This window comes from Anguilla rostrata, chromosome 7 (genome assembly GCF_018555375.3).
Source record: "Anguilla rostrata isolate EN2019 chromosome 7, ASM1855537v3, whole genome shotgun sequence".
NCBI lineage: Eukaryota > Metazoa > Chordata > Actinopteri > Anguilliformes > Anguillidae > Anguilla > Anguilla rostrata.
The window spans coordinates 34725282-34869460 of NC_057939.1; the positions used below are offsets into that span (position 1 = coordinate 34725282).

The 144179-nt window shown below is 40.8% G+C and overlaps 3 protein-coding genes across 4 annotated transcripts; 2 read left to right on the forward strand and 1 right to left on the reverse strand.

The window, feature by feature from the left end:
* Nucleotides 1-1476: 1476 nt before the first annotated feature.
* Nucleotides 1477-85245, forward strand: uvssa (UV-stimulated scaffold protein A). 2 transcript variants are annotated; one of them, XM_064344102.1, is made up of 14 exons: nucleotides 1477-1723; nucleotides 15290-15407; nucleotides 18899-19229; nucleotides 31717-31837; nucleotides 41638-42003; nucleotides 42284-42393; nucleotides 42971-43099; nucleotides 66643-66757; nucleotides 69699-69873; nucleotides 70894-71028; nucleotides 74159-74342; nucleotides 75463-75574; nucleotides 82879-83065; nucleotides 83399-85245. In XM_064344102.1, exons 2-14 carry the CDS (start codon nucleotides 15298-15300, stop codon nucleotides 83490-83492), a joined length of 2169 nt encoding a protein of 722 aa, XP_064200172.1. In that variant the 5' UTR covers nucleotides 1477-1723; nucleotides 15290-15297; the 3' UTR covers nucleotides 83493-85245. The 2 variants fall into 2 exon arrangements, with proteins under 2 accessions (XP_064200172.1, XP_064200171.1); XM_064344101.1 differs by having other exon boundaries at nucleotides 1478-1733.
* Nucleotides 85246-100388: 15143 nt separating this feature from the next.
* Nucleotides 100389-103692, forward strand: LOC135258593 (uncharacterized protein K02A2.6). Its single transcript, XM_064342059.1, has 2 exons — nucleotides 100389-103392; nucleotides 103556-103692. The coding sequence occupies exons 1-2, from the start codon at nucleotides 101349-101351 to the stop codon at nucleotides 103690-103692; spliced, it is 2181 nt and encodes a 726-aa protein (XP_064198129.1). The 5' UTR covers nucleotides 100389-101348.
* Nucleotides 103693-110178: 6486 nt separating this feature from the next.
* On the reverse strand, nucleotides 110179-114946 carry nkx1.2lb (NK1 transcription factor related 2-like,b). Its single transcript, XM_064342064.1, has 2 exons — nucleotides 114212-114946; nucleotides 110179-111680 (listed from the first exon to the last, which is right to left on the reverse strand). Exons 1-2 carry the CDS (start codon nucleotides 114642-114644, stop codon nucleotides 110959-110961), a joined length of 1155 nt encoding a protein of 384 aa, XP_064198134.1. The 5' UTR covers nucleotides 114645-114946; the 3' UTR covers nucleotides 110179-110958.
* Nucleotides 114947-144179: the final 29233 nt, after the last annotated feature.

Genomic DNA, 144179 nt, shown 5'->3' on the forward strand with positions numbered 1-144179 from the left:
CAGGACGCCTAGCACCTCCCCCTCTTCGCACCTGCACTTCCAGAACACGTCTCCTGTCTGTTCTGGCCCCACGATGGTGGAACGACCTCCCTGTGGAGGTCAGAACAGCTGAGACACTGACCCATTTCAAACGACGACTGAAGACTCACCTCTTCAGGCTGCACCTCTCCCCATCCCTCCCTTCCCCCCTGTAAATGACTAAACTTAGGGTTGTAACTAGGCAGCTGTTTTGTAGGTGACTTAGGTGCATTAACTGTCTTAACGACTACTTGTATTTTTTCCATAGATCACGTTGTTGCCGTTCTCGTTGTTAGTGTTAATCAGTTTAACCTCCAGGGTCCAAGTTGAACTATGCGGTTGTTCCCTGCACTTGGACCGGTACTTCTCTCTAGGGGTTTCGTCATACTTGTTCCTGGTTATGGTTATACACTTTGTTGTACGTCGCTCTGGATAAGAGCGTCTGCCAAATGCCTGTAATGTAATGTAATGTAATCTTGGCCTGGAATCCCTTACCGAGTTTCCAAAGCGGTTGTAACTCTTAGGGGATTTAATGCCCTAAACCCTCCATCTCCCTGTTTCTGGTCTTTGACTTTAAACAACATAACATATTCTTCAGAATTACTAATTTTTCTCATTTTATTTTCCCTAGATACTTCTGATACCTCAGGTCTTTCACTCGATGCTACCCTTCTGGCTTCCCTTACCCGCCATCTTCCACGCACCTCCCTCAACCCCAGCACCCTTTCCCGTAGCCATCGGCTACCAAAGTAGTACACCTTTCCTTATATTTTTAATACTAGCCAAACAAAAAAAAAAAAAAAAAAAAACGAAAACGAACACCAACCACCAGCAAAATCACAGAACTGCGTAGGGGCTTGAACTTGGCGCTTTCCCTATTTTAAACCTTTTAAAGGTCTTTCTACACGGCTAACCCCGGCCGGAAACCCCAAGCCGGGATGCGCTCGTGCTTCTCTAAATCCTAATCCTTTCAGAAGTGTCCGCACCTAACAGTCAAAAGAAAAAACAAAACAAAAGCCATAAACTGTTTGAACTTCGCTCCACCAAACACCACACCGCTCAACAGATCCGCGCCCGCCATTGAGCTTCAAAACGTGTTTTAGAGACCCACGGAGAGTCAATGGGTGACGTCACAGTAGCTTTGTCCATATTTTTTACAGTCTCTGGTGGAAACGCGGCTAATAACATCCGCCGTCGCATAATTACGTAGCCTAGTGTCAATGCATTCGGATTCTCTTAGCATCGCGGTTGTCTTTTCCTAAGTCCTTATGAATTATCCTTCACATCTTTCCTTGACCTCATAACGTTTTCCGTCGAGGTCAAGGAAAGTGCCTAGGAAAAGACATAGGACGTAATTTTTTTGACTATTCGGACGCAGCCTTGGACTGGACTAAGCCTCCATCCTCAAACCGGATCTGTAGGTGGCAGCAATACGCCATTTGTTGTTTCTACCCTAGATCACTGAAATTAGAAGAAGAAACTGCAGCGGATGTGTCACTTCCTGTCGTACTTGCGTGCTTGTTTCGATGTGTTTTGTTTGAGAAGAACGGCTATTTTTATTATCCGTGGACATTGCAATGTTCTTGTACATCATCGAAATGATTTTTAATTTCGTGGAATGCCCGAGCACTGGACACGAAATTGAAGAACATGTTATAGTCTGTTCTTTTTGAAAGTGACTCTGGAGTGAAGTGGTCAGTGAAAGGTAACTAACGGTAGGTTGATATACAAGCTAGTGGTTACAATGTATCTTTAATTCTATTACGTGTGTGTCTCTATTCTGAGGTGAAGTGATATTTAAAATTGTATCCATGGAATTTGCTTTGTTTTGGTACTTTCATACTATTTCACGGTATGTTTACAGCAAAAACTGTAGGGACTTAAGTGCGGCACAGTTTCATATAGGGACGGTGATTCTTACAGCTAGTTTGACCGACTGCCTGTGTCATATTTTCTGCAGATAACTGGACCTCAGTAAACAGCCAGCGACGTAGAGAAAACAACAGCATAGATAACTTAAACATTTGGAATTGGATTACTAATTTCACATTTTAGAATTACTCACCTCATTGTCTGACAATATTATCTTACTATTGACAATTCTGCCAGACATGCAAATGCACTGTTCCCTCTACCCTCTATTGTGAGAGATCGTAAGTACGTATCAGCCACAATTTTGCTTCTCTCCGCTGAGCTCCGTGAAGCTAGCAACAATTAGACTTCATGTATATAACTCTCGGTAAAAACTTCCGGTGAGTTTCTATTAAAATAAAAGCACAGAATCGAAGAATAACATCACAGTAAGAACGGTTTCTGAGCTTTGATAGAGACAACTTTATTTAACAACATTTCAGATACAATTTGTACCAAATCGCTAGCTACTAGCTTCTATCTTGCTATTTGGCTGGTTTAAATTACTAGCTACTTCCTAGCAGTGTGAAGCTAGCGACAGTAAGGACTAACGCACGGGTCTGAAAATTTCAAAATAAAAGTCCGACGATAAAACCATTCTTACGATCAGCAAAATGAAATTAAGGAAAAATCGGACTGCAATTTTCCTAAAATATGAACTATCGTTTTCTATTTGTACAATATTAAAACAACTTCGATTTTAAACACAGACATTGTAAAACTATTCACAACACTAATATTAATTACAAACAAATCTTCCTTTTTTCTATTTTTCCCTATATTTTCAACAATGCCAATGCAAAATTTTAAATGAAGAATTAAAGATAAAATACACCCATTACTTTTAATTATTATTACAATATCCAATACAACATTACATCAGTACATGAGTTTAACTGAATGGTAAGGGAAGAATTAGAGTAATTTGCAATGCATTACTTCAACATTCTGTGCTACCTTGTAACATCAACTATGCAACTTAAAACAAATAAATATGAAAATGTGGCTGGATATTGCACTTGAATGGAAAGGAGAATAGGACAGTATTAACACTTGTTTGTAAAGGTGAAAGCATCACACACAGAATATCATGGCTGGGGTATAAGCATGCAGTACATAGGCAAATTTCATTCAATTAAGTTCCAATTGCTTTCTGATACTATAACAGATAACATGCTCTGCTGCCTCCCCTGGACATGTTGTCTCAATGATATGGGGGTGTTTTGAAAACCTTGGACCCTCCACTCTTCAGATATGGTGTCACTTATATCAAATAAGCGTCATAGAAAATGTGGCTGGGGTTTGAACATGCAGTACATAGGCGAATTTCATTCAATTAAGTTCCAATTGCTTTCTGATACTATAACAGATAACATGCATGTAAATATACTAGTCATGCAGACTGACCTTGATATACTGGTTTTAAGCGAAACTTGGCTTAAAAATAGCATCAGTAACTCAGATGTAGCTCTAATGGGTTACAACTTATACAGAGTGGATAGAACTGGTAGGGGAGGAGGGGTGAGTTGTTACGGCCGGCTCGCAGTCAAAAGTACAAAAAAATCAATCCAAAAACTGATTTAAAAACACAAACCCAGACATTTATTAGAATAAATAACAAACTAATCACAAACTAAAACAAAGGAAAACCCACAAAGTTCAAACAAAACGGTCTTCACAAAAACTACAAACCCAAAACCACAAATCAAACCAAACAGGTGGAGGCAATCAAGCAATTAAGCAATTGGGTATTACCTCCACCTGCACTACCCAGGCAAGCAGAGGCTTGGGGACGTAACACACAAAATAATGGGGCTTCACAAAAACCTACCAAATGCAAACCACACAAAAGAAACCCCAAAGAAGATTCTCCCCAGCCTCATACTGCAGGGCTTATATTGGGCCACAGGCAGGTGGAGGCAATCAAGCAATTAAGCAATTGGGTATTACCTCCACCTGCACTACCCAGGCAAGCAGAGGCTGGGGACGTAACAAATATATGTTAAAACAGGTTTCTCTGTAACAATCTTAAAAGCTGTCACAATTCCAAGAAATTTGGAATTCCTTGCACTGAAGGTTCAGCTGGGGCCTAACTCAGTAATTGTGGTTGGGGTCTATAGACCCCCATCTGCTGAGTTAGGCTCCATTGATGCAATAACGGATCTACTGTCCCATTATTCCGATGCCGAATTGATTGTTATGGGTGATTTTAATTTGAACTGGCTGAATGATACTTCCAATCATTTGGTAAATGGTAAATGGACTGCATTTATATAGCGCTTTTATCCAAAGCGCTTTACAATTGATGCCTCTCATTCGCCAGAGCAGTTAGGGGTTAGGGGTTAGGTGTCTTGCTCAAGGACACTTCGACATGCCCAGGGCGGGGTTTGAACCGGCAACCCTCCGACTGCCAGACAATCGGTCTTACCTCCTGAGCTATGTCGCCCCTATTTCATGTCATTTCAAGGAGGTTAGTGCTGGCCTTAACTTATTCCAACTAATAACAGAACCCACTAGGCCAAATCTGAAAGACAGCTCAAAATGCCTTCCAGGCATCATCCTTATGCTAGCTCAGCCTTATGCTCCTGCGCCCTATGTTCCTTCCTTCCTTCCAGAAATTCAAATGTGTTGATTCTTTAACTCATCAGCACAGATAGCGCGGTTATTAGCACTATAGACACATATATGTCTATTATTAGCACCATATGCGGGCTCCAACAACACACCACCAGCGCAGCCATGTTGAATTAGGCATGAACAATCAAATCAAGTCGATTCACCAATCAAAAAATAGTACTTGCTAGAGCCCGTCCTCCCAACTTTGATGGGTGAAAGTGAGGGTTTTAATTTCAAGCCTTATTTTGTCGCACACGTAGTGTCATTGAAATAAATAAAAGTGGCGGTTTTAATTTCAAGCTTTATTTCAGGTCGCAGGTAGCGCCATTGAAATAAATAAGTAAATAAATAAATACATGCGTACATTTCGTGCCACATTTAATTATTTATTCTCACATTTTATGATGTATTTATTTCATGATGTATTTAATTATTTATGCTCACATTTCATGATGTATTTATTTATTTCATGATGTATTTATTTAATTTTGTCCGAAATATTCCTCCATATTATTATTTGTATTTGGTTGAATCCTGGATCTTTATATTACATGTACTGTATACCCCATTTCATTTGGTAACAATTTTTAGTTTTGGCAGTAATCTGGTATGCAAATGGACCAGTAGGCTACTGAACTGACAGTGTATAGCATGCTACACTAAAACACCAGCAACAATTGCTGGGAACATGATTATGCCTGCATAATGTTAAAGGTATGGGTTTAAATATGAGTATATAATGTGCAATTATATCCAACTGTATTAGTTACATGAAGAAGAACAACAAAATCACACTTTAAAAAATCATTGCATTTACCAAGTTTTTAGTTTGAAATACTCTAACCGGAAGTCTTCAATTGTTGCCAGCAACAATTGCCAGCTTCACGGAGCTGCCCCGCTGGTTGCCAGTTAGACAGCGGACTGACCAGAAGTATCTTGCTGATTTTCACCCGCTTAGCCACATTGCATGGAATTTCCATACCTTGAATTTGTTGATGAAAAACAATATGTACATAAAATGTATTATTGTAAAATATAGAATTTTTATTATGATATAGCCTAGTTCATGTATGTTCCTGCATTGTTCAGCTGTTTAACCGTGACGTCCAGTGTGCAATGATATTTTTTCATGCTGTATAATTTTATTTACTCTTAGTCTCAACATGTGCAGTGAAGGGCTCCAGAGTCCAGACTAGCAAGAGCCAGTACATACTGTAAAAGGAAGTAGATTAGATTTGGTTGCTAGCTGTGCTGTTGGCACGGAGGTTAAAAGACGGTGTTGTTGGTGGATCATATATGATCTTTGACCTGATCACTGAGCCTGTTGTTATGCATGTGTTACAAATATACAGATACCAGATAGCATGTTATAGCTGCTTACCTCTGGCTCAGTTCTCTGAGTGCGGCAAGTTGGATAGCTTTTATTAGCCTACTAGTACTTTCACATTTCTGTTAGAGGGGGAAAATGCGAGATCACTTGACCTCGATTTAGGATAAAGATGGCAGGAGGAAAAGATCTAAGTGACTTTGAAAGATGGCTCATTATTGGGGCATGGATGGCTGGAGCTTCAAGTCACAAAGACTGCCATAGTAGGGTTGCGGACCGGTGCATAAACTCCTTATTACAATGGCGAATGCAGATTTGAGAGTTCTGTGATGTAAAAACCATAGGCACTGTTCTACAGAGATATGGGGAAAAAGGGATATGGACAGATGAGTCATCCTTCACCATGTTCTCTGCAAGTGGGCGAGTGCATGTGTGGCATATACCGAGAGAACGATACAGGCCTGAATGCTTGACCCCTACAGTGAAGGGATCCGGTGGCTCCGTTATGCTGCTGCGGGCATTTTCCTGACATGGTTTGGGTCCTCTTGTCTCCTGAGATGGAAATCAATACTAAATCCTAGAATAATAAGTTATTCTGATTGATCAGCTTTATCCTATGATGAAACATTTCTATCCTGATGGGAGTGGTCTCTTCCAGAATGACAGTGCCCCATCCACAGGGCACAAGGGGTCAGTGAATGGTTTGATGAGTATGAAAATGATGTGAATCATATGCTACGGCCTTCACAGTCACCAGATCTCAACCCAATTGAACACCTATGGGAGATTTTGGACTGATGTTTTCAACAGTGCTCTCCACCACCATCATCAAAACACCAAATGAGGGAATATGTTTTGAAAGAATGATGTTACATCCCACCAATAGAGTTTTAGAAACTTGTAGACTATATGCCAAGGTGCACTGAAGCTGTTCTGGTGGCTCGTGGTGGCCCAACATCTTACTAAGGCACTTTATGTTGATATATGTATATATATATATATGCAACACTTATCAATTTTGAAGATTTTATTGAGTTCAAAGGTAATAAACGTAAATCAGTCAACTGAAATAAAATCAATAGAGTGCGTAATGAATCTATGTGATTGGGGATACAGATATGCATTTGTTAGTCAGATTCCCCAAAAAAGAAGATACCATGAAATTAACAGAATATCGATCAGTATCCTGTGTGACCACCATTTGCCTCATTGCCTCAACGCAACACATCTCCTTTGCATTGAATTGATCAAATTGTTGATTGTAGCCTGTGGAATATTCTCCTATTCCTCTTCAATAGCTCTACGAAGTTGTTGGATATTGGTGGGAACTGGAACACGCTATCGAATGCACCGGTCCAGAGCATCCCATACATGCTCAATGGGTGACTTGTCTGGGGAGTATGCAGGCCATGGAAGAACTGGGACATTTTCAGCTTCAAGGAATTGTGTACAGATCCTTGCAACATGGGGCCGTGTATTGTCCTGCTGAAACATGAGGTGATGGCAGTGGATGAACAGCAATGGGCCTCAGGATCTCATGACGATATCTCTGTGCATTCAAATTGCCATGGATAAAATGCACTTGAGTTCTCTGCCCATAGGATATGCCTGCCCATACCAACACTTCACCACCACCATGGACCACTCTGTTCACAACGTTGACATCAGCAAACTGCTCATTCACCCAACGCCATACACGCTGCCTGCCATCTGGCCTGTATAGCTGAAACTGTGATTCATCAGTGAAGAGGACCGTTCTCCAGCATGCCAGTGGCCATCGAAGGTGAGCTCTTGACCACTCATGTTGATTGTGATGCCGAACTGCAAACAAATTAAGACCCCGGTGAGGACGTCGAGCACGCAGATGAGCTTCCCTGAGGCAATTTCTGAGAGTTTGTGCAGAAATTCTACAGTTGTGTAAACCAACTGTTTCATCAGCTGTGTGGCTGGCCTCAGACGATCCTGCAGGTGAAGAAGTCGGATGTGGCAGTCCTGGGCAGGCATGGTTACACGTGGTCTGCGGTTGTGAGGCCTGTAGGACGAACTTCCAAAATCTCTGAAATGACTCTTATGGTGGAGAAATGAGCACCCATTACTCTGGCAACAGCTCTACAGAACATTCCTGGAGTCAGCATGCCAATTGCATGATCTCTTAACTCTTGAGGCATCTGTGACTTTTAAGCAGCATCTTGATATGCCACACCTGTGCAGGAGATGAATTATCTTGACAAAGAGGAAATGCTAGCTAACAGTGATATAAACAAATTTGTGGGCAAATTTCTTTGTGCACATAGAAGAAATCTTTGAGGTATTATTTAAATGCATTAAAAATGGCTGCAAAAATAAAAGTGTTGTGTTTATATTTTTGTTCTATATATATATATATATATATATATATCAGTGGCGGCTGGTGACTCAAAAAACGGGAGGATAGGAGGAAAACCAACCCACGTAGTCATGTTATTTTGCACTAGTTGGCTACTTATTTCTACTTTCTTATGTTCAAGTTATGTTAAGTTCTTATGTTCATATGTAGCAATAATCCAACTAGCAACCTAATGCAAACTTACAATACAGCTAAGGTAAGGTAATGCACCTGAAGTTTATCCCCATATTCCATAAGGAACAAATATCATATCATATTACAACACAAAGGATGAATATAAAAAAGGGGCCAGGTGAACGAGAGGGAAATACACATCTAATCAGTGCGGGCTCTGGATGGGAATGAACCTTGTGTGTGCGTAATGTGTCACTAGAAGCCTGTCAGTCCAACTAGGGGTGACGCAGCACCCAGTATGTTACAATGGGAATTTTACACAATCCTCTATTCAGCGGTCAAGTTGAACAATAAGAAGATTATTATACCATGCCATTCTACAGTCAATATCCAGGACTAAATATTTTATAAATATACAACCTGGTTTTATGTGTAGCGATGTCCCTTTTGAGACTGAGTGGTCATATATTGTATTGGACAATCCGTTTGTGAAATATATGCGGATTTGTGATGCCTGGGTACCTTCCAAAATAGCAGTGTGTAATACCACACGTGTTGTTCATGGCATTGTTGCCCTTTTTAGTACAGTCTGGCTTGATTCAGTTATTCATTAGATGAGAGTATAAGCTTTCTAACAATGTATAACTTATCTAATTTTGCTTTTGGAATAGCGTTTTAGAGGTCAGCGTTGTTATGTCTGTTTAAGCAGTGGAATTTACTGGTGTACCGGCATATGTGTTACTATGCCTTTAAGAGCGCTTTGTGGGCATGGCAGAGCCGGACAGCTTACGTGAGCGTTGTAACCGAGTTTGAGAGAATAAAGTTAACTAAAACGCAGCTCCGGGTCTGGTCACTGTCTGAACACAATATTTGGCGAACGAGGATGTCTGATTTCGTTTTACCACCTCCCCCTCCTTTCCTACCTGTTCCTGGTGATCCTGCAGTTCCCTGGGACAGATGGTTAATGTCGTTTGATGACTATCTGTTAGCTTTGGGACATGACGATTTGCAGGAGGCTAGAAAGTACGAGATGCTAAGGCACTGCCTTGGACAGGAGGGGCAACGGATTTTCGCTACCCTTACTGTGATGGATCGAACGTATGCCGCCTCTACTGCTGCGCTCAAGGAGCATTTCAGCTCAGGAAAGAGCCGACGTATGCACCGGTTTGAGTTTCGTCAGAGAGCTCAGAAGTCCGGTGAGTCCATTGCTCAGTTTGTGTCGGCGCTACGTGAGCTAGCTAAGGATTGTGACTTTGGGGGGTTGGAAGATGGTCTGATAGTTGATCAGCTGATAGAGAAAACAGCATGCCCTTAGCTGAGAGAAAGACTTTTATTACAACCGGACTCCATGACGTTAGCAGATGCTGTAGTGATTGGGAAACAGCTAGAAACAGCACAAACGGAGGCACGGAAGTTCTCACGCGCAGTCCATGAGCCCGTGACGTCATCAACACCGCCCATCCACCATGTGGCCCCTGGACAATGAGAGCTTGGATGTACACAAAGTGGCTAATGAAGTGTCAAGGGAGAGGGGGCCCAGGCGTTGTGGTAACTGTGGCTCTCTTAAGCATGGACCTAGAGACCAATCCTGTCCTGCTCTGGGTAAGCGCTGCCGTCACTGTCATAAACTGAATCATTTTGCACGCTGGTGCTGCTCCCCGCCTGCACAGTCACCCGCTGCTGCTGTTCCTATAAACATAGTGCAGAACCAGCGGGCCACATTCAGGCATTGCACATGCGGTGTGGGCGGGGCCTCCATACCATTCCTCACTGATACCGGGGCTAAAGTGTCCCTCCTGAATGAAGCCACGTATGGACGCTATTTCAGTCATGTGCCCCTTGATGTAGCTGCTAACTCCTTGTCAGGCTACGGCAATGCCCCTATCTCCACTTTGGGTGTGGCCTGTCTCCCGGTGGAGTATAACTGCCAACGTGCTCCTGATGCTAAGTTCTACATCACACGTACGGGAGCTAACATAACGGGCTTAGACCTCTTCCACGCACTGAACTTTTCTCTGACTGATGCTGGGGGCCTGCGTGTCCTACAGGTCACAACCTCCTGGCCCGACCGCCACCCGAAGCTGTTTGAGGGCCTGGGGTGCATGTCCGGGTTCGTACACCAACCTACGGTGGACTCATCTGTACGGCCAGTTATTCAGCCATTACGACGCATTCCCCTGGCCATCCGTGACGTGGTGGGGGAGGAGCTTCGTCGCCTCGCGAAGGTCGATGCCATTGAACCAGTCAACGCCTCACCCTGGGTGTCCAACCTGGTGGTAGCCAGGAAGAGGGGGGGGGGTGGACTCTGTCTCTGCGTCGACCTGACGGATGTCAACAAAGCCATTATCCCCAACAAGTACCCCCTCCCCACCGCAGAGGAGCTCACCAGCCATTTTCTTGTCTCTACAGTCTTTAACAAGATGGACTTACGGCATGGCTATCTGGAGGTTCCCCTGGCACCGACCAGCAGAGACCTCACAGCCTTCGTCATGCATGTGGGGGTGTTCAGATATAAGCGCATGGCGTTTGGATTGTCCTCGGCCCCAAGCTGTTTCCAGAAAATAATGTCACTCATCCTGGCTGGCATTCCGGGGGTCTCCATCTACCTGGACGATGTGGTGGTACACGTGCCCTCCACCGCACTGCACGATGCTCGCCTGGAGCAGGTCTTCCAGTGCTTCAGACAGCACAACGTCACCCTGAACGCGAAAAAGTGTGTGTTTGGGGCCAAGGAGGTCGAGTTCCTGGGCTTCAGGCTCTCCAGGGCGGGCATCACTCCGATCATGTCTCACACTGAGGCCATTCTGTCCCTTCCAGACCCACGGTCACCGTCCCAGCTGTCCTCGTTCCTGGGGATGGCTACCTACTATCTCCGGTTCCTGCCACACTACTCTGACGCAACAGCCCCTCTGCACCAGCTGCTTCGCAAGGATGCTGTTTGGGACTGAACACCGGCCTGCCAGGAGGCCGTGCGCGTCATTAAAAGGCAGCTCACATTCCCACCCACTCTGGCCCATTTCAGCCTCACTGCCCCCACCCTGGTCACCTGTGATGCTTCTGGGGTGGCACTTGGGGCTGTACTCTCCCAGGCCCATGAGGGCGTGGAGCGTCCGGTGGCTTTCGCCTCGCGGGCGCTCACTCCGGCTGAGCAAAACTACTCAGTGGGGGAGAGGGAGGCCCTCGCTTGTCTGCAGGGCCTTCTCCATCCAAACGGACCATCAGACTCTGATGACACTGCTGGCGACCCAGGGTTCAGGGCACAGGCCACTGAGACTGCTGAGGTGGGCTGATAGACTGAACCAGTACAGTTTCAAACTCGAGTTTGTGCCTGGGCGCACGAATATGGTGGCGGACCTGCTATCAAGGGCAGTCTCCACCACAGCGGGGTTGGAGGGTGAAACGCCAGACTCAGAGGGGGATGAGGACTAGGTCCAAACGCTCTACGGGCCCCCCAGCGCAGTAGTCACACTGGCCGAACTGCAGCAGGCTTCGGCTGAGGACGAGACGTTCTCCACCCTCTGCACCTACATTCAGGACGGCTGGCCCGCTAAAGTGGACGCCAGCCTACTCCCCTACCACAGAGTCCACGACGAGCTCTCATGCTGGGGGGAGGGGTGCCTCGCACGCGGCCATCGCACGGTCATACCAGAGATGCTGAGGACCAGAGTCCTACACATGGCACATGAAGGCCACCTGGGAGTGGTCAAGGTGAAGCAGCGCTGCTGAGACACAGTGTGGTGACCTCGCATTGACTACGACGTAAAGGATCTGGTGAAAAACTGCACCTGCTGCCTTTTGAGCGGGAAAACGGGCCAGCCAGCCACAGCACCCCTCACCCCACTCCAATGGCTGTCTGTGCCATGGGAGCATATTCAGATTGACCTCTGCGGCAAGCTTCACGGGGCACCTGCACACGCCCGCTACCTACTGGTAGTGCACGATGTCCACTCGAAATGACCGGAAGCGTTTGAGCTGGGCTCCATTACCACACACGCCATCATCACCTGCCTGGACAAGCTTTTCGGGCGCTGGGGGCAGCCTAGCACCGTTACACACAATGGGCCCCAATTCATATCATCTGAGTTCTGAGTTCCTGTCACGGCGGTCCATTAAGCACATCAGGACAGCAGTGTACCACCTGGAGAGTAATGGGGGGGTAGAAAGACTGAACAAAACTTTAAAAAACGGAATACAGGCCTGTTTGGAGGAGGGGAGAACCTTCAGTGCTGCACTCAATCAAACCCTCTTGACAATCCGGGCATCCAAGCACTCCACCACTGGGGTGTCACCCCCTTACTGGGGCGACATAGCTCAGGAGGTAAAAGCGATTGTCTGGCAGTCGGAGGATTGCTGGTTCAAACCCCGCCCTGGGCGTGTCGAAGTGTCCTTGAGCAAGACATCTAACCCCTAACTGCTCTGGCGAATGAGAGGCATCAATTGTAAAGCGCTTTGGATAAAAGCGCTATATAAATGCAGTCCATTTACCATTAAAACAACCACTGGACTGCCTGAGAGCCAAGCCAGCCCCTGCACGTGTGAGCCCAGGGCTCCCAAAAGCCAAAGTACAGGTCCGCAGCTCACAGGCACAGATGAAACAGAGGTTTGACACCGTGCGCAGAGTACGGGACCCCTCCCTGTCCACAGGGGACTGGGTCCGGATCAAACATGCACACTGCAAGAACAAGCTGCAGTCATACTGGTCAGTGCCTCGACAGGTGACTCGGCAGCTAGGACCGGCCACCTACAGACTGGACGATGGGACTCTGTGGCACTCGAACCGCCTGCACAGGGTTCAGGCCCCGACAGGCCCTGCATCATCCCTGTTCCCCGCTGTTTCTCTCAGCTGGCAGCCATCTCCGGGGACTGAAGCCTTTAAGAGCGTTTTGTGGGCGTGGCAGAGCCGGATAGCTTACGTGAGCGTTGTAACCGAGGTTGAGAGAATAAAAACTAAAACGCAGCTCCGGGTCTGGTCACTGTCTGAACACAATAAGCGTAACTGAAAGTTTTCTCATCATCGTATTCACTCTGTGGTAGCAGTAAAAGACGCTGCACCTTATGAAACATTGTCAAAGATTTTTCGTAATTTCTTGGAAAATACTATTATTATTGAGGACTTCAGGGTATGGCTAAGCCAAATGTTTGTTGATAGACCTAGCTGACATCGTTTTCTGGAGAAAGACAGAACCAGAACCTGCTGCTGATGGCAGGCACTGAAGCACCAGCTGTAAGTCGCACTCGGTCCTGGCTTCGGCATCCCATCCTGACCTCCATAATATTGCCGGGAAGATAATCATCCAGTCTAAAATGAGCGCCACACAGGACCGCGTTTTTTGTAACAGATGCAGCAGTGAAATCCCGTCTCTTCACCTGCACAGAACGCACCCAGGCACGAAAGCTAGCACCGTTCCTTTTCCTGTTACGAAAATTGTGTGCTCAATGTCCTGACAGGCTGGAGTTTGTGCAACCTGCACAAACACAATAATGTACCATTATGATACACGGTGAAATGCAATGTAAAACTACTGAAAAAAGACCAACTCACTATATCACGACCGCTCAGACTCACTACCACCTACTACTGCACATTGGGCTAAGGCAGGCAGACTCCCTTCTGTTACGAATTTGTACCCTTATGTTTTGTAAAAAAATATTAGATCCTGCATTAACTTTTCAAATGGTCTTTTGAAAAGTATACATTTCGTAAAAAATTTAACCTGCAAGATACTCTTTAGCAGTCCTTCAGGGCTGCTACAACAAGCTGCATTGGCTAACGCAAGTAGCTAGCTACTGCTTTATTAAAAAAAAGGGAAATCTGAAAAAAGGAAATTTGGACAACCTCCTCTGCCTCTAATGGACCAGCATCCTCTGGTTGAAAAGGCCTAAATACAATGTAATTTTTTAGTGATGTGTTTAAAAGTAGTTCGCAATTTGCACGTTACAATACAGTAGTAGAGAATTGAAGATAAAATTTGGAAATTATCATTGGACCAACGCGATGTCAATATTGTATTCTGGTTGTTGATTGGTTAGGGAGGACGTCCTCCGTTGGAGCATCATTTTACGTGTTTTGGCCAATAAAAAATGAAGTACATTAAATTGATATAAGAGATCCCACCCTAAGGAGGACAGCAGGAGCCCGTCCTCCTCTGTCCACCACCACCACTTCACACAGACTGCCGTTTCCCCTCTTGCCTGCCCTGCAGGTGTCGCTGTTGAAGCATTTTAATCAGAATTTCAATAATGGATTTTTTCCAAAGAAGAGAGAAAAATAATTTTATAAATGATACTGAGATTTGGTAATGGTTTATTTCAACCAATTACTCTTTTTTATATTTTGATCTCCCTCTTGCCTCTCAAAAATAGAGGAGGAGCAATCTCCTCTGCCTCTATGGACCAGCCTCCTCTGATAAATATATATATATATATCTAATTGTTGCATAGCTGTCTAGCTGCTGTCTTAAAAAGTAACTACAGTGAAATTTCTGTCTAAACAAAAACACATTTTCAATGTAAAAAATTATCAGTTACTCACACAGGAAAAAAACAGCACTGTCCATAAGTCATTAATTAAAACAAGCTAAATCTAGGCCTGCCGTTAAAAGTAATGATAGAAACCATCTACTTTTTATTTGTTTGTGTTTGTGCCCCCTCAAAAGTTTTGGGTGCTCTACGCCCCTGCTGACTGGAGTTAATCTTTATTAGCAAGACCATTACATTGTATAGCGTTATCATTACAGGGTTCTTCAGTGACAATGTATGTGATTATAGTCTGGTGAAAATGGTAAAGATTAATTGAACCTGCTAACTATGCCGACTGGCATCACTCTAGCAGTAATCAGAGTTCTGCATATAACAAATGGAATGAACCTCCCAGTTTGATTGTGGTTTTTTTTTTCATCCTGTGTGTGATGTCATAGGCAGGGGCATGGACCACGCCCAGCGGGAGAAGCTGTCGGAGTTGGTCGAGGAGTTGACCACTTCTGGGGAGCCAAAATTGAACCAAGACAAAATGAAGGAGGTGAAAAAGATTTGCAAGTATGAAATTGGTTCATTATTTTTATTTATGCATGTGTACTTATTTATTTAGGTCTATTCAAGATACAGTGCCTTCAGAAAATATTCAGACCCCTTACTTTTTCCACATTTTGTTACGTTACAGCCTTCTAAAATTGATTAAATTCATTTTTATTCTCATCAATCTACAGACAATACCCTATAATGACATGGCGAAAACAGGTTTTTTTTAATTTTTTGCAAATTTAATAAAAACCCATATTTAATCACCTGAGGTAATCCCTTCATTTATAATGAATAATCCAAACTAAAATTTCTCTCAAAAACAAAGAGGTCAAGCTTATGCTTAAATAAAACAAAGCAAAGGTGTCATATTTTTCAAGAGAGTGAATTTTGGCCCAGAAAAATAATTGCGAATGTAAATTCTAGGCTTTACAGCCCAGATGTCGCTATAGGCATTTCAACATCAACAATCCTCTGGTATTCAGCATGGACATGTGCAACTATGACGTGTTGTGCAAAACAATAAAATGATTTTGTTATGGATAAGTGTGGAGGAAATTAATGCACAAACAACAGAGATCAGTGACAGATTAAGACAATATACAGTTGAGGCCAAACGTTTACGTACACCAAGGCTGAAGACATTAAAACTCAAATTTTTACAACTCCACACATTTCATGTTACCATTTCCTGTGTTAAGTCAATTAGGGTATCTACTTTATTTCCATCAGAGGTCATTTCAAAATAATGGCTAAGAGACAGATTTATTTAAGCTTTTATTTACTATATCAGATTTTCAGTGGGTATACATGCCCTTTTTTAGTATTTGGTGGCATTGCCTTTTAACTGCTTAACTTAAATCAAATGCTTGGGGTAGCCTTCCACAAGTTTCTCACAGTACTTTGCTGGAATGTTTGCCCATTCCTCCTGACAGAACTGGTTTAACTTAGTCAGGTTTGTGGGCCTCCTTGCTTGGACATGCTTTTTCAGTTCGGTCCACAAATTTATGGGATTCAGGTCAGGGCTTTGTGATGGCCACTCCAATACTTTCAATTTGTTGTCTTTAAGCCATTTTGTTGCAACTTTGGAGGCGTACTAGCTGATGTCTTGAGGTGTTGCTTTAGTATTTCTAGATAATCCTCCTTCCTCATGATGCCATCTATTTTCTGAAGTCCAGTCCCTTTTCCAGCAAAACACCCCCACAACATGATGCTGCCACCCCCATGCTTCACAGTTGGGATTGTGTTCTTCGGATTGAAAGCCTCGCCCTTTTTCCTTCTTACATAGCGCTGATCATTATGGCCAAACAGTTCAATTTTTGTTTCATCTGACCAGAGAACACTCCTCCAAAAGGCTAGGTCTTTGTCCTGGTGATCACCTGTAAACTTTTTTATGCTGGTCTTGGAGTAGGGGCTTCTTCCTTGCGTGACAGCCTTTCAGGCCATGGCGATGTAAGATGGTGGATGTCGATACTTTTGAACCTGATGCCTCCAACTCCTTCACCAGTTCCTTTGCTGTTGTCTTGATGTTCAGTTGAACCTTTCGGATCAGAATTCTTTCAGCCCTGGGAGTTAATTTGTGCCTCCTTCCTGAATGATGTAGTGTCTGTGTGGTCCCAAGATTTTTATATTTTGATTCAATTGTTTATACAGCTGCTCGTGGTACCTTCATTTTTTTCTGAGGCCTTGGCTGAGTTGCTTGGATTTTCCCATGGTATCAAGGGCATAAAGGCAGTGGCTCTAAAGGTAGGCCCTTAAATATTGCCACAGGTGCCAAATAGCTCCCAATTAACTCCTAATTATGACATTTGGCCAATCAGAAGCTTATCAAAAGTCATTACATAAATTTCTGGAATCTTCCAGACTGTTGTCAACTTGGTATATGTAAACTTTTGACCCACTGAAATTCTGATATAGTGAATTAAAGCTGAAAGAAATCTGTCTCTAATCGATTGTTTTAAAATTACCTCTGATGTGAACAAAGTAGATGCCCTAATTGACTCAACAAAAGAAATGTATGGTAACATGAAATGTGCGGAGTTGTGAAAAACTGAGTTTGAATATCCTTAGCCTAGGTGTATGTAAACTTTTGGCCTCAACTGTAATCAACACATTGCTACATTGGCACATTTTTTATTTATTTCATACATTTTGAAGTTTATCATTAGACCACAGGACAAAGATTGCAATATGCTGGTATTTAGTCACAAAAACACACAAAACACACAGCCTGAGACAGGAAGAAGCAAAGGTAAAATAGCTGTTAAACCGCATAAAGGCTGCTTCATACTTTCCGCGTGTCCGCGAGGGTCCGCTTTGGTCCTCGTGACGTGAATGTGGTCATCCGCCCATGTCCGGAGGGTCCACGTGGACCCCTATGTGGACGTCCGCGCGCAACCCAAAATTTGTGACCGCGCGGACTGTACGTATAGCAAGTGCGCCGACTGCGCATGCTCCAAATAACAAAATTTAATGGATGCTTGTTTTGAAGAGAGTTGTGCGAGGAGATCCGCCATTACCCACATTTATATTGTCTAGGCTGGGCATTCATAAAAATATTCTTTCACCACTCAAAAATCGTATTCCGTCATAGCAACAAGATAAACCTGACAATAGCCCTAAGATATGCCAATACAGCAGTGAAAACGCTGCTGACTGAATAACAAAATAAACGAGACAAAATTCTACAGTCAATATCTGGGACTAAATATTGAATAAATATACAACCTTCCCATTGGTTTTATGCGTAGAGATGTCCCTTTTTAGACTGAGTTGTCAAATATTGTCTTGGACAATCCGGTTGTGAAATACACGTGCATTTGTGATGCCTGGGTACCTCCAAAAACAGCTGTGCGTAATACCACACATATTGTTTACTGCGTTGTCGCCCTTTCTAGTACAGTCTGGCTTGATGGACAATTCATTTATTCAGTAGGTGAGAGTATAAGCTTTCTAACAATGTATAACATGTCTAATTTTGCTTTTGGAATAGCGTTTTTTAGGTCAGCGAAACCGGAAAATTTCTTATCGCATTCACTTATGCATTCACTCTGTGGTAATGGAACTGGAATGGAGTGTCGATCGGGAAATGCACATACGTGGAACACCAGACTGATGCGGACCCTCAATTGTAGTATGAATGGAACCGGGTGCGCGTCCGCGCGACCGGTACAAGTCCACAGCTGTCCGCGGACGCAGAAAGTATGGAGCAGCCTTAAGAGGAGTTTGTGAATATTCTTCTTAAAAAGTGGGTTAAAAAAATTATGTGCATTTTTTAAGAAGCATATGCTATAATGTTGCCCAAGCAAGAAAATAAGGTGCGTGAGGGACTCATTTGCATGTGTTTCTCATAAGATGAGAAAAACAACATACTGTACCCATTCGCACTTGTACTTGCATTGATCATAGATGTCACATGAGACTTTCTGAGTTCTGACCAATCAGGAAAAAGTTTGTGTGGGGTTATAATATTTATCCGCCATGCCCTGGTCCATTGTTGCACCCTGCAGGGTGTCAAACGACTACATCGAGCATGTCTATCACCTGATCATGATGCAGCTGGCCCAGGAGCATGCCGAGATCCGCCTCTCAGCCCTGCAGATCACCGATGAGCTGTTCTCGCGCTCGCACCTCTTCCGCACGCTGCTGGTGTCCAACCTGCAAGAGTTCCTGGAGCTGACGGTGGAGACGGACGCCGAGCAGCCTCTCCCGCCACCCCAAGATGTGGCCCGAAAACTCAAGACCCTGGCCATTCACACCATTCAGGCCTGGCAAGACGCCTATGGCCAGGCCTACAAGAAGCTGGCCCTGGGCTACCACTTCCTCAAACAGGTCAAAAAGGTATGGGCAAATCCCCCTCCTCTAGGCTCTTTCCAGTTGGCCTTTCAGATCAGAAAAGTACTTGGATCCAAGAGAGCTTGAATGTTTTCTATGATGTTCTTGTTCTTGCCAACATCTTGTTCTTGCCAACGTCCTAAAGTTTATTTCAACCATGTTTCACAATTTTAATTTTGCTGTTTATTTTATGCATCAAGTCATGAGTGCTTGGTTTGTCACAACAGAAGCTTTGAAATTGACAGTACATTATGGCTGTAACAAGATGTAATTTGGTAGAGAGCCTTTTCATCGTGGTTAGCTCTGATATTCCATGTTGGAGGGCAGTTAAAAATGATGTGATATATAGTATTAGATCACGTTAACATAGTCAAATGCAGAGTCATAAGAACATATTTTTGAGCATTTAATTAATATCAAAACATTAAGACTGCTGCTTTTGGTGCAAGATTTGAGTTGCCGACACAGAATCCATTATGCTACCATATGGATTTGTGGGAATAATGAGGAAGTGCGCAAGTATTGCTGCATAAACCAGGCTCTTGCTACTTGTTTATTTTGTTTTAAACATTATGAACAAATAAATGTACACGTGCAAATGAATAAACGAATGAAACCGTTATTTAATTAGCGGTTTGAAATAAGTGACCTCTTGTCTTCAACAGAACAGGCCTACTTCTTGATTTCTCTATAAATATAAAAACTAGGCTAAATCTAAACAACCATGTAAGAATAAATGAAGACATTAAGCAAAATATCTATCTCAAAATAAATTCTAAGCTTTGGAAATAATTAGGGAGACAGAGCAAAAAGAGCAAACAAAGCAAACACCAGGCCGGAACCCCCAAATAGCAAGTACATAAGGTAAAAAAACTCCCATTGGGGAGAACTCTCAAACAATGGTGAGAAATCTCCATCCTCCACGGGCCAGCCTGGTGTAGAGTTCCAGACAGCAAATAAAATAGGTTTAGCAGGTTACAGCTGAGTTGAAAGCTAACAGGAATAGACCAAATGGTGTAGTTCAGAATAGTGCAGTTTAGAGGAGCTGGATGATTGATCTGAAGCTCCAGACAGCATCAAAGCATGGGCAGGGGAGATACAGGGCTGAAGCAGTCCATGACCAAGGACAGGACTGGAGCGATCCCGTGTATTCAGGTTGAGGACACGTAGAGAAGTGGTCTTAAAGGAGTAACATGGTGGTTTTCACACTTTCTCGGTTTTATGTGCACAAGAGGCATTGAGGGAAACACAATGAGTAAAGTATTAAATATGTCCGTTCTTTATTTTTGGAGAAATATGCGTTTTAAATTTATCGTCCTATTTTCGTCCGGTTTAGAATGTTCTCGTCTTGGTGTGTCACACGTACAGAAACCGCTCCCCTTTTCACGCCCCGTAAAGAAATCTGACCGGACACACCCTGGGGGAGGGGCTTATGCATTTCGTTCCTGACATTTTCTGTACTACTTGTTTGGTAATATTGTGAAAACAATTGTCAAAAACCCACCTAATTTTGACAAAAGTAGCCCAAATTTCATCTGCCCCCCCAACGTAATCAAAAGGAGCCCAATTGGGTGGAAACCTGCCCAATATGGCAACACTGATTGGGCGCGTATCATGCAGGTAGCTATGGTAACGTGGCACGGTCTGTCAATCATAGTCAACTGACAGTTCTCATTACCATGCCCAGACAGTTCGGGTGAACTTTTATAGTGGGAAATTTAGGCTTAGAAAAATAAGTTTTAAAGTACATTAAATGACTGAATAATAAAAAAAATTATGCACATTTGTTTTGTCGTTGCCTAAAGACAACTGGCAAGTGTCACATTCAACCACCATGTTATATGCCTTGTTCTTATTCTGTCACGACATGTTATGGGAGAGGATCACAATTGTGTCCTTATTACTTGGGTTAAGTGAACTTCTTCACCACGTTTTGGCTTCTTCAGCCAGTTTACACCACTAGTGCAAGTTGTTACATGGAATTTTTCTAATGCACTTCATCTAGTCTTGCAAGAATATAAAAACTACACTACCGGTCAAAAGTTTTAGAACACCCCCATTTTTCCAGTTTTATTGAAATTTAAGCAGTTCAAGTCCAGTGAATGACCTGAAAGGCAAGTGGTAAACTTTTTTTTAGGTCACCAAAAACGGAAAAATAATGTAAATTTCAGAGTCATAAAAAAGGCCTCTTTCAGGGAACAAGTAATTGGTTAACAACTTACAGCTTTTCTGCAGCAATGGAAGTAAATTAAGCCTTGAAAGTTGATGCAAACAATTCCTGCAGGTGTCCCACATTTTGTTGATTACTTACAAACCCTCTGGCTGTATAAAATCAGTGTTGGAACAGTCTGTATTACCACACCCTTCAATGCATTATTTGGATAATATTGCACTGCAGGAAGTAGTATATTGCTATCATAATTGATGAGAAAACGGCAATTAACAAAGAAAGACAGACAGACCATTATAACCCTTAAAAATGTAGGTCTTTCCTTTTGAGAAATTGCAAAGCAAGCCAAGGTGTCAGTGAGTACAGTTTCCTACACCACCGAAAGGCACTTGGAAACTGAAGGAAGGCAGATCCAAAGCCACAACAGAATCAGAATTCAAGTTTCTGAGAGTCAACAGCTTGCCTTTAGAATTTTGCTTTTAGAATAGCGTTTTATAGGTCGGCATAACCGAAAATTTTCTTATCATCGCATTCACTCATTCACAGTAACAGACGTAAGACGTAATGTAAGTATTACTGCTCAAATATTTCAGTTATATACGTTATTTTTGAAATTGAGTGTCTTTAAATAGGTTAGTGGTATTATATAATGTGGATATTTCACACTGTAATGTCAGCGTTAGTAGTTTAATAGTTTTTGTGATGCATGCAACAGTGATGACTAGCATGTTGGACCATTGCCAAAATATATTCTATATTCATTCTATATTCATATATAAACTATATTCATTCATTCTATTCATATTCAAAATGTGGTGGATGGTGAAAATTGTTTTCATATCGTCCCATCCCCATACAAGAAAACATACGAAAGTTTAGAAATACATACAAGAGTTAATTATTACACATTTAGGACGCTTTACTCCTCCTACCTTCACGGGTCTGTTGTGTAATGGAGAAGCGCAATAGGCAACATGGCACAGGTAGGATACAAATGCTTGCCGTCCTGTACCGTGCTGTCCTGGTCAATGGGGAAGCTCCATAACTGTCAAACATGGAGGAGGAAGCGTGAGTGTGTGGAGCTGTTTTGCTCGATCCAGAGTTGGCAACTTGCACAGAGTGACTGGCATCCTGAACCAAAAGGGCTACCACAGCATTTTACAGCGCCATGCAATACCCTCTAGTCAACACCTAGTTGGTCTAGGGTTCATCCTACAGCAAGATAATGACCCAGAACATACCTCCAGGCTATGTCAGAACTACCTTAGAAGAAAAGAACAAGACGGTAGGCTTCAGATAATGGAATAGCCAGTACAGAGGGAACGCTTCCGGGTTTAGTAAAATAACCCTGAAAACATTTCAGATAATATCAAAGGGTGTATTTTTGTACATAATGGAAACCAGGATTGCTACAAGAAGTAGGAAAACTACATCCAAGACGGAAAACATTGATGAATGAGCACCACAAAGTAACATTAGCCGAAGTAGCTCTCCTACCCACGAGGAGGACGGAGCAGGTGATGCTAGACTACGAAGTATACTGAACGAACTTAGGGACTTCAGACGGGACAATAAACAACAGCTCACAGAGATTAAACACGAACTGTGCAGAACAAACTGGATGAGGCAGAGGGGCGAATTGATGAAGCAGAATCAGTATTACAGGCAGCAGCAACGCTACTGAAACTTCTCTCACAGCGCCAGTCCAACATGGAAGCTAAACTGATTGATCAGGAAGGACGGGCTCGCAGAGATGATATTCGGATTTATGGTATACCCGAAGAGGCGGAAGGTAACAACATCTCCAGTTTTCTGGAAAACCTACTGAGGGACTTGCTGGACTTATCACAGGATGTGGAACTCAAAATTGAGAGAGCACACAGGGCACTAACACCAAAACCCACCGACCCACAGGCAAAACCACAGTCTATCATTGACAAGCTAGCGAGCTACAGGGCAAAAGATGAAGTGATCCGTAAAGCTTGGCAGAAAAAAGAGGTTTTCTTCAACACCACCCGCTTCTATGTGGACCATGACTACCCACCTACAATCCTTAAGAGACGTGCTGAATATGCTGAAGTGAAGAAAATATTAAAGGAGAAAAAAATTCAGTTCCAGACCCCCTACCCAGCGAGACTACGGGATTTTTACAGTGACGGCACTCGCCTGTATCAGAGCGCAGCAGAGGTGACAGAAGACATGGCTTTGCGTGGATTTCAAGTTACCATCATACCTACCTCAAACAACCCAGACCAACGGGAGATTCAATTTTTATCCACATGGCAGATGGCTGGGGGCCGACGTGCCGGAGCTTGGAGCACGACGGATACATTGTCACAAGACTGCAGGAATGCAGATCCCCTACAGATGAATGAACGAGGGACGATAACCTAATTGGGACACTGATACCGATAAGTTTGCTGTAGATTGTTCTTTGTTCTGGGTACCGGCCTGTTTACATTATATTACTGGTTAAATTGACCTAAGTAGTTTTACGATTCCTACTTCTTATTCCTAAACTATGTAAAATTGTCGGGCCACCAAAATATTAATAACGGACATTTTCTATCAGTTGATATTTTTTTATTTCAATTAAGACTGTAACTGATATACAGCCATCTCAGAGGGCCCTACTCTTAGTAAAGAGCGGGCTATCACTTTATGGGCGCTCTAACATTACGAGCCCCCCAAAGGCTCATTTAGAACGAGCCTCAATATTGGAAGCAAAAGACTGTAAGGAATGTAATGACACTCTGGTTCGAATAATTTTGTTACTGTTCTTATTTTGTTACGTTAATTTCTCGAGGTACACAAGAGTTACAGGGATGTACAATGTTTTGAGTGCTGATCAACATGCAGGGAGAATTCTAGTATATGCAACGACTGTAGGAGACCATGGCTAATAGCCACAACCTTAAAATTATTTCATTTAACGTAAACGGGGGTCTTAACCTGACTAAGAGAAGTAAGATTTTGAGTAAAATGAAAAAAGAGAATGCACAAATTGTATTATTACAGGAAACGCACCTTAATTCCACTGAACATGAAAAGTTGAAAAGAATGGGTTTCTCCCATGTGTATTATGCATCCTATAAATTAGGCCACAGGAGAGGGGTAGCCATTCTATTTTCTTATAGAGTTTCATTTGAACAACTTTCAGAAATAAAGGACAAGGAAGGAAGATATTTATTAATTTCAGGAAAGATAGAGGGTGTCCAAATAATACTATTGAATGTTTATGCTCTCCCAGGTAGCAATGTTTCTTTTATAGGAAAATTCTTGATTTGATGGCAGAAGCAACAGGCATTCTTATATGTGGGGGGGATTGGAATATACGCCTTAACCCTAAGCTAGACTCATCAAAATAATCCACTCCGACCCCCCTACACAAGAAACTTAAGGTTCTCATGTCAGAACTGGGAGTGGTAGACCTCCATAGTAGTTGGACTTCCATCCAACAGATCGAGATTACACCCATTATTCCCATCCAGCCGTCTACTCCAGAATTGATTATTATTTTTTTTTTTTTAAAAGAGATCGCCATAAAATACTTAATTGTGAGATAGGCAGGATTGACTTGTCTGTTCACTCACGCCTTTTGTTATCATTGCAAATTAGTAATCACCCTGGGAATACACTATGGAGGTTAAACTCAAGTATTCTAAATAATTCACAGTTTAAAACACGAATGAAAGAAGAAATAAAAATGTTCTTTGACGAAAATGATAATGGTGAGGTCGGCTCAGAAATAATGTGGGATGCACTTAAAGCCGTTGTTAGGGGGAAAATTATATCTTTCTGTGCGTGCAAAAAGAAAGAAAGACAATTAAGATTATCAGAACTAAACAGAGAATTAAAAGAGCTCGAGACAAAACATAAAAAGGAGCTGAACCAAAATCTTACTTTAAGACTAAAGGAAATTAGGAATTAAATAAATATTCTATACTCACAAGAAATAGAGAAAAAGATGATTTATACAAAACAAAAATATTACGAATCGTCTTCAAAATTTGCTTTTGGCAATAAAACTACAAAAACAACAGGCGGATAGCACAATCTACAAAATTAGGGACCCAGACTCTAAAACCCTTTTATATAAGCAAAACGAAATACAAATGACTTTTCAAAATTATTATAAACGATTATATACACAGCCATATCTTGAAGATGAACAGCAAACTTAACAATTCTTGGAATCCCTAATTTACCTATCCTGTCAGAAGACCAAAATACAAAATTAATAGCTGAAATAACAGAGGAAGAGTTGAACACTGCAATTTCTAGGCTGAAAGCAAATAAGTCACCTGGCCCGGACAGTTTTTCTTCTGAATGGTACAAGACCTTCCAGTCGGAGTTAGTATCAAGTCTTCTCCAGACATTTAACGCAGCTTTAAACGATGGGAAAATCCCACCATCATGGAGAGAAGCTAATATATCTGTTATCCCTAAGGAGGGAAAAGACAGCCTGGACTGCGGGTCATTTAGAACAATTTCGGTTCTTTACACTGATTATAAGCTATACACATCAATCCTTGCTAAGAGAGTCGAGAAGGTCCTTCCCCAGCTTATCCACACTGACCAGACAGGGTTAATCTTGTAGAGACAAACCCATGACAATATCAGACGCTTGCTGCACATATTGAATCATATCCAAGAAAGTAAATTACAATCTGTATTGGTCAGCCTGGGTGCGGAAAAAGCCTTTGATTCTGTGAGTTGGAGGTTTTTATATAAGACTCTTGAGAAATTTTGGTTCCATGAAAAGTTTATTGAAGGAATAAGTACACTATACTACAATCCAACTGCCCGGATAAAAATAAATGGGTACTTGTCGGACACTATTAAATTAGAACAAGGCACAAGACAAGGTTGCAGAATGTCCCCACTGCTCTTTGCGCTTTATATAGAACCCCAAGCCCAATGGATAAGACAGACTGACAACATTAAAGGTATCCCCATAAATGGGCAGAGGTGGGTAGAGTAGCCAAAACCTGTACTCAAGTAAAAGTATTGTTACTCTAAAATAATAATGACTCAAGTAGAAGTAGTCATCCAAATAATTACTTGAGTAAGAGTAAGAAAGTATCTCGTGAAAAGACGACTCAAGTACTGAGTTACTTCATATAATCTGATTTAATGTTGAAATAAGAAGAGCAAGATGAACGTAAAAATCTAAATGTCCAAAATATAAAATTGTAAATGCTTGTCCAATAGAAATAAACAAAATATAAAATAGCCATGTGCAAATTCAAATATGGCCTAAATCATATCCCTTTAAATAAAACAATACACAGGAGGTTCGTCAGAAGAGGAGGATTTTCGCTTTCTGTTGCACTCTATTAAGTCTGTATACCCCGTCAGTTTGTTGGGGTGAACCCTCCGTTGACAGAAAAAATATCAATGAGACTACAGGGATTTATCCATTAAATAGACTCATCATCACAACAAAGAGGAGCCTGCTCAAATTCAAACATAAACTTTATATGTGGGAAACATAATGCTTTGTAGCACCATTATTGTACCTTATGATGCACTTCTCCACGATATTCCAAAGTCCCATGATGCCTTGCGCGGAGTATGTGCAGAACTTCCAGTTTAGCGTAAACAAACGTTATGTATCGCTATGCAATGTTCCAGCGCTCACGTCATGACTGTTGCGTGCTTCACAAAAAATATTACACTACTAACTAATGCTTACATTACAGTGTGGAATATCCACATTAATACCAGTAACCTATTTAAACACACTCAATTTCAAAGATAACGTATATAACCAAAGTATTTTGAGCAATAATAGCCTACTTACATAGCAATGATGAAATCTTATCTGTGTTCAGTAGATGGAGACAGAGACCGTAAATCAACAATACAGTTCAATCCGCTTCTGTTTTGCTCCAGAAAACGATGTCATCTAGGTCTATCAGCAAACATACGGCTTAGCTATGCCCAGAAGTCCTCAATAATAATAGTATTTCCCAAGAAATTACGAATAATCGTTGACCACGTTCCATGCTGCCTCTTTTACTGCTACCACAGAGTAAATGCATAAGTGAATGCGATGATAAGAAAAAGTTCGGTTACGCTGACCTAAAAAACGCTATTCCAAAAGCAAAATTAGACATGTTATATATCGTTAGAAAGCTTATACTCTCACCTACTGAATAAATGAATTGTCAATCAAGCCAGACTGTACTAAAAAGGGCGACAATGCCGTAAACAACGCGTGTGGTATTACGCAAAGCTATTTTGGAAGATACCCAGGCGTCACGAATGCGCGTATATTTCCCAAACGGATTGTCCAAGACAATATATGACCACTCAGTCAAATAGTTAGCTATCCACAGCCAAAACTAACCTACAACTTACCGCCACATATTTTCTCAAGTTCGAAGTTGAGTTCTTGTAGGCTGAAATGTCCACATTTCTAGGCAGACAAAGAAGGCAGCGCATAATGTAACTACTGTTTTTGGTTGTCTGTAAGTAAAACGTAGTTTGAACGTGAGGCCAGGGGTGTTCTGCCTCCTACGAATCACCCGCCGTTGTTTCAGCCATTGTTGTCGCCCACTCATCCTTCTGTGTGCTGTGACTGGCTACTTTTGATTGGTGAAACGGAGTCATGTGGGGCTATGACAGAGCCAAAGCAAAGACCAGTCAGCCTCTTTGGCTGAAGTCTCTCTGAGAGAATGAAACAAACAGAACGTGCATTGAATAAAAAATGGGTAAAAAGTGACGAGCGGAATGTAGCCAAATATAACAGAGTAAAAGTAACATTTTTTCTTCACAAATATACTCGAGTAAAAGTGAAAAGTATGTTGCATTAAAACTACTCTTACAAGTACAATTTATTCAAAAAGTTACTGAAGTAAATGTAACGGAGTAAATATAACGCGTTACTACCCACCTCTGTAAATGGGGAACAACACAAGACTGCATTGTATGCAGACGATGTTTTGGTATATTTAAGTGAAACTTCCAATTCACTTCCTGAACTGTTTAAGCTATTGGACACTTTTGGCAAATACGCAGGATGTAAACTAAATGTTCAGAAAACCCAGGTTTTGACACTAAACTATACTCCACCAAAACAACTGCAAGATAAATATAATTTGAAATGGAATCGGAGCACACTGAAATACTTAGGGGTGCTGATACCCAAAGAAATTTCCACATTGGCAAAGATTAATTATGATCCCCTTTTGACCAAAATAAAATCAGATACACAGAGATGGAACTCCAACCCTTGAGTCTTACCCAAAGAATTGAATCAGTAAAAATGAACATTCTCCCAAGACTCCTCTTTTTGTTTCAAAAAACTCTTCCCATAGAAATCTCCACAAAACAATTCTCTGAGTGGGATAAAATTATCTCCAGATTCATTTGGCAGGGGAAAAAACCCAGAGCAAGGTTTAAAACCTTACAACTCCCAAAGGAGGACAGAGGTATGGCTGTACTGTAAGATTACTTCTACTCGGCTCAAATTAAACCATTGATGAATCTGATTGATGTGCAACCAAAACTACCATGCCAGATGGAAAGACATCAAATTCTCTCTAATTAGGACCATCCAATTCAGGCAGTATTAGGCAATAAGGACTTGGAAAAATTTATAAACAGCGTGCAAAACCCATGGATAAAATTTCAACTTAAAGTCTGGAACTCTGTTAGGGAAGAATATAAATTACAAGATAAATTAAGAATAATTAGATGGTGTGCCTATGACCCCAATTTTAAACCTAATCAATTGGACCCTAGATTTAAAAATTGGATAGCCAAAGGAATAACATTTTACTCATTAACAGATAAGGGACAATTAAAAAATTTCTAAATTTTGAAAGAAAAATATTCTCTAGAAAGACAAGACTTCTATAGGTATCTACAAATACGACGTTATTTTGACCAAGTTGTTAAAAATTATCCATTAGATATGGACAGCCCAGTGCTAAAAGAAGTCTTAGGAGCCTGGAATGGCACAGCTACTGTGACTTTCAATGGAAGTGCACCAACTCGCATATATGGAAAGAATTTGGATGGAACTGTCTAATTAGATTTTTTATTACCCCAAAGCAGAAAGCACACTTTACAGGAGAGGATTCAAATGTGGAGAATGTGTGGAAGCCAGGATGCCAACCACTGGCATTTATTTTGGGAATGCCCAGTAATAAAACATTTTTGGTCAGAGATGCACAAAATATTGGAAGGCATATTTAATACTAAAATACCTTTTCAGTTTTGCACTTTTATTTTAGGGAAAGTTGATTTTCATCCAGGGTACTTCAACGGATATTTATTTGGCGTTCTGATATCTGCTTGGAAAGAAACCATCACTAGGCCACTAGCTGCTTCCTGACCTCCCCACAAAAGAAGAATGGACAGATATGGTTAATGAAGTATATATAATGGAAAAAATTACCTTTTCACTTCGCTTACAAATGAACAAGTTTACTAAGTTATGGTAAAATTGGGTTTCTTATTTACAACAGTCACGGCCAAATTTTATGGAGTTGACAAATTAATAGATCCTTTGTTGATGTGGGGAGTTCTATTGTCTAAGGAAAAGGTTGCCTGGTCTCCTAACCAAAAAATTGTATTAATGGGTATGTATGAAGTATATATATTTTTTTATTTTAAACTTAGATAATTTACTGGATTGTCTCCCAGCATGCCAATGTACATCTTCATTCCAAAACGTCCATCCTTTCAGAGTGTAAATAGTTATCGAAAATTGTATAAGATGCATATTGCTTTAAAAAAGGATAATGAGAAGGGAAGGGTTTCAGGTCATGCTGTACATTTGTTAGTGCTACAGACCTCTAATGCTCACTGTAATTGCAAGACAATTTCCTTGTAACTGGTGAAATGCTCTCAATTATCCTCTAAATAAAGAATTACAAAAAAAAATGAATAGCCAGCACAGTCTCTGGACTTAAACCCCATCGAGCTGGTTTGGGTTGAACTGGACAGAAGGATGAATGCAAAACAACCTACAAGTGCAACACAATATTTGATTTCCGATGCAGAACGAATGCCACGAGTGTGTTCAGATGTTATATCTGCAAAAGGCAGCTACTTTGATGAGTCAAAAAATTTGAATAAATTGTGTTAAACTGAACAATTCCATGATTTCTTTTTTTTTAATCTCCAATTGTTTATTTGTTCTATGCTTTAATTTCAGAGTACATTGAGACAACTGCGTAAATTTCAATAAAAACTGGAAAAATGGTGTTCTATAACTTTTGACTGGTAGTGTATATAAAAATATTAAATTATTTATAATTCCCTATGAAACCAATGTGCACTTTGTGTAAGAATGTTTTAGTAATACACATTCATTGACTGCTCGACTCAAAGAATATCTGACTGAGGGGTCTTTGACAGATGATTTGACTTTCAGGGGGCTACCCTATGGTGATTAACGAGAAGAAAAATATATATTAAAAGTACACCACTGCGAGACTATTTTTTCTCTATCATTTGTAAAATCCTGTTAAACATGTTTACAAATGAATGATCGAGGCATCATTATATGGGGTTAATGATCTGTTACATTACTCTTGCATATTAAACATTAAACTGTAATGTTGTTGGTACTACTGCTATTCATGTTTTAGGCATACTGATATTTATTTATTTTTTTTAACTTGATCTTTATCTGCTTAAATAAAACATTCTCACTTAGTATTTTTCATGGTTTATTTTAGAATAGACCTATGTCTTCTTAAATATGTGGCAAAGCCAGCATCTTATAAGACATAGCCTAAACTTATTCTCTGAAATTAAACACAAGCCTTTTGCCTCATGTGCACTCTTATTGTTGCTTTTGAAATTGTTGGCTCTATTTTTGTTTTTGGAATGTATTCAAAAGCTGCATTTCTGTAGCCTTAGTACAAGTTATTGGGGTAGCCCCATTTAAAATAATTGAAGTACACATTTCTAATTAATTTAGCACATCCGTAAGATTTATTGTTATTATTTAAATAAACTGTGCTATAGTAAGTAAGGTGCCCAAACCCTTATGGTAAGCCTCAGTAGCCTCCAAGCCTCCATCGTATATGGTGATATGGCTAGTTATTGTTGCAGCACTACAGTACATATTAGCAGCATAATATAAAAAATATAATATTCTTTCACAGATCAATATCAATATTTTTTAACTGGGTATCTTTTGGACAATTTATTTTTTGGCCTCTCTGAATGTAGCAGGCTAGCTTTGTCATTTCAAATGGCTTTGCTTTTATGCAGCACAACACATTGAGACAAATATATTATGTAGCATTTTCTAATCTTGTAAGTTCCATCACTGTGCGTGTCCCCTGTCTTTCCCAGGTGGACTTCAATGACATTCATGCCAGAACACAGGCAGAAAGGAGAAGACTGGAAGAGAAGCAGAAGAGACTGGAAAGGATTTATAAAGATAAAGTGACAAAGGCGATCCAGGAGATGGAAGGCAAGAGCTCCTATCTCTTTTTAAGCTTTATCTGCTTTACCTAGTTCGTTTAAGCTTTGAAGCTCAGAGCTTCTGAAGCTGTGTATCTCTGAAGCGCTGATGCTTTCTTTCTAACTGTAAGACTGAAGTTTTGAAGCTGTGAATCTCTGAAATTTAGGTCAACATTGAATCTTCATTTTTAAGAAGTAAAAGGGCAACGATGGCTGTTCTATAAGAGCTGTAATTGGTTTCTTACTGTACAGTTGTCATCGAAGAGTCTTAACCCTACCCTCAAAGAAATGAATTGTTGGATATCTTTCATAAAATTATGTACAGTGGTTGCACCCAGTATTAAGTGTACAGTGAGCTGCATAAAGTATAGGACAAAGACATATTTTCTCCTAATTTGCCTCTGTACTCCACAATTTTCGATTTTCAATACAACATTTATTAGTGGTTTAAGTGCACATTTTCATCTTTTATTTAAGGGAATAAAAATACCCTTGTAGAAATGTAGAAATCACAGCACTTTTTATACATTTCCCCCCTCATTTCAGGGCGCCATAAACAGGGTTTTTCTTGCATTGAAATGTCTTAGGCAGCCTAGCTGTTCTTTCAAGCTAGAGGAGAAATCATGGAGGGAAAAAAAAACAGTTTTTAAACGATCCAAATTTATTGGTACAATCTGGTTGTGACGAATACACTTAATTGCATAAAATAATGAGACCCACGTGTGCCACTTACCCGTTTTGATTACATTCATAACTTAATCCGGTTGGATACAATTTAAACCAAAGTACAAGTGTGATGTTTCATTCATACAACCTTGTCTGTATAACAGAGTGGTGGAATAATTGTAACAGTAAATGAAAATTCCCAAAAATGGGTGTATGAAGGTTTTTTTCTGCACATACTAATGTTAATAAAGGAAATTTCTAATGATAATGTGAGACCAGCCACATCCTCAAATTTTGAACCATGGGGCTTTATTTATGAAAAAAAGACCATTGACACACAAGCAACTTTCTAACTTACTGTGAAGCGAGTTGTGGTAATGTCCAAATCGATGAGGAAAGATACTTTCGTTTGTTTCTTAATACCCACGTAAGCTTTTACGAAGCAAATAGCCTGCTATTCAGACCAGTCTGGTGTGTGCTTATTAGGGATGCAGATTTCATGCATTTATCTTAATCATTGACACCGTTTAATCGATTAATAATGATTAACTGATTAATTAATCAACACCCATTAATCGATTATTAATGATTAAAATGTACTATTTAGCCTAAAAATGATTAAAAATAGGCCAACCAATTCATTAGTTGTATATATAAGAGATTTAAGACATGTACAAACAATAATTATAGTAAGTGTACTGCCACTGGATTGCCACTGGAGACAAAAGGTATTGCTTATTGTCTAATGTGGCCTTATAGTAAAAAGAACACATCAGTCTTTTTTAACAGTGTAATTTCTATTCTGTATAATGAAAGTGGTAGGCTTTTCATTTAGCAAAATGGTAGCAAGTTCACAAGTTTATAAAGTTGTAAAGTTGACCTTAATGTGCAGTAACAAAAAAGGTATAGTGCTGTGAGACTCACTACAAAAGATAGCTAATAGGCAATATTCCGGAAGGCTATAACATATAGTACCATGAACGGCATTACCCATAGGCCTATGTCATTACCTACCTTAATACCTAAGCATTTTTGTTAAGGAATATCAGCATGCCTGTGTCCTTCTGGATAATTATGGTATTTAGTCTATAGAAGGTTATGTCGGCTGCTGATAAGACGCGTGCAGATGGCACTGATGTTCTAGTAATGGACAAATAGCATTTTGCTAATGCTGCTAGTCTAGGGAACCGTGACTCCTTAACTTTGTACCATTTCAGTAGATTTGTGTCTAACGATGGAAAAATATCTTTCTAATCTAAAATCTAATCCCCGGCATTAGGTTATTCATTGAAACGGTATATTGAAGTGTAACTGTTTAATCAATAAAATTAATTGATCAACATTCTTATTAACGATTATCAGTTTACTGTTAGCATCCCTAGTGCTTATTATAAATGCCTGTAAGGTGGTGGTTTTTTCCATGAATCACTTTTCGCATCCAGAAGATGATGCTATGTGAATGAAACAAGCAAATTAGCTGAACACATTCAACATTAAACACTGAACTAACTTAAAAAGGTTGATGAGTACAATTAATTTCTTTAACAAATAAGAAACACCATTTAAAATGCCTAAGGTCTCCCTGAAAGGACACTACATGTAAATGGTATTAAACAACACCTAGTTTCCCTAATATCCAAATCTCTCTGGGTACCTACCATCTCTTTTTCTTTTTCCCAAGGCGCGCAGGAACTGGCGTGGCAAATTGTGGTCACTCACTCACTCACGGACAACCTTTGAGGGAGGTTTGGTGGGACGCATGCGCAGGTGGTACGGAACATTTTTAAGCACAGCTTTATCGCCTAACGTTACTTTAGCTAACCCTAACATTCGCGTTTTGCCTACTTTAGCTAACCTAGTTAGCGCATACAGATCGCCTACTTGAGTTAACCTAGTTAGCGCGTACGGGTGCTATCCTGCATGCATGAGTAGGAGCTATGGACACACAGCTACAACCACTGATACAGATGTATGGGCACACGGAGGACAACAAATAACGTTACAGAGGTGAGGACGTGCCATAGCTAGCTAGCTATATAGTACGGAGGGCAAAACAGAGGTTTAGAATGTCGCCAGCAGTGTATGCGCGTGAGCTCGACAACACATTTCTCATAGAAAAGGTAGTTTGTAGCCTTTTTTTAGTTAATTGCAGTGGTGGTACAAGTGACAAGAAGTAAGTGGTACTGTGCTGTTAGCCTTTATAGATCGCCGTACAAGGTTCATGTAAAGTAGCTAGCACAATCTGACAGCACTAACCCATAAAAATGTACTGTGAATGGTACTTGCTCAATCGAACGATAAATGTGAAAAACATTTAATTACAATCAGTGGCACTGAAATTTTCTGTCACCCTCAATAAATGGCAGAACTCCCAGTAGAGGTTTGAATTAAATCTTTTAACGTTATATATTTTCTGAAACGTTATCGATTCCGCTTGGCCACAGTGAGTGAAACTAGGCGATCTGAGCATATAGTTCCTATGTAAATTACATCAAAAGGATTCAGCCTTGTTGTTTGCTACCTAAACTTCACAGCACAGTCATTGCCGTTATCATGATTGTAGCATGAAATGTCTATTTTCAACTGCCATATATGAGCGCGTAAAATCAACCAAAAAATATAGTTCGCCAAGTTGCGCCGTGGCTCTGGACAGTTTCGTGCTTGTAAAATGGCATTCTGTAAACATGTAACGGCAAAAAAGCTCGGAGACGGCATAATTGTAACAGGTGGTACATTTATACAGATAAAATGTTTCCAGCTGTAGTTACAAATTGTAATTGGTGGCGGGAAGTGGTTAACACATTTTGAAGTCCAAGGCTAGACACTTATTTTTTAGCGAAAAACATCAATGAACATCCTTCAATTAACATCCAGCCATAGCTAAATATAGAGTTGACAGTGGCAGTGAAGCTGGACCGGCCGTAGTCGCTGTCACACAACCTCACCACCTAAGCCCTATTATGGGTGAGGAAAAACCCAGATAACGTTTGGGATACGTTTGTGTTATCTAAATTAAAGTTGTCGTGTTTCGTATTTTGCCGCATATCCTTTGCATGCAATGACTGCTTGAAGTCTGTGATCCGTAGACATTACCAATATCTTCTCGGTCGATACTCTGCCAGGCCTGCACTGCAGCCATCTTCAGTTCCTGCTTGTTTCAGGGACTAGTTGCCTTAGATTTTTTCTTCAGAAGATGAAACGCATGTTCAGTTGGATTTAGATCAGTTGATTTTTGGTTTTGAAAAACGCTTTGTCGCTTTAGCAGTATGTATGGGATCATCATCTTTCTGTAAGATGAAGCGCTGTGCAATGAGTTTGGAGGCATTTCCTTAAACATGCTGCAGTAACATGCTTCTGTACACTTCAGAATTAATTCTGCTGTTACATCATCAATAAACGTAAGTGAACCAGTACCAGTAGTAGCCATACATGCCCAGCCAACCATAACACCCCTACCACCATGCTTCACAGAAAGGGGGGGTGTTTAGAATTTTGGGCAGTTCTTTTTTTGGGCTCCATACTTTGCTATCACTCTGATATTAGTGAATCTTGGTCTCAGTCTACAGTACTACTTTTTCCAGTACTACCAGTGGCTAACTAGTCGTGTGCATCTTGCAGTCTAGCCCCGGTAGCTCAGTTTGCGAAGTCTTCTGCGGACAGTAGTCACTGACATATCTTCACAGCCTCCTGAGTGTTACTGATATGCCGAACTGGTGTTTGGGGTTTTTGTTTCATTATGGTGAGAATTCTTTGGTCACCAACTATAGGTATTTTCCTTGGCCTACCAGTCTCAGACACTTAATGGCTTCCTTGACTATCATTGGAAACACTCATTGGCCCTCATTTTGACAAACACCAATAACAGATTCCAAAGGCAATGAAAAACCTAGAAAACTCTTATACGTACACTAAGGAAGCAATTGAATGCACCTGCCTAATAGGGCTGTCAAAAATATTCGAAGTTCGAAAACTATTCGAAAATCTTTCTTTTTTTAAAGTTCGAACCTAAATTTGAGCATTCGAATATTAGTTTTGTATCCCGCGTTTGGTAATTAACATGCAGGCTTTAATTTCATGCGGCGAATCATGTTCATGCACGCAAAGTTCATTTCCTGTGCTAACGTTACTTCCTCTGTCAACAAAAAACTTTCTGCCCTGGACCCAGGGCAAGTGGATCGTCTGGTTTTCCTTGCCAATAACGTCCGGTGATACTTTCAGCTCTATTGACACCTAACGTTACTGGTCAGCTAGCCTCGCAAGCCAGTCTCTTTTTTAACTTCATTCAACAGATCTGGTCAGCTAAATAATGTTCCCATGGCAGGCTATCTTTCTTTTATGAAGATTTTGATAAAATTGGATGATGAAAGAAGTTAAACAAACTGAAAAGAGCAAGTAATTTATGTTGTTTTAGGCTACAGGTATTAGCCGTTTGAATAGTTTTTGTGTTAAGAAATAAACAGGGATTTCCTATAAACAATCATTTCCCGATGATTAATAAATGCCGATGTGTGGCAAATTAAATCCACGTGAAAGTGCTTTATTCATTTGTGCATTAGGCTATAGAAACTGCAGGGGGCTCATTTATAAAATGAACTTGCATGCATAAGTCAAGCGAAGACCTGACTTAGAGCGACGACCGTTTCCACAGTCAAATCGAGTCATGTTAAAATGTTTAAATCACTACTTTGACGTGATTTTCTACGCACGCGCCACACAGTTGATCTAAAATAAGTTTTGTAAACGAGGCCCCAGATGTAGTAACCTAGTATTAAAGTTCACCGATGTCCTCTATTCTACTGCCCGCTCGTGGAAAATAACGCGTAGGCCAGTTTAGAGGGAGCGTCACATGCATATTGCGCCCGACAATAAGCGGCTTATTTTTGTGAATTATAGGCAAATGATATTCGAATATATTCGAACTCTAACTAATTACAAAAGCTAATATTCGAACTCAATTTCATGGCACTTTTGACAACTTTACTGCCTAATCAGAAACACTTGAGAAGCCATTTGTCCCAAACATTATGGTGCTCTATGAATAAGGAGGACTATGAATAAAAAGTGGTGAAAAAAAAAAACATGGTGAAACCAAAATGTATATAAATACCCTTTAATGAAAGCTGAGAGTTTGCATGTCATGTTAACCACATGTGGATTGTTCAATTACAAATCGAAAAATTGTAGAATACAGAGCCAAATCAAGAAAGAAAATATGTATTTGTCCCAAACATTATGGAGTTCACAGTATGTGACTTAAACTGATTTGTACAATGTACTTACGTGTTTAAATGGTCTTGTACTTAATAATACTGCATGCAACCACTGTCCATAATTGTATTAACCTCTTAGCGCAAAGCCCCTAGTGGTCAGCATGCCGGCGTGCCGAGATTGCAACTAAAGTATGAGTTAAAAACAGAAACGCTTTATTTTGGTTTCATTAGTAGTACAGGACAACTATGCCGAATACGAAGTTTCACAGCGCCACCATTGTCGCTCACCCCCTGCCTGCAGTCTCATCTGCAACCACACCCCCCACCCATGACATAATGGACAACATTGTTTATCTGGGAATTAAGAAAAATATTCTTTCACCACTCAAAAATCGTATTCTGTCATAGCAACAAGATAAACTCGACAATATCCCTAAGACATGCCAATAGAGCAATGAAAACACTGCTCACTGAATAACGAAATAAACAAGACAAAGTTTTCAAAAATGAAATGAAAATGAAAATGTCATTCTACAGTCAATATCTGGGACTAAATATTGAATAAATATACAACCTTCCCATTGGTTTTACGCGTAGACATGTCCCTTTTTAGACTGAGTTGTCCGTTTGTGAAATATACACGCATTTATGACGACTGGGTACCTTCCAAAATAGCTGTGCGTAATACCACACGTGTTGTTTACGGCATTGTCGCACTTTTTAGTACAGTCTGGTTTGATTGACAATTCATTTACTCAGTAAGTGAGAGTATAAGCTTTCTAACTAAGCTTTCTATCTATAACATGTCTAATTTCGCTTTTGGTATAGCGTTTTATATCTCAGCGTAACCAAAAGTTTTCTCATCATCGCATTCACTTACGCAGACCTGCCAACCTGCACGCATTTTGTGTACCAACCACGCAATTCTTGGTCAAAATATGCAGGTACGAAATGCCAGCTGAAACTACACAAAAAAAAAAAAGATTTAAATACGGAAAACAACCAATAAATACAAAACAATTCCGTACATTTATTCGGTATTTAAACTACATCCCTCGGATTGAACCAGATGCTACGACCTTGTGCTTGTGGCTCTGTAACCCCTCCCCGACCCACTTAACATCCACTGATATGCAGCGGTACTTTATTATCCGCCGAGGCGCAACGCTGCATTGCTGAGGTAAAATGGGAAGTGGGGAGTATAATAATCAAGCACAAAAATGTGACCGTAATGTTAACATAAAAAACGGTAAAACATGTTTGGTAACTTCAGGAGATGATGCATTTCAAGGGGTATATCCTAATGAGATAAATCTGTGTATATAGTTAGCCGTAGTAGTAGCTCGCATGCGATTTAGCCTCGTTACGAGACGTGTGAATAACTGATGGAGTAATTTAGCTGCAGTAACTCAAACGCTACGGAGGCTCCCTGTTCAAACTTTGAATCGCGAACGCTCTGTTGGAGTAAATTGACTATTGCAAAGGTGTTTCACTATAGACTGCTAACGTAGCAAATAATTCCTATTATTGCAGCCAATCACCCGACCAGCCTTGCAGTTAGAAAATAAATATGACATCAGATGACGAGGATACTAGCAAGGAGAGAGAGAGCAGCAGACCTACTAAAAAGAAGCCAGTCCATGCCCCCCCAGAAGTTCCTCGCAAAATATGAGGAGCAATGGCCGTGCCTCCGCCCCTCAAAACTTCCGCACCATGCATTTTGCACATTGTGCAATTATGATTTTGACATTAGCCACCAAGGAGCTTCAGGTAATAATTTGGCTAAACCTCTAGTTACAAAAGCCTACATTCCTAGATAATTTTTCAATTGAATACTATTTTTTTCATTAGGCCTATATGATGTGTGCCTATATAAGCTGATTCAATTATTTAATTATTAAATAAAAATGGAAATCATGAACAGAAACTTGGTTTTATTCATAATTGACAGTGTTTTACATCGCAACATAACCTTTTTTTTTTACATTACAACATAAGTTTCTGTAAATACTTGAAAATGAAAACATATGTTACAAGATACAAAATAAATTATTTCCATTTTTATTAAATAAGTGAATGCAATTCACTTATGGTTATCAGTTTGTATAAGCACACATATCATATAATAAAATATTAATCATGAAAAAATTGTTTTAAGCAGGTGTACTCAAACTTTTGCCTTGAAAGTATATCATAATATAGCCCAGTGCAGTGCAAGTGATATTTTAGAACCAGGTCAAATTATACAATTTTGCCTGATCACTTCTACAGTCAAAAATAGAATTATGAAGAAAGGCTTGTGTGTGTGTGTCTGTGTTTCTTGCAGACTGTTGTGTGCAAAGCGAAGTGGTGCGAAAGCATGTGAACTAAGCATTACACTGACTATTGTGGTACTCAAAATATTTTCCTAAGGTTGGCAGGTCTGCTTACGTATTCACTATGTGGTAGCAGTAAAAGACACTGCACCTGACAAAACGTTGTCAACGTTTTTTCGCAATTTCTTGGAAAATATTACTATTATTGAGGACTTCTGGGCATAGCTAATGTTTGCTGATAGACCTAGCTGACATAGATTTCTGGTGTAAGACAGGAGCGGATACTATATCATTGATTTCCTGTCTCTGTCTCCATCTACTGAAAACAGATAAGATTTTGACATTGCTATGTAAGTATTACTGCTCCAAATACTTTGGTTATGTACGTTATTTTATTAATTGAGTGTCTTTAAATAGGTTAGTGGTATTATATAATGTAGATATTTCACACTCTAATGTAAGTGTTCATTGGTAATTTAGTCATTTTTGTGATGCATGCAACAGTGATGACGTAAGAGTTGGAACATTGCCAAAACGTGGTGGACGGTTGAAAATTGTTTTCATGTCGTTCCATCCCCATACAAGAAAACATACGGGAGTACAGAGTATAGAAATACATACAAGAGTTAATTATTACACATTTAGGTACTGTACTGCATTGTTTTTGCATTATTTTTTTAACCTGATAGCAATGTTTCATATTAAACCTTCATAAGGGGCTCATTTATATGCTTTATAATGGACAAAAAGCATTTTATTCATTTTTGGAGAGATTTTGGATATGATTCTGGACCCCTAGATATTTTAGACCACTGTACTGCCGGAAAGCTTGTAATTTCCACTTGTAAATGATGCAACAGTGATTTTCTTGATTCAAAACATTTGATTTGTAGTGAAATATGTGAATATGTTGTGATTTACAGCAGTGCATAATTTATACATTTTGGATAGATTTGGAGACACTGGGTTACACTGCTTAGTTTTTGCTTCACAGAACTTTATTAGTTGTACATACCCACACTTTTTTATGTGTGGGTATGTACAATTATTTATGATTTTATGAACTTGTGGTCAAGAAGTTTTTGATCCAGGACATGTATAGTTTAACTTGCTGTATATATGCAATCTCCCAGTATTTCATTGCAAACTAAAAAAGCAAATTCATTTTAGATTTTTTGCTAGACAGTTGCATTTGTGGCACTTTATTTCTTCCAAAATTTTGAATATAAATTAATCTAAGTTAGTATTGTAAATGGTACAAATGTCTTGCTTCATTTAAACCATTTTTCAAGTATCTATGGTGTTCACATCTGGAGTTATAAAGCTTTAAATAGGGTACCCCCTAAATGGGCAAGGATTGGCCAGATTTGGCATGTGGGCTAAGGGGTTAAATAAATCCAACTATACATTTTTTGAGTGGTTTTCCAAAAAGAAATCAACAAGTATTTGGAAGTATACCTCAGAAAACATGCTCAGTTAGATGCAACATACTGTATTTTCCACCACTAAATGGCCTTTAGAGTTTGTGGAATGAAGTGAAAAAAGTTGTATGTCAGGTGCTGTGGAAGGACAAGCTGGCTCTGGCTCTGAGTGGATCATGTTTGTCTTTCCCACTTCAGAGGCCATACCCGACATTGAGGAGTGCTTGACGGAGGTAGAGAACTGCATTCAGCTCCTAACGCCCCACCCGGGAGACTTCAACCTTGGCAGTCTGGAACCAACAGCTGCCTCTCCATCACCAGCCTCCATGCCCCCAGGGCATCACAAGGAGCCCCTGGTCTCCACTGTTGATGATGAGAGGCCTTGTTGCAGTAAAGACCTGGAGGATAAGGGAGCAGAGGAGTTAAAGGAGGTGACAAAAAAGGAGGAAGAAGAGAGCAGTGAAGAGGAGTCAGAGATGGAGGAGGTTCCAGAGCAAGACGCTTTTATTCGAAACACAGGTTTGATGTCACGCACGTACAGCCTGGCCCTGGACATTTCAACAGGTGCGTAAAAAGTAAAAGTTACATTTTTTAACTGTTTTAAAATTTGATGCTGAATCATGTTTAGTGTTTACAAAGCATTCAGTCTGTTTTATTCAGCCATAATTTCTTTGTTTGATTCCTGGCCCTACAAATGATTATTTATTTATTTATTTATTTATTTATTTATTTATTTATTTATTTATTTATTTTTATTTACAAATTTCTTGTTGAATTGTTTGTGCAATGCGCAATCAAATATGAATGTACCAATGTACATGTTTCTTTTTTTTTGCAACTCCAGACGTTAGTGTGAAGGAAACAGAGGACAATGAGGCCGTGGTCAACGCCATGCGTGACCTGCACTGCCTCATCAGCACAAAGCATCTGCCTGCAGTCCAATCCTGGGTTAAGGTACTGCCTGTGAGCTACAGGAAACGATTTGAACAATCCATACGCTCAACTGGGTGCAGCCAGAACTCTGTATTTAGAACAGGGCTCAAACTGTTACTACACCCAAAGGAACTGTGCATTTTAGAACAGGGCTCAAACTCTTACCACACCCAAAGGAACTGTGCATTTTAGAACAGGGCTCAAACTGTTAATACGCCTACAGGTACTGTGTAGTTAGAACAGGGCTCACGTGGTTACTACACCCGCAGATACTGTGTATCAAGAATCTGCTAAAACCATTACTACTCCCATGGGAACTGTGTATTTGGAAACAGCTCAACCAGTTCCTACACTCTCATTTAGCCCTGGCTGAAAGTACTGTAGGTACTGTGCATTTGGAACAGGGCTCAGGAATGACTGCCTGTAATAGTCATTCAGAACTGAGTTCAGTAACAGGCAGTATCCAGCTCATGCAGATGCACACAGCACATGCTGTATAGGTGCAGGAGTTTTGTGTGCTGGAGTTAAAGGCCTGGTACACGAGCAGAACAGACACGGACGGGTAGGAGAGACAGATTGACAGTGTCATCTCTCTCAGCTGTTTACCAAGGCTGGAGGGAATGAGGTGCCCCTCAGACGTGCACTGGACTTGAAGAAGGGCCTAGTGAAGGCTTTGCAGAAGCACAAGGAGCTGCACATCGAGTACAGGAGGAGAGAGCGCCGAGTGGTGAGTGTTACTCTGCTTTGGCCTGCATTCTGACCATATTTTTACTAAGGAGCGACTGTTGTCTCCAGGCCAGAAGATGCATATTGTTTTTTAATCTAGATCAGATGTTTTGCAGAATTGGATGTGGATGCTTGCAAGGAGACCTGCAAACTTGTTGAAAGCGCACAAGCAGTCCAACTGGGATATTAACACACTTTTGAGCAAAGTGCTTTATGACCTTTACAGGCACTGTAGATGCTAAAGCAGCTGTCTGAGTGGTATCCCTCTCTTCCTGTCTCTCTTTCAGTCTCTGCCTCTCTGGCTTACTCACATGCACAAGAACACACATACATACACCCTTACTAAAACACAACTGAGCAGCCATACTACCCTAGTGCCCCAGTGCAGTCATGGGGACATTGTGCTGTAGGAGACCTTTCGGATAAGTTGTTAATCCGAGTTTCTGACTTACTGTGGTCATTAAAGATCCGACAACACTTATCGCAAAGATTTGGGGGTTCACCGGTGTCCTGGCTAAGTTATCATCCTGGCTCTCTCAACCTGCCACCTAATTGTCCCCCAGTTTAATTAGCTGAAATCGTTCTCTCCTCCTCTGCTGATGTGTGGTTCTGGAGCAAAATGGCTGCCATGCATCACCCCGGGGGGGTACTATACATTGGTGGTGATTGTGGACAGTTTATCCCTCAACACTATGAAGCATGTTGGGTGTAAGAAAAACACTATATTAATTCAAGGAATTAAATAATAATTATTGTTAATTGCTCACTGTCAAACTTAGCACTCACACCTGCTGACTCACTCAGTTGTTCACAAATGTAGTCATTGTCTCACATGGATGCAGACACTTGTACACACAAACACCCACACAGGTACCATAATGAATGCTTAATAACTCCACATCTATCTGACTGAGGAAGTTATTTTGGCTCCTGATTAAGCCACTTGGTCACATTACAAGTTGCATTGTCATTTTTTACCAGGAGAGGGCACCATCCTACCATATCGGAACCCAGCATAAGCAATAACCAGGTCAAAACTCAGGTCATCCAAAAATGAATGCAGGTGTTCTGACATTGGAGTTGTGACCTAAACATGAGTCAAGAGCTGTATGAAGCATGACCTGTGACCTATGAATTTATTTTGGCAGTTATAAAAATGGAACAGTAGTGATAAGAATGTATAGCTAGACAGAAACATCACCTTTTCTCCACATTTGGTGAGTGTTTATACATCTGTCTATATTTCAGTGTTTTTGTGGAAGTGCCTGCAGTTACCTGTGTGTATGCATGGCTTTTAAAGTTTAGGTGCATGCGTGTAGATGTGCAATTGTGTGCGGGCACTACAGGGAGAGAGTCCAGATTTGAGTAGAGCCCAAATAAATGAGTCTGAAGAATGCTGTTATGGATTACAGCAGAAAGAATTAGGATGTAAGAAACAGGGGAACAGGCAGCATGGAGCGGTAATGGAGAGTGAATCTCATCCTCACTGTAATGCGGGGAGCAGTTATGAGGCACATTATTATGACAACTGATTTCCCTTTTTAGCTGGGCCATGGAGGCAGAGGTTTGAGGGAGTGGAGCCGAGTGACAGTGACAAAGTGTCGCTCTCCTCTCCATATGGGTTTATCACTGTCAGTCCTCCATTTCCAATGCAGAGAGCCTTTGCTTTGTGATAAAGCAACAACCCAAAGTCTTTTATCATAATTAGTTTTTTCTCTTTCCCCTTAAAAGCATTCCATTACTTTATTCGTTTTATCGCCGTTCTGACACAGACGGAATTGCTTTTTCGACGCAATAAATTTGCGCTGATTAGGGGTGGAAAGTGACGAAAAATCATAATGGGACACTGATCATTTCTGCTTGTCGGTCCATGTGTTGCTGATGTAAAACTCCAGAAGCATTTTGAGATTATTTTTGGCATTGTTTCAGTGGTGTATTTTCTTTGCTGTGTATTGGAAGGAAATTTCTGTATACATGTAATTCTTCCATAAAACCAGAAGATTTTTCTCTCTAAACTGAAAGGTGAAATTATAGAATGTTTGGGCCTTATGTTTGGGTAGACATTGGTCAGCACTCAGTTGAGCTTCTACTTGGTGAGGGCAATGGTCTGACAAATATCATGTGATAGGCCAGCTATTTCATCATGTGATCAAGGTTTATTAATGTAGGTATTAGTAATTGGTCTCTTGGTAAATCCTACAGGTCATTTTAAACCTTAAAACTATCAATTTATTCATTATTTAAGCCATGTTACTGTTTTAAACTAAATGTCAATTATTTTGCTGTGCTTATGTTTTGAGAAGTTTTTAGAAAAGCAGAAAATAACCCTTTCATGGAGTTTACATTTTAAATACCTGAACCATATTTATGGAGGCAACTACAGTAACATCTACCTTAGTAACAGCCTAATTTTATTTATTCCAAATTATTACTTTTGCTCACACTACAGCACTGGAATATATTGTCCCCCTTTGAATGCAATATAGAGGTGTAAATATTTGTTTGTTTTTGAGTGATGTTCCTGTATGGAGTATTTAATAAATTGAACGAAATGATGATATTGTCTTAGCAAAGCCATCTTATTCGTTGATTGTCCAAGTCAGAGCCACACACCTGTACGTGGTGTTCTGTCTTAACTAATGGATTCAAGCTTTGAATGGACTGGCATTTTAACCCCGGCAAAAAAGTTGATCACTTAGGTCTGTAAGGCACAACTGCCATGCTTGATGAGTAGATTAAAACCTTGCAAACATGCTGCTGATTCTTCAACACGATTCTGCATAAACATCTACTAGTCAGAACAAAAGATAAAATCCATTGCTCCATTTTGTGTGTGTGTGTGTGTGTGTGTGTGTGTGTGTGTGTGTGTGCGTGCGTGCGTGCGTGCGTGCGTGCGTGCGTGCGTGCGTGCGTGCGTGCGTGCGTGCGTGCGTGCGTGCGTGCGTGCGTGCGTGCGTGCGTGCGTGCGTGCGTGCGTGCGTGCGTGCGTGCGTGCGTGCGTGCGTGCGAGGGATGGTGTACCCAGCTGATGGCAGCATTGCACAGTTTCTCTTCTCCAGTGGTCGCCTTCCCACAATGCCCGCAGCCACGTCTCGCTCCAACCGCTGCTCTGGCTGTGTGAGGAAAGATGGATGCGACTGATGTGTTTGTCTCCTCTGTTGGCGAGATTTTGGGATATTATCTCTGCCTCTTTAATTATCAGTCACTGGAGGGTTTGTGTAAAGACCAGAGAATTTGTAAAGCATGCACCTTCTCAACTCCCCAAAACCGGAGCGAGTTTAACATGCACCATTGGCGAATATGGCATTGTTTACCAAGATAAGGCATCTTATCGGCACGGTAGGAAGAGCAGTAATTGATGTGCCTTTGTGTTTTTCTTCATTGGGAAGCCGTAGATAAAACGCAAGACTATACCCTTCCCCTGTTCTCCACCCTCCTCAGGTCAGCAGGGGCTTTCAGCGTGTGCCGCTGTGCTTCTAATCGACGGCTGGGCTGCTTTCTCTCTAGCTCCCCTCTGATCAGCGCATCACCCATAGCGTTACCACACTTGAGTGTGTGTTACTGATACAAGATCAGGATGGGTTGAAGAAACGGTTTGGAGCGGGGCTTATTTACCCCATGCCTGTTTAGATGCACCAATTACTCTTGATTTTAGTGAAAGCTCTGAGTTACTGAGGCTGTATAGGTTATTTTAAGCCCATAATAGACTATATTGTTGTCACTTGGAGGTATCAATTGTATTTATGGATCGTATTTAAAGTTGTGTTCTGATAATTCTGATCATTATTTGGACCCATAATGTTTGGCCTGCTTTGTTTGTCTGACAAATAAAAACCCATTAAACTCAAAAAGGCCACATCCTACTACCAACAAAAGAAATGTTCCAATGGTGGCTATGCTTGATATTTATTGGGCCTCCTCCATTGACAGAGATGTTTCAGCCCATCATGTGGGGATGGCTTCAACATTCCGGGGCGAACCTCATGGATTACCTGCTGGTTGCGGCAACTCCCTTTCCCTCTACCTATGAGTGAGGTGGTGTACGATAACGATGTTCTGGCTAAATATCCCCCACTTACCAGGAAAAAAGACATTGCTCCGCGTGCCCTTCCAATATATTTTGTATGGTCTAATTAACTCTGTAAGCAATCTCAATGACTTTGTGCCCAGGAAAGTGCTATGCTGGTGCACTCCTTAAATAAGTCTGTTATCCTTTTAAAAAATGATCATTGGCAGCAGCCTTGGACAACTGAACTCTCAACTTCATTTGTCTTTTGGCAAGTTTGATGGCTATGCATTTAAAAACCCATTCGATCTTATAAACTAAAAATTAAACGTACTCAGCTGTGATGGGCCAGCGTGCATCTGCTATTTATATGCTAATACCCTCTCTTACTGGAAGGTCTTGCAAATTATTACAGCAAACCAATAACTCAGGTGTGCAGGACAATGGGCCCAGCCAGCCTGCCGAGAAATAGAATTAAATATTCCACGTTGGTGATAGGATGTGGAGGGGGGGGAGGTTATGAGGAAGCCTTAAAGCCATGCAACGTTTGCTTTGCGTCCCGTTTAGTATTCCCTGGCTGCGTGAGGCTCCCTGGTGAGCTCGATGCATGGAGGAGCATTTGGGGATCTGGTTAACCCACAAGGGTACTGCTGTCTGGAGTAATATGGAACAATTGGCAACTGCCTTTTCAGAGAACTTACAAGGCACCCAAGGCTTTTGAAAATGTATCAAAGTTAACCTTGCAGTTATGATTTGACTTAAATTGTTCATGTTTTTGTTCATTCTTAGGGGTGTACCTTTATTGTTATTGCTTAACATGAAATAAGTCTAATATTTATTTGATGTTTTATGGGAATTTGGGGAAATTGAGTTTTGCAACATTTTAGAGTTCCACAGTGCTCTGAATAACAGTATGACATAAAGTGCTAGCATACCATTTTTGCACATCAGGTACAAGTAAACAGTTCACACCTAGAATCTATAGGACAAGTAGACAATCTGTCTGGTAGTTTTCTGACTGGTACAAAATTTATGGAACACATTTAATCGCATTACATTCCAAACAGTTTGAATTATATTTAAATTGAAAATACGCCAGTTTTTGGAAAATACACTGCACATCTTGACATAAGGGCAATGCTGCACATATCCTGCTTTATTTGTCACAGTGCCCAGTCGCAGTAGGGTCCCAGTAAATGCAGAGTCTGGATGATATTTTTAATCCAGTAAATTAATTTTGGTGTATGTTTGTATCCAGAGAAGGCCCCACTTTGATTAATCTAGTCTTTGGGACAATGTGTTAGCAGTTTCCAGAAACGGTGTTGCATAATCTCAAAACGTTTTGGAAAGATTTTTAAATGTTATGGGGCTTAGTGGCACAAAAAAGACTTTTGTTTCCAAGAATGTGGCATATCATTTATGTTTTAAGAATGTGCAGATTAAATTGCTTTCAATTCAATGATCAGATGAACAGAAATGCAAAAAGATTTCTTTGTGGATACCGTAATCTTCCCTAGTTGTGTATTTGTATTAAACTTGCATGCTCCCTTTAGCTTGTCACAATTGAATTGCTAAAATGCCACAATGCTATGGCCTGGGAAATCAAATTCCTTTATGGAATGCCCCATGGATTTCAATCGTCCAAATTTTTTCAGTGCCGGAGCTATTTTGTTTAATGTAAAAAGCCTCAGAGTGAAGCTCAACGTAGGAGGGTTGGGCTTTCACTTGGCTTGTGTCAGCAGAAAGCGTTCTTATAGAAGCTAATTCTCCAGCGCACACACCCCTACAGGAGAGTTATGGTCCTGACTCTTCAAGGTGGCAGCCTTGATATTATCGCCGCAGAATTAAAGTGCATTAAAAATAAAATACCATTTGTTGACCAGGAATTTCACGAGCAACGGTAATCTTTTTCCCTCGGTTTTAATCTATCAGGGCAGAAATAACTGTTTTGGATTAAAAATCGCAACCCGTAAAAACAAAGTAGCAGTTTTAATCTCGCGCCCTGCCATTGGGCACCGTAGCGGATGAATAAGTGTAATGGTAGCATGGAATAATGCACAGATGCTGCGTGATGCACAGTTACCGTTTGCACTTTGTCTTCTTCCCCCGCCCACTCTCAGGGGACTTTGGAAGGCTGTAGGAAATGAGCATAATCACAATCACAAGTTCACAAAACGAGCGTCGAGTACATTGATTTTGCTTTGCAGCAGGTGCTGTGCAGTCTTCGTGAAGCATGCGACAGTGGTCATATTCCTGTCTGGTTTTTGTGAAGCATGCAACAGAAGTAATATTATTGTACGGTCTTCATGAAGCATGCAATGGTGGTCATATTCTTATACGGTCATCATGCAGCATGCGATGGTGGTCATATTCCTATATGGTCTTCATGAAGCATGCGATGGTGGTCATATTCTTGTACGGTCATCATGCAGCATGCAACAGTGCTCATATCCCTGCTCAGCATGTTTGTTCATTGAGAGAGCGTGGTGGGGCTTCCCCACATGGATTCACTACATGTGTGGTATTCCAACTGAGGTCTGTAAAGCTCAGTGTGTAGTTCCTGGCATTCAGCTACAGTATGAATTGTACAGATATGGATTCACAGAAATTTTTTTTTGGCGTTTGCATATAAGTCTTAATACTTGCACAGTATGAATACACCAGACAAATAACATCTGTGATTCCAGAACCAAAATAAAAATGGAACTGTGCCATTTCCTGGTGCTTAAAAATCATTTGTGGTTTTGGAGGAAAGTGAATAGCCTATTTTCAGAGTGAGGTTTTGCATGTGTTTAAGTACAGTAATTGAAGCCCATTTCCATAGGTTTCCAGTTTATGACAGAGGATACAAGCTGGAAATCCACCATTCTGCACATAAATTCAGTAGATTCAGTTGCATTTGATATAACCAAATACATATTTATTGGAATGAACCTAATCTAATGCAAATATTTAACACTGAGAAAATTATTCTGTCGTTCTCTGACAAACTAAATAAAGCCATGAGTCCTACAGGACTGTCGTATCTTTACAGGTGTCATTGCTTGACATGCTGGCAGCATTGTTTTGCCTTGGAGAAGAGTTTCAATGACGGGATAATCGGGCCTCATACAAATATGCTTTAAACCTCAATCCGCTGCCTTCATAACCAGGAGTCAGGAAATCGCACAAACGATGTAACGGTGCTGCGATAAATGTTCGCCCATCAGTAGAAATTGAAATAGAGTAAGGGATTGTGCACCTGAATGCCATAGAGAAAGTGCCCTGGAATAACAGTGTCACAGACGACACCCTCAGTAGCGAAGGGCACCTGCAGTATGGGTTATGTTTTATGAAAATGACCCCTATATTTAAAAAGATGAGTCTTCTCTGTTATGCATTGTAGCGCTAGTGGCTACCTTTTCAGTAAATTAAAAGGCATAAATTCTGTTTAGCGTTTGATGGGCCTGCTGCTTTACCCCACAGGCTGAGCGCCAGCAGAGAGAGAGAGAGAGAAGCCTTGGGTTGCTTTTCACCTTTCATAAATTCCAGGCCGGGATTCTATACCAAAAAATCATTTTCAGCTCTGGGGCTCATTGTTATGCGGAGGAGATTGATGGCGGTCATTTACACGGCGGGAAGTTAAGTGCCCCTGTCATTCCCGTGGAGCGTAATTGGGCGGCTTCACAGGTCAGCGGCGGCGACAGTCCTCTCTTTTGATTAGTGTCAGGGTGATAACGGAACTTACAGCGTCCCAGTGATCGATGAGCACGCACGGACTACCTGCAGTCCGGCTGCATGCATGGAGAGCCGTGGTACACAACCTGCACTGAGCTGCCAGCCCCTGTTGTTCTTCCCCTCTTTAGTGTGCATGCATGTGCAAGACCGTGTGGGTGGCTTTGTATTTGGGAGGGGGGCGGAGGGTCCATTGCTCCTTACCATTCACTGATGTCATAGATTCTGTTGAAGTTGGGGTGCAGGTGGGGGTAGGGCAAAGTGTTTCCTATTCTGACAGTGTGACGCTTGTCTGTTTGGTAAAAATCATAGCTTCATATTCAAGTAATTTACATCACTCTGCCAGCATGATAACTTGAGAATTCCCCTTAGGCACTATACTTTCAACAAACTGATGCACTTCTTTTGTTCTACTTGCTCTGTAAACAGCTTGTCACACTTTACCGTCAATATTAAAGAGGAACTTAACCCTAATTTAGCATTCTGTTATTTTATTTCCTTCTACTGTTGTAAGGTTAAAGTGAAGATTACATTTTTGTTGTTGTCTAGAGAACTTGCTTTTTTTGCCCTGCATCTGAAATGCCGTTTGACTTAAAACTTTTTGACTTTGACTTGAAATGCCTACATTGCCCACAATCCTTGTGTACTTTTTCATTTTGCTGGGAGTGTTCTGGACTTAAATTGATGGTGCATTCTGGATCATAGGATTATATTCATGGAGAAAATGTGCACATCAGAAGTTTAGACCTGGTGGTGGGCAAAATATGCAGGATACAGAATCTCCCCACTCCCCGTTATGTCTTTTATATAAACAAGTTTTTAATTTGCCTATAATATAGAGTGCAGACTTGCCACCAAACAAAAAGATTAAGATTCACAATGAGCTACAGTTTTACTTAGGGGTGGGTACGAGTAATGGATTGATCCATAACTAGTCGGATACGTGCCTGCTCAATCTTTTTTATTTTCTCATAAAGGCTATGTATGCACGATTATGTGTGGGAACTTTACTAATTCATCATATTTAAAAATAAAAATAAAAAAATGATTAAATGCATTAAAATAGAGGATATTTCTTCATCTAATATGAACAGAATAAAGCAAATGCATGTTTGCTTTTTGTTGCTAAGCCGTTGTAAATAATATGCGAAATGATATAATGTGCGAGGGGCTGAGCGAGGGGCTGAGCATTACGCAGGTTGAATGCCCTGCGCTGAAGGAAATTGCCCAAGGCCAATTTAGGCTACTACCTTTGTTAATTGTAATGAAAACATGCCTTTCAAAATACGATTCCATTGAAATGGAAGCATTAAATATAGGGTCGAGTTGGTATAAATGGAACACAGTCAATACATTTTTGTACACTGCTGCTACAGCAGTCCAGGGTTAGGGAACTTTATTTGTATTTTGTGTTATGCCACTTTTTTGTATTTCTTTATTCTTTTACTTTGGCTGTGTCTCCAAATGAAAATGAAATCCATACGGCACTTTCTCGTCAACTTGTGTGACACAGAATGAACAGAATTAAAAAGCAACCCACAGACTAAAACAATTTTAAGTAGTAATGGTCTCAGTTATAGATAAAACTTTATGCTTTCAGAATGATTTGGAGGGTAATATAATCACTTAGAAATTCTAAACGTAAGTTTGGGGCTTTAAAGTCATTGATGCCTGATATCCAAAATGCCTGCATTTCTAGAGAACAGATGATTTTCATCAATTTCAGTTAAAGTAACCGGCTTTGGTACCACTGTTACTATAACTGTAATGTTATATCTGTGATGCAGTTGCTCCTTCCTCATCCTCAAGCCTTCTTTTTTTCAAAATCAAATAGATAACTTTGCCGTGTAGCTTAGGGCAGAAGACATGTTCTTTTGAGAAAACGATCCATAACAATGGTTAAATTTTACCGATTTTGAAAAAATTTAATTATTATTAATTAAATGTTTTTGTTACCTGGCGCAGATATGGTCGCATGATTGTCCTTCAAGTTATGTTTGCTCTGCCCTACATGCGATGTCTACAAGAGGAAGGGGCAGCTTGTGCAGTGAAATGATACTCACTTTGACATTTAAAAGAAAAAATAACAAATACAAAAGTATAGTTGCTTAAAGCCGCCCAAATAAAAAATCATTGTATGGGAATCACTGCGCATGCCAAAAGAACGGAGCAATTCGGCAACCCTCGTGGGAAATATTTCTGAAAATCTGTTTTCGCGCAAGGTATGTGAATCTGTTTAGGAAGTCATTTTCGTTTATAAGGCATTATTTTTTATTTGCAATGTATGGTTTGATTTATGATTTTAAAAAGTCACCAGTCCTTGAAATGTAGTATGTTTTTTGAGTGGTTTCGTTGTCAGTATATTTACCCGGCTATATTCCTTGTCCCATTGCGCTCGACTGTCACTTCTAATTGCATGGTGCATCTTCGGACTCAACTTGGTAGAGCAACTGCTGCTCACAGTTCATTGCAGGATACACACACACACTCTTGTGTCACCATGGCTTCACATTTTCTACACAGACACCAAGTTCCTGTTCAGGTTATGGTTTCATGTCATTGTTGGCCAAAACGGCTTTGTATTCTGGCTGTCTATTGGGCCCTCCCAGTTCCTCATCCTTTTACTTGGGTTCATCAAAAATGCAGTTCAGCTAGTAATGTTTCACCGGCAATGATAGTTAGCCAATCACGTAAAACATCCTGTTTGCTTTCCTATGTTTTTTGGTGGGGAGCATGAGAATTTTTGACTTTCATAGCTTTTGAGGGTTTTGTGTGGGTGCCAGATATTTTTCCTGATTTGTAGTGATATCTCAAAAATTTGTTAGTTTTAAATGTTGACATTTCTTGACCATTATTGGTGGACAGATCAACTAATATATACATTTTTTTGGTTGAAGTTCCACTTTAAGAAGTAATACCCTGATACCAAAATAGGAAAATAATGTGAAATTTTAAATCATTGGAATTAATGAATGGTAATTAGAATATACATTTTGCTTTTTCCCTTGTTCCATTAAGATGCATATTTAAAGGTCCAGGGAACTGTGAATTCTTTGCTGATGTCCTGTTTAACCTCTTAGCGCAAAGCCCCTAGTGGTCGGCACGCCGGCATGCTGAGATCACTGAACTCAGACATTCGGTGCTACTGCAACCAAAGTATGAGTTAAAAACAGAAATGGTTGTTTTAGTTTCATTAGTAGACGATACACGACAACTATGCCGAATACGGAGTTTCGCAGCACCACCATTGTCGCTCTGGTCATTCATTTAACACACACCCCCTCCCTGCAGTCTCATCTACAACTACACCCCCCACCCATGACATAATGGACAATATTGTCTATCTTGACATTCATAAAAATATTCTTTCACCACTAAAAAATCGTATTCCGTCATAGCAACAAGATAAACCCGACAATAGCCCTAAGATATGTCAATACAGCAGTGAAAACGCTGCTCATTGAATAATGAAATAAACAAGAAAAAGTTTTTAAAAATGATACCATGTCATTCTACAGTCAATATCTGGGACTAAATATTGAATAAATATACAACCTTACTGTTGGTTTTACGCGTAGAGATGCCCCTTTTGAGACTGAGTGGTCATATATTGTCTTGGACAATCCGTTTGTGAAATATATGCGCATTTGTGACGCCTGTGTACCTTCCAAAATAGCTGTGTGTAATACCACACGTGTTGTTTACGGCGTTGTCGCCCTTTTTAGTACAGTCTGGTTTGATTGACAATTCATTTATTCAGTAGGTGAGAGTATACGCTTTCTAACGATGTGTAACATGTCTAATTTTGCTTTTGGAATAGCGTTTTATAGGTCAGCGCAACCAAAAGTTTTCTCATCATCGCATTTGCTCAAAATATTTCGGTTATATACATTATTTTTGAAATTGAATGTCTTTAAATAGGTTAGTGGTATTTTATGAGGATATTTCACACTGTAATGTAAGCGTTCGTTGGAAGTCCAGTAGTTTTTGTGATACACGCAACAGTGATGACGAGAGTGTTTGAACATTGCCAAAACGTCGTGGACGTTGTCCCATCCCCATACAAGAAAACATATGAGAGTACAGAGTATAGAAATACATACAAGAGGTAATTATTACACATTTAGGTACTGTACAGCATTGTGTGGCAATATTTTTTGCATTATTTTTCAATCTGATATAAATGTTTCATCTTAAACCTTCATAAGGGGCTCATTTATATGCTTTACAATGGACAAAAAGCATTATATTCCTTTTTGGAGAGATTTTGGATATGTTTCTGGACCCCTAGCTATTTTATACCTCTGTACTGACAGAAAGCTTGTAATTACCACTTTAAAATGATGCAACAGTGAGTATTGAGTAAAAACAGTTGATTTGTAGTGAAATATGTGAATTTGTTGTGATTTATAGCAATGCATTTTGGGTAGATTTGGAAATGCTGGGTACACTGCTTAGTTTTTGCTTCATAGATTTTTAGTAGTTCTACATATCCACCCTTAGATTTTATGAACTTGTGGTCAAGATGTTTTTGAACCAGGACATGTATACTTTAACCTACTGTATATATGCAATCTCCCAGTATTTCATTGCACACTAAAAAAGTGCAAATTCATTTTTGATTTTTTGCCTAGACAACTGCATTTGTGGCGCTTTATTTCTTCCAAAATTATGAATATAAAGTAATCTAAGCTAGTATTGTAAATGGTACAAATGTCTTGCTTCATTTAAGCCATTTTCAAATCTCTGTGGTGTTCACATCTGGAGTTATAAAGCTTTAAATAGGGTACCCCCTAAATGGGCAAGGATTGGCCAGATTTGGCATGCGCGCTAAGGGGTTAATTAGGGCATCTATTTTGTTCACATCAGAGGTAATTTTAAAACAATCGATTAGAGACAGCTTTAATTCACTATATCAGAATTTCAGTGGGTCAAAAGTTTACATACACAAAGTTGACTGTCTCTTTAAACATTCTGGAAGATTCCAGAAATTGATATAATGACCTTTTAGAAGCTTCAGATTGGCCAATTGTCATAATTAGGAGTTATTTGGGAGTTCATTGGCACCTATGGCTGTATTTAAGGGCCTACCTTTAGAGCCACTGCGTTTTTGCCCTTGATACCATGGGATAATCCAAACAACTCAGCGAAGACCTCAGAAAAAAAATTGTGGACCTCCACAAGTCTAGTTCCTCTTAGGAGAGTGTTCTCTGGTCAGATGAAACAAAAATTGAACTGTTTGGCCATAATGATCAGCGCTATGTAAGAAGGAAAAAGGGTGAGGCATTTAACTCGAAGAACACCATCCCAACTGTGAAGCATGGGGGTTGCAGCATCATGTTATGGGGGTGTTTTGCTGGAAAAGGGACTGGCTCACTTCAGAAAATAGATGGTATCATGAGGAAGGAGGATTATCTAGAAATACTGAAGCAACACCTCAAGACATCAGCTGGAAAGTTAAAACTTGGTCGCAACTGGGTCTTCCAGCAGGACACTGATCCTAAGTATATCTCCAAAGTTGTAACAAAATGGCTTAAAGACAACAACTTGAAAGTATTGGAGTGGCCATCACAAAGCCCTGACCTGAATCCCATAGAAAATTTGTGGACTGAACTGAAAAAGCATGTCCGAGCAAGGAGGCCCACAAACTTGACTGAGTTAAACCAGTTCTGTCAGGAGGAATGGGAAAACATTTCGCGAAGTATTGTGAGAAACTTGTGGAAGGCTACCCCAAGCGTTTGATTCAAGCTAAGCAATTAAAAGGCAATGCCACTAAATACTAAGAAAGTGTATGTATATTTTTGACCCACTGAAAATCTGATATAGTACATAAAAGCTGAAATAAATCTGTCTCTTAGCTATTATTTTGAAATGACCTCTGATGGAAATAAAGTAGATGCCCTAATTGATTTAACACAGGAAATGTATGGTAACACGAAATGTGTGCAGTTGTGAAAAATTGAGTTTTAATGTCTTTAACCTAGGGGTATGTAAACTTTTGGCCTAAACTGTATACTGGTTCTGTATCCCTTATTTGTAAGATTATATACATTATATAAGAACTTTTATGCATTTATTGTGGAATATACTTTCAAATGACTATGTATGTATACTAGTCAGTAGTTTACAATCGCATATATAAAAGTGGTAGTAAATAATATACATTGTATATGTCTTTGATATAGTGTCATAAATACATGTTTTCTGAGTGTCATATATCACCATGTGTCAGCAAAGTACTACTTCGGTAAAAATGGTGAAATTGTTGTTTGCAACAGCTCTTGAGCTGTTCATTGAATGTCATTGGGGAAGGAGATAAAATCAGGTAAGATAAAAAGCAGGTAGAATGCAGTTTGTGGGAATAGTGATGCCAAACAGCTAAGAGTAAGTTATTAAAGGTAAAGGAATATGAAGGATTTTCAAGGCCTGTCCTAGGAGAGCTTAGGGATTTTGTAGACAATAAGAACTCAGGACTTTTATTGTTTTCCCAAGTTTCTATTCAGAAATTATTTCAGCGCAGAAAGGCTTAATCCTTCCAATCCAATCTGTTATGTCACTTGATCTGATATGTGCTGCGGCCTTGTGCCCATCAGATCTCCAAAAAGCGATTGTGAGTCCAAGAAATGCGGCGAACAGCAGCGCAGAGGTTACAGCTTCTGCATCATGGCCTGGCCAAGCGAATGGTCCTCTGCCTCACCCCCACAAAAGGGATTTGGGAGTCTTTATCAGCACTGTGAGCAGTGGGGCGGCCTTGGAGCCTGCGCCCGTGCCCTGCGCGCCAGCCGGTGAACCCCAGCGCTTATCCACAGATCTTTAAACCTTTGCTTCCTTCTCCCTTTATTCCCGCCAGTCCTTTTTTTGTGGCCCCGTTAATAAAGGACAAGGATTAGCATGTTCAGGCCCAGGAGCTGCTTTTCCCAGCTTTCTGAGGAAAATATGTAAGGACTCTTCACAGGGTGTGCCATTTCATGGGGACTCCAGCAGGGGAGTGACCATACTGTTTATTCAGCTTGTCTGGAGGCAAGCTGGAGCTCCCATGACATCCAGTTTTTTGCAACTAAGATGTTGCATATAATCGATCTATATATATCTCTCACTGGCTGTCACTTAACTTCAGTTGCACACTTTGTCTGCACTTAACCAAATATTAATTGTTTTATTTCAAATCCAATGGGCTGGAGTACAGAGCCAAAACAACAACAATTGTCTCACTGTTCAAATACTTATGGACTGCACTGTAAATTCTATTAAATGTTTTGCCTGTTGCGAGGACCAAACGCATAGCATGCCTGTAGCTAAATACTGCTAGATTACTTTTTACTGTAATACTATACTACTTCTATTTTACGTTTTTAAATATTATGTTTTGATACATCAGGAAGTTTGATAAATGTACTTGATATAAGGTAGGGTTTAACACAATGATCACACAAGCATGTATTCTGAATCAAAGAACAACCTGTAGGCCAATGCTTTACACTACATTCTGTAGTGCAGAAACAGCTAGCAATATGGGAATATGGTCCAAAACTAGTCTGACAAATACATGACTGATTTATTGTTCTTACATCCAAACATATTCTTTCTTGAATTTAAAGGACTCGTAGAACAACCCCAGGTGCTTGTTTTGGTATTAAGCACACTGCTAAAGGATTCCCCGGAACAAAAAAGATGCTGGTTTGCTTGCTGTAATCCAACCAACAGCTGAGTCTCTCCACCCACTCTCAGCATCAAAAACAGCTCTCATATGTGCAGTCGCAATTAATAGACCACCACTCAAAAAAAAAAAAAACAATTGGATGTGGTCAAGTGGAAATTCCATTAAGGCTGTGAATTAAAATATTCACACACCCGGCGTTTCTGCCGAGTTTGCCTTTCCAGGTGCTGTAAATCTCCCGACTTGCGCCGAGGCCAGGTGGGTCTTGTAGCTGTGTTAATCAACGCAGAGGGAGCCGCTGATTAGGTCCTAATTCCTTGGTAAAGCGTCTGCAAACAAACACCGCTGCAAAAATAAGGCGCGTCTCTAGCTGCTGGACTGAACTGAAAACTAAAGGAAGCGGAGATGCGGCTCGTGTTTTTGAGGGGGTTGATTTGTTTCCTGCGGGAGAAGCGACTCCCGTACCTCTGCAGTAAATACTGCGCCTCTTGAAATTATTACCATCGAATGAACATACCCTCAGTGTGGTTTCCTGACAACAAAAACTCACCCAGTTTATTTCTTTTATTGCTGTGCTTTAGTTAAAGGACTAGTGAAATATTTTTTCTAATTTTCAGTTCTGGCAACAGGGCAAACCAGTAAGTAAAGAAAAATGAGGTGTGTTAACTGCGGTGCTTTCTTTTCAAAATGTAGAACACTAAATTTGTGTGTGTTGGCTATGTGTATTGTGGTAAACAGTATTCAGAGGCCAACAAAACGATGGACCTACCAGTGGAGACTCCAACTGATGTTATTGTACAATGAAGTTGAAAAAATGACTGTTCTTGTGTTTCCACACAGTGGATGTGCTGGCATTTGGAGTACTGTATGTTCTAGGCCTGTTAGTTTGTTCGATAATTTAACTTGTTTGAATCCCTTGGAAAAAAATAACTTTTGAATATTTAACCTCTTAGCGCAAAGCCCCTAGTGGTCGGCTCGCCGGCGTGCCGAGATTACTGAACTCAGACATTCGGTGCTACTGCAACCAAAGTATGAGTTAAAAACAGAAACGCATTGTTTTAGTTTCATTAGTAGACGATACACGACAACTATACCGAATACACAGTTTCGCAGCGCCACCATTGTCGCTCTGGTCATTCATTTAACATGCACCCCCTCCCTGCAGTCTCATCTACAACTACACCCCCCACACATGACATAACGGACAATATTATCTATCTTGGCATTTATAAAAATATTATTTCACTACTAAAAAATCGTATTCCATCATAGCAACAAGATAAACCCGACAATAGCCCTAAGATATGCCAATACAGCAGTAAAAACGCTGCTCACTGAATAACAAATGTTTTCAATCTGACTGGTTAAAATAGAATTTACGATATCAAGAATTGGCATTTTAACTAGTTACAATTGAATTTCTGATATCAAGAATTTGCATTCTAACTAGTTAGAATTTGAATTTGTGATATCCTCTATTAAAGCTAAAGTGGCTTGCCATAAATATCACACATGTTGTGTGCGGCGTTCTCGCCCTGATAGACCTAGCTGACATCATTTTCTGGTGTAAGACAGAAGCGGATAGAACTATATCATTGATTTACTGTCTCTGTCTCTATCTACTGAAAACAGATAAGATTTCATCATTGCTATGTAAGTATTACTGCTCAAAATATGTCGGTTATATGCGTAATTTTTTTAACTGAGTGTCTTTAAATAGGTTAGTGGTATTTTATGAGGATATTTCACACTGTAATGTAAGCATTCGTTGGAAGTCTAGTAGTTTTTGTGATACACACAACAGTGATGACGAGAGTGTTTGAACATTGCCAAAACGTCGTGGACGTTGTCCCATCCCCATACAAGAAAACATATGAGAGTACAGAGTATAGAAATACATATTATTTTTAAAGCTGATATCAATGTTTCATCTTTAACCTTCATAAGTTATCCAGCTCATAACCTACATCCAAGAACCAGCTCGCTTGTGTATTCAAGAGAGGAACTGCTGGCTCTGAAGATGTCGCAAGCCGGAGTAAGGCATCACATTCCGGCAGAACTAAGGAGGAAATACCGAGGCTGCAAGGCTGGCGCTAAGGTTAAGGCTAGGCTAACGGACAAGCGAAGGCGTTTTAAACCATCGATACCCTCCATAATGATGGGGAATGTTAACGCACTGGCGAATAAGATGGACGAGTTGTCAGCGCTCATCAACCACCAGCGGATTTATCGGGAGAGCAGCTTGTTTCTCTTCACGGAGACGTGGCTAACCTGCTGCACACCAGATACTAACGTGGACTTGCCGGGTTTCAGCTCAGTGAGAGCCGATAGAGACACGAAAGCCTGCGGAAAAAGCAAAGGTGGGGGTCTCATTTTATACATTAACAACCGATGGTGTAACCCAGGACATGTTAATACGAAGGTGATCTTATGTTGCCGGGATCTAGAGCTGCTAGCCGTTAGCCTGCGGCCATACTATCTACCGAGGGAGTTCAGTCACGTGATTGCCGTCTGTGTTTACATTCCACCGAGAGCTGACGCAGCCACTGCCTGTGAGAAGATACATTCAATCACAGCTAGGCTGCAGACACAACATCCAGAGGCGTTTATCGCCATTTCAGGTGACTTTAATCATGTCACCTTGGAATCCACACTGACTGCATTCCACCAGTTTGTGGATTGTCCCACAAGGAACAACAGGACAATAGACCTACTTTATGCTAATGTGAGAGAGGCATACAGGGCCACCCCCTCCCCCACTGGGGAAATCTGACCACAACCTGGTTTACCTGCAGCCACAGTACACCCCCTGGTGAAAAGACAACCAGCCACAAAACACACTTTTAGGAGATGGTCTCCTGAAGTGGAGGATGCCCTAAGAGACTGTTTTGAAACCACGGACTGGAGTGTGCTACAGAGTTCGCATGGAGAGGACATAGAGGGACTGACACACTGCCTGGCGGATTACCTTAATTTCTCTATGGATGTGGTTGCCCCTGCTAAAGCTGTGCGTTGTTTCCCTAATAATAAACCTTGGGTAACACGTGAGGTGAAAACGGTCCTCAACAAGAAGAAGGTGGCCTTCAAAAATGGGGACAAGGAGGCAATAAAGTCAGCACAACGCGAACTGAAGCTGTGCCTGAGGGAGGCGAAAGAGAGCTACAGAGGGAAGGTGGAGCAGAGACTGCAGGCAAACAACATGAGGGAGGTCTGGGATGGTGTGAGAACCCTCACAGGCTACAAAGCGAAGAGCAGTGTAGAGGGGGGACAGTGGAGAAGGCGAACGAGCTCAACAATTTTTTCAACCGGTTCGACCGGTCCCCTCCACCCATCCCCCACCCCCTCTAACCAACTCCAGAGCTGACCCCTCTTCCCTGCCCACCTCCCATCCCCCTCCCTGCATCACTGCGGACCAGGTCAGGAGTGAACTGAGGAAGGTTCGCCCCAGGAAAGCAGCTGGCCCGGACAAGGTGTGTCCCAGGCTGTTAAAGACCTGCGCCGCTGAACTGGGGGAGCCTCTACAGTACGTCTTCAACCTCAGTTTACAACTAGGGAGAGTGCCCACCCTGTGGAAGACATCCTGCATCGTTCCGGTTCCGAAAAAGAACCGGCCAAGTGAGATGAATGACTACAGACCGGTGGCACTCACATCACACATCATGAAGACACTGGAGAGGCTCCTCCTCAACCTCCTCAGGCCTCAGGTGCAGCATGCTCAAGACCCGCTACAGTTTGCATATCGGACAGGAGTTGGGGTGGAGGATGCTATCCTCTACCTCCTGCATCGGGCCCACTCGCATCTGGACAAGGGAAGTGGCACGGTCAGGATTTTGTTTCTGGACTTCTCGAGTGCCTTCAATACCATCCAGCCCCTTTTGCTTCAAGACAAACTGGCTAGGATACGAGTGGACCCCCGCTTGGTGTCATGGATTACCAACTACCTCACAGACCGGTCACAGTATGTCAGGTTGAAGGACATCACATCTGACACTGTGGTCAGCAGCACAGGAGCACCCCAAGGGACTGTGCTGGCTCCTCTACTCTTCACCCTATACACTTCGGACTTCAGCTATAACTCTGAGTTGTGTCACATTCAGAAGTTTGCTGATGACACGGCCATCATGGGGTGTATTAGGGGGGAACGGGAGGAGTATAGGAGTCTGGTGAGGGACTTTGTCATCTGGTGCCACACTAATCACCTGCAGCTCAACACCTCAAAAACAAAAGAACTGGTCATAGACTTTGGAAAGTCCAGACCACGCCCCCATCCAGTCCAAATTGAGGGGGTTGAAGTTGAGGCTGTGGGCAGCTACAGGTACCTAGGGCTGGTGCTGGATGACAAGTTGGACTGGTCCAACAACACTGACAATCTCTATAAGAAGGGCCAAAGCAGACTGTACTTCCTGAGGAGGCTGCGATCGTTTAACATCTGCAGGAAACTCCTGTGGATGTTTTACCAGTCGGTAATAGCCAGCGTCCTGTTCTATGCTGTAGTGTGCTGGGGGGGCAGCACATCAAAGAGGGACTCCTCCAGGCTGGACAAGCTGATCAGGCGGGCCGGCTCTGTGGTCGGCGTGAAGCTGGACTCCCTGGTGACAGTGGCGGAAAAGAGGACTCTAGAAAAACTGCTGGCAATTCTGGACAATACCAGCCATCCCCTGCACACTGTCATCAGCAACCAGAGAAGTATGTTCAGCGACAGGCTGCTGCTCCCGAGGATCAACACGAACAGACTGAAAAATTCCTTTGTTCCCCGTGCCATCAGACTGCACAACTCCAAAGTTGGAAGGGAGAGGAGGGGGGGGGAGGATAGGTTAGGTCTGAGGTCTGAGGAAGTAGAGTTAGGCCTGATCACCTGAACATCATCATCATCACATTGAACAGTCTCATTATTTATTGTTTACTACCTATTTAATTAAACTGGAACAACCGCTGCTATTTTATATAACCGCTGCTACTTTATTCTTTATTTATTTTCTTTATTTATTTTATGTATATTGTTACTATCTCTATGTTTGATATTTGATGTGTGATGTTTAATTTGTTAACTTTTTGACTTATGGTGCTGTACTCACTGGAAACCTGAATTTCCCTAAGGGAACTTCCCTACGGGATCAATAAAGTTTCTATCTATCTATCTATCTATCTAAGGGACTCATTTATATGCTTTTCAATGGACAAAAAGCATTATATTCCCCTTTGGAGAGATTTTGGATATGTTTCTGGACCCTAGCTATTTTAGACCACTGTACTGATGGAAAGCTTGTAATTCCCACTTGAAAATGATGCAACAGTGAGTTTCTTGAGTCAAAACAGTTGATTTGTAGTGAAATAGGTGAATATGTTGTGATTTACAGCAATGCATAATTTAGACATTTTGGATAGATTTGGAGATGCTGGGTACACTGCTTAGTTTTTGCTTCATACATCTATAGTAGTTCTACATATCCACCCTTAGATTTTATGAACTTGTGGTCAAGAAGTTTTTGATCCAGCACAAGTATAGTTTAACCTGCTGTATATATGCAATCTCTAAGTATTTCATTGCAAACTAAAAAAGTGCAAATTCATTTTTTATTTTTTGTCTAGACAATTGCATTTGTGGCACTTTATTTCTTCCAAAATTATGAATATAAACTAATCTACATTAGTATTGTAAATTGTACAAATGTCTTGCTTCATTTTAGCCATTTTTCAAGTCTCTGTGGAGTTACAAAGTTTAAATAGGGTACCCCCTAAATGGGCAAGGATAGGCAAGATTTGGCTTGTGCGCTAAGGGGTTAATTAACGGTTTGAACTTATAGTGCCATTTCCTAAACAAATTAAGGATCCCAGTTGTACTCCACTCATCCCTGTTCTGTGGGGGGGGAGTCACTTTAATGCAGATAAAAGAGCCGATATGCAGGAAAGAAATACACTGCTTCCTGTAAACATAGTTATTCCATTTTCATGCTCTTGTATGTGTGTATGTATATATATAAATTTGAATTAAAAATTGAAAGCAAGATGTGTTCTTTTTTATCAGTATTATTAGCCTGTGTGGATTTGCAGCCAAAACGTTATTTGTAGTTTATTTCATCCTGCATCTTTTGCAAGTGTCATCATAAAATTATGAACCACATAACCTCCATGTATTGTTATTATTGAGTTGGCATATGGAAAAAATAGTTATTTTTATCAGAAGGCATATGAATTAGTGTAAAACGCAAATTTCCTCCGTTCCAAAGATGCAGCATTCCATCATGGGCTAGCGCAGCCGCTGTTCTGTGCCATTGAAGACAAAATAGTTTAAGCAACAGTTGATCTATGAGTCATTTTATTGCCATGACTGTCATTGTTGGTATGGTTATAATTGTCCCAGGTTTTCTTTTGTTCAATGAAACTTAGTCATTATTTCTTATTTATACTATAGCGTGTTTAAGCTATAGCTACAGGCTTCATGAGAAATTAAAACTGGCTTATAATAATTATACATTTAGGCAAGGTTTTATTGAGTTGAAAATTCCAACATATTTGAACATATTTTTCTTATATATGTGATTTATTCTAAAAAAGTTTTTTTGGAACAAGTGTATCTCTTATGAAGTTCTTCATTCTCTTAAAATTCATAAAACAAGAATAGGCAAAATACATCACATCACATCACAGGAGTTTATAAAAAAGGAACAAAATATTTCTTCACAAAAAATTATCACAAGTGAAACTTAACAGTACAAGAAACCATCAGATTCAAAGCCATGTAAAAATTCACATGCGCAGTTAAAAGACATACAAAACCAAAAATTCAAAGAAGGAATGTAAAACAACTAAAACAATAGGCTAAAACAAGGACGTAGGTCTTTGAGGAAAGTCTTTGTACATGTGCTTGCTATCCCTAGTGGTCAGCGAAAAAAAAAAAAAAAAAACTTTTTCAGTTGAAAGTGTCCCTCTTAAGGTGGTGGACTAAATGATTTCCAATGGTCCACCCCCCATTTCTCTCTCGCTAGATCTTTGCTTTGTTCTTTGTAAAGTCCACCAGAACGCTATCTTGGAGGACATTTTGAATTCTCCTCTGGAGAGTGACTAGGTTTGTTACTCTTCTCCCACAGAGCTTGCTTGACAGGGTTGCTGATCCTCCACTGATGCTGGAGCTCGATAGTCTTGCTGCCTCTTGATGGACTGTAGAGGATGGCCTCAGCAGTCAGGGATGACCTTAGCAGCTATCTGCTCAGGGAGACAGGAAACAAAGCCTCAGACCCACCTGGCCACGGAGCACTCTCAGAACAGATGGTTTATATGCTCTGAGTTTGTGCATCCGTGGTGGCAGCGCCAGTCAGGGCCAGGTGCCACTAATACATAAAAGACCAGGAGGACATCCATGATATTTCTTTCTGCCTGTTATTTAGTGAATTATGGAGTATATTTGACTAAATTATTGGGTGGTCCAGAGCTGGATTGCCTCTGGGGAACGTTACCATTTGGCTAGATCTCAAATAGATTATGATTACCTTATAGCTTAAGGTCAGCCCCGCCCCAGACAGTCCTGTCCTGAAGGCAGAGTCTCTCAGGGCTGGATAGATATAAGAGAGATCCCAACTGTATGGCACTGTCAGGTTCAGCAGGCCCATCACCCTCAAGAAGGGAGTAGCAAAGGTTACCAGGGTCCTTCTCGACCTTCTGGGCCAGTGTCTGGGACCCACCTCCCACCATTCTTTTTCTCCTTAAGGGGTCTTTTCTGTTTTTCCATATTGCTCCCCCAGACAAAAAGAAAGGCCAAACTTGAGATGGTATTACCAGTGGCCTGTCTGGTAGGAACACCCTCCCCACTTGGAGGAGAAGGGAAAGGACTGTTGCCTTCAGGACCAAGATCTTAGTAGAGTAACCATGCATGTCTGTCTGTGCAGTACAGCGATGGGTGGTATTTGGAGCTCTGTGCATACAGTAAAGTGATTGTTCAGCACAGTGATGACTGGTGTTTGGAGCTCTGTACATACAGTAAAGTGGTTGTGCAGCACAGTGATGACTGGTGTATGGAGCTCTGTACATACAGTAAAGTGGTTGTGCAGCACAGTGATGACTGGTGTATGGAGCTCTGTGCATACAGTAAAGTGTGATTGTACAGGTCTGTCTGTGCAATGCGTTCTGTCTGAACTGTGCCGTAACTGCAGCTGACCTCCTCACTCACCAGGTAAAAGCGGGCACGTGTGATGTGGAAGAGGAAGACGACGATGATGACTTCGAGGAGGTCCCGGAGAAGGAAGGCCTTGAACTGCACATTCCGGACCACCTCCGCGCAGAGTATGGTGAGTTTTCTCAGCTGCAGGGCACTGGAGCGGGTGTAGGGGCAGGCACTCAGACACAACAAGCCAAACAAACAGCCGTTAATGAGGCAATAAAGCCACACACGGTCTGAATAATCCTGCAGCTTTTCCCCCTTGCCCCAGTGACACCCCCTGCACGGGACTATTGACCAGCTTCGCCAAATTAAACGAGAGAGTACCAGGGGAAGCCCTTAAAAGCTGCTTTATTTAGAGACTCCCCATTTTAGTCTTGGCTCGTGCAGAGTTGAAGGACAGGGGTCAGACTGTTTGGGGTGGGGGTGGGGGTGGGGGGGGGGTGAAATTAAATAGAAAATTCCCAAGCAACTGCTCTGCCCACACCACAAAATAAACCAAAATTTATTTATCACCAGTCCACACTTTTACTCAGAGAAAACAGCTCACCCTAATTTACCAACAGTGCATTCTAATTTAACTAAAATGCGCACTGATGAAACTGATGAAAATGAATATAGTGAAATGTAGTCTACAAAGGAATTTCTTTCTAATTATTATTTTTTAATTAGAAATATTCATTCATAATTCAATCAGAAATGACAGGGTCTGGCACTGTCCATAAAACGATAATAAAATAAAAATGAGTTATTGTGTCCCCAGAGATCTATGAAATGCCTAACAACAAACTTGGGATTCTAGGATTTAGTATTTTATTAGGATCCCCATTAGCTGATGCAGAACATCAGCTACTCTTCCTGGGGTCTACACAAAACACAAAAACATGACAACAGATAAGACACTTGCAGACAAAACAACCACAAAACCTATAAAGGATTTTGATCATGAAGTCATAATTATTGTCATTTTATTGTGCGATTTATGGTCTGGAGCTCTGTGCCAAAACAGTTCAATGACAGAGCATTTTGGGTATTACAGTTGTACATGGCTAATTATCTTCTACTTTCCCACACTAAAAGCCTCATGTCATTTTAATAAGGTCCAGTCGGTCTCTCCACAAAATCAAATCATTATGCTGTTTGTCTGCAGCATATTGTAACATGATTGGATTCAACTGTGTCCTGCATAGTGTTTACAGCACAGTTTTGTCACCTAGTAAACACCCAGCAGACATTTCCCGATCTTGGTGGGTTGAAATGATTTCTTTGTTTCATTGTTTTCTCTCATGTTCTACTGTGTTATGACTCGTTTTCTTGTGCATTTGTGTCAGATTTTGGTAAATCATTTCATGTATCACAGAAAAAACTGTCACAGTCACAGAAAAGCATAAATGGTGCCTTTGTCCTACATGGTGTCAGCTACATAGATGACACAGACTTTTTACCAAAAGATGGTGAAAACCACAGAATTTAACAGCGGTTATCAGGATTCAGGAAAAAAACATCTGATACTGTAGACGGTGCCAGAGATGCACAAACACAAATAAGAAAGTGAAAGGCTCCACACCTACAGAATACAGTAGGCCTTAGGTGGGTGGATGTGTTTTCACCAACACATCTTGTTACTGCATTGTATGTGCCATGGCAGGATCAAACAAGGATGAAAAATCACTTTAAAGTGCAAATGTCAGTTGAATTTAGATGGCTATATTGTGAATAGGAAGGCTTGCATTTTAACCCTCACCTCTTCACAAAGAATTTGTGATTCCTTCACATGAACAGTTTCAATGATGCTAAATTCCTCTGAAAAAATTAGCTGTGGTGACCGCTTAAATTAAGTGGTCTTTGTAGATATTTTTCTCTGCTGCTGAATGGTATCTAATAGGTACCTAATTCTTTAATTTATTAGGAAATCACTGTTTTTCATGCTATACAGTTTCATCGTATGACACATCTCCTTGTAATTATTTTGTGTTTTGAATCAACCTTTTCTTTGTTTCTGTGTAACTGTGAGCTGTATGCCAGAGAAAACAGGCTTTTTTTCTGAGCCGATTCTTGCCTTTTTTTCCCTTTTTCATTCATTTTCTTTCTTTCATTCCTTCCATGTGCTTTTCACTAGCAATCTTTTATCTCCCCTTAATCCCAGCATTTCTGTCAGGACATAATCTCTTTCTCAAATTTACATTTTAATTACAAGGCCTGCTGAACTCAGGAAAATCAATACCACCACCATCGGGCTGCCCGACACCGCTCTGTGCCGCAAGGCCTCTCCATATCCTGTTATTGATTTATCTCTTTAACACCCGCAATTTTATTGCTTCAGACAAATAGCTACCATTTTGGTCAATTTAAACTGAAAAAAGAAGGGATTTGGTTGCATTTTGCAATTCCCCTGGGTGGAATTCGCCAGTGGTGAGGTGAATTGGGGAGACTGACTGCTCGGTGGTCAGGGGGGAAAGACCTGGACCAGTTCCCCAGACAGAGGATGTTTCTCTGTCCACCACAAGCTGCCAAAGCTCTGAGAGCTTCACTGTCCTCTCAGCCCAGCCATGGAGATCAGACCTCTCACGAGAATTTGAATAGCTATGTGTCTGTTACCAAGAGATACCAAGTTTACATTACTCTGTCATTTTCCAATTGGCAGTTGGCATGGGGAGCATACAACAGAGACCCCCTGCCCCTCACTTATTATGGATTGTTAGGTAAAATTGGTCTCTTTGGAGTCGTGGACAGGGTCAAACAACCCCCTTGGGCCTGTGCCTGAGCTGTATTGCCCCTAGAATGAGCCCCCCCAAACGCACCCAGACCAGGGGCACTCTGTGGTTCCGAACACTGTGCACACAAACATGCCACACAAGCCGTAGTTTATTGGTACAGTTTTTCAGGATTTCATTTTTATCCATAAAATAGAGGAATATTTCATTATTACTAATAATAGATTAAATTTATATAATGCCTTCATCTTCAATACAATGAAGCTCAGCCCAACTGAGGTGGAGATACACTGTACATGTATTGAGCCGTACAAACAGTGCTCCTCCTTCTCAGTTCTCTTTACCCTTTTGCTGTAGGTCTTGAGCCGGCCTCCGCTTCCACCTCTTCATTGAAGTTGGCAAAGCCAGTGCCAGCCCCCCAGCCCCTTCCACTACCAAAGAGGTGTAGCTATGCGGAAGAGCAGGACCCCACGTGTGCAGCTGCCACACTGCTTGTCCTCAAGCAGAAGCTGGCCTCTGCATCGCCTGCCAGGTAATCCTCAATCATTAACCTCTGTCTCCTCATCCTTGCATTCTTTCTCTATAATATCTACTGCTTCTTTGGAGACAATAGCCAGGACTTAGAAGAAGCAAATTTATGGGACCATGGCCAAAACCAGCCTCCCGGGATGTGCTCTGTGTTACGTGCTACAGTCCAGGCTGTTCTATGTGCTGTTAGTGTCATTATTGCAGGGTGTCCTGTGTGATGTTTTACAGTGCTTTTATACACTCAAGGTCCAGAAATACCACATATTTTGTACCACTACTGAATAACGAATGGGTTTTTACCTGTTGATCTATAAAAATCAGGTAACCTTAGAAAAGTGTTAAGCTCCAGCCTTTCTGGTCCCATCTAGTCTCTGCTTTCAGATACTCAATGTCTGAGAGAGCATCTGGAAAACTTTTTTTTACTTCCTGTGGCATATCAGGTTGCCAGATTTAGAACTTGTCCAAAATACGAACCATGTAATCACACACTCTGAATCAAATTCCCAGAAGGGAATCTTGAATTTTATAGAATGCTTTTTAGAATCATAGAGCTTGTCCCATTGACCCAAGTTTCAGCCTAGAAGTGGCTATGCAAATTGTAGCTTAAAAGTTTTTAAATTTAATTTAAAATTTGTCTAGCTAGCTAACATTGTTCTGCAGCTACCTAGATTGTAATGGCTTGAGCTTGTTTCAGTGTGCACATCACTTGCAGCGGCAACCTCTGAGAATGTTCTGCTCCACTGAATTGCCAACTCCAGTTGGAGTCCCATCCACAGACCTGTACCATCCGAGATTGTGATTTGTCATACGTATTTACTCCATTGGTTTGGAGGAGGGGTATTCCACACAGCCCACTCCTCACCCTATAACCATCAAGTACAACATGTTCTTGGGTATTTTTTTAAAGCCTCTTTACCTGGGCTAGATGCTTTGCAATTTTTTGCAGCGTCCAGAAGAATGCTTATCCCAAGTCATTTGTGACCCGTGTCCTCTGACTATTCTGTCTCTCACTATTCTGCTTTAGCACTTCAGGGGGCTGTGTGGAGCCAAAGGACAAGGAAGAACACAGCCAAGACAAAGCAAAAGCCCCTGTCGTCCCTTTTGGCATAGACCTCTATTATTGGGGTCAGGAGCAACCCACTGCGGGCAAAATGATTAGGTACCATACCCAAAAATTCTTTGCAATCTCTTTCATGTGCCTTAAAACTTTCCATTTTCATTTGCGGTTTCAGTTCTGCTCTTACTGAAAAAGGTTGCCCAAGCTTCTCTGAGAAGGGCATCTGTCGGTACAGGCTTTTGTTGTATCTCAACACAAAAAGACCTAATTTAAGTAACTAATCATGGTCTTTAGTCAAGACCTTGTTTTTTATATTTTTATCAGGTGTTTTAGTGCTGGGATAGAAGAAAGGCCACACCCTCACTGCACCTACTGAGATGCAATGCTGTGAAAACCTATTTGCCCCCTTCCTGATTTCCTCCATAATTGCATATTTGTCACACTGAATGGTTTGAGATCTTTAAATGTAATATTAGACTAAGGGAACCTGAGTAAACACAAAACAAATTTTAAATTATTACTTCATTTATTTAATAAGAGAAGTTACCAAATGTGAAAAAGTAATTGCCCCCTTAAACTTAATGCCCCCCTTAACCAATAATTGGTTGCACCACCTTTAGCAGCAATAACTGCAACCGAATGCTTCCTATAACTTGACAGTCTTTCACATCACTGTGGAGGGATTTTAACCCACTGTTCTTTGCAGAACTGCTTTAATTCAGATAAATGTATAAGTTTTTGTGCATGAACTACTTGTTTCAGGTCCTGCCACAGCATCTTATTGGATTCAAGTTTGAACTTTGACTAGGCCATTCCAAAACATTTGTTTTGTTTCCTCTCAGCCATTCAGATGTGGACTTACTTTGTGTTTTGGATCATTTCTTGCTGCATAACCCAATTCCACTTCAGCTTCACCTCACAGGCAGATGACCGGACATTCTTCTTAAGAATTCTCTGGTACAGAGCAGAATTCATGGTTCCTTCAATAATGGCAAATCGTCCAGGCCCGATCAAAGTATTCTGACACCATCACACTACCACCACATTTGACTGTTGGTTTAATGTTCTTACTGTGAAATTTTAGATGTGCTTTACACCAGACATATTGGTGCCTGTGACATACAAAAAGTTCCACTTCTGACACATTTGTCCGGAGAACATTATCCCAAAAGGCTTGGGGATCAATTTTTGCAAACGCATTGATGTTTCTCGTGGTTAGCAGTGATTTCCGGTTTGCTACTTTCCCATGAATTCCCATTTTTTCTGGTCTCTTTCTTATTGTGAAGTTATGAACACTGACATTAGCTGAGGCTAGAGAGGTTTGCAGTTCGTTGGATGCTCTTTGTTACTTCCTGGATCAGTTGTTGCTGCGCCCTTTGAGAAAATTTGGTATGAAAACAATAATTTGCATAATATGAGGAATAATATTTTGCAGTTCTAATCAGAAGAAATGGCTAAACATAGATGTTAACTACTACCATTTAACAAAGATGAATTTATGTTATAAGTTAGTGACATGCAAGGGAGATATTGGAGGAAAAGTCTGTAGATACTTATTCCTCAAAGCAGCTGTTGGAGGGAAATGGGCCAGCTTGGTTTATTTTGTGGCCAGTAGCAGGCCAACTCTGCCTCAGTGATCAGACGAAGGCTTGTTGGGGTGCATGGCGAAGTCCCTCAATTTCCTTAGTGCAGCTGGTCAGGTAGCCAAGTGCCTTTACCGTCAGAGAAAAGCTGTAATGCTTTTGGTGAGTTTTTAGGCTTACAAAGTCACTGATGCAACAGGACCCCATGTGTGTTTCTTGGAACCTGTTTGGTGGATTATTTTGGGCACACAAACATTTGTTTGACTCATGGTAATGGAGCTGTCAATCAAACAGTGATAGATAAACCATTGATTAGTGCTTTAATGTTTAAGTGTGTTAAACCAGGCTCCCCATTTCCTCCTAAAAGGAGAGTTTCTGCCCCAAGCTGGACCAGCAGTGAGTTTCTAATTGAACAAGTAGTGAGTTTATTGCAGGGTCACAAGAGGAAAGGGACAGGCACTTAATTATGCCTTGGTTGACCAGAAAACGTTAATGGTGAATATGCAGGAGGTCACTTCCATGGTCAGGGAGTCAGACTATTACATTGTGCCTGTGTATGGTTACGTAGTTTCACCAGCCACTCCCGGGAAGATTCACCACTGTTCCAAGTGTTCTCCATTTGGAGATAATGCCTCTCACTATGGTTCGGTGGTGTCCCAGAGCCTTAGAAATGGCTTTGTGACCTTTTCCAGACTGATATATTTCAACAGCAATTTTTTTTCATCTCTTCTGGAGTTTCTTTTGATCATAGCAGTGTACTTGTAGAAATTTTGTGGTGATTACTTCACTGTGATGGTAAGGTTCTATGTGAGTGTAGTTTAGATTCAACAATATGGCTGGCTCCAATCAAGCCTGGCTTTGTTCAATCAGCTGAATCTATCCATCCATCCATCCATTATCTATACCTGCTTACTCTGAGCAGGGTCACAGGGGGATGGGATCCCAGCTTGCATTGGGCGAGAGGTAGGAATACATCCTGGACAGGCTGCCAATCTATCGCAGGGCACACACAACATTCACTCACACACTCATACCTATGGGCAATTTAGAGTCTCCAATTAGCATACCAGCTTGTCTTTGGACTGTGGGAGGAAACAGGACTGCCCGGAGGAGACCCACATGGACATGGGGTGAACATGCAAACTCCAAGCCGAGATTTGACCCCACAACCTTCTTGCTGTGAGGCGACCGTGCTACCCACTGCACAACCGTGCCACCCCAGCTGAATCTAATTATCAATTAAGAATTTTTTATTAATTAAGAATATAACACCGAAACAAGTGTGTGATTGGCTCTCATTAATATAGTCATATTGTATCATGCCTCTGAAGATGGTTTCCTGTTCATTCTGTGCTGCCTTCATGTCCGCCACTAGAGGGTGATATTGCCCATTCAAAGTTACTTCAGGACTGCTGGCCTCCTGGCTGGTGTTTTTTACTTTTCTATTTGGGAAAGGAATGGGGTATGGTGCCACAGCACCTGCAATTACTTACAACTCCATGTATATCTCAAAAAGAAAAGTAGGAAAAAGGTGCTTACAGGTTAATTGCTTACAGCTGCTTTCGCATATGGATGGTGTGGAAACGAAGCAGTGGTGCAGGTGACCCCATGTGTTGGTGACAGTGCTCTGCTCCCTGTACCTGCTTCAGGTTCAGCTCTCAGCACCAATTCTGGGTTCCACATGAGGTAGAGGAAGAAGTAGAGAACAAAGAACTCTCTGCGCAGATGAAGTCCAGGTATATCACCTTTGCTGGGAACTTTGAGCCGATCACGCATGAATGCAGGGCTCCCATGCCCAATGGCACTCTCTGCAAACGGCAAGACCGGGTTAAGGTGAGCAGCATGGACTTTGCCCTCTGAAGTACACACACACGTGGCCCTATGACACACAGACATGCATACCTGGCCAAATGAGACACACATCTGGCCCAATTAGACACACTCACACACACCTGGGCCAAATAGACACACTCACACACACCTCTGGCTTAGTGAAACACACACACACCCGGCCCTATGAGACACACACACACCTGGCCCCATGAGATATACACACACCTGGCCCTATGAGACACACACACACACACACACACACACACACACCTGGCCCCACGAGATATACACACACCTGGCCCTATGAGACACACACGCACTCACGCACACCTGGCCCTATGAGACACACACACAGACACACCTGGCCCCATGAGATACACACTCCTGGCCCTATGAGACACACACACACCTGGCCCCATGAGATACACACACACCTGGCCCTGTGAGACACACACAGACACACCTGGCCCTATGAGACACACACACACACCTGGCCCTATGAGACACACACACACACCTGGCCCTATGAGACACACACACACACACACACACCTGGCCCCATGAGACACACACACACACCTGGCCATGGTGCTCTCTGCAAACGGCAAGACCGGGGTAAGGTGAGCAGCATGGACCTTGCCCTCAAGTACACACATACACGTGGCCCTATGACACACACAGACATGCACACCTGGTCAAATGAGACACACATCTGGCCCTATGAGACACACACACATATACCTAGCTGTAGGAGAGACAGACACAAACACTTGGCACTATGAGGCACACACACACACACACACACACACACACACACACACCTGACCCTATAAGACACATACACACACCTGGCCCTCTGAGGTACATATATGTCCGGCCCACTTAGACACATACACCAGATCCTCTCTCTGATGCACACATCTGGCTTCTGAAAGTGACACTTCATTTTATAGCTAGGAATATCAACAAATGGAACCTCCCATGAGCATGATTTGGAATGGTAAATTAGTGGATTGTGTGTGTGTGTTCATCTTAGTGTGTGAGAATAACTTTTTCCATGTTCATGTGATAGGACAGTAAGTAGAAATTGTGGTTTCAGACATCTTGTGTGTTCCTGCAGTGTCCTTTCCATGGGGTGATTATCCCAAGGGATGATATGGGTAACCCCACAAACCCTGATGATGCAGCTCGGCTGGAGAAGGAGAGGATGAAGCTTCAGGAAGATCAGCCAGGTCAGTCACTACAGTCATTACTGCTTCACCAGGTCAGTCACTATAATCATTACTGCTTTACCAGGTCAGTCACTACAGTCATTACTGCTTCACCAGGTCAGTCACTACAGTCATTAGTGCTTCACCAGGTCAGTCACTAGTCATTACTGCTTCACCAGGTCAGTCACTACAGTCATTCCTGCTTCACCAGATCAGTCACTGCAGTCATTAGTGCTTCACCATATATGTTGGATATGTTTATTGTTTTGCTGCGGAAGAGAGCGACTGCTAAATGCCTTAATGTAAAGGTAAAAATTGACATGCATTTAAGCTCATGTGTATTCATTGCTCAATTGTGAAAAAAATTCTGCTAAAATGGTTTAAATAGTCACTACCTCTATATGCTCAAATATGTACATGCCAGCTTTTTGGTACACAATACATTCATCAGATCCAATTTGTATTGTATTTTACTGCAGTGATCTTCTGATCTTAAGGCCTTTCAGCATGCTCACGCTACAGGTGTTCTGGCTGTACGTTCACTCCTAACATCAGTCAGAGTGAGATCAATGACTAGATTACCCAACTCACACACTTCCCTCTTGACAAATTCATCAAATTCCCCAGAACAAATGCTTTTACCTAACATACCCATCCAATCCCCCAACACAAGCAATTCCCCAAAACAAGGCAACCAAATCCCCCAATACAGCTATCTCTTCCTCAGTAAATTCACTGCGGGGGGGGGGGGGGGGTTTCTTGGCTGAGGAATAGATGATTTCAAGAAATCAGTTATCAATACACTGGTAATCAGGAGGGGCAGACTCACCCTGTCTCCTGATGTCTGCTCAGCGAGCCACTTAAGTGCCTCTTCCCTGGGTTGCTGGAGTGGCCCATTTGCCACCGCTGCTTTCAGTGGCTTGTTAACGGACAGGTGCTGAAGCCGAGCACTCACTTGTGAAATAGCATCTTTTGTAGCTAACCAGAGTATTGATCTCCCCCTGCCCACTGCTTTCTATCCAAACACAGCCACTGTCCCTCCACCCCCAACCCCTCACTAAGATACTGGGTTTGGTCCAAATGGCAAGACTCTGGCTGGCCACTTGCTCTCACCACTGTATTGATTTTTGCTCAAAGGCTCTTAAATGATTCCTTCATTTTGTTTTCATCTCTAGCTAGTCATATATATTATTGCTGTTCTGTACTTGTAAAGCTTACTCTGCTCAGATTCTGTTTTATTAACCCCAAGGTTCTCTACTCAGAGACACCATTTCTGCTAATATGATATTACACCTTTCCCTCAAATCTGAGATTACTGCAACCTCTCTGGAGTGCTTGATCCCCCAAGGGGAACTCCATAATTTAAAATATTGTTCCATACCTAAAACAGGCGTGCCTGCCCCCACATTCCTGCCCCATAGACTGATGAAGACTTCACTGAAACCTTCCCATCTTCTAGTCATCTCTGTTCAGAAGTAGTCTTGGACCCCAAATGGTAGATCTGAAGAGACTTCACTGCCTGGAGCTTTCAGCTAATTGCCATGCCAGAGAGGTGGTAGTAGAGTTTGGTCAGATTGTCAGAAGGTGGTTTGCAGAAGTGTGACATAGTTGACCACGTTTCCTCTTGCTATAGAGGGTATGCACATGACGTCACAGCAAGTGGTAGTCAGTGCGGTTACACCCACTGAGTGGCAGAAAGACTACTGAGTGGCAGAGTTAGCGTTCAGTTTGAATGCCGCGAAAACACAAAAAACACATCTAAAATGGGAAAGAGCTGTTGTGCGATTGACTGTACAAACAACAATAAATCGGAGCTGTCTTTTTACAGAGAAGCAAATGGATTGCTGCAATTCACAGGAACAACTGGAATATAGGCACCGAAACGTGGATTTGCGGTTATCATTTTGTGTCAGGTATGTTGGATTTTTGGGTAAAATCATATCTTAAGTTAGGTAGCTACTGTATTGACTACTCATCAATTAAATATTTAGCATCTTTCATTTATATTATGTGTAACTGTAAAGTTTTTGTCAGCATTTATTAAAAAATATCTACGATGATGAGCCTTGTGTTCTACAAACAAACGGGGGATGGTTAGATAGTGTTAGCTAGCCAAGGATATAGATTAAGGTATGCTTTTACCCAAAAATACAACATGCCTGACACAAAATAACAACTGCAAATCCACGTTTCGGTGCCTGGATTCCAGTTGTTTCTGCGAATTGCAGCGATCCATTTGCTTCTCTTTTCTATAGCTTTCGGCAGTCTGTGAAAAGATAGCTCAGATTTCTTGTTGAATGTCCATGGACCACTGGTTCTTTGGTAAGTTGTAAGGATCACTGTCGAGTCCAACTGCCTTTAATTTAAGCAGATAATCGTTTGTTTTACTCCCGGTTTTGCAGTTTCCTCTACTAAAGGCAGCCATGTCGCAGCATGTTTTGCCACTCAGTCCTACTGAGGGGGCGTATTCTGGTAGGAAAGTGACGTCAATGCATACCCTCTATTCACCCACTTTGCTTTGTCTCATTTATGTTTTAAGGGAAGCATTATTCTTTGGTGACTGGTGAGCTAGCATAGCTACAACATTTATTCAGTTCACTACAAAATATAATTCATAATTAAACCGGTGCAACCACTTGCGATCAAGATTGCGATCATAAAAGGTGCTGGTTTTACAGATAATTATTTTACTCTCTTCTTGAGAAATCATTCCCCCCACTGTTAACCTCTTAGCGCACAGCCCCTAGTGGTGGGCACGCCCGCGTGCCTAAATTACTAAACTCAAACATTCGGTGCTACTGCAACCAAAGTGTGAGATGAAAACAGAAACGCGTTGTTTCCGTTTCATTAGTAGACGATACATGACAACTATGCCGAAAACGGAGTTTCGCAGCCCCACCATTGTCGCTCCCGTCGTTCATTTAACACACACCCCCTCCCTGCAGTCTCATCTAAAAAACACCTCCCACCCTTGACATATTGGACAATATTGTCTATCTTGGCATTCATAAAAATATTCTTTCACCACTAAAAAATCGTATTCCGTCATAGCAACAAGATAAACCCGACAATAGCCCTAAGATATGCCTATACAGCAGTGAAAACGCTGCTCACTGAATAACGAAATAAACGAGAAAAAGTTTTTAAAAATGATACCATGTCATTCTACAGTCAATATCTGGGACTAAATATTGAATAAATATAAAACCTTACTGTTGGTTTTACGTGTAGAGATGTCCCTTTTGAGACTGCGTGGTCATATATTGTCTTGGACAATCCGTTTGGGAAATATAGGCGCATCTGTGACGCCTGGGTATCTTCCAAAATAGCTGTGCGTAACACCACACCTGTTGTTTACGGCGTCGTCGCCCTTTTTAGTACAGTCTGACTAGATTTACAATTCATTTATTCGGTAAGCGAGAGTATAAGCTTTCTAACGATGTATAACATGTCTAATTCTGCTTTCGGAATAGCGTTTTATAGGTCAGCGTAACAGAAAATATTCTTAGCATAGCATTCACTTACGCAATCACACTCTGTTAGCAGACAAATACGATGCACCTAACGAAACATGTTCAAGGATATTTCGTAATTTCTTGGAAAATACTATTATTATTGAGGACTTCTGAACATAGCTAAGCCATATGTTTGCTGATAGACCTAGCTGACATCGTTTTCTGGAGCAAAACAGAAGCGAATAGAACAATATAATTGATACTGTCTCTCTGTCTGTATCTACTGAACATAGAGGAGATTTCACCATTGCTATGTAAGTATTATCGTTCAAAATATTTCGGTTATATACGTTCTTTTTGAAATTGAGTATTTTTAGATAGGTTAGTGATGTTATATAATGTAAATATTTCACACTGTAATGTAAGCGTTAGACGGAAGTGTAATAGTTTTTGTGAAGCATGCAACAGTGATGACGTCAGAGCTGGAACATTGCCAAAACGTGGTGGGCGGGTGAAAATTGTTTTCATGTTGTCTCATCCCCATACAATAAAACATACGAGAGTACAGAGTATAGAAATACACACGAGTTAATTATTACACATTTAGGTACTGTACCGCATTGTGTGACAATGTTTTTGCATTATTTTTTAAATCTGATAGCAATGTTTCATCTTAAACCCTCATAAGGGGCTCATTTATATGCTTTATAATGGACAAAAAACATTTTATTCAATTTTGGAGAGATTTTGGATATGTTTCTGGACACCTAGCTATTTTAGACCACTGTACTGACTGAAAGCTTGTAATTCCCATTTGAAAATTATGCAACAGTGATTTTCTTGAGTCAAAACAGTTGATTTGTAGTGAAATACATGGATATGTTATGATTTACAGCAATGCATAATTTAGACATTTTGGATAGATTTGGAGATGCTGGGTACACTGCTTAGTTTTTGCTTCATACATCTATAGTAGTTCTACATATCCACCCTTAGATTTTATGAACTTGTGGTCAAGAAGTTTTTGACCTAGCACATGTATAGTTTAACCTCCTGCATATATTCAATCTCGCAGTATTTCATTGCGAACTTAAAAAGTGCAAATTTATTTTGGATTTTTTGTCAAAACAATTGCATTTGTGGCACTTTATTTCTTCCAAAATTATGAATATAAACTAATCTGTGTTAGTATTGTAAATTGTACAAATGTCTTGCTTCATTTAAGCCATTTTTCAAGTCTCTGTGGTGTTATAAAGCTTTAAATAGGGTACCCCCTAAATGGGCAAGGATTGGCAAAATTTGGCTTGTGCCTTAAGAGGTTAATACATCCAGGATGGGTTTTAATTATGTTATTTTTGCAACTGACTGAACCTTGTGTCAAACCCTGTTTGCTCAAGTACTTTCTTGACAGTCTGAGGTGGAAAAACCCCCTCCATTTGTAGACCCATCTTCAGTGAGATTATGTATTTTCTGAGAAAATTCTAGTATACATCCCTGAAATATAGGTAGTTCATTGCCCTAAATATCATTGCTTTCACCAGGGTGATAATGTAGAGGTGTAATACTGGTCAGTTTTCTTTTTTCGCTATGTTTATTATAGGACTGGCCCACACATTAAGTCCTGTAATGAACTGTATCTGTGGAATGCGGTGGTAACTATGTTGGGAGATAAACCGGGAATTAGGGTAGAAAATAAGTCTGCTCAATGTGCAAGTCACTTGGATTTAGATTCAGCTCCCCAAGAATAGTGCCAAAAAAACAAACATCAAGCAAAGAGTTGTCACCTTCCGTAGAAATGCGCACTGTCCATAGCAGCGGAAAATGTCTCACCCAGATATGGGAGACTGCAAACTCCACACAGAGACCTTCAACCACACAGCCTTCTTGGTGTGAGGCAACAGTACTACCCACTGCACCACCATACCGCCCGGGCTGAAACCAACAAGAAACACAACACTGTAAAACATTAGAAAGCCAACAGCAATTTTACAGTCACACTTCAATAATGTGTGTGGCCACCTCTTTCAGCCACTACTTCTAGGAATTTTTGTTGCATAGAATCAATAAGTGTCTGTATCTGTTGTTGTCGGATGTTTTCCCACTCCTGTAGAAGTACGCTTAGTTGCTGGGCATTAAGTGGAGGATCATGTTTTCTGATTCTGCGATTCAGCACAATCCCACACATGTTCTGTTGGGTTCAGATCAGGGTAGTAGGAAGGCCAAGGCAGCACCCGTGCACTTGCATCCCAAAGTGCATCTGTGACCACTCCAGCTGTGTGTGGCCTGGCATTGTCCTGTTGTAAGGTGAAGCCATGTTGTCTAACGTGGAACGATGAGCTGATCCACAATTTCATCCCTAAAACATTCTGCATTCAGCCTACCCTGCACAAAGTGAAGTTGGGTCCTGCCTGCATGGTGAATCCCTGCCCACATCATCACACTGGGCCCACCCCATCTGTCAGTTTCCTGGACACAGGCATCAGCATGCCACTCTCCTCTTCTTCGCTACACTCTGGTCCTTCCATCTGCATGGAACAGGCAGAAGTGTGACTCATCTGTGAATAGGACCTGATGCCACTGCAACCGAGTCCATCGCAGCCTCTGTCTGCACCAGTTCAGGGCAACAATTAAAGGCACTAGTGACACATAAGGACAAAAGGTTTCAGTCAGCATGGATTCGTATAATGCAGTAGTGACTCCTTTAATTAGTCCAGCACCTACAGTCTGCCTGTACCAGCTGCCTAAGATGCGGTCCTCCAACATAAAATTCCTGCAGCTTAACCGATGCATGGCGGACTATACAGAAGAAGTGTCTTCTCCACACATTCTGGGGGATGCAAATGCTAGTGTGCTCTCCTGAATGAGTTGAGGGTGTTCTAGAGAGGTGGGATTACAGTTGTCATTTGCCATTCCAAATTGGGAATAAATAAATAAATTAATTTAATGTATTAATTTAATAAATCACTATTTGCAATTTCCACCAGTTATGAGCACCAGTTATATATCATGATAATCACCCCACATGAATCAAGTAAATTATGCTTTTATAAATATACTCAGTTGGTACTTTGAAATGTTTTACAAACATTTTCTACCACCATTTGTTCTCTTTGGTAAGTGACCATGATTGTGACTGCTCTCTGCCATTTAAGCAACAGTTATTGGTCACCGGATCTCTCAGGTTGAGGGTGGTCTAAATAGGTGGGGCTCTAGCAGGCTGTGTGGTGTGTGGCCCTGCCCTTCTCTTCATATAGGATGGGGGGGCTAAGGTGTTGACAGAGGACTAGACCTGCTGGGGGACTCAGGCAGCTTAGGTCAATAATACTAATACCCATGGCCTCATCTCTAGAGGGGAGTTAAGCCTAACAAAGGACTGGCCTTAAGCAGAGAGGGGATCACAGACCCCTTGTAATTAGGAGGATTGCCTTTCACCCCCATCACAGAGGATTCAGACATCCCCAAATGAATTTGTAACTAATATCAGCCCCCGCTTACAAGCTTTGGTGCGCCAACAGAGCCAGACACTGGACCAGAATAGCACACATTTTTCTAAAATTTTCCTTAACTTGTTAATGCAATAGCCAGTTAATTGAATCAGCCTCGTTAGGGAGAGCAGGCAGCGTGGTGTGCCAATCAGAGCCGCCCACCTGGTTTTAATGCACCCAACTTTGCTAGTTGATGCCAACATGGGACTCTGGACCCCTCTGAATAGAGCTTAGGCCTCGGGCATGAAGGTGTGTGGGGCTGCAGATAGTGCACACACTCGAGTGTGTGTGCATGCATGCACGTAAGTTTGTTCTTGTGTGACAGGTGTGTGTATCTTGTACTTTGCACTGTATGACAGCTGTGTGTGTGTGTGTTTTGGAGCAGACTGGAGGGATCCAGAGCTTATGCGAGAAATTGAGGCCGCCACAGGGGAGGATCTGGGGTCCTCCAAGACATTTGGGAAGGGCAAGAATGGTTCCAAGGGCAAGGGCAAGAAGTACTCCAACCTGACAGACCTGAAGCAGAGCACCAACACGGCACGCTCCAGGTTGGAGAGGAAAGTCTTCAACAAGTAAGTCCACAAAACTCTGGAGCACTCAGTCACCATGCCTTTCTCTGGGCCTCCTGGGATTCAAAGACATTGCATCCTATGGGCTTAATGCTCACAAGCTTCAATGTGTGGGATCATTTGCATATATAATAAGATAATTTGTTTTCTTGCAGATGGTGTTTATGTGGACAGTAGTATACATCTTATGTGTATTTATATATTGTTATTAAATCAGCCAGTTACTGCTAGTACCAAGAGATTACAGAGAAACTGCACTTAAATAGAGCATACCGGCAAACTAAACCAAGAGCATTTTCTAAATCTGTAAATTCTTTTTTTTTTTCTTATTTCCAGAAGTGCCATGAGAAGAGTAACAGAGGCTATGAAACGAGTGGACAGAAGGAAGCATGAAAAATTTGCAAACCAGTTTAACTATGCATTGAATTGACACCTTTTAGACCATCGGGATACAGACCATTCAACTGGGAATGATATGGCAACAGTTGTACTTGTACCTTCTGGCAATACTGTGCAGACTTTATTTTATGTCCCACATCTTTATTGTGTACCAGTACTGAAAATCAGGGACCGTAGACGTGGCTTTGATGTTGTTGTGTTTTATCACATTAGTGTTTTGTGTCAGTGGAAAAAAAAAAAAAAAAAAAAAAAAAATATATATATATATATATATATATATATGCTTTCAAAAAACAAATTCCTTTTTATTTTACTTGTCTTATACTCCTGATCATTTTGGATTTTTGTATTTTGTCATACAAAAACTATTTAAAATAAAAACACTAATTATTAATGCTAAAATTAAATTAAGTGTTTCTCTGCAGTGTTGTTTGTAGTTTGAGGTTACAGTCTCCTTTAGAAGATTTCCTTCACTTGTGCCTGCAAAAATATATAAACCCCACACTGGAGTCTGAAATATAAATGATATAAATGAGTCAGATATATATAAATATTTAATGAAACACTGTGTTATGAAGCGGTAATACATCCAGGACAACAAGGCACACATGCCTCAAGACCCCTACATTTTATTCGTAATCTGGAAATATTTGAGGTGGAAAAAGTAGTATAGCCATTTAAATCCCTAGTCTTTATTGGTACAAACCTTCAGAGGGTCCATTCATGAATACAGGTCACAGGATGTCACAGCTTCATATTCCTTACTGTGGAGAGTTTTCAGTCTTTGTGTCCTGTAGATTGTGAGCCCACAGTGCTAACAACCAGAACTCTTATCTGCCTCAGTTCTCTGGCTCCTATGTGCATGTGGCACATTGTTAGTAATAAGCGCAGCACCCTGCCCCACAGCTCCCTGCTGTGACCCAGCCCACTCCATACCCGACCCCTCTGCATAGTCCGCTGTCCTTGAAGAACACCAGCTCCACTCAGTTTACACACCATTTGGATAGAATCAGGAGTTTCCCCTTTTCCCCACTTAGGACAGTATACAGTAGCAGTGGAAGCAAATAAAACGTAATTGCTGGCACACAGTAGGGCCCCTCTGTGGACACTGAATTGGGGAAAAAAGCCATTGAAAGGCCATCTCTACATCTGTCCACTGCCTGACATAAACAGCACACAACCTCCAGCAAGGAGTTTCACCATCAATTCAGTCACCGCTGTTAAAAATCTCTGACCTCTCAGGATGATTCACGAAGGATTTAACTCCTGACGCCACTGCTTCACACTCTTTATGGCTCCGGTTCTGCTGCAGAGCCACATGGCAACCGATCTGTTATGTTACACAGTTCATGGTCCTGAACGTGGATCCAGGTGGATATATAAGTACTGCAAGTGGAGGCGTGCGTTCCAATTACTTATTTTTTAACCTCATTGTTTCCCTTCCTTGCGTCTTTTCCTAGTATGGAAGGTCAAACTGGTCAGAAATAGACGCTACTTTATAGTCAGCCGTATATGGAAAAATAATGCACACCTCGCTGCCAATCAGAATTGAGTATTCAGCCGGGCTGTTGTATTCTGGTTTTGATAGATAGATAGATAGAAACTTTATTGATCCTGTAGGTTTCCAGTGAGTACAGCACCATAAGTTAAAAAGTCACACATCAAACATAGAGATAGTAACGATATATACATAAAATAAAAGAAAAAAGAAAATAAATAAAGAATAAAGTAGCAGCGATTATATAAAATAGCAGCGGTTGTGTCAGTTTAATTAATTAACTAGTGGTATATTAGCAGCGGTTGTTCCAGTTTAATTAAATAGGTAGTAAACAATAAATAATGAGACTGTTCAGTGTAATGATGTTCAGGTGATCAGGCCTAACTCTACTTCCTCAGACCTCAGACCTAACCTATCCTCCCCCACCCCCTCCTCTCCCTCCAACTTTGGAGTTGTACAGTCTGATGGCACGGGGAACAAAGGAATTTTTCAGTCTGTTCGTGTTGATCCTCGGGAGCAGCAGCCTGTCGCTGAACACACTTCTCTGGTTGCTGATGACAGTGTGCAGGGGATGGCTGGTATTGTCCAGAATTGCCAGCAGTTTTTCTAGTGTCCTCTTTTCCGCCACTGTCACCAGGGAGTCCAGCTTCACGCCGACCACAGAGCCGGCCCGCCTGATCAGCTTGTCCAGCCTGGAGGAGTCCCTCTTTGATGTGCTGCCCCCCCAGCACACTACAGCATAGAACAGGACGCTGGCTATTACCGACTGGTAAAACATCCACTGGAGTTTCCTGCAGATGTTAAACGATCGCAGCCTCCTCAGGAAGTACAGTCTGCTTTGGCCCTTCTTATAGAGATTGTCAGTGTTGTTGGACCAGTCCAACTTGTCATCCAGCACCAGCCCTAGGTACCTGTAGCTGCCCACAGCCTCAACTTCAACCCCCTCAATTTTGACTGGTTGGGGGCGTGGTCTGGACTTTCCAAAGTCTATGACCAGTTCTTTTGTTTTTGAGGTGTTGAGCTACAGGTGATTAGTGTGGCACCAGATGACAAAGTCCCTCACCAGACACCTATACTCCTCCTCCCGTTCCCCCCTAATACACCCCATGATGGCCGTGTCATCAGCAGAGTTATAGCTGAAGTCCGAAGTGTATAGGGTGAAGAGTAGAGGAGCCAGCACAGTCCCTTGGGGTGCTGCTGACCACAGTGTCAGATGTGATGTCCTTCAACCTGACATACTGTGACCGGTCTGTGAGGTAGTTGGTAATCCATGACACCAAGCGGGGGTCCACTCGTATCCTAGCCAGTTTGTCTTGAAGCAAAAGGGGCTGAATGGTATTGAAGGCACTCGAGAAGTCCAGAAACAAAATCCTGACCGTGCCACTTCCCTTGTCCAGATGCGAGTGGGCCCGATGCAGGAGGTAGAGGATAGCATCCTCCACCCCAACTCCTGTTCGATATGCAAACTGTAGCGGGTCCTGAGCATGCTGCACCTGAGGCCTGAGGAGGTTGAGGAGGAGCCTCTCCAGTGTCTTCATGATGTGTGATGTGAGTGCCACCGGTCTGTAGTCATTCATCTCACTTAGCCGGTTCTTTTTCGGAACCGGAACGATGCAGGATGTCTTCCACAGGGTGGGCACTCTCCCTAGTTGTAAACTGAGGTTGAAGACGTACTGTAGAGGCTCCCCCAGTTCAGCGGCGCAGGTCTTTAACAGCCTGGGACACACCTTGTCCGGGCCAGCTGCTTTCCTGGGGCGAACCTTCCTCAGTTCACTCCTGACCTGGTCCGCAGTGATGCAGGGAGGGGGATGGGAGGTGGGCAGGGAAGAGGGGTCAGCTCTGGAGTTGGTTAGAGGGGGGTGTGGGATGGGTGGAGGGGACCGGTCGAACCGGTTGAAAAAATTGTTGAGCTCGTTCGCCTTCTCCACTGTCCCCCCCTCTACACTGCTCTTCGCTTTGTAGCCTGTAAGGGTTCTCACACCATCCCAGACCTCCCTCATGTTGTTTGCCTGCAGTCTCTGCTCCACCTTCCCTCTGTAGCTCTCTTTCGCCTCCCTCAGGCACAGCTTCAGTTCGCGTTGTGCTGACTTTATTGCCTCCTTGTCCCCATTTTTGAAGGCCACCTTCTTCTTGTTGAGGACCGCTTTCACCTCACGTGTTACCCAAGGTTTATTATTAGGGAAACAGCGCACAGCTTTAGCAGGGGCAACCACATCCATACAGAAATTAAGGTAATCCGCCAGGCAGTGTGTCAGTCCCTCTATGTCCTCTCCATGCGAACTCTGTAGCATACTCCAGTCCGTGGTTTCAAAACAGTCTCTTAGGGCATCCTCCACTTCAGGAGACCATCTCTAAAAGTGTGTTTTTTGGCTGGTTGTCTTTTCACCAGGGGGGTGTACTGTGGCTGCAGGTAAACCAGGTTGTGGTCAGATTTCCCCAGTGGGGGGAGGGGGGTGGCCCTGTATGCGCCTCTCACATTAGCATAAAGTAGGTCTATTGTCCTGTTGTTCCTTGTGGGACAATCCACAAACTGGTGGAATGCAGTCAGTGTGGATTCCAGAGTGACATGATTAAAGTCACCTGAAATGGCGATAAACGCTTCTGGATGTTGTGTCTGCAGCCTAGCTGTGATTGAATGTATCTTCTCACAGGCAGTGGCTGCGTCAGCTCACCTGACTGAACTCCCTCGGTAGATAGTATGGCCGCAGGCTAACGGCTAGCAGCTCTAGATCCCGGCAATATAAGATCACCTTCGTATTAACATGTCCTGGGTTACACCATCGGTTGTTTGTGGGCGCAAAACAGTTGTTAGTTGAAAATAAAGTTTTTTGTATCATATCTGACATTGACTGTGTTTAATGACACAATAAACTAAGCATTCAGACTGTATTATAACAGAAATTTGGGTTCTGATGTGCGTTCTTAAACCTGCAAGCATTTTCCATAAAACCAGTGGTGCCACCTGGCCAAGATGCATTCTAAAAGTAGATTCATACCCATGCTAGGAATCGATTTGGAGTCGAGCACATGATGCGATTCCTTGATCTGCGAAATAATTGAAAATCACCATCCCTAGAAAGGATGCAAAGGAAAGAAACGAGGTTAAAAAAAAATAAAAAACAAGTGATTGGAATGCACCAAAAGTTTTTTTCGTCCTTGTGCTGAAAATTTAGTGCGCTTGACTAACCCAATACTTTTCTAGGCGGAAATATCTGTCTACCTCTGGGGTAATGAGTGTTGGGGAAATACAATTCAAAACAATCTGCGTTCTTACCACCTCACCACTGGTGTGAAACTTTCTCAAATAACATTGTTTCTCCTGTTTTTACTATAAATAGGCTATAGCTTCGTAAAAAATAAATTGTTTCAATGTAACTTCACAATGGATCACTTCAGACTTCAAATTAATAGTTTGAATTGTATTAGGCCTGTTTATTTATAGAATGTAAGTGAACTGTGGCAGTGATTGTGCCTGCACATGTAAAATCTAAACAAAGCTCCTGCATATTAATGTATTCCTTCATTGAAAATTGTTAAAAAAAAAACTGGACTAATGCTAAATAATTACATTAACACAATTAATTTTATCCACTGAAATTTCTGCAGTGTGATTAAGCAAACTATGTAGACTATAGGCTATGACCATTGAAATACAGTTGCCTCCGGGGAGTCTTCAACCAGACTGAAAAACAGACCATCTCTTTGTACAATGAGAAAATTAGATGCAGCAGAATGAACAGCACTGGATTGCAGACATTTCCGCAGACTCAATATAGATTTGTCCATATTGTCAAAATGTGCATAGGTAGGCCCTTGGGTCGGTAGGTTATGTATAGCCACTCACTGCCTGTTCTATTGCATACTTATTAGGGGTCCAAGGAGCAAAGCTGCTGGAACCCTATTGTTTTTGTGCTGTTTTAAAAAATATATTATTACTATTATTATTATTATTATTATTATTATTTTCTCTGGGGGAAGTGCTTATATCTTAATATCTCCCTGACGGTATGGTGAAAACTTAAAACTTGGAGATGCATCCCATTACTTTTTGCTCCTCAGCTCCTTTCCTCTGCTCCCCAACTACCACCCGTCTTCTACCCAGAGGTATGTGAGGGAAAGGATGGGGAGGAGACGAGTAGAGGAAAGGGCAGAATGTGGAGGTGTGTTGAAAATTGACAGAAATTACAGCTTATCTCCTTCTCTGTCATCAAAGTTGACATCAACTATTGATGAAAGCCCTATCATAATCATTATATATTGTCGAGCCCACAAATAGTCCCATAATCAATCACAGGTCTTCCACGTGGTCAGTCCATTTAAAGTTGCAAAATAGTTTGCAAGTTTCAAGTACAAGTAATTGCATGTAGGCTAGTACAGTAGAATGTACAAACATGAACCTTATGTTTTGGTTCACATCGAGACACTAATGAATATGTAATAGGCACCATTAGATCAAAGTAAACATCTCAGTATACAAACGTAACTATTTAGAGTAATTACAGAATCCCGAACTGCTGTACTGTAGCTATACTGTGACAGCATACGTTCTATTGCCATCTCACAAACAGTAATTCAGTATTATTTCCATAGATTAGTGAAAAGGATATGTCGCTTCATATGATCTGAGTTATAGTAGTAGTTTTTAAAAAAAAAATTTTTTTTTTATTCAGTCATCACACACAACACAATAAATATAAACAGTCTAGACAGTATAAACAATTCAACAATCTATGTATTAGGTAGTGACTGAAAAGGCACAGGTAGAAGCATAATGCTTATATATGCCTATCCTACATTCTTTTCAATTTAAGCTACCCTCCAAAAATAAACATAATAACAAAAATAAAAATCATTCACAATTGTAACCCTCAAAAATAACTTTATAAATCATTCTTTTGAAAACCAAAAGCGAATTACACATTCTTACATTTATATTAGCAGTATTCCATAATTTAACCCCAACAATAGAAATACATCTCCTTTTAATCCCTTTTTTAGCTTTTTGTACAGTAAATTTACAAACATCTCTCAAATCATATTTGGACTCCTGTATTGAAAAAAACCTTTGTACACAGTCTGGGAGTTACTTTGTTTTAGCTCTAAACATGATTTGCATTATTTTATAATATACCAAATCATTAAATTTCATAACATGGGATTTTATAAACATTGGATTAGTGTGATCATAGTAACCAGCCTTATTAATAATACGTATGGCTCGTTTTTGTAGTATGACTATTGAATTTATAGTCGTTTTAAAGGTCGACCCCCACAATTCCACACAGTAAGATATATAAGGAAGTATAAGTGAGCAATAAATTATATACGAGGCCTTATAATTTAATATATCCCTAGATTTATACAGGATTGCTATTGACTTTGAAATCTTTCCTTTTATATAGTCAATATGTTGTTTCCATGTTAATTTATGATCAATCACAACCCCTAAGAATTTTGTCTCAAAAACTCTTTCAATTTCAACATCACAGATTTTTAATTCAATATCCCCATCAATTTCTTTTTGATTACCAAAAACCATGAATTTAGTTTTAATATTGAGAGACAATTTATTAACATCAAACCAAGTTTTGAGAATTTCCAGCTCCCTTTCAATAGCATACAAAAGTCCCTTTAAATTTTTCCCAGAGCAAAATAGATTTGTATCATCTGCAAAAATTACACATTTTAACCTTTCAGTAACATTGCAAACATCATTAATATAAAGTAAGAAAAGTTTTGGACCAATCACCGACCCCTGGGGTACCCCACAGGTGACCTTCCTAAATCCTGACACAGTCTCATTGATTTGCACACATTGCTGTCTATTTTCCAAGTAGCTTTCCAGCCAAGAGTAAGCTATACCTCTTATTCCATACTTCTCTAATTTCCTCAATAATTGGCTGTGATCTATAGTATCAAATGCCTTCTGTAGGTCAATATAAATACCAATAGAACACTCATCATTTTCAACTGCCTTTGTTATTTCTTCTACCATCTCCATTACTGCATATGTAGTAGTTCTATTTTCCCTAAATCCATACTGGTGTTCACTTAATAATTCATATTTACCAATGAAGAGATCCAATTGTTTCACAAATAATTTCTCTAATATTTTTGAAAATTGAGGAAGAAGGGACACTGGTCTATAATTATCCATGTAGTGCTTATCTCCATTTTTAAATATTGGTATTACCTTTGCTGATTTCATATTATTAGGAAAAACACCTCTTTGAAAAGACAGATTACATATATAGGTCAGAGGTCTTACAATAAAATCAATTACTTCTTTAATAATTACCATGTCAATGGAATTTATATCAGTTGATGTTTTGTTTTTGAATTTTCTTACAATTTCAGTTATATCAGTTTCATTTACCCCATAAAGGAACATAGAACTGATATTACCGTTAATCAGATTATCAAACAAATCTTTTTTATCATCAGGCACAACAATTTTGCTGGCCAAAGTAGTGCCAACACCCACAAAATAGTCATTGAAATCATCAACAATGCTTTTTATATTGTCCACTGTAGCATCAGAGCTATTTAAAAAATAACTTGGAAATTCAGATTTATAAGATCTATTCTGAATAATATGATTAATTACTTTCCAAGTCCTTTGAATGTTGTTTTTACTCTCCTCTAATATTTTATTGTAGTATTCCTTCTTCTGAAATCTCATAATGGAAATCAATTTATTCTTATACAACTTATATTTTTCTTCACTTTCACTGGTTCTCAATTGTAAATATTACTTATAAAGTAATTTTTTCTTTTTGCATGCCCTTTGCAGACTTTTTGTCATCCATGGCTTTCCTTTATATTTATCCTTCAACCAGCACTTTCTAATAGGACAATGTTTGTTATATAACTCTATGAATGTGAACAAAAATTCATCGTAGGCCTGATTAGGATCATCAACATACACCTTCTCCCAGTTGTAATTTCTAAGGTCCATTTTTAAGGCCTCAATTCTTTCTGGTGTCCTTATTCTTACTAATTTACAAGAAGGCTCACTCACACCAACTGAACATTTAACCTTTAAATTATGTGAAATCACAAAAATAGGAAGATGATCACTGATATCACTTAAAAACAAACCACTTGTTGCTTGGTCATGAACATTAGTAAAAATGTTATCAATAAGTGTGGCACTTTCTTTAGTTATCCTACTAGGTTTATCAATAAGGGGCCAGAGACCAAAACTAAACATTACATTACAAAAGTCTGTTGTTAGTTTATGTTCATTATATTTTAACAAGTCTATATTAAAGTCACCACAAACAAAAAGTGATTATATCAATATATCAACTATGGTACTCATAAATTGATCAATGCAAGAACCAGGCGTTCTATATATGCAACTCAAAATTATACTCTTAAATTTAGTAGAATGAATTTCAATTGTCAAACTCTCCATGATATCATTAACAATTGTACTGTCAATTACCTTACACTGAAAATCTTTCTGTACATAAAAGGCAACCCCACCACCCCTTTTATTTATCCGATTTACATTAAAATTGTCATACCCTTCTAACACAAAATCAGCACCCTTTTCATTTGTTAACCAAGTCTCACTTATGGCAATGACCTGAAATGTATGTTTTAATGATTTTAAATAATCTTTGATTTGAACAAAATTTGTATAGAGGCTTCTGCTATTAAAATGTATGATTGAAAAACCCTCCAAATTAAGACTATTAAACAGATTCTCAGAATAATATTCAGAATTTGATCTGTAATCATTATAAAAATTTGTCTCAGGATCAATGTTATTTTCAAAACTAAATGATTTATGTTCAATCAAATTTAGAAAACTTAAACTTAACTCCTCCTCACATTTTTTCTTGTTACATATATTCTTAACAAAGGAATTTTCATTCTCAGAGAAATCACTACTCTCAGTTTCTTCAATAAGAAAATGAAAATCTTCATCTGTCATTTTATGAAAAAAAAAGTTTACAGTTATTGCATCTCAATGTTCAATGCTCGCACTGGAAATCAGTAATTTCCCACTGTAACATCTGAAATTGAATTTGTTGGCAAATATGTCCTATTTGGAAATGGTTAGTCGAATAAATTCATTCATGCATATTTGCACATGAACTAATGGTACCTGCCATGTTTATTTAAGTTTACAGTCATGCTTGTTTACATAACATCAATCCATCCATCCATTATCTATACCTGTTTATCCTGGGCAGGGTCGTGGGGGGTGCTGGAGCCTATCTCAGCGTGCGTTAGGCGAGAGGCAGGAATACACCCTAGACAGGCTGACAATCTGTCGCGATAAGTAACATTAATGTACAAGTAAATAAGTAAACCTGCTTCCTCATCTTAAATTGGGAGGACACAAACATTGGTTTCTCGGACATAGAGATGAGGTGGTAGTGGAGGACATGAGGATGCATTTTCCGAATACTGGGACGCACACTTGTTAGACATGTTCGGGATGTGTGAAATTCCTTATGTTGGAACACTGCAGCAGTTGACCTAGTGCTGGTGCTATAGAACATGTTAAAAAATTTCTAACTTTGCAAAGTTCATTTTCAACCTTTCGACTTGGAGTCATGCAACCAAAACCATTTGATGCTTCTGTTCACATGGAAGAAAAAGTGTTTACACCTGGCCACTGAAATACAGCATTTCATGGGTGATCTGTATTGATTATGAAAGAACTTAACCTTAGAGCCTATTCATTTACCTTGGTCTTTACCGAAAACATACCCTACTTATATACTTGAACGCGGACACTTTGAGCTACACAAAGTGAATTCACACGTAGTTGTGTTCTGAAATACGTCACCTGAAATTGACGCAATGCAAGCATGAACTGCAGCATCAAGCGTCGCTGCAAAGGGCACTATAGTAGGCAACAACAGGTTGCAGCAGTCTTCTTTGATTTGTACTTTCTTCTGCTCAGTCTTTCACAACTGTCTTGAATTTTTGGAATTAAAATTGTAGATGGAATGAACATGAGTATATATATATATATATATACAAGAGTCTCCCAGGACGAGGTTGAATACCACAGATGTAGATAAAACCTTCTCTTAAAGTTCTCATAATTGAATACTATAACATTATAAATATCACTCAGTTGAAGTAAATCAGTTTTAATAAAGACAAATAACAACAGATATACGGAGTGTAGCACAGTGTGTAAGGAACTGGGCTTGTAACCGAAAGGTCGCAGGTTCGATTCCCGGGTAGGACACTGCCGTTGTACCCTTGAGCAAGGTACTTAACTGAAATTGCTTCAGTATATATCCAGCTGTATAAATGGATACAATGTAAAATGCTATGTAAAAGTTGTGTAAGTCGCTCTGGATAAGAGCGTCTGCTAAATGCCTGTAATGTAATATACTAGTTTAGTAAGTTTAAATATTGAGAAAATATTGAGCACCACCAGTGCTGCCCTGTTTGGTGAGATCTACCCTCCTGTAGATTTTCACTCAACTCCAACCCTAACAAAGCACACCTCATTCAACAGCTCTGGGTGAAGCTCCACCAAACGATAGTGAGAGCCATTGTATCCAAATGGACAACACTTGGAACATTGTTGAATCATCCCAGGAGTGGGTGGCCTGCCATAATTTCTCCCATGGCACAGTGACAACTCATCCAGGAAGTCAGAAAATATCCCAGAAGAACATTCAATGAACTGCAGGCCTCTCCAGCCTCAGCTAAGGTTCATGACTCCACAATAAGAAAGAGACTGGGCAAGAATGGGATTCATGGGAAAGCAGCAAGGTGGAAACCACTTCTAACTCAAGAGTGACATTTGCAAAAAAAGCTTCTGCGTGTTTTTTGTCCTGTCTGCCTGTTTGTCAGTTGGTGTGTCAGTCTTTGAGCTCACCCCTCTCCTTCCCTGTCTGTCTGCCCCTTAGTGTGTCTGTCGGTCTTGCCGTGTGCCTCCCCGCCTGCTTGTCCCTTTGTCTGTCCTTGTAGGTCTCCGTCAGTCCGTTTCTTTGTCAGTCTCAGTCCACCCCAGTGTCGTCTCAGCCCAGTCCGGTGTTTCTTTCTCGTTCCAGTCCAGTTCCATGTAGTGTTGTGAGTTCGCTCCGTGTCTGTCTTTCGCCCAGTCCTGTGTTGTGTTTGTATCTGTTTCGTATAGTGTCTTGGTATTGTTTCATAGGTGTCAGTTTGGTCCAGTCCGTTCTTGTCTTGCTCAGTCCAGTCCGGTGTTTCTGTCTCGTCTCAGTCCAGTGTTCAGTCTTGTCTCAGTCCAGTGTTTCTGTCGTGTCTCAGTCCAGTGTTTCTGTCGCGTCTCAGTCCAGTGTTTCTGTCGCGTCTCAGTCCAGTGTTCAGTCTTGTCTCATTCCAGTCCGGTGTTCTGTCGTGTCATAGTCCCTTCCAGGTTTCTGTCATGTTTTCGTCCAGTCCGAGTCCCGTTCCCCGTCCGAGTCCAGTCCGAGTCCCGTTCCCCGTCCGAGTCCAGTCCGAGTCCCGTTCCCCGTCCGAGTCCAGTCCGAGTCCCGTTCCCCGTCCGAGTCCAGTCCGAGTCCCGTTCCCCGTCCGAGTCCAGTCCGAGTCCCGTTCCCCGTCCGAGTCCAGTCCGAGTCCTGTTCCCCGTCCGAGTCCAGTCCGAGTCCTGCTCCCCGTCCAAGTCCAGTCCCCCGTCCGAGTCTAGTCCGAGTCCTGTTCCCTGTCCGAGTCCAGTCCGAGTCCTGTTCCCCTTCCGAGTCCTGTTCCCCGTCCGAGTCCTGTTCCCAGTCCGAGTCCTGTTCCCAGTCCGAGTCCAGTCCCGTGTCCTGTCTCCAGTGTGCTCCAGTCCCGTGTCCTGTCTCCAGTGTGCTCCAGTCCCGAGTCCTGTCTCCAGTGTGCTCCAGTCCCGAGTTCTGTCCTGTCTCCAGCTCCCACCCTCTGTTTCACTCCCTCCCCAGGTCGGCCTTCTGGGACATCAGGAGCCGTCCCTTGGGGGGGGGGGGGTACTGTCATGGTTCTGTGTGTTTCCATCTCTGTCTTTCCTTGTTGGGTCGCCAGATGGCAGCACTTCTGTTTTGTGTCCTGCTTGTACCCTGTTTAATTGTATTATTGTTTTCAATTGTTCAATTATTGTTTTTTGGTTGTCTCGTTTTCCCTTCCTGTGGCCTGATTGTGCATTGTGCCCTGCTGTGCCTCGTCAGTGTCTTGTCTATTTAAGTTCCCTTCTCCCTGACTCAGGTGCTGGATCCTTGTTTGTTTGTGTGTGCCTCTGATCGTGTTTCTGCCCCGCCTGTTTCCTCTCGAAAGTAGCTTCCGGTGTTTTTGCCCACTTTCCATTTTTACGTGCTTTTGGATTTTTAGATTTTATTTGTTTCCTTAGTTTTGTAAATTTACTTTGTTTTCTAGGAGTTGCCCTGCGAGGCCTTTTGTTCCCTTTTGTTCCGGATTTGTTTGTTCTGTTTTTTGTTAAGTAAAGTCTTTGTTTCTTACCGTTTGGAGTTTTGAGTTTTTTCCCCTCACTCTGCTTTTGGGTCCTAACCCCCCACTACTACCTGACAGACGCGGGGTAGGCTACACCTAATAGTCTTAATATTATTAAAAGTTAACACAAAGTAGGGCAATTCAATACAATTCCATGGTATATGATACAAACACACTTGAATCTATTTAATCATTTATATGTTTTTTGTGGCCTACTTATATCGGTAAAAATCTATCACAAGCCTATACATTCCCATCGAATGTATTTTCAATCACAGCTGTATCAGTCATCACCACGGAAACTAAGTTAAAGTTGACTTGACTGAGTTGAACAATTCCAATAAATTGGTTAGTCAACTGTCTACTGACAACAGGCTGTTAATTAAAAACATTTTTTTCCAACATATAAAAAACCTCCCTGGGGACCCCTGTCAGTGGTTCTCTTTCTATTTCCAATTTTCTGTAAACATTGGGATCCACCTCTGTAATAAAATGATGTTATCCATCTAACATCACTCATCACAGACTTTCAAATATTGCACCAAATTGTACCTGATTCCGATCTCTACTAACCAGAAGTAATATATTTTGAATATTTCAATCTAACACGATTTTATACTCAGTGTGAAGAAAGACACCTTATAAAAACCTTTTTACTACAAAACTGGAATGTGAGCCATTTCCAGATGTTTTAACATCATGCATGACTTCAGTTCAAGAAAACAAACATTTTGATATTACATTTGTGTGTCTGTGACTTTCAAAGGGCTAGAAAATAGCTGTGTCATAACCACGTTATATCCCCTAGTTGCATACTTTCATTAAACTGTGTTTAGCTCAGAGACTGTAAAAAAATATGGACAAAGCTACTGTGACGTCACCCATTGACTCTCCGTGGGTTTCTAAAACACGTTTTGAAGCTCAATTGCGGGCGCGGCCATGTTGTCGATTTGGAGCCAAAACCATAGAGTTAAGCGGCTCTGTGATTTTTACAATGTGATTGACAGTCCGGTGCGGAAAAGCCCATCAACCTGAACGAACGATTGCAAAACGAACTTGAGGCTAGCTGACTGTCTGCCGTTATGTTTTAAAGGAGTACCATGGTGGTTGAACGTGACACTTTCCAGTTGTCTTCAGGCAACAACAAAACAAATGTGCATAATTTTTTTATTCTTCAGTCATTTCAATGTACTTTAAAACGTATTTTTCTAAGCCTAAATTTCCCACGATAAAAATTCACCCGAACCGTCTGGGCGTGGTAATGAGAACTGTCAGTTAGCTATGATTGACAGACCGTGCCCCGTTACCATAGCTACCCCCATGATATGCGCTCTCTTTGGGAGACTGAATTTTCACAAGCTAGCTAGCTTAGTAGGGCTAGTATATCAGGTATCGGTAGATAGCTAAGGTAAGGACGTTGACTTATATCCAATGATAATTTTTGATATCTAGCTAGCCAAGTTAAGATAAAAGCACAACTATAACGTCCTCATAAAAGCAAACTAGCAAGCTAACGTTATCGATAACATTGCCTTATGAAAGCAAACCTCATAGCTAGCTAACGTTAGCTAGCTAGCTAAATGAATATAACCAGAAATAATCTAAAGGCACTCTAATTTAAGTGAACCTAACGTTAGTCAAATATTTGCATTGTCTGAACAGCAGGACGGTGTGTCCTGTCAGATTTCTTTACGGGGCGTGGAAATGGGAGTGGTTACTGTATTAATGACGTAGCGAAATAACAACTTTCTCAACCGGTTGAAAATAGGACGATGAATTTAAAACGCATATTTCTCCAAGAATACAGAACGGACATATTTAATACTTTGCTCATTGTGTTTCTTCAATGCCTCTTGTGCAAATAGCACATAAAACCGAGAAAGTGTGAAAATCACCATGGTACTCCTTTAAAATATATTATCAGATGTTTACGGAGTGTAATTTCCATCCGTGACTGTACTGTGTCATGTAATCACGTTATATGTATGACATTAAAATACAATTATGTTCAGTTATCTTCAATTTATGTTTCTCAGCAAAACGAATAGGCTATGCTTAGCTAGCATATCAGCTTGCCAGTGAGCTAGGTAGGCTATCCGTTGTTAGCTCACGCATTAGCAATATGAACCACAGGGGAAGAACATTGACTACACTGATGGTCAATCAATCAGAGATGTGTAGGCTACTGGTGATTTGACTAGGCTAATTTTCGTATAACTGTCTGGTAGACCTGCTGTTAACCGAGCAAGTTATCGTCGTAGGTTTTCGCCACAGTCAGTTAATGAGCCAGTAACTGCTACTAGCTACTCCATCGCCGTTTGTAGTGTTCACTTGCTGGGTGACGCTAGCTGACCGATCGTTCACAAATCACTTTCTACCGAATAAAAATTAACACTGTCAGCGATGATTAACAAATCTACCAAGTATTTTAATAACTGATCTGCAGGCGTGTAAATATGACAACGCACTTTGTACAGCAAGTTTTCCACCTGGTGCATGAAGACAAAAATAATGTAGCCTACATTGAATTTCTAATTATTATTAGGCTATTATTTTTTTCTTGTAAATCATCAAAACCAATGGAGAAAAGCCAATATAGGCAAGGAGCCCCCAGGACCGATTCTGAGAACCACTGTCTTAAATGCCTAGCTTGTCGGTCTCTTAAATGCTAAAAACATGTTCCTTTCTAAATGCCAAGATGGTTAATTTCGTTAAATTCTGTGTGTGTGTGATTTCATCGTGTGTTGTATGTTATTCAGCAAATGAACCTTGAGACTCTTAATTCGCTTCGTGAAACTGAAAAAGTGTTTATCCCAAAATCGGGATTATAGTAGCTTTGTCACATGCGTGAAGCATGGCCCAGGTAGACATTTACGGAATGTACACGACTGACAAGCCGTCAAACACGTCTGACAGATTGAATGTTTGCCGGTTAAGGTTAGCTAGCTAGTCAAATGGCTTGGTAGCCGAAGTTGCGAACTGTTTTAGCATAGGCTACTGGACTACCAAATATAGCAAGCTGATTACGCTTTCTGCCAACTAATTATTTGGTTAAGTAGACTAAAGGAAATAGTAAAAATGACTCGGCTACTGAAAAACTTAGGAGGATTATTTTATGGTCGTCTAGTGCAGCTGTAAATAGCACACGCTATAATGAAATCACTACGAAATGGGATGCCTGCATTTTCTGACTTCACACAGGTGGACCGTGGCCGGAGCCGCAATGTAAAGGCCAAGAGGGCGCCACCGCCCACCCCAGTGACCATAGACTGTAGCCCCTAATGTAGCTTAGTCCTTCGCAGTAATCAGGAAGTGACGCAAACTGTACCTCATTTGTCCACAACAAATATTATAACAGTGCCCAAATGACACATCAAATCATGAAATCGACCGATGGGCAGTCATAAGACGAATAAAAAACACACATATTGTGACTATTTGTTCTCATGAGAAAAATTTATTGACTTATAAATTTTTACCGCATTTGTACCGTAGACTTACATAGAAACCGGATATGAAAACACCTATACTGGAGCCAACCGTAGTGGCGCTAGTGAGCAACCAGGAACAACAAGACCAGGAAATGAGCTTCAAAAACGAAGTCTGGTTTTGGCTGCTTGGTTTAGCTGCTTTGCTTAACAACTGCTTTTTTATTTTTTTAAGCCTAACTTTATCTTTACCTGCATTGGATATCCGATAATTTAATTCAGCTCAATATATAAATATAAGCTAGAACCAGGGGTTAAATTGGGGGTGGACGCGGGTGGACGACGTCCACCCACCTTAATAAATAGTTTTGACCTGCAGTTTTACTTAAATAGGCTAACTATAACAATCAAGTCCATTTTTCGTAGGCTCCAGTCCATGTGTTCCCTCTAGCCAGTTACTTGCTCAACTAATCAAAAATTGAAAAAAAAAAACTCAGGAGGAACAGTCGTTTATATAGACAGGCACAGAAATATCGTTGATTGTCTTGATTGTTTGGAAGTGGACGCGGTAGGTAGCTAATTTCATTAATGTGATGTATTGGGGTTACTTTTGTCAGTGCACGTTCCCTGCACATTTCAGCCTATTAGGCGCGCGCCTGGAACATGCGCACTTTAACTAAGATGGCGCCGTCCAGGAAGAAGGAATGTCCCTAATGATTACTGCGTTGTGATTCCGTCTGTTTTGTTTTGCAAGTGAACTTCAGTAAACGCTATGCAACTATATTCTTGTCGTCCATGCCTTGAGAGTTTTACAATGTTTAGCCGATCTAACACTGGCGACGAGGCGGATCACACTGAGCGCTACGGCTGCTAGAACCCATGGACTGGAATTGGCGGTGATAACACGGTGATGTTCGCTAGCTTTTCTGTTTGATCTGTGAACGCCATAATCGCGTGTGTGGACACGGACTTGAGACGGACTGAATTCATCTGAACGGGAGTTTTATTAGTGTTTTTTGCCGTTGCGGGAAAGCGCTATGACATGCTTATGAAGAGCTGGCTAACTGCATCTTTCGTTATCGTCTGTAACGTCGCATTCTGATTATCATTAAAAAGAAAAGAAAACGCACAACAGGAAATTAATCAAGTGAGACAAACTGTGCTAACATGGCCACATTTGGACGTATTGAAGAATCCACAGAGGAAAAAATGCAGCTCCTGGCAGGAGTATGCAGAAAGACTAGAATGCTTTTTTGTTGCTAATGGCATTGTGGAAGCTGAAAAGAAAAGAGCAGTTTTTTTAAGTGTGTGTGGCCCAGCTACATACTCCACCTTGCGGTCTCTCCTGACACCACGGCTGCCCTCAGTAGTTTCTTATGAGGATATCATAACTTTCCTTGGTCACCATTATAGCCCTGCTCCATCACCTATTGTCCAGCGGTTTAACTTCCATCACTGCAAACAAAAACCAGACCAGCCCATCGCAAGTTACATTGCTGAGTTGAGAAAACTCTCAGTTTATTGCGAATTTGGGGACCAATTGGAAAATATGCTTCGTGACCGCATTGTGTGTGGTGTCCTTGATATTAATCTGCAGTGCCGTCTCTTAGCTGAGCCTAACCTAACATTTGCTATGGCCGAGGAGAAGGCTGTGACTGCTGAAGCTGCTTCTACAAATGTACGCATGCTCCGCCCAGTGGAGGCACCTGTATCTGACACAGCAGTTGATGTTCATCAAACTCAGCCCCGAAGAGGACAAAGGGTTACAGGTGATGCAACGGAAGGCCGCAAACCATGTTTTCGGTGTGGGGGACCTCATGCACCACAAAGCTGCCGGTTCAGCACTGCAGTATGCCATTTCTGTAAAAAAAGAGGCCACATTGCTCGTGTTTGCATGGCAAAGGCACGTGCAAATGCACCCTCTGCGGCTACACATGTAGTTGAAGTGCAACCTCAGCAAACTGATTATCCAGGTGTGGAAACTGAGGGTAATTATCTTATCAACTGTGTGACTGAGCGTGAAGTACCTCAGAAGAAAGTGCCATACCATGCCACCGTCACAATCAACAGTAGGAAACTGAAAATGGAACTGGACTCTGGAGCCGCTTGTTCATTGATAAGTGAAGACACATTTCATTTCCTCTGGCCTGAAGGAATCCCTCAATTAATCAGCGACGACTGTGTTCTGAAACAGTGGTCGAGTGCACCCCTCAGCGTGTTAGTTAAGGTGCTTGTTGACGTGAAATACCAGAAGATGGAGTGCACCTTGCCCTTGCTGGTGATTCAAGGTCGCGGGACCAGTTTGCTTGGACGTGACTGGTTTGGCGCCTTGGGCATAGAGGTTACAGGTGTGTACCAGGTCCGCCAGCAGTCCACAGCGGCTATATTGGCAAAGTATGCTGAAGTTTTTGCTGAGGAGCTTGGGGCTTGTCGGGGTCCTCCTGTCTCAATTGAAGTGGATCCTAACACAGCACCCAAGTTTTTCAAAGCTCGTCCGGTGCCTTTTGCATTGCGGTCAAAGGTAGACGAGGCTTTAGATCGCTTAGTCGAGCAAGGTGTGTTCATGCCAGTGAAACACTCAAGGTGGGCCACTCCGATAGTACCAGTCACAAAAAAGGATGGTAGCCTTAGGCTGTGTGGTGACTATCGTTGCACCGTCAACACAGCTGTTAAGCCAGATGTCTACCCACTACCCACTGTGAGTGAGCTCTTTGCAGCTCTGGCCGGTGGTACGGTTTTCACGAAACTGGATCTGAAACAAGCGTACCAACAGCTCCTGTTGGACGATGAAGCAGCGGAATTACTGACCATCAACACACATCGTGGTCTGCTCCGTGCCTTGCGCTTACAGTTTGGAGTGTGTACAGCTGTTTCCATTTTTCAACGATTTATGGACACGCTACTAGCAGGTATTCCAGGAGTGAAGCCCTACCTTGATGACACACTCATTGCAGGCCGGACACAAGATGAGCATGATGCACGCCTTGATGAGGTGCTACGCCGTTTTGCCGAGAGTGGGTTGCGACTCCAAAAAGAAAAATGCAGCTTTGCAGTCCCTGAAGTGGAATACCTCGGATTTCGGGTGACAAAAGATGGAATAAGTCCAACGGGTGAGAAGGTGGGGGCTATACAGAACTCTCCCACGCCAAGCAACAAGACCGAGCTCCAGGCCTTCCTGGGTTTGCTGAATTTTTACAACTGTTTCCTCCCCAATAAGGCCACTGTCCTTGAGCCGCTGCACTGCTTACTGGACAAGTCGGCAGCATGGAGATGGACCGAAGAGCATACAACAGCCTATGTGCAAGCTAAGCTGCTGCAGGCTGATGGCATCCTTGCACATTATGATGAAAAGAAGCCACTTGTGCTGGTGTGCGATGCCTCGCCCTATGGGCTTGGGGCACTGATGAGTCATGTTGAGCCAGATGGCCGGGAAGCACCTGTATGTTTCGCCTCACGCACCCTGACCTTGACAGAACAAAATTATGCCCAAATCGACAAGGAGGCACTAGCTGTCGTCTTTGCTGTCAAAAAAATCCACCAATACTTGTCTGGCGGGCCATTTGTGCAATTTGCACTTCAATTTTGTTTACAATGTAGGTGTCAGGAATCCAGCCTGATTCCCTTTGTGTTCCTGTTTCTTTTTGTTTATTTCTTATTTTTTAAATTTTTATTTATTTTTTATTTTCGGTTCACTTTGTTTCGTTTTGCGGTTGTGTTTTCTGTGTTCGTGTGCTTTGGTTCATTTTTCCCCCTTAGGTTCCTGGTTCCTGCCCACGCCCCGCCCCAGTGCCACCTGTTACCTCATCTGCAATCAAGCCCCCACTAACCATCCTCACCTGCGTCCCATCTTCCACTCATTAGTGTTGCTATTTAGTTTCTGTGTGCACCTTTAGTTTTGCCAGATCGTGCCTCTGTTTTTCCGAGTAGCCTTTCGAGCCTTTTCTAGTGTATTGTCTTTCCCGGTTTTCGACTTTTTGCCTGTTCTATTTTTGACTTCGAGATTAGCCTGCCTGTTCTGCCCTTAGCCTTGGATTTTTCGACCCTCGCCTGTTTATTCCGACCTGCTCCCGGTTCCCGTTTTTGTACCTCTGCCTGATCTTGTTGATTTCCTGGATTGTGACCCTTGCCTGTACCTTGACTACGAGACTGCCTCTGATTCTGTGCTGTGGAAATAAATCGCTACTTCTTTTAACTCTGGTCCGCTTCTGAGTCCTACCCCAGACCCTGACAGTAGGCATTGCAGATATTTGCCATGAATTCGAGTGCGGCGAAAGAAGTGCATGTATTCACAAATAATGTTGTTTAACAATGTGCACAATTTCGTACTGCACATGAAAATAAATGTAGGCTATAAGGCCTAGGCTACTCGCTAAAACTGCCTATTTGGGGAGAGCTGGCTATATATGATAGTATTGCTATTGAGTAGCCTATTTTGTGGATTAATTGCATTGATGCTCAAGAAAAATCAGGGGAAGATTCCGCCACTGCTTAGCGATTAAAACGGATTTTTCTAAATCGCATTTATCATTTAATCTCCCTGACACAATGCGAAGAAGCTGTGTCCCTTTCCAATTGATTAGTCAGATGTTTGCATTCTTGTTAATCACTGAAAATTAATGAAAACAGTTTGAGATCAATGATTAGTTTAAAGGAAAGTTTTGCGCCTCACCAGTTTAAGAAATATGGATAAAGGAGGAAGAAAGTGAGGACAAGAGGAGGATGACCGATTATTTTCGTGGGTAAAAAAAATTCTCAGCATTAATGACACTCAATAAACTTGAAATATGTTATGTAAAAGCTTGCATCAATAGTATACATTCTTTTTAAAACATTGTTTTCCTTAATTACAATTATGTGCACAATACATTAAACACAACTATTTTGAGCTGAGACATTCATTGGTTTGTACCTTTTTTCACCCACCTCCCACCGGATCTCAGGGTCCACCCACCTCCCAAATCCCAATTTAACCCCTGGCTAGAACGAATAGCTACAACAACACTAGAGATGGCATTCAGCATGTGTCAGGTTCAAGGGGTTCGTCTGACTTGTTAGCTAGCTGCACTGTCTAGCTTATTTCATTTGTATCAATAAAAATCACTGTCAGCTAATGGTTTGTGTGGTGAGAATTTCTTTATTTGCAACATTATTCGTATGTTTTCAAATACTTGTTACAAATGATATATCGATAGCCTACTCTGATTCTAGCAACCATTGTAATGGACACCCTTGATGTTTGTAAAGTACTTTTTAGAGTGTTGTCTTGATTACGATATGCTCGAATTAAACTAATAACACGGGCGCCGCAATATAACGTAATCTGGTCCTACCACAGATGCTAATTTAACTAAGGTTACTCACTTGATTTGGACAATCTTCTCAGAAGACTAAAATGAAATTGAAAGGGGTGGGGGGTGGGGGGGGGGGGTTATTTTGGGAGTATGTGGACGTAATTTATCATCTTTTGATCAATGCATCAAAACAAGTTGGCAGCGCAAAAGGCTACTACTGTTGGATTGTTTTCTACTTTTGCAGAGTATTAAATCAATTATTTTGATCATGGGTGGGCTTAACCATGATGTGATACATTGTAAATTTTAATAGGTATTAAATCATAGAGATTCTGCTTTCTTCCAGCCCGCAGTTAACTCATTTTGGCAGCTGCGTTTAGCAGTCTAATGTTAGCTAACTGTATACCCTAGCTAGTACATTTTTTCCGACGCTGAACTGTTTTAAGCAAGTGTGAACATCTGCATGAACAAATAAATGCTCTGATTTAGGACTTGAAGACAGAAGTTGTTAAGAGTTTACTCGGTGCAATGGTTTGTGGAAAATAAGAGCGTTTAGTCCAAGGTTTAACCCAAACGCTAATTGTTGAATCATTCATAAATAGACGTTCTAATCTTGTGTCCTAATCACATCGGTGTGACCGTACGCGCCAAAGGGTAACAATGGATATGGGCTTGTGTTGATAAAAAGGGAATTGACGGAAAACTGTTCAGTCCCTGGTGTATAAAAAACACGAGGAACCGTGTTAATCAGAACTGTTTTCAAAATTCTAGCAAAAACGTTTTTATACGACCACAACTAGATTAGCCTACGACAAATACACATTCACTCAATTATGGGACTATTTTAAAATGTAGCGGGTATATCTGATCTGAAAGTTTCTCACCCATGAATTTACTCTGGGACTAATTATCTCTCCTCCCATATACAGTACATAGTAGCCTACCACTACTACTACTACTACTACTACTACTACTACTACTACTACTACTACTACTACTACTACTACTACAACTACTACTACTACTACTACTACTACTACTACTACTACTACTACTACTACTACTACTACTACTAATAATAATAATAATAACTTGGGGTTTCAATATGTGATTTTCCCCTTTATTACCTGGGAGCTAAACATGTTGAGGCACGTTCATGATGTGTGGATATGCAGGGGTGCGAGTGTTACAATTTTCAAGATGTTTTCACAATATTGATACTGTTGAGAAAGTTTCCTTCTGCAAACGTCTTAATATCGTATTCGTTCTGCCTACATTTCTTACAGCTTTAAAGCTTGACATGCCATTTTAACTTTGTATTCACATTGACTGAGACCATAGCTTGTATAGCTAAAGCTTTATTTTGAGTGGACTGTCATATCTGTACACCAGTGAATGGATGAGATATTCAACACTTAATTTGGGTGCTTTTTTGGATGTTTGGAAGTGGTATTTTGTGACATAGTGCCACAATTTGATACTATGTCTACAAAATCTCATTAGGTTGTAATGGTCATAAGTTTAGATTGGTAAAGTTTTAATATGCTACAGCTCTCTAACTTTTTCATTTGGTAACAGCTAAACAACGACTGAAGCAACCGCACTAAAGTTTATTCATAACTTAACATTCTAGTGGTGGTTTAAACTTTTAGGTATAGGTTCCTGATTATGTCGGCAAACAGGCCTACATTTTCTGAAGAAGGCTATGGGAAAATTAGATATACACCCCTTTACGTTTGCCTATATTTTATTTCACGAATCTTGAGATCAAAGCATCTGAAATATTGAATATTTATCGCCTTACGCAAATTATTCTACTTTTGTTCACGTCCACTGGGATGTGGGGCAAATATAGTCTATTAAAATAGGTTCACAATAGTGTGTGTATGCACGCGTACGCTATGGCAATTGTAGAGATTCTAAAGAATAATTCTTCATCAGACGTTTACAAGATCTTATTTTTCTAATAATAATAGGCAGCTCCTATAAAAGGCTCGTGTTATGTTGTATTTTCTCAAAAAACAGCAGCAGTAGCAGCAGCAGCAGCAGCAACAACAACAACAACAACAATAATTATAAAGAGCTAAGGTTGCAATTAAATTAAACCTCTCTTTTCATTCATTTGTATCAGTAAGGGATTTTGTCTAAAACATTTTTTTCATCTGAACTGATGTGAAACATGTATTTTAAATAAATCCCCCAAATAACCAATGACCTAAAAATTATTTAAAATATCGCATATGCATGATTCGTGTTCGAAATGTTTAACACTGATATTTAAGATACTTAAACTGCTTATACTTAAATTTGCATGTGTCACACATATCGGCTATTATTCGTAGCAGATATAACACGCAGACGTTTATATTAAATGTAGAGCATCGATGTCTGATGTTAGTCTATACACTTTTTGTAGCCTACTGCAATTGTAGTACTCAGGAAATTATTTATCCGCGCTTGAACATATAGTGATGTTTACTTCAGGCAATACGCAAACAGAATTAACCTTTTAATATGATTTGCACTGTTCGCTAATGATTGTTGAGCTATGAATGCTTGCCCCATAAAGGAAAGTAGGCCTACTGATAAAAGCCTACTATAATAATTGAGAGGACAAAACTTCTAACCTCGGTAACTGAGGTGAACTGCGGGTACGCATTGCTACGACTAGACTACTGAGGAGAATAATCTGCTATGAATACTTTTGGGGGTTAAACCTGATTATCAAATATATGACAGGTGAATTGTAAATCAACAGTTAACTGAACTAAACGCAATTCAGAACGTCTACAATGCATAAGCTATATGCAATAGAGCACTATCGCTGGTGAAAATATGGGCTAATTTAGCTGTGCGTAAAATAATTATGTTCATTAAGTATTGCAATTAGGCTATGGCCAGTTCCTTAACTGATTTACCTAATTAATTTCAGCGAGTGTTACACTACTTACTTTTGTTGATTCTTGTGTACACAACTTACTTTTGTTGATTCATGTGTCCGCCGGACTCATAACCTGCGTGCAAGTAGACCTACTGAAAGAAAACTGAACTTAGTGGAATTTTTATTTAACATTACAAAGTCCCACAATAAAACGAAATCATTACCTGATTTTATAGCCTTCACGATTAAAAATGAGCTATAGCCTATTTCAATCGCAATACTTAAGATTTCTATTTGGGCTATATGTTACCATTTAAAATCTCACGCTTTACTCATGCGCTGGTTATAAAGCCGTCTATGAATTGTGCCAGTGCAAACTACGTAACAAACAAATTCCGCCGGATTTTATCAAACACTCATATAAAATGTTTTTTCGTATTCACGTACGTATGTTGATAAATAGCCTACCAATAAATCGTAAATGAAATGCGGTTTCACAGAACTTGTGATTAGCATACATTTATGCCCCTGTGATAGGCCTACTATATAAAGAGGTTGGAATTCCGTTGCAAAAGTAAATAAATAAATTAATTAATTAATTAATAAAATAATAATAACTTGTAAGGTATTTTATTCAGTGGAGTCGGGAAAGATTAAAGTCTGGCAAGCTGTAGCTGTTAATCCTGTGTCTCAAGTTCTGCATAACAGGTAAATAGAAAATGGTTTGACATGAAACTGGAGGCAAAGAGGAAAATCTTCATTTACGTGTTTTATGGTATTCAAATTCAATCGCAATTAATCATTAGATTACTCAGGATTACGCAAATGAAGCATCACCTGTTTTCATGTTGAATCCAGTTGTGGTTTTTATATAATCATTTTAACAATTATAATAAAATATTAAATTGTTTTTAAATGATTTAAAAGAATTTTGCTACTCTTTTAAAACCAAAGTAAAAGACGAATGAATGGAATAATTAAAGCACCAACACCAAAAAATAAGCTTTACAGCCTTGTTTTTTCCCCCATGTACGCACACAATAGGATTAGTTTAGAAATCTGCGCTCCTGAAATGTGTTCCCGTCCTACGAACAAACTGACATAGGTAAACTTTGATAAAACCCAAATTGTTTGCGTAAATGCATTTGGGAACGATTTACGATCTAATTCGTTCGGCTCAAGTTTGCTAAATGAGGTCCAATGGCTTTTTTCAAGCCCCCCCTCCTTGGTCACTGACAGCACATGCAAACGCTCATAGCCTATTGGACTCCTTTCCCGCACAGTATGTGCTTTGTCTGTTTACATTTCATGACATTAGCCCCTGGGAAAACATACATTTGGCATTTCTCTGCCAAAAATTGTAACATCAACATGCTTCGAATGCCATTAGCCATGGGGATGTTAAAAGTGCTCAATGACATAGGGAATCGAAAGGAAGAGGCTCAGAACGACTCAATCGTTCTGTCTCATAGATATTTGACTACAGCACACCACATCGCGGTAAGACGGGCTAAAGTTTGGTAAACACACGCAGTCAGTATGACTAATGAAGTTAAATTCCAATTCGGAAATTGAGATTCTTATGTAGCCTATGTGGTCTGCAAATCGTTTGGCGATATGTGTTGAACAGTTTCATTTTTGTTTATGGGGCGACATATCGGGATAGAGGTTTACGCGTCCATACTCGCAAAAGCGATTATCCATAATAATAGTTCCTGTTTGAAATGGTAAAAAATGTTTTAATCGAAAAATGTTATAATACAACTCTTTGTAGCCCTGTACCAACTTTTTTGATTTGTAGGCTACTTCGCGACTTAAGAAACTGCAATCAAATGTTTAGAGTCCAGTTAGGCTAAATTGGAGGTAAACTCCAGCAAATGTTTAAAACCCGCAGTCATGCGTTTTTAAGTGTTCTATATTTGCATTAAAATTGGCCATAATCAGTATGACTCGTAAAAACGGGAAAAGTAAGCTCCGTTTAATTGGGAGAAGAATTATAAACGACTTACTGACAACATTTTAAGAGATGTATTGATTTTGCGTCCCTTCTTTTAATGAGCGCTCTCTTTTATCAATTTCAGCAAAGCATCATATTTATTTAACCTACAATATATTGTTTTTAAAAAATGGTCATCGTTATAATGTGAAAAATACATCGCATTAATGAATGCCCTGCCTTGAGTGTACAGACTTCTGGGTCGTCAAATAAAAACCAAGCATACTTCCTTAGCCTACTGTTTATTTAGTAACATTTCGCTTCAATTCATACAGGCTCACCCTTTTGGAAACAATTCAAAGGAAGGTATCTGACCGAATAACCACTGTAAAGTAATGCTACTCAGAAAATAAACTGAGTAGACCTAGGCCTATAATAACAGTTTTACGTTTTGTCGGACAACCTTTTACATTCTAATAAAACAATACTTATAAGTATTACAAGCCATTCCAGAGAAGAAGTGATACAAAAGTTTTTTTTCTAAATGACATGATTCAGTGACGTACTCTGCGTTGTATGTATACATTATAATTATATTTTCTTTTTTGAAAATTGCATTCAATGTATGAGATTGATCGCTTAAATATTTGTCACCATTTAAATATACACAGGTCTACATGGCCCAGAGACAAAAACACATTTTAACAAAATTAAATATCAAAACCCATTCTCCATATATGGAAGAATTACTTTGTAATTAGCACGTAGCCTATTATGTCCGTAAAAAGACACAACAAAACATAACTAAACATTTCCGAGGGAAGACACAACACAAAACAGTGTGCCCACCTTCAGCATTAGATGCACATAGAAGTCTTTAAAGTTGGGGGCCTTTTTATGAATACACATCCAAAACGTTATCTGTGAAGTGACATTGTGTGTTCTTTCAAGTCACTGTATTTATTAAAATCGGTGTACTTTACAAACCTTATGGAAACACTTGGAAACACTAGTTCAGTTTGATATAAAACACACGTATTTCCAGCAGTCTTTACAAGTGCGGAGTGTAAAATGCCGGCGCGCCGTAAGTCTGAGATCCCAGCATGAAAGGTGACAGTACCGCGTGACTTGGCAGAAAGGGTAATTGGGTGGTACAGACAAGTCCGCCGGGTGTATGACCCGGGTAGCTTGTGTGCATTGACAAATGACCGCTCATGGGGGGAGACGGACTCAGCGGGCTAAGACCTCCTACATTGCTCGATCCGTTCGGACCACCACTGCCACCGCCCGTCGGGGCGCTTGTATCTGCGCCTGGGTTCTGCTTCTTCCACTTGGTCCGACGATTCTGGAACCAGATCTTGACTTGAGTTTCTGTCAAACTGAGGGATAGGGCCAAATTGAGTCGCTCACAGACGGACAGGTATCTGGTGGACTTAAATTTATTCTCCAGCGCCACAAGTTGTTCGTAGGTGAATGCTGTCCGGGCCCTCCGTGGTTTACCCGACTTGGAATCCGACCCAGAGCGCTTTCTTTTCGGTTTCGCTTGCTGACTCTGTCCGTTCTGTCCGGGCTGCTGTGTTTGCTGACCACCGGGGCTTGAGCTCCGGGTCATCAGGCCCTCCTCGTCGTGGTGTCCCAGCTCCGTGTCCACGTTGCCGACAAGAGTACCACTGCTTTCCTCGCTGCACAGCTCGTCCTGAATCTCGCTGTCAGTGTGAGTGCTTCTGCTGAAGTCATTCTCACATTCGTCTGATTTGTACACGAACCCGTCCTCTGTGAAAATACAAATGTGACAGGATTATTGCACCAATTCCTTGCAATAGGCAACGCGAAACAACTAATGATATGAAAGAACATTTTATATAGCCTAATGAACCTATAAAAAAACTAACGCATAAAACAGCGCCCAAATTCATGTGTGTACAGGCTAGTGAAGGAAATAGAAGTAAAATGCAAACAAATCAGAGGAGAAGTAGGCCTATGATTTGTCGTTGCAGTTTGTTTTAATAACGCATTTTTCAATACTTTGGGATTTATTATTTCACATTTAAACGTTGATGGCAATTCAAAAATAAACCTTTATGAAAACGATACTGCGCAGCCAGAGGCAATAATTTGTACCTTCACAAGTAAAATCCTCCAACATTTATGTTGATAATCATTAGATGTGGCCCTTTTACAAATTAGTTATTTTATTTATACCAAAACATATATTCCGACAAATCGGCATCAAAATCAAAACTATTTTATGGTTACGGTGTTCATTTTAGTTCCATTACTTTAATCGAAAAAGAAATGCTATTTCAAGAGCGAAAACAGACTGCATGGAAACATTTAATTACGTTCGCGTTTTTATGTTCTGCTTTAGGCAACAGTGGTGCTTTCCGAGTTGAGAAACCTTTGAGAGCTTTTGAGTCTTTTTTAAGGCCTCGGAGACAGTCAACTTTCAAGAAATACGTTTTCGTCGAAAAAACATTCGATTGCATTCCCATACTGACACGTCAGAGCATCAAAAATACTGCTCCCGATTTTAAAAAAGTTTAATTCAACGCATAGCCTATTTTTGACTCCTTAATGCGCATGAACAGGTTTATTCATTTTGGGTGAATAAACAAAAGTTTGCGAATCGATAATTTAATTTAAAACGAAATATATTACACATTGACACCGCTAACGATTTGCCACTTTTCCATACTTTTTAAAATAGATTTTAACACTGGGTACAATGAAAATAAACAAATAAATGCGTAATCTCTGCGCGGGGCTTTAATCTTATCAGATATAGAATTTACGAACAGTAAAATGTCATGTGTTCAACTCTAGCAGAGTGAGATATATGGATCCAATAGGGGTATTACATTAAACAGGTAGATTTAACACAGAACATTTTACTGTGTAGAGTCAGTTTGCCTCATTTTGGGGCTAAAACGTTATGAAGACGAAATGGCTTCCTCTTTCGGAAGCTGTGGAAAGGTTTGCAAAGAAGAGGACCTTTGGGTATATTTCCAGCGAGGAAAAAGCAATCTGCTGCTTCTTTGGGTTGCAAGCAAGCCCCGATCAATGGCGTCCCTTAATAAGTATAATAGGTTTTAATCGAGTAATTATCCGAATTTTGACCCTATAATTTAGATGTTGGAGGGGAGTTTGCAAGCTGCCTGAAAGAGATACGCACAATTCGATAATAGGATATCGACCAGGCCGTCCTACATGCCACTCTGGGGCGATTTTAGCCATTATTCTGCCTCTTTAACGCTGCTAAGCACATTTTACCTTAAATGTAATCGAAGGAATTTAATTGTTTTTTCTGGAGATAACCGGCGTTTTGTCACAATTAGTAAGTTTCTTGCAGAAAAATAGGGGAAATGTGGAAGAAAACTGCATCATTTGCGTAACAGCTATGTGCACGCATCTGTTAACGAGCTCCGGAACTATTCGCTATATACCTTATATGCCAGTGTTGCAGTAATTCTAATAAAACAATATAGCTTTATGACTGAATTGGGATGTTGAAAAATATATAACTATAATTGTGACTGATTTCATGGTTGATATGTGATAAATGTTGATTAAATCACCCATAGTCTACTAGTTTCCGCCATTTGATCAAACGCTTATTTGTTTTCAAAGTTCAACGAGTCCATTCAGTTTACAGCAAATAGTTTAGACTATAAATCAAATTCACCAAAAATTTCATTGTTGTAATAATAATAATATTAATAATAGATAATAATAATTATTATTATTAGGCTATTATTATTAGTAGGCCTATTATTCCTCATGGATTCCTGGAATAAATTGACAAGACGCTCGTGTTTGTGATCAGAAGAAAGCCGACACAATATTTGTCTTTGCCCGTCTAAACTTGCGTGATATAAGCCTCATAACAAATTATCTCATAAAGTCTCTTTCCTCGGACAGTATAGTCGGCAAACTGGGTAAAAGTGGAAGGTTAGAAAAGATTTTAGAGATAGATTATATTTATCTACGGTTTTTTACCCAAAATTTTAGCCCGTGCATCACTTCTGTCCATAGACAATGACCAGTCGCTGCACCTTTGTCAAATTTCACAGCATGCTGCAGGGAACAGCTGTTCAATGCTCAGCATCACTTCGAACTCACAACGCTCATATCTTAGAGGTATATTTCCTGAATAATAAACATGCAAAAGTCTAATCTGCCTTCACTTTTTAGTTTAATGTTGAAATTTTACTTTAATACAACATATATATATATATATATATGTGTGTGTGTGTGTGTGTGTGTCCGCAAAACATTACGTAGCCTATAATTGAAAGTGCACTTACTTAGTAATCCTGAAGACTTTTTACAAGTATCGTATTCTTCTGAATAATTTTTATGATCTAACGCAAGGTTTGAGTCTTCGCCCCCTCTATTCTCTGTCCCGATGGAGTAGTCGCTTCCAGTCCTGTTCGGATGTTTTTTACTGGTAAATTTGTTTGGGTCCAAAATGTCCAGAACAGAAAAAGATGTGGTCCGATGAACAGTCGGTGGGGGGGCTACCGCCGGCTCTTGTCTGGGCGAGTTGTCTCGACTGTCCCCCGGAAGCCTTTCTCTGCCGCCCGAGCAGGAGAAGACCGACAGCTCGTTAACCGAGAGCCGCTTCTCCCCATGAGTGTCCATGCTCTCCGGGACTGCCATCACAACTACCGCTGTCTGGGCTGCTACACCGGGCGCAGGCGGAACAATGGAGACGTCACCCACCTGAACCTTGTTCATGGCTCCCCACCAGGATCTAGAGCAATGCCTCTTTCGGTTGTACTATCACCTTAAATACGCGAAGTACCAAACGAGCGTGTTACAAAACGAGAGGCATGACTTCATGCGCAGTTATTAAAAATATGACTGATTTTCTTGGCGGAATACTTATACAACGCTTCAGTGCGTCACTGAGTCCAGTCGAAACAGCAGCGTTCTAGCTACAGCTAGAACAGAACAGAGTTCCACAGCGAAAACGGGAGGTGATGGTCCACTGTCGGATGCTGATCTCCCCTGCTCCACTCCTTTTTTTTTGGTTTTTAACTATCCCCACAGGACCCTCCACGTTTATGTCAGTCCCTGCCCACCTCCCACCCTCCCCTTGCCGACGCACGCACAGGCTGCACTTTATTTATGCATTCATATTCAACTGTGGGTTGTAATTGGCTACAAATTAATCCCGTGCCTCTAATGGCCTGTAATCTCCGTCCGCGAGCAGGAGAGGGAGCAGAGGCGAACAGAAAGTGAGGAATGATGTAGTTTATGATATACTTGGCTGTCAGCTCTGTTTCAGCGCAACTCCGCTCGACTGGAAAGCATCTAAATAGGCTTATTTTTCCCCCTCTGTCGTTTTTGGACCAGGGTCATGAGGGGGTGGGGTTGTGATAATGTTGATAGTCTCCTTAAATAATTACACGATCGTGACGCATCGCAAAAACCTTGCATGAGCGCTCTGTAGAACTCGGTCTTTCGCGATCCATTCATAGTATCCGTATAACACATAATATCACAATTAAGCGGAGAAAAATCAGTATATTATTATTATCATTATTGTTATTATTATTATTATTATTATTATTATTATTATTATTATTACCGTCGTTATAATAATCATCACAATGCAATCGCAATAAATGATGTTAGTTCTTATACTTTATACGAGAATATATTTAATTTATATTTATCATAAAAATTCCGGTTAAGATTGGAGTAATCCTAAATAGCCTACTAGTCACGTGTCACTATCCTCACTCCAAAAATCTCAATTATTCATTGAATAAAGGCAGTGATACCCCTTTTGGTGAAATATTGATTTCTAAATTAGGAAGTCATAATTCAGCTTGAAAACAAATAGACATACAATAGGAATTTTATTTCAAGCCAACTTGTGTCTTCTTTCGTCTATGATAATATTTTAATATTCGACTCTGAATATTAGATGGTGCGCTCGTGTAATCAATTTCCTTTTAAAAAGTAAAAATGGGAAACAACTGACAAAATTTGATTATTTTCCTTTTCTAGAAGGCTGGTGACACATACAAGGACGGGTCTTTTGCAATTACCGCGGGCAATGATCCTTTGGAAAGCAGAAATTAAAAGTTGGAGAAAATAATGGATAAAACAATCAGCTGTAATTTTGGTAGGGGCGAACATTATTAGCCCATCAGTGGGGCGGAGCCCATGGGAGTTGGGACACAGCTCGCGCATTGAGATTTCAAGAGGCAGCCGCTGCGACCAATCTGTAATTTAATAGCTATTCGTTTTTAATCAGGCCCTTTCAGGATCTTTAGTAAGAATGAATTTAATGGGCTTTGTTTGTTATTATTTTAAATGATCTCACTTCATGATATTATATATGACTAAAACTGCTTTAAATAGAAAACTGAATAATTCAGAAATCACTGGAAAGAAGAGCAAGTAGGTAGGTCATATTCTCGTGCTAAGTTCACTGTTACTGTAAAATCTCATGTATTCTTCTTTTTATTATTAGGGCTATTTTTGTAATATTATGATGATTCACGAGTAAAATGATACACGTAGCATGGTAGCCCATACCCAACTGAGGGTAGTATTTCTATGAAAACGTTAACATGAGTATTGTCATTCTTTATCTTTTTCATTATCAGGACCATATTCTTGAGAGTTCCAGTGGGACCACAGAATTAAATTTACAGTTACCTGAAAACACAGATATAAGATCAAATACAACAAGAACAACAACAAAAAGAGCAACTGCAGTAATAATAGTATTATTAATAATAATACAACTAAGAAGGATTGTAAGATAAATTTTTAATAGAAATGTTTCAGTGGTCTTAACCACAACTGATCGGCGGTAATGCGCTCATTTGCTCGCACTCTGACTCCGCTGCCTGCTCTGGTTATCTCTTGCCTCTCTTGATCACTCAGAGTACTATATCAGTTCTGACACGTAATATCTTCTTTAATCTATAGCCGATCGCTTTGCGAGTCGCTTTTACTTTAAAGAATATCTTAATATTACGACTATTAAGAAGCACGCACACTGGTACACTCGGTCAGTTCTTCAGTTTACACGGTATGAATGCCATCTACCGTTCCCCTTAAAAGCTCTGATGCGATCTCATTTCAAACTTGTGTTCATGTACCCATTCCAAAATAAATGTAGGTTACACAAAGTCAATCACGCAAACAAATAAAATACATGGTTTCCATTTCTTGTCCCCACTGTGGGGGATATAGACCTTAAAAATAATATACACCATATTAATTCATAACGCCCTCTCTGCTGGTCTAGATGGTCAGCATTTGGGGAGCCGTAATTAGGCCCTCGTCGTTGGCTCCAAACTCGTTGTCATATATCCCAATTCATTTTCGCAAAGTGTGGTAATTTGCATGTAAATGATATTGTTCAAAACCCCTTTCTCCTCAGCTCCTCAGTGCAATCGTCGCGCTCCTGTCACCGTCACTAAATTTGTGTCCCTCACTTCCCGTCAGCTGCCATCAGTAGCACGTCACTCCCGCCTTAATCATCCATGATAAATAGCGACTCAATACCCGCCTAATTTTCGATAAAAGTGAGCCAAATTTGAGCAGATCAACGTTAAACTTGTTTTGAATTCGGCTTTGATACCAAAGGACTTTCCTTGAGAAAAAACGGGTAACACAGCACGTTACTGGGATTTGAAAAGGAACAGGCAAGCACGCACACACGCACGCGCGCATGTGGTCCAGGACAAGACATAAGACTGTACTCAAGTTCTCAACGGGCGAGAAGTCTTAAAGCGCGCTCATATAAATCTCGTGCCAGCGCACAATTGCATCAGAACTAGAAAGTTGCATTTCTTAACCCAAACATTTCAACTTACGTAACTGTAAATATATGCAGGCAGTCGAGCATATAGATAGTACACAGGTTTGTGTTGTAAATCCTAATAATTGACCTTGGCATACTATCAATTAATTAAATTGCACCTGGGCTCCCACATGTATTGTGGAAAAGATTGTGTATCTATCGATAATTTTGTGCATTTTTTTTCGCTATTTACACACAATTCACAGTATATCTTGATACTCATACAAAACTCTTTATGTGTATATATTTAAATTTAGGCCTTTACTGCACAGTAGTAGCCTAACTGAAATGAGAAACTACAAAGCTTTCTGAATCTGAGAGAACACAATATATTCCAATATATCTGGTCTAATTAAATGTCAGTACATTTTATCTAATTAAACATACACAATGAATATCTTCCATTTGTAAATGAATAAATGAATATTAAAATTTCAGCCTGTCCAGTAAAAAAAAAAAAAAAATCTTAAAATTAAAATAAATAAGTGTGTTTAAATGTGTTTTGTTAATTCATAAACAAATAAAAAAATGTAAATATTAGAGACACAAAATTTTGTTGAATTTAGCATTAGTCTACGCAATATATATTCAACACCACACATCTGCTTATGTGTACAGGCATTCTTATTGATTTATAATGATAGTTTTATTCCTGTCATCTTATACTTATACTTCCTCTCTTCAGTTAAATTAGCGAACATCTCGGTATTTCAATGTGTGTTAATTAATTAAATGGTTACCATGAAAAATATGTAAAATGTAAAAATTAAATTAAATTTGCACAGTAAATATGAACTGCATTCAGGATTTATGTTAATTGTTTCTTCTATTTCTTTGTTATTTTTTATGTTCCTAATTTTCTTTGGTGAATCGGGTTGCTTAGTCAAAGTACTTACACTATTTGTTCAAATAGGGTGGTTTGTTTTTGTTCTATGATTGATTAATTGATTAATTATTTCAAGAGTTCCTCAAACTTTCACAAACCTGATATTGTTTTCCTGAATGTATTCACAATCCAGCACTGGTTTGCTAATTGAAACCTCAAATTTCACAATATAATTGCAAATAGTCATTGCTAGCTTATTAATGCGTATCTGATTCAACTGGCTTTGTTAGTTTGAGCTACTGGTGATCATCTAAGTCTCAGAAGTTTAATGTTTTTTAATATATTTATTCATTTTTTGTTTGCAAGATTATTGGATTTACTCTCAATGTCCTAATATCCCTCTATTATGGAACTTAACTTTAAGTTGTAGTTATATGTATTAACTACAGTATGTCTGTCAGTTGTTTCTGTTTAGTTGTTTTTGCTCATTTCCTAAAGCTTTAAGCATGCACTTATGTAAGTCACAGTGGATAAAAATGTCTGCTAACATCTAAATGTAATGTGAATCTTAATTTTGAACTATATTGAACTTCTATCTAGTTATTGTACAAAGTTTGACCTATCCAAACCAAACTTGATCTGATGCTTTATAGTAACTTACTGTACATCTGGATTGTTCATGTTTGTCTGTATTATTTGTCATGCTGCCTGCATATCAAGATTAGAGATAACCCGAATGTCCATTCCTGAATTCAATTTTCCTTTAACTTCAACTGTGAATTGGAAGTGTAGTGTGTTCATTTATTTAAATTTTAGTAAAGGCACCATCCCGATGAAGTATCTGTTCACCCTCTGTCACTGAATATGTAGGATGTGGGATCAGGAGCTGATGTCACTAGTTGTGGTTATGACCTCAGATACTGTTCAAAACAATCAAAGGGCCTGACTGGTTGAGAAAGAGAAGCCTGCATCAAGCCAAATTTATTGTTCTGCTAAGTCTGATTTTTTGTGTACACACTTTCTACAATTGTTATTCGAAGACAGGAGTGTTATGTTACAAATGCTTATACCTGACAAGAGAAAGTATTAAGTGGGCCCAAAACTGAACACAATTTTGATCAATCAGAAAACTTGTATAATATGTATCTATATTTTTTGTATTTGGCTGCTTGACCTGAGGGCTTGTCCTTTGGGGTACCTAAGGGGTGCAGAGGCCACATGATGCCAATCCATCCATAAGCACAACGTGCTGACATAAGTGAACTTAGAAACACAGAATCCAGCACTACCAGAAGTGCCGGCAATATTAAAACTTGCACTATATTGCTAATGGGATCGTTATTTGTCAGGGTGACAAATCCCCGTCTTGAAAACGTGGAAGCGATCTCTAAATTGAAGTTATGCTTTGTATCAGTGGCAATGTTCAACATTTCAGTCAGAATTACATTGGAAAAATAATTAAATTAGAGTAACATTTTTAATAATGCTGCTTGAGAAGAAACTACATTATAAATATGCACCTGACTGATAGATGTCTTTTAAGCTTTGGTGGAACTTGCAAATCATCGAACCCACTGTTATTTCTGTAGCAAATACGAATTTCGCAAATGTAGCGTACCATGGTCGGCAATTGAAAACCGAAATAGTCATCTGACGTCACTGCGCTTTGCAGCCCTCTGAAATGTTAAAAAACGTTTTAATTGAAAAGTAAGTTGGAATCTACCAACACCACATCTGAGAACCCCATTTACTATTTCGGTCCTTCTACATCATCGGTTTATTATTATTATTATTATTATTATTATTATTATTATTATTATTAGTAGTAGTAGTAGTAGTAGTAGTAGGCCTAATAATAATAATAATAATAATAATAATAATAATAATAATCTACTTGTTTATTTAAGGAAATGCTTAGGAAAATGTAGCTTCCGAAGGATTCTTAAAAGATTCGTTGGAGCGTTTGCAATCGGCGCTGACAGGTACAGACTACATAGGAAGATTTAAATCACTAGGGAAAGAGGTTCTTCCAGTAATGAGCTTAATTAAGGTTACTGCTCTCTGCACAGCCCCTTGATTATTAAATTAATGTGATCATACAAATGAATCATAATTAGAAGCTTAAATAGCACTACCAGGGAAGCCTCTGTGAGTCCATTAAAAGTGTGCGGCCCTTTTACCACTTGGAGAACGGTATTAAGCATTGTTTTATAAGAACAATTTCTGTATCTGTATGCACACTTAACAACAGGCTATTCATTTCATGATTTTATTTGAAGTGGTGTTCTTTTCAGGCTTTCTTATAAACCCACACGCTGAGGGAAAGGAATGAATTTGGCGCGCTCCTTATGTCTCCCTCATCTTATGCTAAAGCTATTGCATTCTACTGCTCCTACTGCGGTAGCTAGCAATGATAGTAATGATAATGGCGTTCATATGTCAACATCGTTTTAATTCTATCATAGCGAGTGTGCTCCTTTGTGTTATTTCAGAATTATTCCCTCATATTGTGCCTGACCAGGACGGTGTAAAAACGCAATTCGTAAGCGAAAAGGTCTGTTCTCTTGTCAGTTTCTTCTGTAGGTAAAATATTGTGTAGTTTAAGGGAGAGAAAATATCAGCTGTGACTCTGAGCGTCGGCGCCAATTTAACGATTTCAAATGAGCTCTGACTAGTAGAAATCTGACAATTCCCCCCATCACGATGGCGGATGACAGTTAAAATGACCAGAAATCAATATTCTGACCGGGTGTCTCGCGCTGATAAGACCAACCAAGACAATGTTGACTATTAAACTCGACAGCTTGAGATATTACACTATTAGTTATGCTATTTTTAATAATCTATAATATTTGGGCTATAATTAATTAATTATACGGGTCAGATAATATCTGAGCCTGGGATGGGGTCTGAAGGGTCTATTAAGGCTGGTAATGAGAAAGGAGAAATCTAATCTAAGGACGAGGAGCCGTGAAGGAACAAATATACAACCACAGGAGAGAGGGGGGAATAGGAGGGAGCCTGGGAGGGAAGGGAAAGCGATGGAAGGCTGTTTGGAAAAGCAGGCACATCACACATACTGTAGAGTTTCTTTTCAGATTTTCAAGTTGGCAAAGTTAGCTTCATAAACGGCATAATTAGGCTTGCTGGATATTGATATGTTGCCTTAAATATTTTTCGCAAAACGTTTCCATTTCTGATGTTCACAGAATATGTCCATTTGAAATCTGATCATTGCATCATATGCCATTCAAGTCCAGTCTTAATTCTGAAGCAAACATTGAAGATGAATAAACTGATTTATTTATCTGAGGTCATGAGGATAATATTGTGGTGTGTTGCTATAGTAATTATACAGGTAAACCTTTGAGGTAACATGGTAAACATGCCTCTTTTTAAGCCTGTTCAAGGAATTTATACAGCAAGTGAATTACCCTATGGTCTTTGTGTCTGCCTTTTAGTTTGAATGCTTCTAAAATGGTTTGATCCTGTTAGTGACATCGTTAAATGTTTTTCTTGGAGCTTAAATTTGGGTCATTCAGTCAGTTGTGTCATTACTTGATTTGTTTGATTTTGACTTTTAATAGTTAGTTTGCTTTGTTTGTTAATGTCTTGTATGCCACTGCTGTTTCATTCTATTCTCACATTTAGTTAGTTATTACTGTCTGTCTCATTCTATCTTTTGTTTGCACGTCATTGCTGTGTCATTGTTTCCCTAATCTCTCATTACTACCTTCAATCCATCATTGATTCATAATTGTAAAGTATTCAATTAAATTCATTTTTATGTTGTGGTTCACAAATGTTCTCTGTTACAATGCCATGGGAAACTGATTTATTGATTGATTGATAAAGAGTGCTGGTACCAGGGACTGATCAGATTAGTAGTTGTGATGAATGTTAAACTGTGTAACATTGTAACGCTATTGGTAATTTTACCATTCTAATCATTGGACATCCCATTGACAAATCTGTATATAATCTATATAGGCAGGCAGACTGTTTTAGTGGTAAAAGAAATTGACTTGTTGAGCTTGGAACCAGAATTTTAATTGTGGATTTGTGCTGGACTTAAAAATTGGATGGATTGATGTAAGAGTTGCAGGTTAAAATTCGGAATGGTTTAGTCTGTTACAGTTGTCCACTATGCTATAATATGGAACTGGCTCCCAAACTGCCCCAGTAAATATTCAGTTATGATAAAAGATGATATGTGTTTATATGCAAGCTATACAAATGGTTCTGGGTGAAGAGATCTGCTGAGAAAATGTGTAATGTAATTGTCACACACCATGACAGTAAACCCCTGGGAAGACGATAAGTCACAGGGTATACAACACGGATTTTGGCACTTTTTTTGGGGTTTCCTACATAAATAACCACAATGACCACAGACTCCCAGCCCTAAAGAACATTCACTTCTGTAATTTCTGACTACATGTACACACACAGAATTCTGATATAATTTCACACGTCCACACAATAAAGCCCTAAACTTGGGTTATTTTGCATTTTCTCCTTTTTCCTTTTTCAAGGCTAGGTGGTTGTAGCTAACTAGCCAGCGATGCGATATGCTTTTAACACAACTTTCAATACAACAGATAACATACTTACAGAAAACAGAAAATTACATAACATACATTGAAAAAAAGGAAAAAACTGAGGTTTTCCTAAGCTAATGTCTGGATGTTTGTCAGTCTTACTACAGGAGTGCAGATGGGTCTGCTTGGTTGGTGGCTTGGCTTGTTTGTCCAAGGTAACTCTGGCTTGGGCAACATCTCTAGATCTCCATTGTGCTGTCTGAAGAAACCAGTCATTTTCCTTGTTGCTGGTATGGCAAAGGGATTCTTTCGTCCTTTCAGGGAGCTGTTCTGGCAACCGGAAGCTGGTTCGCTGTCTCAGGAATGTATGTAGGCTATGCATAGTTACTTGTTAATATATTGCAGAAGGACAGCAATGTGTAAAGTTAGTAAATAAACTGATCCCATGTGGATGCAGTTCCTTTAGCAAACTTGCAGCTTAACATGTTCACTTGGAGCTATAAACCGCTGCCCATGGCTTTAACTGGAGAGAGAGAGAGAGTAAATCTTCACGTGTTCTTTTGCAGGCAGGCTTTTGCTCTCTTTCCAGGAGTGCTGCTGCTTTTTACTTTCTCTGTGTCAGTCACAACTCTGACCCTGGATCAGAAGTCCTGCTGCTTTTTACTTTCTCTGTGTCAGTCACAACTCTGACCCTGGATCAGGAGTCCTGCTGCTTTTTCAGTCACAACTCTGACCCTGGATCAGGAATCCTGATGCTTTTGACTTTATCTGTGTCAGTCACAACTCTGACCCTGGATCAGGAGTCCTGCTGCTTTTTACTTTCTCTGTGTCAGTCACAACTCTCACCCTGGATCAGAAGTCCTGCTGCTTTTTACTTTCTCTGTGTCAGTCACAATTCTGACCCTGGATCAGAAGTCCTGCTGCTTTTTACTTTCTCTGTGTCAGTCACAATTCTGACCCTGGATCAGAAGTCCTGCTGCTTTTTACTTTCTCTGTGTCAGTCACAACTCTGACCCTGGATCAGGAGTCCTGCTGCTTTTTTACTTTCTCTGTGTCAGTCACAACTCTGACCCTGGATCAGGAGTCCTGCTGCTTTTTTACTTTCTCTGTGTCTGTCACAACTCTGACCCTGGATCAGGAGTCCTGCTGCTTTTTACTTTCTCTGTAACAACACTGACCATGGATTGGGAGTCCTGCTGCTTTTTCCCACGGCACGCAGGACTGCCTGCCGCCATGGGCTTTGCTTGGCAAATTGTGGTCACCCACTCACTCACTCACTCATGGACGACCTGAGAGTGACATTTGGTAAGACACATACGCAGGTGGTGCTTCGTTTAGTATGACGCATGCACAGGTGCATCTCCCAAAATCATCACTTCAAACGGGACAAGATTTTTAAGCACAGCTTTATCGCCTAACGTTACTTTAGCTAACCCTAACATGTTAGCATTTTGCCTACTTTAGTTAACCTAGTTAGCACATACCACCAATACAGCTGTATGGACACACAAAGGACAACAAATAACGTTACAGAGGTGAGGACATGCTAATGCTAGCTAGCTATATAGTTAGCCAAGTTTTACTCATGACACTTTGTACAGGTGTGCCATGGGTCTGGACGGTTTCGTGCTTGTTTACTTTGTCACAACACTGACCCTGGATTGTAAGTCCTGCTGCTTTCAGTCTCAGTCAGAATGTTTTAAACAGCTGATGAAAAATAACATTCTAGAAAGGATATGTTTATATTTGGTTGTCAAGTTAATTTGACAAAATATGCAAGTTTTCGTATACGTGCAACTTAAAGTAAGTATGGATTGTAATATTGATACTATAGGTAAATTGATAGGTATAGTACTTTATTATCCCCGAAGGGAAATTTTAGCAGCATATAACATTATTCACATTTACAAGCAGACATTTATACCAAGAAATATACAAGAATTTACACTACAGAAAGGGGAGGGGGGTGAGGGGTTCTTAACCATGAACACAATTTTCTAAACATCATAATAATAATTAATAACACATTCTGTTCAAATGGTAAGATGAAAAAGGGCACGAAGTTGCATTAAATAATTTAGGAAACATTGGGTTGCACTGCTTTGAAATAGAGCTTGTTTAATTTGCATGAGTTAAGATAGCCAATATTGTTTGTTGTAACATGGCTTCATTTTGATGCTAGTACATTTAATGCCAGTTAAAAGTAGATTTAGCAAGTTTTAATGAATGACTTATATACAGTGCTTTGTATGCATGAGTAACTTGGCATTTTTGGAGAAAATTTACTTTTGTTGATATATAATTTGCTTTTGTACTGTGTTGGTTATGAGTAACTGATAATGATAATGCATATACATGTATGAACTAAAATAATTAAATCTAGAGAGAGAGAGATCCATACACATATATACATGCAAACACGTATGCATTCCAGATACAGTATTTCAGTTTTCCTGAAAGTTGGTGAGGAAATGTCCCTACTATCCACACATCTACACCTAAGAGTAACATTATCCATCCTCAACTGACACATACTAACATACTTACCCAAGTGCTATTGTTCACTAGCTAGGTTGCTCAACCTTATTGGTGGTGAGTGGAAACTGCTAGCTGGTTTACTGTAGTCAACTTTTAGCTATAGTTAATATCAATGGCTACATAGCTATTGTTCAATATTTTTAGTTTTAATTATAAGTTAACAGAATTACTATTTAAAGTAATAATCTCTAAGATTTTCATTAAAATAAATGTCTTTTAAGTCACTATCTATCGCTGCAATTGGGTAACACAATGGTGATTGAGCCTATTTTTATATTAATTTATACTATTATTATTATCATAATTCATGATTAAAAAACTTGGTGTCTGTGGCGACATTCCCGAGAAAAATCACAAGCGGCGCACAGTTAGTGACGCGTTTTTCATCACCCATCAGTGGTTGGTCCGCCAGAGAGGGTAGGCGGAACTAACGCAACTCACTTGTGTGTGAGCGGCGTACTGTTTTTTTCGGGTTCTGCATGCGTTACAATAACAGAGAAAGGGGGGGTTGGGGGAGTTATGGAACCCTAAAAAGTTTTTGTGTAACATGAGAGATCATATTATTTGTTGATGTAGATTTCGTATTACATTTAATGACAATGTAACTTTACTAAATTGCATAGCTATTTGCACAGCTAACGCTAGCTACCGGACCATGTCAGGAAAGACAACATTAGTTTAGACAACGCACAGTATCCATCTCTCATATCAGGTAACGTTGCGTTAGCTAGCTAGCTAATGTATTTAACACAATCTAATGTTGGCTAACAATTAGAAAAAAACGCTAGCTAACGCTACCGACCGGTACCAACCTCGAAAACCGTCTCTCGAATGCAATGCTACCTTGTTGCAACGTTGCAGTGTAGCTAACGTTAAGGCCAGTTCAGATCAATGATTCGCAACGAGACTGGGTGCAACTTGCAAAATTCCAAGACGTCTGATTGTAAACATTCTAAAACTGCACTTGGCGATTTGACAAGGACGGTCATTTAAAACCTCAGGGCAGGCAGCTCTGCTAGCAGCCAGTTCACACTGCTGCAATTTTCTCTGCAACATTCTAAAACTGTTTCGTCTCGTTGCAAATTATTGATCTGAACTGGCCTTAACGTTACCGTTATTTACATTGCCATCGGGTTCATCAATATATTATAATGATCGGAATAAAGCCGGGGTATGTGGAGCAGAGCCAGGTCTGATTTCTGAAGATGTCATGCAGGAGAAAACTAAATAAAAGAATACGGCAGTATGGATTAGCATTGTTATTATTTTATTACGGATCCTCATATGTTCCTTCAGCCTTTATGCCCTTTTTGATGAAATCTCCTTTGTTTTTGTTTTATTCTTCTTGTTCTGATTGATAATTTAACACTCAGCTCAGCTTTATTCTCAAACAGTTTAGCTAGCAAAACCAGAAACACCAGGGGTAACATTTTGCAAGGCAGTTGTTTCAAAAATACCACACAACAATCATTCACAAAAAAGACTGCTTATTGTGCACGAGATACATAATTGCACGAGCCACAGCGAATCCCGCAAATTCTTCTCTGCAGTGTAAAGATGTTCATACCGGGCAAAAGGTGAATAAAGGACGTTTGCAGAAATTGATCATCACTAATTCTACTCCAGGTTTGCTACGGCATTTTAACCAGGCTCGGCAGTGTAAAGACATCTTGAGTTAGCCTAATGTTAGACAACAAATGAGTATGTACATAACGTTACTTTTATAACAACCGTTTTTTATTCAGTAAATAGTAAGTGTTATAGTTGGCGTGCCAACTGACTGACGTCACACAGGCGACACTGGTTGGATCCGATTAGATCTATGGGAAGTGAGGTCCAAAAACACATCTGCAATTACCGCTTCTCGCCATTGGCACCGCCATAGAGAACAAAACTGAAATCTTCGAGATTGTCACTTTAACTAAACTTAAATTGTTTTTTTTGTTTTTTTGGATGACACTACAAATAATTAAACAAACAATAAATAACAATGTATAAAAACAACACAATATAAAGGAATAACTACAAAACATAACTATATTATAAAACTAAATAAATAACTTTATAAATAACTATTAACATAATAACTAATATTAATCTCTATTTAACAAAGACAGTTTGATATTAAGTTTAGGTTTAGTATTGCCTGTAAAATAATAGTTAAATTCCAGTAATTATAATAGTAAATGTAGTAGTAAAATATATAGATAGTAATTTTTGTATTTTATTAAACAAACAGTAAATACAACCAATTAGAACCATGCCATTCATGCAGGTTTCAACAGTAAAAGCTGTGAAAGACTATACAGCTGGCAATTATTAGTCCGCAAGCGAGCTAGTTTCCACACATATCAAAGATGGTGACCACAACATTTTCAAAAACTATTGGCGGAAATAGCATCACATGTGCACTTCCTTATATGTCCATTATGCCTTTGTATCCAAGTATCATGCAATTGGCTACTTTCATCAGAATACTTTAATCAGATGTTGTTACTTGCAGATGTAACTAAATGTTCAATGAGGCGAATGATTAATTATGGGACTGAAGCATTTGTGATGATGAAATCAGCAGGAAAAAGAAGAAGGAGAAAATGCAAAATAACCCAAGTTTGGGGCTTTATTGTATGGACATGTGAAGTTGAATGTGTGTGTACATGAGGTCAGAAGGTACAGAAGTCAATGTTCTGAGGGTCTGTTGTAATTGGTGGTTATTTCTGCAGGAAACCTGGAAAAGTGCCAAACTCTCAATGCTGTATAGGTATTGTTCATGTCCCAACAAGCAGTAACTGGGTGGATGGTATACCTGCCATACCAATGTATGAATTCATTAACAAAAATGATGGTATTGAAGATAAAGATACACACGACAGAGTCAGGAACTCCTTTTGATGTTTTAATAAAACAACCGGTCGGGAATAGGTACAAGTTCAGTCTTCAAAAATATTAAGTCTAATACATGGGTTAATATAGTTATCAGAGTCAAAGAGCTGTTGGTCTAGCCTATGAGATTCATTCAGTCGTAATATGGAAAACTTCCAATTATTGCCAAGTGTGGGTTAGAGACAGAGAAATAGAGGTTCTTTAATCCCTTAATGCATTTAATTACTGCAGCTGCTGTCCATGTCACGGCTGTGACGCCCAGCTCTTCTACTAACCCCGTCTCCCTCTCTCCTCCCTAGTGTCTCTCCCTCTGGTGTTCTACCCAGGGGTATAATTGCTAAATTAATGCAATGATTGGTTAGTTGATTGTTTGATTGTTTCCCTCACGTGTAGCCCTATACCTCTGTGTGTCACTGGCTGTCTGCAATCAGTCATTACCCCCCTTTTGTATTTAGGTCTGTTTCCCCCATTCAGTCAGTGCTTAGTTGTCAGTCTGCTTAGTCTGTATTATTCTGAGCCGCTACGTGTCGTAGCTAAACTTCTGCCTGTCAGTTTTCTTTGATTTGAGTAAGCCAGAGGTCTCTGTCTCAGTGTTGCCTGCCTTCTGCTGTGATACAGTAAATACCCCAGAATTGGGTTTAAGCTTCATCTGCATCCTGCCAGTTTCTTTTCTGCACTTGGATCCACACCTGTCAGCCGCCTTACAGTACAACTAAGCCACCGTCATGGATCCAGCAGAAAGTGAGCCACAGCAACAGCTACAGGCAGCCGTCCACGCTCAAGGGGCGACCATCAGTCGTCATGACCAGATGCTTCGGGAGATTATGAACCAACTTCAACACATCTCCATGTTAATACAGCAGGACCCCAGGCCCCCTGCTGCATCAGCTACCCCGCCGCCCGCTGCTACGGCTGCCCCCCCACCCCCTAACCCACCAGTTTTCCGTGAGCCACACTTACCTCCACCAGAGCGCTATCACGGTGATCCTGGGACCTGCCGAGCCTTCCTCACCCAGTGCTCCTGGGTGTTTGAGTTACAGCCCTCCATGTTCCCAACCGATCGCTCCCGCATTGCCTACCTCATCACCCTGTTGTCTGGTAAGGCCCTAGCCTGGGCAACGGCGGTCTGGGAGCAACAGTCAGACATCTGTTCGAAATACAACCTGTTTGTGGCCGAAATGAAGTTTTTGACCATTCCATCTCTGGGAGGGAGGCGTCTAAGAGACTATTCAATCTACGCCAGGGTCAGCGTAGCGTGGCTGATTATTCCATTGAGTTCCGCACCCTAGTGGCGGAGAGCGGCTGGAATTCCGAATCCCTGTTTGGTGCTTTCCAAAACGGCCTGACCGACACCATTAAAGACGAACTGGTATCCAGGGAGCTGCCTGACAGTCTCGACAACCTCATTGCCCTAGCCATTCAAATTGACAACCGCCTCCGTGAGCGCAGGAGGGAGAGAGGTGCTGGGTCCAGGTACAGCGCCACGCTCCCATCTGGGTCCCCTCTCGCTGCGTCACGTTCAGCTGCCCCCGCCACTGTCGGTCAGGCCGACTCCTTCCGACGAGAACTGAGGGGGTCCGAACTCCCGTCAGAGGAGGAGCCCATGCAGTTGGGCAGGACTACGCTGTCCCCTGCAGAACGACAGCGGAGGATAACCCAGAGGTGCTGTCTCTATTGTGGCCAGGCCGGCCATTTCATTTCTTCATGCCCAGTAAAAGAGTCGGCTCTCCAGTAAAAGAGGGAATACTGTTGAGCCGATCCAAGACCTTATCCCTCCGCCCTCGTTCCTTCTTCTCCGCCGTTCTCACCTGGAAAACCCAGACCTGCCCCTTGCATGCTTTTGTGGATTCGGGAGCCGATGAAAGTTTCATTGATTCAGCCCTGGTGCGTCGGCTGGCTATTTCCACCATGCCCATGAAGTCCCCGCTTGAGGTCAATGCCCTGGATGGGAGGGTCATCGGGTCTGTCACTCACCTCACGGTTCCACTAAACCTCTGTGTCTCTGCTAACCATCATGAGTACATCCAGTTCTACCTGTTGGATTCCCCGTTCGCTGCTGTCATTCTGGGTCGGCTCTGGTTAGAGAAGCACAACCCGCAGATCAACTGGACCACCGGCACAGTCACAAGTTGGAGTTCATTCTGCCATCAGCATTGCCTCAGATCAGCCGTCACCGCCCCCCCTACTCCTTCATGCCCTGGTGAGTTCCCAGACCTATCTTGTGTTCCCTCTGTTTATCTAGACGTCAAGGAGGTGTTCAGTAAGCGGCGCGCCACCCTACTGCCCCTTCACCGTGCCTATGACTGCGCCATTGACCTCCTCCCGGGTACCATGCCTCCTCGTGGTCGTCTGTATTCCCTCACTGCTCCAGAGAACGCAGCCATGGACAAGTACATCAATGAGTCACTGGCAGCTGGTCTTATCCATCCTTCTTCCCCTGCTGGGGCTGGTTTTTTTTTGTGGAGAAGAAAGACAAGTCCCTCAGACCCTGCATCGATTACCGTGGTCTCAACGACATCACTATCAAGAACCGGTATCCCCTTCCCCTCATCTCCTTTGCATTCGAACTTCTCCAGGGAGCCACCATCTTTACCAAGCTCGACCTACGCAATGCTTACCACCTAGTGCGCATCCGACAAGGAGATGAGTGGAAGACTGCTTTCAACACCCCCAGTGGCCACTATGAGTACCTGGTCATGCCGTTTGGTTTCACCAACGCACCAGCAGTGTTTCAGGCCCTTGTCAACGATGTTCTCCGTGACATGCTCAACCGGTTTGTGTTTGTCTACTTGGACGACATTCTGATCTTTTCCAAGTCCCAGCAAGACCACGTACAGCACGTTAAGCAAGTTCTCCACCGGCTGCTGGAGAACCAGCTGTTTGTGAAGGCAGAGAAATGTGAGTTCCATGTTTCCACCATTTCATTCCTGGGATTTGTAGTGTCTGACGGTCATGTGCACATGGACCCAGCCAAAGTCAAAGCAGTGGTGGATTGGCCTGCCCCATCTTCTCTGAAACAGTTACAGCGTTTTCTGGGATTCGCCAATTTTTATCGACGTTTCATCCGCAACTACAGCTCCATAGCGGCCCCGCTGACTGCCCTCACCTCCCGTTCTCTCTCCTTCATCTGGACCCCTGAAGCTGAGAAGGCCTTTCTTGAGCTTAAACGTTGGTTCACCTCTGCCCCCATTCTGGTTCACCCTGACCCATCTCTCTCCTTCATAGTGGAAGTCGACGCGTCGGATGTGGGAGTAGGGGCCATCTTGTCTCAGCGCTCCCCCAAAGACCAGAAAATTCATCCATGCGCCGCCTTCTCTCGCCGCCTGTCTCCAGCGGAGAGGAACTACGACATCGGTAACAGAGAGTTACTCGCTGTCAAGTTGGCCTTGGAGGAGTGGAGACATTGGCTGGAGGGGGCTGAATAGCCAATCTTGGTTTGGACAGACCACAAAAACCTGGCCTACATCCAGACAGCGAAGCGGCTGAACTCCCGTCAAGCCAGGTGGGCGCTATTCTTTAACCGTTTCAATTTCACATTGTCATACCGCCCTGGGTCAAAAAATACCAAGCCTGATGCACTCTCTCGCCAGGTCTGTGCAACTGAGGACAACAAGTTCCAGAAACCATCCTACCTGCCTCCTGTGTGGTGGCTGCCGTGTCCTGGGCTGTGGAGAACGTGGTCAGGGAGGCCCATCCTGGTATCAGCCGCACCCTGTCGTTTCTGCGCCAACGGTTCTGGTGGCCCACCATGGTAAAAGACACCCGGTCCTTCGTCTCTGCCTGTCCGGTCTGTGCTCTAAACAAGTCCCCCCGCCATGCCCCCTCGGGACTCCTGCAGCCTCTACCGGTCCCTCATCGTCCCTGGTCCCATATTTCTCTGGACTTTGTCACTGGCCTGCCCCCCCTCTGATGGTAACACCGCCATCCTCACTGTTGTCGACCAGTTTTCCAAATCTGCTCACTTCATCCCCCTGCCTAAACTGCCGTCAGCTAAGGAAACAGCCCAGCTCATGGTTCTACATGTGTTCCGTCTCCATGGTCTCCCCGCTGACATTGTCTCAGATCGAGGCCCTCAGTTCACCTCCCAGTTCTGGAGGGCCTTCTGTTCACTCCTCGGCGCCACAGTTAGTCTCTCATCCGGATTCCACCCCCAGACTAATGGCCAGTCCAAGCGGGTCAACCAGGACCTGGAGACCACCCTGCGTTGCCTCGTCTCATCCAACCCAACCACCTGGAGTCGGCAGTTGGTCTGGGTGGAATATGCCCATAATACACTCCCCTACTTTGCTACCGGCCTGTCCCCTTTCCAGTGTGCGCACGGATACCAACCCCAACTCTTCCCTGACCAGGAGAAGGAGGTCAGTGTACCATCGGCCCAGGAGTTCGTTCGGCGCTGTCATCGGACCTGGAGGAAAGCACGCTCCACCTTGCTTCGCACGGCTTCCGGGTACCAGCGACAGGCGGACCGGCGCCGTGTTCCTGCCCCTTGGTACCACCCTGGCCAGAAGGTGTGGCTCTCCACCCACGACCTACCGCTTAGGGTGGAGTCTCGGAAGCTGGCTTCCAAGTTCATCGGCTCATTCCCCGTTGCAGAAGTCATCAACCGCTCTGTAGTCCGCCTCCGGCTCCCCCACTCCCTTCGTGTACATCCCACATTCCATGTCTCCCGTGTAAAGCCTGTTTCCTCCAGCCCTCTGGTTCCTGCCCCCCGACCCCCGCCCCCTGCCCGCGACATTGAGGGGTCTGACGCTTACACTGTCAGGAGACTACTGGACGTTCGCCGTCGTGGCAGGGGTCTCCAATACCTGGTCGACTGGGAGGGCTACGGTCCTGAGGAGAGGTGCTGGATTCCTGCCAGGGACATCTTGGACCCAGCACTGATCACTGACTTCCATCATCGCCATCCTGGCCGGCCTGGTGGGACGTCAGGAGCCGTCCCTAGAGGGGGGGGTCCTGTCATGGCTGTGACGCCCAGCTCTTCTACTAACCCCGTCTCCCTCTCTCCTCCCTAGTGTCTCTCCCTCTGGTGTTCTACCCAGGGGTATAATTGCTAAATTAATGCAATGATTGGTTAATTGATTGTTTGATTGTTTCCCTCATGTGTAGCCCTATACCTCTGTGTGTCACTGGCTGTCTGCAATCAGTCATTACCCCCTTTTTGTATTTAGGTCTGTTTCCCCCATTCAGTCAGTGCTTAGTTGTCAGTCTGCTTAGTCTGTATTATTCTGAGCCGCTACGTGTCGTAGTTAAACTTCTGCCTGTCAGTTTTCTTTGTTTTGAGTAAGCCAGAGGTCTCTGTCTCAGTGTTCTTCTGAAACTGCCTGCCTTCTGCTGTGATACAATAAATACCCCAGAATTGGGTTTAAGCTTCATCTGCATCCTGCCAGTTTCTTTTCTGTACTTGGATCCACACCTGTCAGCTGCCTTACAGTCCATACCCTTTTATTTGCATTCCAACAGATACACTATATGGGGTGAAACCACATACTATTAGATACATTGGCTATTGAATGTAAACATTCAGCACTTAGTGAACTATATTTATCAAGTCATTACACATTTAATATATTTTCTTGTATAATGCTTTATGTAAGTCACATGATCCTTTAATATGATTCTTCACCAATATGGATAGATATGGTTTACTTTGCACAAATTTACCTTAACCCCTTAAACCCCACTTAAATAAACCCCATTATCTCCAAATTATATACAGTACAGACATGGTTCAAAGCTTGAAATAAAGAATCTATGGGAGTCTCACTTCGTAACATACAGGACATATTTATTCTGAAAAACAACAAAGATATCCAAAAATAGTTTTGTATTTTCTTTATTCTGCAGTGATTATACTTCTGATACCGGACAAAACCATAATTCTTTTTCAAATAGTATCCCAGAATGTGTACAACACCAGAATAAAAAATTGCAGTGGACTGAACAAAGCTGTAAAATTTGATGTGTTTTCCCAAAGGTGGGCCCAAATCTCCCAAAATTATCTCCAAATGGAACCAAATTGGAATATTAGACCCCATTCACAAAACGTTAGTTAAATTATTCTTATTTTTGTTTTTTTTTTGTTTGTTTTTTCTTATTTTTGTTCTTAAAAATGTTCCTAAGAAAAAACAATATGAGATTCATGGCACATTTGCAGACGTACCAAAGCTGTATCTTTGTTTTTGTGCATATCCCAGGTGTATGAGAAGATGAATGCTGTCTGCTTGTAAATTTTATGCGTAGTCCTGTTCATATGATTTGCAAAAGGAAACAGCCATGAACAAAGACAGATAAGAAAAAAATAATGAATGCCGCAATGTTCTTGGAAACATTCTTACACGCAGTTTATGATAAAATGTGATCGTATATGTTTCGTGAATGAGACCCATTGTGTTTATCTTTTTTCCCAGCCATATTCCACTTTCAGATGCAAATTCCATTGAGGGTGGTACCCTCTGGAACTCCACAAAAAATTCCAATATACCCAATATATATTTTTGACTAAGCACTGTTTCAGTGAAATGCTGTCCTTTTGGAAAGCTTCTTTGTACAAAATGTGTTCATAATGGTTAGTTATCACACAAACTAAATTAACTTAAAGACAATCAAACGACTTGGTTTTATCTTACTGAGTTCTCTGACCTGCAATCAGCTGCCAGAGTGTTGTAAATCAGGCTTGTCAGCAATAAACCTCCTGATCACAACAGTGAGAGCTCACAAGAAGGAAAATGACAAAAAAAGGACAAAAATATAAAATCAAATCATAAACTAACAAAGCTACAATAAAACATGCGCAAAGCTTCTACCCAGTCATGATTAGTAGGTCTTAGAGAAAGTAGTAGTAGCTTGGTCTTAGTTCATTTACTTGGCACAGGAATGTCTAATTGAGATTATTTTTTCGCTGTTTGTAACATAAGAAGTTGCTTTTATAATTAAAAAAAAAAACGTTTTCCGTTTGACATTCTATTTACGTACAGAGAAATGCTCATTTTGAAATGCTCATAAAAACTCTTTCAGCTCAATGGAAACAACGCATAATGAATAATGCCTTTAGCTAGCCTGTAGACTAAGAGTAGATTGATTGCTTAGGAATCAGAGAGGGATTTTACCAATATCAATACAATCACTATGGTATTAGCAGTTTTTTGACTTGTTGTGGACAGTTATTGGATTTTAAAATACTATAATTATCAACCTGGCGTGTCTATTTCAGCACTTTAGGCCCTTTCTAGTGGTTTTACCAATCGAGACAGGATTTTTTGCATAAAAAGGTGAAGTGTGAAAAGTCAACCCTTTACAACGGTGTAGGTGTTACAGCAGTGCACCTTGAATCAGTGACTGATGAAAGCAATAACATAAGACAATGATATTTTTCCATGCTGGCATCTAATTGGGGTTATAAGAAATGAAATCTTTCAATAGGCTGGCATTTAAAGACACAAACACACAAATAATGACAATCTAAGGTGAAGCAGCTGTCGAAAAACATAAGGGGGTATAGGGTTTCCCCCAGAAAAGTTGTTAGGCCCGGTGGCAAGTATCTTTTGACGGGGGCCGGTGGCCCGGCAGCCAAGTGTCTTTTTTTACGGGGGCCCGGCACGGGCCAGCGTCAGATTGATGGCAGCATTATGGTAGGGCCCCGTAGTTTCTGTGATAACAGAATCACGGACGGAATCGCAGAATTAAGAATTTTAAAAAGCTATAGCCTAACACAGATTCCATAAGGCCCTACATTAAGTCAGTGCTAAAAGCTGACTGGAGATTTTAAAATATGACTACGTAATGTGAATGTTGTTATAAATAGGTCATTTATTCAACACACATTTTAAAAAATCAACTATTTACAGCATAGCAAAGTCTTACAAAGAATTAGAGCCCGACCGATTGACTTTTTTGACTACATCGGGATCGGCAGTTATGCAGCCGATGTGTCCCGATTTTTAAATAAGTATAATAAACAAAAAAACATTTATCTGTACTTGTCTGTTCCAACGTTGTAATTGCTATTTACTAGAATTATCCAGTAGAGGGAGCTCTAATACAAGTGTGAACTGCAGCAGCTGACGCGCTACTTCTGTAATAAGACGTTTGTCACTCGTGCCTCATCCAATATTCTCCACTGCAAGACTTGCCTGCACAGATTCGATTGCCGCAATAAAGGTATGTATATTTAGTGAAAGTTTTTAATTAAATGCGTTTATACGACCACTATGTTTATCAATCCTCATTATCAAACGAGCGAGCTAGCTAACATATTTGGGTCACTTGGCTAGCAAGCCTTTATGAACTGGCAGTGAGCACATAAGCAGCGTAGGATCTACATGTTCAGAGGACATCGCTGTATTCTCAAATAAATAACCAGCCAAAATAAAATGGTGATTGAATGCATCACACATTTGTTTTTTTTAATCTGAGATAATGATATTAGCTACTATTATGATGCTGTGTCAATAGCCAACGCGTTATTGCAAGCGAGTGTGTCATCTAGTCACGCGTCATCGTAGCAAGCTAACCAGACAGTAAAAACGCCGATAAAACACTTATAACGTGGATCATTTTAAGCCAGGTTATCTAGCTTTGTCGTGATAACATGAGAGAAGGATTGCTGTTGGAGAAGTGAATCAACCAACGCTTAGCGCGGGTAACCTGCATGAAAGCGCATTGTAGTTTTTTTCACCACCGAATTCTTACGGACAAGCCTCACGTTACGTATTTCATTCAGTCAACTTAGTTTCATCTAACTTACACTTGATTCACTTATTAGCTCCGCTAGATGAAGTCGTACTCTTTGAGATCATGTAGTAGGAATAAAATAAGAAAATATAATTCATTTAACTTACTGAGAATAAATAATAATAAACAATGAGGCTACGTCAACAGCTAATGTAATGTAATGCGTTATCGCAAGTGAGTGTGTCATCTAGTCACGCGTCAGAGCGCATTGTAGTTTTTTTCACCACCGAATTCTTATGGACACGGAAGCTCGCTAGATAAAGTCTTACTCTTTGAGATCATGTAGTAGGAATAAAATAAGAAAATATAATTCATTTAACTTACTGAGAATAAATAATAAGAAATAATGAGGCTATGTCAACAGCTAATGCGTTATCGCAGTGAGTGTGTCATCTAGTCACGCGTCAGAGCGCATTGTAGTTTTTTTCACCACCGAATTCTTATGGACAGGGAAGCTCGCTAGATAAAATCTTACTCTGTGAGATCATGTAGTAGGAATAAAATAAGAAAATATAATTCATTTACTGAGAATAGATACTAAGAAATAATAATAACAAATTAATAATAATAATAACAACAACAACAATAATAATACTATTCATAAAAATACATGTTTGAAACTGGAAAACTGTTTTTTTTTTATTAATTTTTTTATAGATGGCTGGCAAAGAAAGGAGTAAAAGCAACGTGTGGAGTTATTTTGAATTCACACCACTTGAAGATGGTGTTAATATATATATTTAATTTAATATCATCTTTTACATTTTTTTATATATCAAAAAGTTATTTGTGTGTTTATTTTTATTTATTTGTTTGCTTATAAATTAAATGTTCTCAAATATAGAAACTTTTATAAAATATAAGTTTTTCACATTGATTTGAAAATGTTGCACTTTTTGACAAAATATCGGTCAAAACATTGGTAATCGGTGGGCTAGGACTCTCCAAAATTGGGATCGGCATCGGACCCAAAAATCTGGCATCGGTCGGACTCTACAAAGAATCTGACAACAATGTACAGTCCTGGAATGCTGTGTTTTCAACAACAACAAAAGAAATTAAATTAAATTAAAATTAAATAATATAAAAGTTTTTGCACTTTACAAAACACTTGAAAAAAGACCTGATTGGCTACTGAATCTTACAACAAGCCTTGGAATTCTGGGCACATTTAAATAGGGATGGGAATTGAGAACAGGTTCCAAGTTGTCCTATTCATTGGAATCATATGCCTCCGAGCTTATCGATGCCAGCATGTTTTTACGGCAGTGCAAAACAATGACGTAACGCCTTGGGGGAGGCACGCACGCAGGCAGCCTCTCTCAGGTGTTTGTTTTGGACGGCAGCTGTCACAACAAATTTGATCCGGGCTGCCAGCGTTGATACATTCTGTTACGATAAAGATTCTAAGACAACTCAGCAATTTCTCTGGATTAACGGGTTATTTTCTAACCTGAAATGCGATCGTATTAGACTACTAAATGGCTACACATGTCATGTAACGTGCAAGTAGTTGGCTATCTCCCTGAATATGAAGTAAATGTTTTTACCAATAAATAATAATAATAATAAATGTGATTTTATCCATGGAAATTGCTATACAAAAAGGCAAAATAAATGTTGTGGTTGCGATTGCCGTCGTAGATGTCAGAACGAAATGTGACAAAACTGACAAAAAAAAGTTTGCTGTCTTTGCAGTGGTTTGGGCTGGAAATGAGCTGTAAGAGCGGGATATGCACAACACTGCCTACTGATTGGCTATTGAATCTTACAACAATGTGCAGCCTTGGAATGCAGGGCACATTTCAACAACAACAAAATATCTATGTATCTGTGTTACGGACTGTTTGGCTAACTAGCTAAGTAAATGACCACGTTGTCATGCACATCAATGTCATCAAGTTAATGTTATTAATAAACAAGTGAAGTCATTATTTTGATTGCGATTAATAAGTCATGTAATGTTACAATGTATCGAACGTTACATTCATGCTATTAGTTTAACGTTACCTACACACTGCTTAAGTTAATATAAAAAGAATGTAGTTACCGACGAGATGAAGTGATAACGCAGTTTGTAACGAGGTTAGTTAGCCTACTAAATAAGAAATGGTGGCTTGCTAGGTAATGATAGCTTGTGATAGTTGGACGCGTCAAGTGTTGAACGTCACTCTACACACAATGAGGGTAAAGAACACTGATCTCAGACCTGCTGCTTTCCTATAGTGCGTTCACTTTTTAACCACCAGATGTTGCTGGTGAGCTTTCCAACCGAGCCGCCCCATTGTAACTGTAGTTTAAAAAATATATTAAAAATACATAAAAAAATAATTTTTTAAAATTCCCCGATGCCTAGGCCCACGGGGGGTCAACTTAGGCCCAACGGGCTGCCGGGCTTGCAATACACTGGCGGAAACCGTGGGGGTAGGCAGCAATGAGAGGAGGGATGATTTTATATATTCTTATCCCAAAATCTTTCAAAAAAGCATGTGGTCAATGCAGGAGCAATTACAACATTATGTGAGCTAAAAGAATATTTGCTTTGATTAAAATGAAAATCAAAGAACTGATCAAAACAGTTGTCAGTCTCTTGTCACAGACTGATTAGTCATTTTGTTTTGCACATTTTGTATATTTTGCAAAGGCAATTTAGGAGTCATTCTTGCAAATACAGTGTATCTAGTACACACTGTGAATTACTTCTCAGTGGCAAATGGCATTGGGAAATGTTCAAATGTTTTTGTCTCATTGTTTTAATACACTATAAGTGATTTGTCAACATCCATGCATTTTTACATTGTGCTGTCATTCTTCTCATGTGCCTGACAAAGTGGTGAATGAATAATTAACTGACATGATTGTCACAATTAACTGAATGATTTGTTTTGACCACTTGCTGGTGGAGGACTGAAATATATATATATATATATATATATATATATATATACAGCTGGGGCTTCGCTGTGACCATTCAGCACAGTCCACGTCAGGCTGATTGGGGGGAAAATCTGAGGTGGAATGTAACAGTCACTTCAACAAGTCAGGTGGGCGAAGATGCGGCAAGGGCCTATGATTGTTACCTTCAGAGCAGACTCATTCCTCTCCCTCCATAAAAGGCAGACAATGGTGATCTATTCCTACAATAAATACTACCTCCTCTACCAGGACACCATCTGTGATTCCCTCACTTCTATCTGTCCTCCACTGACACAGACCTCTGCTCACTCTGTCAGCAGGGTTAGTTTGTGTGTCACCCTGCGGTTACGGCCCCTCAATCAATATACAATCCGATGATTTTCCTCTGCTGGTAAATATTACCAGCACAGCGTAGTATACTACCATGTAAGGGGGAGGGTGTCCGGTGTACCCCAACCCCCTCTCCCCCATCCTGACACCAGTGACAAGATGCATCTGTGAGGGTGCCCAGAGGCCCCGGCCTCTCTCCGTGTGTGATTACAGATTGGGTGTGGATTTATGCACCAGGGCACGATATCTGTGCCTGCACTTGTAGCTCAGGTGCTAAATTGTATAACGTGCCAGGGACAGGAGTAGTTTAAATGCATTGGAACCCAGAGTCCTATCAACTTAATTAGGAGAGAGGATCCCTGGCTATAAATCCACTGACATGCTGCACCTCAGCGCAAGTGGACTCCAATGTGTTGGTGTGTGTGTGTGTTGGGCAGGGGTAGGTGGTGTGGACATGGAGGTTCAACCTGAGTGACAGCAGTTAAAGCACCTGACAGTAAGCTTCATTGAAACACTGATGAATGGCTATTATGTGTAACAATGTTTATGCTACATATGTCAGAGGTTAGGGAGGTATGACTAGGCTGCAGGTTTGAATCTAGGTTGGACACTGCTGTCTTTATTCCTGACCCAAAGGCCTAAATTGCCTCTTTTCCCTCCAGCAGTAAGTTTGATGGACACAGACATTGGATGAAAATTTTTTTAAATTCAATTAATAGCAGGAAGCAAGTGTGCAGTTGAACCCCTTATGGAACATGTACATGGGTCAAGTGCACAACAGTAATGCTTGAAGCAGAGATCAAACGTGGGCACAAATCATCTAACGCTGCCCTGTGTAGAATTCTAAATTCAAATGTAACAGGAATCCATGACAGGATTCATCACACGGTAAAAATCCAATCTGCAGGGCTGAGGATGATGAGACTGCTCCTTTCACAGAGTCTTTCAGATGTCCACATTGTTTTTTTGGGAAGAGCAATAAAGACAGGCTCCTTGCCATGTAATAACTGAGGGAAAAATCATTTTGTTTATCTTTGCTCTATACTCACATGAGAAATATGGAAGCTAGACATGGTGTCTCCATCTTCCTGTGCCACCATATAACATGCAAAAACAAAAAAACAAAAGCAAAACAAAACAAAAAAAAGACAGGCTGATTGGTTTCTTTTTATAGGTGACACTCTAAATAGGTTTTTTTTTTTCCACCAAAACAAGTTATTCTTGTTTGTCATAAATCCCTATTTTATTTGACCAGGGGATAAAGTCCTATAAAACCTTGTTTTATTGTTGTTGGCAAAAGGCAAACAGGGCGCACAGGGCTTGGATACTGTTTTTATTGTTGTAGTGAATTAATTCCTTCATTTAAAGGTCTGCCAAGTTAATAGAAAAAATATAGCACAGGCCGTGTGGGAAAGACTGCTGTTGTCTTATAAAGTGTTGGGTCACCAGAGATGGAGACATAGAACATGCTGTTGATATTGGCCAAGGCTGCTTCGTTCCTTTTAATTTTAGTATCACTTTTAGATTTTAAGCATTATGGTTTACTAACAAATGTACAAATGTACTGATTAAGCACCTCCATTTACCAACTACCTTGATTATAAAACAGAAATATTGCAATGGTGAGCCTGATCATAGGTTGCAGAACACCAGTCAAAGCCAAAATTGGACTGATATAATTTCTGGACTGGCTGTTTAAATTAATAATTGGTTATACGCAGTAGACCTAATAAGAAATAGTGTATATGTGTTCCTTAGTAATGGAATTTGAGGGTGTTTAGTCAGGCCAAAGGTAAAGATACTTAAAAATGTCCAGTATCGATACTCAGTACAAATGAGCGACACACATGGAATGCTCAGAGAAACTTTGGTCAGAAAACTCTCACTGTAGCCAAGCATTGGATGGCCTCAGCAATCACATACTTGCACATTTCCATAATCAACATGTACACAACACATTTTCTCATACCCATCCAATCACATGCACACATGACTAATGGATGCCCTTTCCAGACCTATCCAGTGCTGCTAATTGCCTGCACTAATTTTGGATGCATTGCTTTCTGCACAGAATTGCACTCAAGGGATTATGCTCTAATAATCGCTGCACAAAGAATTGTTGCTTCAAACAATCACTGCTCAAGTAGGAAACAACTACTGATGAATGCAGTATGGAGTAATTGTGTCTGGAGGTGAAGGACGAATTCTTAGAGTAATTCTGGACATTTTGTTACAGGGATGTTTAAAAGCAAAGTAATGAATAATCATTTCAACAGCCAATTCAAGCTATTAAGCATTATTTGTGACTACATTTATCCTGTATCACAAATCGTGTAATTTTATTTTGTGGTTCATTAATCTTGCAGCATAATTGTCACCACACTGTACCAGAGGCAGAGCAGTGTGATAATACCAAGTCTGTACTACCTGCCTAGCTGAATCTGATGTAAATTTTAAACATTTTTATCATTACAAGGTTTCTTTCCCATTTTTGCTAAAGTTCTGTCTATTTTCATATTGCTATTAGTAGCCTATAATTTGTAATGCACATTAAGCAAGGCACTAAGTTAGACATTACTCAACACCTAAAAAAATTGCCTTTTCTGTTGCATTTGCTTGATTAGTCTTTGGGGAGACTTGCTACCTCCCTTGAAATTCTTGGGTGTTATGCTACATAAATAGAAATTTTATGAAAGCTTTCCTGCTCATAGAGAAACTCTTGCATCACTGACATCTCTTTTACATTGCTAGAATTGAAAAGCATTACTTGCTTCTCTGTTGATCATTTGAATTTTGCAATGATGTAAAGTGCATGCCTTTATTTATATCTGCTAGGCTACGTCTGAATCTGACTCCTAACTACTGCACCCTCAAAACGTATGCTGTTTAATCATACTGCTGTCTTAACATACTGTTCGGTGCATATTTTTAGTAGGCCTACACAATGTGTGGTATGCAAACAAATGAATGAATGAATCAATAATAATAATAATAATAATAATAATGATAATAATAATAATAATAATTAAATATCCTCCATACTATACTGTGAAAGTGTCCAATGTTCCACCCTTGTGCGGCCAAGCTCACATGTCATTCTTGAAGGAAAATGTCACCAAAGCTGCACCTCATTTTTTAAAATGAAGCTGGGCGCCATATTTATGGAACCAAAGTAGTCATTTACTCCAGTAAAATATTCTCCCGAATATGCTCAGCAAAATCCCAGAAATACGTATGTCATTTTTGGATTTTAAGTGCGCTATTTTTAGAGAAAGATTTTGCCTACTTGGTAGCTTTCTCATCCAGTGTGTTCTACTAGTGTACTCAATGGTGGGCAAGTGTGCTGATTCAGACATGGTTGTAGCTCTCTCAGAATTGTGGTGACTCTCTCAAAATCATGGAGCTCAAATATTTTTAAATTCTGTTAAGGGCTTTGCTGCTTAATCACTGAAACACCATTTCATTCTTTTGAACTATACTGAACAAAAATATAAATGCAACACTTTTATTTTTGCAGCCATTTTTAATGCGTTTAAATAATACCTCAAAGATTTGTTCTATGTGCACAAAGATCTTATTTCTCTCAAATTTTGCCCGCAGATTTGTTTATATAACTGTTAGCTAGCATTTCTCCTTTGTCAAGATAATCCAGCTCCTGCACAGGTGTGGCATATAAA

Coding starts and splice junctions, on each gene's coding strand:
- uvssa (XM_064344102.1), top strand. CDS start 15,298: ATGGACCACGCCCAGCGGGAGAAGCTGTCGGAGTTGGTCGAGGAGTTG. Junction 15,408..18,898: donor GAGGTGAAAAAGATTTGCAA/GTATGAAATTGG, acceptor TGCACCCTGCAG/GGTGTCAAACGACTACATCG. Junction 42,394..42,970: donor CAGTCCAATCCTGGGTTAAG/GTACTGCCTGTG, acceptor CATCTCTCTCAG/CTGTTTACCAAGGCTGGAGG.
- LOC135258593 (XM_064342059.1), top strand. CDS start 101,349: ATGCTTCGTGACCGCATTGTGTGTGGTGTCCTTGATATTAATCTGCAG. Junction 103,393..103,555: donor ACTTCAATTTTGTTTACAAT/GTAGGTGTCAGG, acceptor TTTCCCCCTTAG/GTTCCTGGTTCCTGCCCACG.
- nkx1.2lb (XM_064342064.1), bottom strand. CDS start 114,644: ATGAACAAGGTTCAGGTGGGTGACGTCTCCATTGTTCCGCCTGCGCCC. Junction 111,681..114,211: donor AAAGTCTTCAGGATTACTAA/GTAAGTGCACTT, acceptor GTATTTTCACAG/AGGACGGGTTCGTGTACAAA.